The sequence below is a fragment of the Hyaena hyaena genome, unplaced genomic scaffold (genome assembly GCF_003009895.1).
Source record: "Hyaena hyaena isolate Hyena2069 unplaced genomic scaffold, ASM300989v1 scaffold_11, whole genome shotgun sequence".
NCBI lineage: Eukaryota > Metazoa > Chordata > Mammalia > Carnivora > Hyaenidae > Hyaena > Hyaena hyaena.
The window spans coordinates 2214144-2357661 of NW_024080643.1; the positions used below are offsets into that span (position 1 = coordinate 2214144).

At 45.8% G+C, this 143518-nt stretch overlaps 3 protein-coding genes and 1 non-coding gene across 4 annotated transcripts; 3 read left to right on the forward strand and 1 right to left on the reverse strand.

Moving 5' to 3' along the window:
- Positions 1–35223: 35223 nt before the first annotated feature.
- On the forward strand, positions 35224–91987 carry FLT3 (fms related receptor tyrosine kinase 3). Its single transcript, XM_039254695.1, has 24 exons — positions 35224–35236; positions 37992–38113; positions 45143–45345; positions 48001–48116; positions 51649–51778; positions 53472–53599; positions 53929–54068; positions 54166–54319; positions 55828–55996; positions 65099–65202; positions 65943–66054; positions 66327–66505; positions 67505–67611; positions 67698–67830; positions 67920–68024; positions 71143–71253; positions 73013–73166; positions 75029–75111; positions 75774–75901; positions 79763–79885; positions 82462–82573; positions 83056–83155; positions 83586–83691; positions 91525–91987. The coding sequence occupies exons 1-24, from the start codon at positions 35224–35226 to the stop codon at positions 91645–91647; spliced, it is 2955 nt and encodes a 984-aa protein (XP_039110626.1). The 3' UTR covers positions 91648–91987.
- TRNAL-UAG lies at positions 35669–35753 on the reverse strand. The gene has a single exon. It is a non-coding gene; the product is annotated as a tRNA-Leu (tRNA).
- Positions 91988–106190: 14203 nt separating the features above from the next.
- URAD (ureidoimidazoline (2-oxo-4-hydroxy-4-carboxy-5-) decarboxylase) lies at positions 106191–114401 on the forward strand. Its single transcript, XM_039254484.1, has 2 exons — positions 106191–106420; positions 114052–114401. Exons 1-2 carry the CDS (start codon positions 106246–106248, stop codon positions 114399–114401), a joined length of 525 nt encoding a protein of 174 aa, XP_039110415.1. The 5' UTR covers positions 106191–106245.
- Positions 114402–122781: 8380 nt separating this feature from the next.
- CDX2 (caudal type homeobox 2) lies at positions 122782–128147 on the forward strand. The gene is made up of 3 exons (XM_039254545.1): positions 122782–123322; positions 126737–126882; positions 127905–128147. Exons 1-3 carry the CDS (start codon positions 122782–122784, stop codon positions 128145–128147), a joined length of 930 nt encoding a protein of 309 aa, XP_039110476.1.
- Positions 128148–143518: the final 15371 nt, after the last annotated feature.

A 143518-nucleotide genomic window follows, 5' to 3' on the forward strand; every position in this document is an offset into this window, starting at 1 on the left:
ATCCTGATTGATAACAGATCTATCTTATTGCTTTTCGGCAAGACACATTCCTCCTTCTCCTAAAAAAAAAAAAAAAAAAAAAAATCCGCTGAATTTCACATTCCAGGCAGAACCATAGCAGATTTTTTTAATTACGCCAATTGAATTAGACTTGAATTACGGTGCAGACCACGGAGGGGTGGGGAGTTGCTATTAGACCAGTATATTGACATTAAAATTTCAGAGTATTTCAAGGTGTAACCACGGAAATGGGCTCATAAATAGTGATCAAAGTTGTTGGCGGCAAGGATGTCTCTTCTTGGAGGGTAGAGGTGGACAGGTATAGATGATCATGACAGTGGTTCGGTGAAGGGGTGCAAATGAATGGAGGAGAGTGACAAGATTGAAGGAGGGAAGGGGGAAACATTCCCTCAACTTGACTCAGGAAAGAGACAGCTGTACAAGAGGGTGCAATTAAAAGGGGTGGCAGTCACTAAGAGGAATTGGTAATGTACCGGATTTTCATTTAAAAAAAAAACAAAAACAAAAAATCCTAAACCTGATTTGAAGAAATGATTAGCCACATACAGACTGACCTGTGTGAATTATTCTGGAAGGTATACCCAGGCTCTCACCTTCTGATGCCACATCTATAACCTGTGACCCTAAATGTGTATCACAGCCAGACCGAGTTTCTCTCTCTCTCTTTTTATTTTAGTTTTAGAGAGAGACCGAGAGTGCAGGCAGGGGAGAGAGGCAGAAGGGCAGAGGGAGAGAAGGAGAGAATCTTGGTGTGGAGCCCCATGCGGGTTTCAATCCCACGACCTGGGATCATGACCTGAGCCAAAATCAAGAGTCTGTAGCTCAACCTACTGAGTCACCCAGGTGCCCCTCAGACTGAGCCTCTCTTAGAGAAGTAAACTTGCAATGCTGGAAAGGTATAAAAATAAGTTTTTAGATGATAAAAAAAAGATGCCAAATTGCAACGTTTAATATTTTTGTACTGGTATTATAAAAACTTTTGTGATCATTGTTACAGTTTCTGTTTGATTAATGATTTGAGATACTTCACGTATTTAAGAGAACCTGACACATTAGATTTATGGTTTTGTATGTTAGCTAACTAGAATTTTTTTAAAAATTTGAAAAGAAAAAGATTTATGTTTTTAGGTGAAATACTTAGAAATACTTAACTAATTAAATTTATATCAATATTTAAGCCCGCAAGGGAATCTGATTATTAAATCTACAAGTTTGCCTTATTATTCATGCAAATACTCCTTAGATGCTGAAAAAGTTTGATTAGAATTTAGTAGGTAAAGAATAAATTTGCAAAATGTGCGACAATTTGAAATGTCTAAGAAAATTTGGGGAAAAAAAAGAAAATTTGGTAAACATGTTAAGTGTTTAGAGAAATTTAATATGAAATTTATAATTAATAATTTAAATGTATAAGATGAATATTAACCAAGAAAAAGTAAAAATGAGTGTTTTAAATTTCAAGGCAAATTATATTAGATTTATAAGTAAGATTTCTAAGTTGACTCAAAAGCTTCAAATTTCTAAGCATTACTGAATATTTTTCTCTCTTTTTTTTTTTTAAGTAATTTCTACACCCAACATGGGGCTCAAACTCACAATTCTGAGATCAAGAGCGGCCTGCTATACTGACTGAGCCAGCCAGGTGCCCCCATTACTGAATATTAATTAAAAATAAAAATAGCTATAAAATCCAACAACATGGATTGGTTACATAAATTTTGATCCATCAATATCATGAAAATTCTATTATAAATCATTTTGTAGAAGAATCAATATAGACAGCATTTGATTTTTTAAAAAGCAAGCTATAAAACTATGTATAAGATGATACTATTTTTTTTAAGATTTTATTTCTGAGTAATCTTCACACTCAATGTCGAGTTCGAATTCACAGCTCCAGTGTTAAGAACCGCATGCTCCATCAATCTGAACCAGCCAAGCAAAATGATGTTTTTTTTTAATTTTTTAAAATGTTTTATTTATTTCTGAGAGAGAGAGAGAGAGAGCGTGAGCAGGGGAGGGGCAGAGAGAGAGGGAGACACAAAATCTGAAGCAGGCTCCAGGCTCCGAGCAGTCAGCACAGAGCCTGACACGGGGCTCGAACCCACAAACCACGAGATCATGACCTGAGCCGAAGTCAGACGCTTAACCAACTAAGCCACCCAGGCACCCCAAGATGATCCTATTTTTGAAAGGAATTTTAGGGGCGACTGAGTGTATCAGTAATGCTCTGACTTTGGCTCAGGTCATGACTTCATGACTCGTGAGTTACAGCCCCACACTGAGCTCTCTGCTGTCAGTTCGGAGCCCACTTTAGATCCTCTGTCTTCACCTCTCCTTGCCTGTCCCCCACTTCTGCTCTCTCTCAAAAATAAATAAACATTAAATGAAGTATTTTTTCTTAAATCTATGTATACAAAACAAATTTATGTATATAGGAGCGCCTGGCTGGCTCGGTCCCCAGAGCATGTGACTCTTGATCTCAGGGTCATGAGTTTGAATCTCACATTGGGCGTAGAGTTTACTTAACAATAACAACAATACTCTATGTATAACTACACACATAGAGAAAAACTTGGGTGGATTAACATCAAACTGATAATAGTTACTAGTTAGTACTTTTGTATGAGCATGTAGTTTGCCTCTTTTTTTTTTTTTTTTTTGCCTTAAACGTGTATACTCCTAGAAATAGAATATTCTTTTCAAAAGAGAAGAAAATAAGAAGTAATGGTATGGGCGTAGCAATGGAGAGCTAGGAGAATGTCCATATCCAAGCTCCACCATATATGAAATGGGGGGGAATAACTAGCATTTGAGAGAGATATAGAGGATAGCTTCCCTGAGGGGAAGCCAGGTGTCCAGGCCCACAGGTAGAGGGAATGTTTTCTAGAGACCTGACCACACTTCTCTGTAACTCTGTTATGCCAGACATGTGTTTCGATCAAAGCCTTAATCATACCGTGGTACAGGTATTTTTTAGGGGACTGTGAAACTATATTAGATTACATGCCTCTTTAAATATAGGAACTTGGGGCGCCTGGTGGCTCAGTTGGTTAAGTGTCCAACTTCAGCTCAGGTTACGATCTCTCGGTTCGTGGGTTTCAGCCCGGCATCGGGCTCTGTGCTGACAGCTCAGAGCCTGGAGCCTGTTTCAGATTCTGTGTCTCCTCTCTCTGCCTCTCCCCCACTCGCTGTCTGTCTCTGTCTCTCAAAATAAAAAATAAAGACATAAAAATAAATTTAAATATAGGAACTGTCAGGGCACCCGGGTAGCTCGGTGATTTAAACGTCTGACTTTTGATTTCAGCTCAGGTCATGATCTCACGGTTCGTGAGTTCAAGCCCCGCATTGGGCTCTGTGCTGGCAGCGTGGAGCCTGCTTGGGATTCTTTCTCTCTCTCTCCCTCTCTCTCTCTGCCCCTCCCCTGCTCACACTCTGTCTCTGCCTCTCTCCAAAATAAATAATAAAACATTTAAACAAATTTTAACTCAACAAGTCAAACAACAAAGATTTGATGATTTATGAAAGCGTACTGTATGCTAGTCACTGGTAGAGCCTAGGAATACACATGTGAATAACAGGGGTGGGGGGTGGGTAGGAGAGGGGCAGACACTGTGCAATATACAGTCGTGAGAAACGAGAATACACCCGGCTCACAGTTGGGGTGCAGTCAGGGGGCTAACAGAGTGGTCCAGGACAAATCTGGAAGGCAGACTAGACAAGGTGGGTCAAATGATGGGGAGGGGGAGGCCACTCCAGATACAAAGACCATCAAGTATCAAGACATGGAAACCAGGTAGAACATAGTGAGCTTGGAGCTCTAGTTCACTATGATTCTAACTACAGGGTTTTTTTTGTGTTTTGCATTTTGTTTTTAAGTTTATTTATTTATCTTGAGAGGGAGAGACAGAGAAGGAGAGGGAGAATCCCAGGCAGGCTCCTCGCAGTCGGCACAGAGCCCAGTTCGGGGCTCAACCTTACCAACTGTGAGACCATGACCTGAGGTGAGATCAAGAGTCAGGTGCTTAACTGACCGAGCCACCCAGGTGCCCTTCTAACTACGGGTTTATATGGAGGAGTCGTGGGAATAAAAATGGCCCAGGTATAGACTAAGCTGCTGTCACAAACAGACCCCAAGATACAGTGGATTAAATACAGTCAAAGCTTATTTCTTTCAAGTAGCAGTCTAGGGGTGCGTGGCTAATCCAGGCTTTCAGGGCTGCTCGTCTGAATCTTAAATGCCTTCCAGACAGTTACTCCATTATACATACCTGTGTGGTGCACGGGAGTAGAGGGAAGTAGAGAAAGATAAGCCCCAAATTCCCCTGTGGTCAAGAAGCAGCGCGCAGACCCTAAGTGAACAGGTTTGTATAGGAAGAATGTAAAACCTATAGGTAGTAATTCCCTTTTCCTCTATCAGCCTCTTGGGCCTGATTTGTGCCATTCTATTTTTTTTTTTTTTAGTTTATTTATTTATTTTGAAAGACAGCGTGAGCTGGGGAGGGGCAGAGAGAGAGAGAGGGAGAGAGAGACTCCCAAGCAGCCTCCTCACGGTCAGAATGGAGCCCCCCAACATGGGGCTCAAACCCACAAACCATGAGATCCTGACCTGAGCCAAAACCAAGAGTCTGACGCTTAACCGACTGAGCCACCAGGGCGCCCCAGGGGCCCCTCTATTTTTAATCTTCCGCGGGCCCTAAGATGGTTTCTTGTCTTCCCTCCCTATCTACTCTCCCCAGTCACCAGCCAGACCCACTGAGCAACAGAAAGTGTTACCAGCTGTACTTTTATTATCTTGTCATCAAACACAAACACATTTCAGCATTTTTAAGTTTCTTTAAGAAACTACAAGAGAAATAAAAGGAACAAAACAAATAAAAGTCACAGGAACTCTGCAAAAATAGTACTAGAGCCATTTGTTAGTTACTGTTTTCCTTGAAGGCTAAATGGCTCTTAGGACGGCTCTCAGTCCCCTTCTCTGAGAATGTTAGCAGTTGCCTGGGGGAACTTGGGATCGAATCAAATGATTCCTTCCTTTCTTTTTTCGTTTTAAAGTTTATTTATTTATTTTGAGAGAGAACGAGAGAGAGAGAGAGAGAGAGAGAGAGAGCGTGAGCACAAGCTGGGGAGGAACAGAGAGAGAGGGAGAGAGCAAGAATCCCAAGCAGGCTTTGCACCGTCAGTGCACGGTCTGATGCAGCACTTGAACTCAAACCAAACCGTGAGATCATGACCTAAGCCGAACTCAAGAGTCAGATGCTTAACCAACTGAGCCACCCAGGCGCCCCAAATGATTCCTTTCTTAAACTGTAAGGTTATTTCTGCTGCTGACTCTTGACAAGCATACAATTCTCAATTTCTTTCTTCCTTTTTTTCTCTTGTTTAAAATACATGTTTATTGAAATCTAAATCACATGCCACCAAACTCATCACTCATTTAAAATGTGTAACTCGGTGGTCATAGTGTATTCATAGAGGTCGGCAATCATCACCATAATCCACATGAAGAAAATTTTGTGACCCTGAAAAGAAACCTCAGACCCATTAACAGCCACTCCTCATTTGCACCCCTACCTCCCCCAGCCCTGAAAACCACTACTCTACTTTCTGTCTCTACTGATTTGCCCATTCTGGACATTTCCTATAAATGGAATCATATCATATGTGGTGTTTTATGACTGGCTTCTTTCGCTTACCATAAGTTTTTAAGGTACCATGTTGTAGCATCCACCTTTCCTCTTCATGGCCAAATAATATTCCATGTGTGGATATACAACAAATGTTTTCCTGTTCATCAGTTTGATGGGCAATTTGTTTCCACTTTTTGGCTACTGTGACTAAAGTTGCTGAGAACATTCATGTACAAGTTTCTGTGTGGACATATGTTTTCATTTCTCTTGGGTACATACCGAGGAGTAAAATCACTGGGTCAGAAGGTAACTGTATATTTAACCTTGTGAGAAGTTAACGGACTGTTTCCCAGAGCACCTACTTGCCCCCAAGAGGGTAGGAGGGTTCTGATTTTTCTACATCCTCAGCCACACTTGCTATTTGTCTTTTTGATTCTCAGTTTCTTTTGATCAGTACTTTCTGCTCTTCTCTGTAGATGGGTTACAGGCCCCAACTAAACTGCCCTGCTATGATTTATGAGCCCCGTGGACAAGAAAAGCCAATTCTTTTTCACTCTGTGAACATTCCACACCCAGGCTTTGGGCCAATCTGCACTGGCCTGGCACGCCCATCTTCATCCTTCCTGGAATCCCCTTCCTCTGGCTTCCTAAAGGGGCGGGGCTAGGAAACTGTTCTACCCTCCCCACCAGTTAGTCTCCATATTTCCCTTGGTTGTGGTTCCTCAAAGTCCTTTCTCTAGTCCTAGAAACCAAGATAGCAGAATCCCTTGTGATTTTCCTTGAACTGTAAATGGGCCCAAGTTCCCCTTTTCTCAGACCTTGTCTTCTCTCTTCCATTTGTCTGATGTATGTTAATTCGCTGGGTGTTAGCTTTCTTGATTTGCTGAAACCCTGCCCCTTCCCTTCCATTTTGTTTTTAGTTCCATTATTTTATATGTTGTTGGCAATTGAATCCATGATGTTCTCCTGGAGTCCAATACTGCTTAGCAGAGTGTTTAAAACCTCCAAGATTTTGGAATCAAACTTATATTATTAATTTTTTGGCCTTATCGTTGAGTGATCAGAGAATGTAACCTTTGCTTTTGAGATTTATTTATGTGATCTAGTATATGATCAAGATTTTCTAAAGTGCCAAAGAAGTCCAAAAAGGAAATATCTTCTCTGCTTGTAGGATGTAAATGTCTTGTTAATTATATTGTTCAAGGGGCGCCTGGGTGGCTCAGTCGGTTAAGCGTCCGACTTCGGCTCAGGTCATGATCTCACAGTTTGTGAGTTTGAGCCCCGCATTGGGCCCTGTGCTGACAGCTCAGAGCCTGGAGCCTACTTCAGATTCTGTGTCTGCCTCTCTCTCTGACCCTCCCCTGCTCACGCTCTCTCTCTCTCTCTCTCTCTCTCTCTCTCTCAGAAATAAATAAAAATGTTTAAAAAATTAAAAAAAAAAAAAAAGCAGAGCTGTGAATGCAAGCCAGCCTGAATCCCAGTAGCCACATATTACCTGAAAGACCTTGGGTATGCCACCTCAGAGATTTCAGCCCTGGATTTCTTTTTTATTTGTTTGTTGTAAAGACTTCAATTTTAAGTCATCTCCACACCCAATGTGGGGCCCGAACTCATGACCCCAAGATCCAGAGCTACATGTTCTACTGACTGGGCCAGCCAGGTGCTGCTCCAAGCCTTGGATTTCACACTCCTGAGGCCACAAGTCAGAGATAACCAGTTTGCATTTTGGTGTACTGACATCAGGCATTTGGGCGTCTATATCATTTTTAGAAACCTAATACATGTTGTCATCATTTTGTATCCTTTCTAATGGGACTCTTTGGAGACATAAGTTGTAACAGCTCTCATTTTTGTGTTAACTTCTAAAAGTAATTCATGTTATCTTCCTTTGTAAATCCAAAATATTAAATTGCAGTTTGTTTAAAATAGCAATTAATAACTCAGCTATAGAAGAATCCTATGGATCAATTTCTAGGTACTGATTCTGCAACCTCTCTGCTATGGGTGGAATCGTGCCTCCCGCTTCCCCCTAGAAGAGAGATTTTGTAGTCCTAATCCCTGTACCTCAGATCATGACCTTATATGGAGATAGGGTCTGTAGAGATGTACTCAGGTTGCAATGAGGTCATTAGGGCGGGCCATAATCGAATAGGACTGGTGTCCTCATAAAAACAGGAAATTTGGACACAGAGACAGATAGCAATCCACACAGGGAGAATGCCATGAGAAGATGAAAACGGAGATCAGGGTGATATGGCAGAAGCCAAAGAACGTCAAAGGTTGCCAGCAAACCCCAGAAGCTCGGGGAAAGAAATGGAACAGATTCTCCTGCACAGCTCTTGGAAGGCACCAACCCTTACCTCACCCTGAACTTGAATTCTAGCCTCCAGAACCATGAGACTCTAAATTTCTGTTGGTTAAGCCACTCAGTTTGTGGTACTTAGTTAAAGCAGCCTTAACAAACCAATCCATTATCTGGTGCCAAGAATTCTATGGAGACCATTATTTTGAATTCGTCTTAGGCATTAACAGAGAACTGTCAGCGACCACACAGTGCCGCAGTGGGAGTTTTACGGTTCACCTGTGTGCCACCAAATTTGTGTCTTGAAAACAGTTTCCAGGGCTATGCTGTAGTTCATTTCATTTAGACGAGTTAGAAAAAGGACAGTAAAAAGTAGCTGGTGATGTCTAACGGAAGATAGTTACCTTCCACATGTTCAGGATGACTGACTACTCCATTATTTCAGTCTTTTCCCCCCCCAAATCTTTTTATTACAGAAAGTTTCTAAGGGAAATATAGTGAGCTTATATAAGTATTGCCGAGGTTCGATTATTAGTTACACATGGTCAATTCTGCTTTCCTGATTCAAACCCTCCACATCAAATTATCTTGAAGAACATCTCAGACTTTCAATCATTTTTAAAAAATGTTTATTTATTTATTTTGAGAGAGAAAGTATGAGCAAGGGAGGGCAGAGAAGCAGGGAGGGAGGGAGAGAATCCCATGCAGGCTCCTCGCTATCAGCACAGAGCCAGACACGGGGCTCAAACTCATAAACCGTGAGATCATGACCTGAGCTGAAATCGAGTCAGATGCTTAATCGATTGAGCCACCCAAGTGCCCTAAGACTTTAAATCATTTTTTTGTTTTTTTTAATAGTTCCTTTTAAAAACATTTTTAAGTTTATTAATTTGTTTTGAGAGAGAGAGAGAGAGCATGAGAAGGGGGAGAGACACAGAGAGGAGAGAGAGAATCCCAAGCAGGCTCTGCACTTTCAGCACGGAGCCTGCTGCAGAGCTCAAATTCACAAAACTCGAGATTATGACCTGAGCTGAAACCAAGAGTCAGACCCTTAACCGACTGAACCTCCCACGCGCTCACAGTATTAGCTTTATTGAGATTGAATTGACACGCCAACATAGTTCACCTGTTTTGTGTACAACTTGATGGTTTTTAGTATATTTACAGAATTGTGTAACCATCATCACAACTAATTTTAGAACGTTTTCATCATCACCAAAGAAACCCTATATTCATTAGCTGTCATTCTCTGAATTCCTCTCTCAACCTTCCAAATTTTATCTGTAAATATTTCACATGTGCTTCTAGGAAGGTAGGAACTATTTTAAAAATACATAACAATATTATCACATCTGAGCTTTTTAAAACAATAATTATTTAATATCAAAGATAAAATCAGAGGTCACATTTTCTTGACTATTCTATATTATCAGTTTGCTTTAATCAGTATCCAAATAAAATCCTTACATTGCATACTGCAATTGCTTGATAGATCTATTGGTTTTCTTTTAATCTATAGTTTCTCTCTCCAACTTATTTTTTTTTCTTACAAATTTTTATTGAAATTAGGTTATTTGTTCTATAATGTTTGCTAGGGTCTGGAATTTTCTGATTATATCCTTGTGTCATTATTTACAATGTTCCACTGTCCCATGTATTCCCTATACGTGGGTCGCTGGATCTAGGATCTTAATCAGAATCCATGGTATTTGTTTGTTTGGATAAATTTACTTCATAGGTAGAAGTGTCAAAATTTCTTTAAATTTTTCTTTTATTGTGAAATAGACCATACTCACAGCAGTGTATAAAAATAGTTATATTGTTGGGGCGCCTGGGTGGCTCAGTCAGTTAAGCATCTGACTTTGGCTCAGGTCATGATCTAGCAGTTCATGGGTTCGAGCCCCGTGCCGGATTCGGTGCTGACAGCTCAGAGCCTGGAGCCTGGAGCCTGGAGCCTGCTTCAGATTCTGTCTCCATCTCTCTCTGATCCTCCCCCACTTGTGCTCTGTCTCTCTCTGTCTCAAAAATAAATAAATAAATAAATGAATAAAATTTTAAATTGTTATATAGTTAAAAATAGTTATATAGTTTAAATAATAATAATAATAATAATAATAAAACATCCAGCATCCATCATAGAGGTTAAAACCAATAGAGTATTGGGGCACCTTGGTGGCTCAATCAGTTAAGTATCTACTCCGGCTCAGGTCATGATCTCACGGTTCATGGGTTCGAGCCCCATGTCAGGTTCTGTGCTGACAGCTCAGAGCGTAGAGCCTGCTTCAGATTCTGTGTCTCCCTCTCTGTCTGCCCCCCCCCCCCTGGCTCTCTCTTTCTCTCTCAAAGATAAATAATCATTTTTTTAAAATTCTTTAAAAACAACAGTAGTTTCAGGTGTTTAGAAATCCACAGTCTGCCTTCCCTAATGAAATCTCTAATTAAGTCCTTCTCTCCCTGCCTCATTCTAGAGTAAGCCCTGTCCTGACTTGTGTCATAATTATCCTTTCACTTTCTTTACACCCCTTATGAATATATTCCTGAAGAGAACATTGTTTGGTTTTGCCATGACTTGCTTAAAAATAAACACTCCCCCCAACATTGTTTTTGAGATTCATCCATGCTGTTTCAGATAACTGTAGTTCATTCATTTTCACTGTTGTATATAATATCTCATCATATGAATACACTAGCTTATTGTTTTGTAGTGGATATTTTTAGTGACAACCTATAGGTGAAGTGCTTTAGTGTCATTTTTTTTAGAGAGCTAACAAAGGGGTGTATTTGAAAATATACCATGATTTTTGAAGAGGGAGAGGGACATATTAGTGTAATTTAAGAGCTGGAAATGTGTGTAAAACGAATGACCACTTACACATAAACATGTAGCAGCTAAGCGTTATGGTCATAAAAATCTACGTAAACTATGGCCTTTGTAGAACAAAACCAAGACACTCCATTCAACCCAGAAATACACTTCTCTCTTCTGATTTCTTTTTTCATCTCATTCCTCCCGGTTGCTTCTTGCACCTTTAGGAGCTTCTTTAAGTGTTTGGTTTGCGTTTTTGTTTTAGTCTTCCTTCCTTCCTTCCTTCCTTCCTTCCTTCCTTCCTTCCTTCCTTCCTTTCAGGCAAGCGCGCGCACACACACACACACAGAGGGGAGGGACAGAAAGACGAGAGAGAGAGAATCCTAAACATGCTCCAAGCTGTCAGCACAGAGCCTGACGAAGGGCTTGATGTCACGAACCTCAAGAAGCTGAGCCAAAATCAAGATTCTGATGCTTTCTCAACTGAGCCATCCAGGTGCCCCTGGGAGCTTCTTTATGATAGCTCTGGGACCAGAATTTCATACTTGACTATGCATAACTGGTGGCAGAATCTAAGGCTCTAGATAATGTACGACTACCCTCTTTAGAGTGTGCTGTGAGGAATAAATTAGGCACCATACTAGACAGGACCCATGGCACCCTTCAAACAATATTGCACAGTATCTCACCTCCCAAAAGTCAGCCTATATTTCATACCCCAAAATATTTCAGTCCATAAAATTTGCTCTTTCTAGAATTAGTGTTCTCTACCAATTTGAAGGGGAAATCAAGTGTGCATTGAAACTATTCCTAATTTCTCTTTTTTGTTGTAAGGAGTAAAAATTCATTTTATTACATCTCAACTCTGGAGTAAATTCTTAAAAGTATAATTAACATACAGTGTTATATCAGTTTCAGGTGCACAATATAGTGATTTAACCATTCTATACACTTCTCAGTGCTCATTGCGGAAGTGAGCTCTTAATTACCTTTATTTGCTCCATCCTTCCTCCTACCTCCCACCCTGGTGACCACCAGTTTACTCTCTGTATTTAAGAGTCTGGTTTATATTGTCTCTTTGTTTCATTTCTTAAATTCCACATACGAGTGAAATCATATGGTATTTGTTTTTCTCTGCCATTTTCACTCATTTGTTATTTGACTAATTTCCTCCCCTCTTAGGACCTCTTGCAGAGATTTCTGCCTTGTGCCCAAGGTTGTTTTTTTTTTTGAAGGAGCAGCGTATCTTCATGATTTTGTGTTCTCGAACAGTGTTCTATCCAAGCTGATATTCTGCAAACTTGTAATCATCAGTTTCTTTTAAAGCTTGGGGTAATCAGGCTATAAATAAAAGGTAATGCATTCAATCTTGGCAATCGGAAGGCTTACTTGCCCATTTTTCTTCTCATTTTTAGAAGAAAAATGCTTTTATCTCTTCATGTCTCCCTCAACTCATGCCTCTTCCTCTAGTTCTGTGTTGGACCCAAGACAGACATTTCACATTTTTTTAAACTTTTACTTGTGATAAAATGTAAGATAATATTTACCACATCAACCATTTTAAGTGTACAGTTCAGCAGTGTGAAGAATATGCACATGCGGGTATAACCAATGTCCAGAACCCTTTTTCATCCTGCAAAACTGAAACTCTGTACCCATCCATCCCACAACCAACTCTATGCCCCCTCCTCCCAACCCATGGCACTTACCCATTCCTTCTGTCTCTATAAATTTGACTACTCTGGGTAACTCATAGGCAGAATCACGCAGTATTTGTCTTCCTCTGACAGCCTTATTTTACTTAGACGTCCTCAAGTTTCACCCATGTTGTAATATGTGTCAAAATTTCTTTCTTTTTTCTTTCTTTCTTTGAGGACTGAATAATAGTTCATTGTATGTATACATCACATTTTGCTTACCTACTTATCTGCGGATGGATAGATGGGTTGCTTCCACCTTTTAGCTATTGTGAATAATGTTGCTATCAAGGTGGATGTACAAGTTATCTCTTCATGAGCCTCCTTCAATTCTTTTGAGTATATACCCAGAAGTGGGACTGCTGGACCATAGGACACTTTTGTTTCGTCATGCCCTACGGGGTTAAAAATTATTGTGTTGTAGACGACAGCTGTGGGAAGGAGGGCCGAGAATGAACACTGGCAATGATCATGCTTTACAATTAAAAGCATGGAATTCCCAGAATTTGGATTCACATTATAACCCATTTGGTCCACTCCCCTCATTTACGGGTGGCTACCCTGGGACTCTGAGAGCCTAAGCGGCTTGTGAAGGTCAAAGGGCTAGTTAGTTCAGGGGAGATTCAGAACTGGCATCCAGGGCTTCGCAGTCTTCAACTCACGGCAAAGAAAATAATTTTCAACTTGAGACCGTATGCGATGAAATACAAGAATTAGGGAATGGATCATTCAAAACATCCTCTGGGATGCTCCCTCTGTGCGGTCTGCTTTTCTTTCTCTGGCTGGCTCTTAGCCTCAGTGTCAACCTTGAAACCGAGCCTGCTTTTCTGGCCGCCGCCAATGACTGGGTCCTGAGCATCCTTAGAGAGAGACGGGGAGACAAAGAAAATCAGTCCTCGGTTAGGATCCCCGAACCTGGACTGCGACCCTCTGCGCATCGGCGCGCTCCCCAGAGCCGCGGGCGTGGGACGCGGATTTAGCGGCCATCCCGGGGCCTCAAAGACCCCCGCGCACGGTTTCTGGTTCGCGTCTGTCCCCCAGGCTCCGAGATCCAAACGGGAGGGTTCGGGGGCTCCCGGGGCCAGGGCAGCTCGCGCCGCGCCTCCACCCCGGCCAGGGCGGCGGCGGGGCCCCGGCCACCTCCCCGGCGGAACCGCGCCGATCTCCCGCGCCACGGTCGGGGAGCCGCGGGGCGCGGGCTGCGGACCGCGGCGGGCACGTGGGCTCGGCCGCAGCGCTGCGCCAGGCACCGGCTCCCCGGCTCGGCCCAACCTCTCGGCTCCCGCCTCGGCCCCTGCCGGTGGGGAGAGGGATCCTCCCCCCTTCCACTTTGCACCAGTCCGAGGGAATTTGCGGTCGGTGACGCGCATCCTTAAGCGAGCCACCTGCAGCGCGGGGCGCGCCGCTCTGGGCGGCATCGCAGGGCTGGGCCGGCGCGGCCTGGGGACCCCGGGCTCCGGAAGGCCATGCCGGCGTGGGCGCGCCGCGGCGGCCGGCTGCCGCTGCTCGGTAAGGCCCCGCACGCCCGCCCCAGCCCCCGCAGCCCCCCGGCGCGGCCCGCGCCCCCACCCCGCGGCCCCGGGCGCGCGCCTCCCGGGTCCCCGCCGCCGCGCTGCTCCCCGCGCTCGCTCTTCCCTGGCTCCCGCGCCCCTCCCCTCTGTCGCGCCCTCCCGGCTCGCCGCGAACTCGCCCGCCGGCCCCCCGCCCCCTCGGCCCGTCCCCCGCGTCCCCGACGGCGGCCCCGGCTCCGCGGGCGACCGACCCGAGCCCCGGGCCCTGCCGCCGCCGCCGCCAACCGCTCGGGCCGCGCGCTGGGCGGTGGGCCGTCCGCCCGAGGCCGCGGCCCCCGGGGGGGGCGCCAGGTGGCCCCGGACGGCGCCGGGACCGACCCCGGACGCCCCGGAGCGGCGTCTTTGGCTCCTCTCTGGAGGTTTTGATGTACGGAGTGAACTCAGAGGAGGCGATGCGCCCGCGTTCTCCCGCAGAGCGGGGCATCCGGGGTAACGGCCCCCTACCCCTGCCGCATTTCGGGGGGATCAACGAATAGCTACTTCCGAAACGTTATACAAGCAGGATTTTTTTTTTTTCTTTAATCCTTGGCATTAAACCCCAAGGGGGGTTTCAAGGACTCAGCTGACTGTTCTCAAATAGTCTACTGGGTGGCTCGGCTGGCAGTGCAAGAAAAAGAATCCCCTTTAGGTCCACCTCATCCATTCGGAAAGATGAGAGGGTCAATTCGAGTTGCGGGCGAAGGAGACATCTCTGGGAGCCTGGGGAGCCCCGGAGTGTTGGGCCCCCGTCTGGTCCAGCAGCCTGGGGACTAGCACCCACCGCTCCCGAGTCCTGGCGTCCTCTGTGCAGTGAGGGTGCCCGGCTCTGTCCCCTCCGGCTCCAGAATTCTAGCCTTCTAACTTGAAGTCTCAGTGGGATATAGAGTATTTTCATTATAGACGTGCAGGAATTATTTCCAATAGCTTTTGTTAAAAAAAAATTTCAGAATTATAGCGTAGGAAATGGAACATAAGGGGAGAAGAGAGTGGGAACATTTTGCATTTCTGCTAATTGGTAAATATGTACATTTCAGATGTATCGGACAATATGTTTTCCCAAGTCTGTTAATACAAAGTCAGCTCTCTGTTGTGTATAATGTTAAGTAGTAAGTGCATTTTTCAGCAGCGTTCAGAGGCTTTCTGAAAGTACAGAGATCAGTACTTGCAACTATATTTAAGCTGCACTGAATTCCTTTATATTTAGGAACAATCTCAGAGATTTCTACATCTCTTTCCAGATTTTTCTAAATGAGGTATAATCTGCATACAGCAAACATGCACACCTCTTAACAGTACAATTCATTAGTTTTTATATGTGTATGTACCCACATAACCTTGGATACAGATATAGGGCAAGTCTAGCCCCGCCCCCTCTCAGCCACTGTCCCCCAGAGGTGACCATTCTGACTTCTAGATCGCTTTTTCTGTTTTTGAACTTCCTGTAAACCAAATCATCCTACATACTCCTTTATGTCCAGCTTCTTTTATTCAATATTGTGATTAGGAGATTAAATCTTGTTCTCAGTAGCAATGGTGTGTGGGTGTGGGTGAGGGTGTGTGTTTTAACTGCTGAGTGCTATCCCTAAATATGAATATACTATACAATTTATTGACCCAGTCTGTTGTTGAAGAGCATTTAGGTTGTTTCCAGTTTTGTATCATTAGGGGCGACACTGCTGTGAACGTTCTCTTCCATGATTTTGGTGGGCGTAAACACTGATTTCTCTTAGGAGGATACCCACCGGTACAACTCCCAGATCCCAGGGAAAGGCGTATATTCAGTTTTGGTCGATACCGTCGGGTTTCCAAAGTGGCCCTTCTGATTTACGTGTCCCCTGGCAGCTTATGGGAGTTGCAGTTGCTCACATCTTTGCCAGTAGCTGGTATTACAGATTTTCTTGAATAAAGAAGCATGAAGTGAGAAACTTCATGTGATGACTTTAAAATATTTAAAAGCTCTCAATGCCTTGAATTAAAAGATGTGATCCCCATTTCCCTTAGATTGTAAAGCTCTACCTCTCATGAATACTGATGAAGCTCTCTAGGTAGGATTTACAGAATGGAAACGTGCCCCCCGTGGGTTCAGCTGCATTATGTGTTCATACTGGATACGAGAAGGGGGATTTCAGTAGTTCAAGAAATAAGATGCTGTCTCTTCATTCATGTCAGAAATTTCATAGCCAGAGCCTTGAATTACACATTTTATTGCCATCCCGTTGCCCTTTCTGCTGTTCTTGCTTGATTTGCCTTCTTGTGAACTGCTAACCTGAGGGGGGACGTTCAGGAGGAGGTGGAGGCAAAGGGAGATGCGAGGGAAAGACAAGTTTGGATTAGATGGGACACCAGACCTGGTGGCCTGATATTCAGGTCCCCTTTGACTCTAAAACTCTAGTTCTAATTGTTGCTTTCATACAAATTTGGATCAGCTGTTTGTTTCTTCTTAGTACTTTGCGTCTACCCATAGTAAATTATCCTTTTAGGTTGAGTTGTGAACTCTTTGCCTTCCATTAGAGAGTGGCTCTGGTTTTGAGAACTAAAAAGGCACTTTCAGGAATTCTTGAATTATTCGTCGAGGTCTCGTCATTGTTGTGGTTGAATTCCCCTGTCGTTTAACTGCAAAACAATCAGGTGACGAGATATTAAACGTAGAGGAGGAAGACTTAACTTCTATTCCAGAGAGGACTTTGGATAAGAAAGTTGAAGAAGCATATATGCGAGAGAAAAACATTTTTTATTTGTTAAACTTTTATTGAGCACTTATTTCTGTGCTGGACACAAGGGGTATAAGGATGCCAGGGACTGAGGATGGAGGAACTTACATATAAATAGCTGATTCTATTCTGTTTAAGAAATGCATGGTCAGAAACTAATTTGACAATAAACTATTTGTAAAAAAAAAAAAAAAAAGAAATGCATGGTCAGTGCCTTTCCCCAGGAAAAGTACTTCAGCACCAAGCTGGCTCTCAGATAAACCTTCCGACACAGTTGTTATGATCATTCTTTCTAGATGAAAAATAGCACACTTCAGTGAAGAAACTTTAACCGGGTTAGAATGGAGATCCCAAGATTTTTTTTCCCTAAAACTACTTAAATGTAGATAGACTGTATTTAACGATCGTGGGAAAGAAACTGCTCTTCTGTTGAAAGTAAAATGAAGGGACTGTTCCAGACTTCAGTATGGCCAAAATGTAGGGCTTGGGAAGAAGACATTTTCTAAATGTTTCTTAGAACAAAGTTTATCGATAAATGTTTCTTACAACGAAGTTTATCTACCTCAGTTTACTCGCAGAGAACATCATCGCTCCTTTGGGGAGCCCATGGGACGGCTTCATGCCAGCACATCCTCACCTCTTCTTTTTGTTCCTATCATCGTGTCATTCCTTTTTTTTTTGACATTTATTTATTTTTGAGATACAGAGTATGAGCAGGGGAGGGTCAGAGAGAGAGGGAGACACAGAATCTGAAACAGGCTCCAGGCTCTGAGCTGTCAGCACAGAGCCCAATGTGGGGCTCGAACCCACGAACCATGAAATCATGACCTGAGCTGAAGTCAGACGCTTAACCGACTGAGCCCCCCAGGCGCCCTCATCGTGTCATTCTTGAATGAAACTCAGCAAGCAGTGTGACAAGAGCCCTTAACGTCCAGCGTTCAAGATTACAATCTTGATGCCTCTCCAGGGAACCCACCTGATACCGCCTTTGTCTTCGGGTGCAGATTCTGATTTGACAAAAAGCAAATTAACTTCAAAAGTATGGTATCGTATCATTTTTCTTGATTTTGAAAGGGACCTTGCAGAGAATAGGAGTAAAAATTTGGAGCAGGGGACATGAGGGGCTGATAATTAGCTTAGCCTGCTTTGTGGGTGCTCTCCTCGGTCTTGCCACCGGCCTCTGGCCTTCAGTCCCTCTGAAATAACAGACTCTTGTGACTCTCACTGGAGGCGTTTGTCCGTGTAGTTTTTTCGGTTTTCATCAGGTGACAGTGTGATCTTAAGATTTTTCCAGGACTTCTACAACAGCCTTAGCCACTTCTTAGTTAGGTAGCCATAGTCATGTGGCCGAAGGTTTTTCTCTCTTTTGGGAGCTATATGAGCTATTAGGTGGCTTAATTACACTTGGTTCTATGTCTGTAACATCAGTGGTCCTCAAGTGATAAAAGCTTTTGTAGAACTCACTGATGGTCGTTAATTTGAATCATGCAATCTGTTCTATGGGTACCAACACATGTGGAGGAAATTTAAAAATAATATAAAGTACACACACACACTGTTCTTTTGTGGCTAGAGGAATTGCATAAGCTCCTAAAAGAGGAACTATTGTTATTTTTAAGGTTAAACAGTAAAGTATTTTTTTCACTGCTGTCATTATAAGTCAAATGGTAGCCAAGAGTTCTCCAAAAAAATGATTTACGGTCTCTATACTAGAACAGGATATTGTCATTATTTATGTAAGTTGTTGTGTTCTGATTAGGAGATACTCACTGAATTCAGTCTTCAGAGGCTCTGCTGCTTGAGTTATGATTTTCCTAATGTTAGGGATTCTGTGCTTGGCAGCAATGCAGATAGACGTATTAGGACTAATAAGACGGTTAGGAAACCTGTGTTCTTTCCCTCTGGCCGGGAATTTCTCTGCACTTAAGTTCCTCATTTGTAAAAAGGAGATAAGCAGTATCTTACTCCTTCATCAGATAATTCCTGTAAAGGACAGCTGCATTCCTTGGTAGGCAGGCGCTTTGCAGAAAGAGCGGTGTATGAAGTCTGAGGAAATCAGTAGGATTTAGAGCCACAGGATTTTCCTCCTTCCCTTCTTAGACACTTTTGAGCACCGTCTGTATCTAGCACTTGTATTAAGTCCCACGGTAGTAACTGCTTTCCTGCCTTCAAAGAGCTCAGCAGTCTAATGTTGGGGGTGTCGGTGGGAAAAGGTCAGGCATACGGAAGGCGAATTGCAGATCGGTTTTGGAAATGTGCACAGGGGCCCAGCCTGTAACCCTGACTGAGAAAATCAGGCAACACTTGCAGGCGGAGGTCATGCCAGAGCCGGGACCCGAAAGATAAGGAAGAGCTGGCTGGGAAAGGGGCGGGGGGAGAAGGACATCTGGGCACATAGGGCAGCAGAGAAAGGGCACAGAGGTTAGAAGCACGCGGCAGACGGAAAAGCGGGAAATAGAAGTCCGTCCTGGGCTGCCGAGACCCAAGGAACGAGGCCTCCAGGATGCAGCGACTGTCATTCGAAAAGTGGCGACTCAGAACATAGTGTGCAGGGGATAGCTTTAAACAAGTTCCGGGTTGCCAGAGGCATCGCGTGTCACATGTAGAGTGTTTTGATGTGATGAGGGACTTGGGCTTTATCATGTCGACCAAGAGTCTCTGGATGGAATTCATTTATCCATTGTATTCCTCATGAGGGGTGTGTGTGTGTGTGTGTGTGTGTGTGTGTGTGTGTGTTTCGTTGCTTGTTTTGGAGAGAAGGTTAATTGCATTCATCAGATTTTGGAAGAGGTCTGTGACTCAAGAAAGTGAGCGCCATTGCTGTAGGTCGTTGAGGAGTTTTAAGCAGAGGGGTGACATGCTCTGATGCATGTCTTTAAAAAGGCATTTCTGGTGTCTCTGTGGAGGGGCATATCGGGCTGACAGGCCCAAGGCAGGGAGGCCAGCTGGGAAGTTGTGGGCAGGGGCCCAGGCCAGAGACGACGAGGGTATGAAGTAGGGCGATGGGAATAGACGTAGAGCTGCGCACAGATTTGGGAGGTTAAAATGTCAGGGCTCGGCCGATGGGAAGTGAGGGACGAGGAGGAGTCAAAGATGGCTTCTGAGTTTCTGGCTTGGGTGACATGCCTGGGTTGCCACTGATTGTGAGGGAGGAGAAAGGAGGGAGTCAGTTTAGGACGAAAAAAAGGGGAGTTCAGGGTGAGTTTAAGATTCCTGTAGCCATCCATTCTGAAGGGATGAATCTGAAACTCATGAGCAAACAGATGGTTGTTAAAATCAAGAGAATTTACAGGACCAGGACTTGACGCTACCCAGTTCTTTTTCTTTTTTTTTTTTTTTAAGAGCTACCCAGTTCTAAGGAAAATCACCCCGTTTGATGTCTCCTCTGCAGTAACAGCACTGAGCACGTCTGGCCACCAAAAGTGTGTGTGTGTGTGTGTGTGTGTGTGTGTGTGTGTGTTGCAGGGGTTGTTCACACCAAGCAACTCTCAGACACCAGTTGGATGTCCTACAATTTCCCTCAAATCGGACTCTATCTACCTGGAGGCCGTACCAGATCCCACAGGTTAGGGGTTCAGGTCCCCACTCTTGCCATTTCAGACGTCAATCCCAAGTCCAGGCTGTTGCCGGACTTCTGACGAGGGGCTGGAAATCAGAAGTTTTCATGACACCCCCCCCCCTCAGGTTCAAGTAGTTTGCTACAGCAGCTCACAGACCTTAGAAAAGCATTTTACTTACTAGATCACCAGTTTGTTATAAAAGGATCTAACTCCCAAGTGGCCAGATGGTAGAGATAGATGCAGAGAGCGAGGCATGTGGGAGGGGGAGATGGGCTTCCACATCCTCTCTAGGAAGCCACACTCCAGCCACCTCTGGGTGCTCTCCAACCCTGAAGCTCATTAAATCTCCCAGCTCATTAAATCTCTCCAGAGAGTATTTATGGACTTTTATCAGCACCTTCCCCTCTTTCCAGAGGTCAGCAGGTGGGGCTGAAAACTCCCGCCCTCTAATCACTTAGTCTTTCTGGAGATCAGCCCCATCCTGCGGCCATCTAGTCCCCCCACCCCCAAGTCACCTCATCAGCATCAACTTCAGTGTGCTCAAAAGGGGCCCATCATGGATAACAAAAGACACTCCTATCAGAAAATTCCAAGGGTTTTAGGAGGTTTGTGCCAGGAATCCAGACCGGACAAATATATTTATTACACCACCCCAGTCCGGTCTACCAGGTGAGGGAAATGGGGCCCAGAAAGGTCGAAGGACTTCCTGAAGTTCTGAGAGGTGACTCTCAGAACAGGGGCTTGGAACTCAAACCTTCGAGTCTTTGCCAGGAGACTCACCTTGGGAGATCTGAAAATGAGGTACCCCGACATTCTCTGATTTGTTTTATTATGTCTAAACCCATCACTCTTGCAGTGGAGAAGATTTTACTTTTACCTAAAATTTTATTTTCGATTGGGGCTAAATTTTTTTCCTCCACTTACCCCACCTCCACCCTAGCCCTGTATTTTCAAAGCTTGCCGCTTTGGGAATGCTTTTCCAATTCCAGAGTTGTCCTCATTGCTCAGACTGTGTTTAGAACTGGACATCTAGGTGGCTTAGGGGAGGCATCTGGGTGGCTTAGTGGATACGCATCTGACTCTTGATTTCGACTCAGGTCATGATCTCATGCTTAATGGGTTCAAGCCCTACATCAGGCTCTGCACTGGCAGTGTGGAGTCTCTGGGGATTCTCTCTCAGTCTCTCTCTCTTTCAATAATAAATAAATAAACATTAAAAAAAAAAAGAACTGGACTCTGGGAAATGCTACTAAGGTTTTAGAATGGATTCTCATGAACTTTAATCTTCATGATGGCAAATTCTTCCTTTGGCTTTTTTTGAAGTTGGGTCTATTAAGGTACAATTTTCTTTTCTTTTTTTTCTTTTAATATTTTATTTATTTCTGAGAGAGAGAGAGACAGCGTGAGCAGGGGAGGGTCAGAGAGAGAGGGAGACACAGAATCAGAAGCAAGCTCCAGGCTCTGAGCTGTCAGCACAGAGCCCAATGCGGGGCTTGAACCCATGAACCATGAGATCATGACCTGAGCCAAAGTCAGACACTTAACCAACTGAGCCACCCAGGCGCCCCTAAGGTACGATTTTCATATTGAAAATTTTACCCTTTTTAGTGTATGGTTCCCTGAACTTAGCCATTACATATCATCATATAACTAATACCACTATTAAGGTATAGAACATTTCCATTCCCGGCCTCCCCCACCCCATCCCAGAGCTTCTCTTACTCTTCTTTGTAGTTAATCAGCCCCAATCCCGGAATCCCCACCTCCAACCCCTGGTTACCAATAACTTCTTTTCTGTCCGTATAATTTTTTCTTTTTCAGAATGTCACATAAGTAGAATTTTATAATATGTAGACTTTTGAGTCTTTCACGCAACGTAATTATTTGAGATTTATCCACGTTGTTATGTATATCAGTAATCAGGAACCAAAATTAAGTGAAGTACCTTTGAAGATCTAGTTGGCTTTATTAATGCTTCATGTGTGGGACAGTGCCCCATCTAGCAAGTAGAGAGGCAAGCTCAAGGAGCTGTACAAAACAGAAGGATTTTATAGACAGACATGAGAGGGGGCAGTAAGCAAAAGAAAAGAAACAGCAAGGTCACTTTGCCTTAGGGAGATATACAGGGTGTCTTATTACGTAGATTACTTCATCTTTCTTTGGGGGATGGTGATGGCCCCTGTGACAGATTATCTCATTGGAGCTGACCAGAACATTTCTTACTAACTGGTTAAGACTACATTTCTGGGAAAGGTTGACACTGGAATTCAGTTAGGTGTTAAGCCCTGGCTTGATGACTTGGCCTGGTGTAAATAGCTTTGTTTGGGGCCCATGGTTTTCTTTTTAACAGTACTTTTTTCCTTTCTATTGCTGAGTAGTATTTCATTATTGCATATGACACAGTTTGTTTATTCATGAATCAGGTGAACTTCTTTTGTTTGCTCCTAGTTTCTGGCAGCTTTCAGTAAAGCTGCTATAAATATTTGAATGCAAGTTTTGCTGTCAGCATAGGTTTTCATTTCTCTTGGGTAAACACCTAGAAGTGGCATTGTGTTACTGGAATGTTTGCTCATTGAATGTTCAACTGAGAAATCGCCAGTTTCTCAAAGTGATTGTACCATTTTTCAACCCCACTAGCAATGTCTGAGACTTACAGTTACTCGATGTCATTGTCATCACTTGGTATGTTTTTGTGTTTGTTTTTTAACCCTTCTAATAGGGGTACAGCAGTATGTCACGGTGGTTTGAATTTGCATTTCCCCAATGACTAATGATGGTCGTCTTTCTGTGTGCTTCACCATCATCCTATATTATGTTTGGTGAAGTGTTTTCTAAAATATTTTGCCTATTTTTTTTTTTAAATCAGGCTGTTTGTTTTGAAAAGATTTTTCCCAGTCTATGACTTCTCTTTTCATTTTTCTGAAAGAGTAGTTTTGGAGAGCAGAAGTTATTAATTCTGATGAAGTCCACTAGTGGAAAAAATTAGTCCTACACTGAACACTGCTCTGGTCCCACCTAACGAAGCTTAAAGGAGGACCTGAAAGGAACAAAATGTTTACAGTGAACTCAAGTGTCTCCCATAAAAATGTTCAAAACTATGTAACCAAATGCAGAAACATCTGACCCCAGGTGAAATTCACAATGCCTAGCAACCAGTTACTAATTAATAGACAAAGGATAAAAATTCAACTCAAAATAAGGAGAAAAATCAGTCATCAAGAAGAGACTCAGAAAGGACATAGAATATAGAATTATTAGGCAAGAACATTCACATAGTTGTTATATTATATTCCACATAGTCCTGAAGCTAGAGGAAAGATTATATAAGCTTAGCAGGGACATAGTAAATATAAAAAAATCACACAACTTGAACTTCTAGAGGTGAATATTACAGTTACACTGGAAGGGTTTGACAGCATATTGACTGCAGAAGAAAGGATTAGTGAACTTGAAAACACAGCAATAGAAATAATCTAAAATGAACAGAGAGAAAAGAGAAAATAAAATTAATAGAGACTGTGAGAACTTTGGTTGGTCATATATACATGTAAGTCTGCTATTGGAATGTCTCCTTTTTCTCTGGATGCTTTTAAGAGTTCCTCTTTATCATTGGCTTTAAGCAATTTGATTATGATATATTTTTGTAGTTTTCTTCCTGAGTCATGTGTTTGGGTTTTGCTGGGCTTCTTAAATCTGTGGGTTTATCATTTATATCAGGTTTGGAAATGAAATTTTTCCCTAATTTATTTCATTCATTATTTTTTTCTGACCTCCTTCTCCCCATTCTTTCCAATGACATGGATATTTAACCTCCAGAAGTGAGTAAAATATAAGATTTTTTAAATTGTTTAAACCCCTGTGGAAGATAATTGACTGTTTAATGCAAAATAATAACAGTAATTTGTTGGGTTTATAACTTATGTAGAAGTGCAATGTATGATAACAGTAGCACAAAACCTGGGAGGGATAAAATTGAAATATACTATTGTAAGGTCCTTATTGTAAAAGTTTTTTTAAGGTTTATTTATTTTTGAGAGACAGAGCATGAGTAGGGGAGGGGCAGAGAGAGAGAGAAAGAGAGAAGCACAGAATCCGAGGTAAGATCCAGGCTCTGAGCTGTCAGCACAGAGCCCGACATGGGGCTTAAACTCAGGAACTGCAATCATGACCTGAGCTCAAGTTGGACACTTAACCAACTGAGCCACCCAGGTGGCCCTGTAAGGTCTTTATATTATACATTAGGTGGTATAACAGCACTTAAAAGACTGGAGTAAGGTAAAGATGAATACCTTAAAGCAACTGTTTAAATCACAAAACAAAGAACTATAGCTAATGACCCAAGAAATATGATGAAATATAATCATAAAATATGCTCAATTATTCCCACGGAGGTAGACAAAGAGGAAAAGGGAAAAAAGAACAGAAGGAACAAATAGAAAACAAAGAATAATATAGTAGATTTAAACCTAAGCAGGGGTGACTGGGTGGCTCAGCCAGTTGAGCGACCGGCTTCAGCTCAGGTCATGATCTCACAGTTCATGGGTTCGAGCCCCACGTTGGGCTCTGTGCTGACAGCTCAGAGCCTGGAGCCTGTCTTCAGATTCTGTGTCTCCCTTTCTCTCTGACCCTCTTCTGCTCATGCTGTCTCTCTCTCTCTTAAAAATAAAGAAAAACATTAAATTTTTTTTAAATAAACCTAAGTATATAAGTAATCTCATTAAATTTCAATGATCTACACATCAAATTAAAAGGCAGAGGTTTCCAGACTTGGTTAAAAAAAAGAGCAAGACCCAACAATATGGTGTATAAATAAAGCCAACCTTGGATATGAGGAGAAATAGGTTAAAAGTAAAAGGATGGGGGGGAGAAAATTCCATGCCAACACTAATCAAAAGTTGGAGAAGCTAAATAACAAAGTATATTTCAGAGCAAAGAGTATTACAAGATGCAAAAAGTTATGTCATAATGCTATAAGGCTTAAATCATCACAAGGACATAAAAAACATAAACACTCATGCATTTAACAGAACTTGAAAATATATGGATCAAAATCTGATTGGACTTGCAAGGAGAAATGGACCAATCCACAATTACATTCAGAGAGTTCAATATGCCAATAATGGATAGAAAAAAATAGAAATCGGTACTTTATAGAAGACTTGACCAACTAATTTGATCTTATTTACATTTATACAATATTGCACTCAACAACAGCTGAATGTACATTCTTTTCAAGTGCATATAATACACTTATTAAGCTAGACCATATTTTGGACCAGCAGACAAGCTTCAGTAAATTTTGAAAGATTCATGACATACAAAATATATCCTGTGACTACAGTGGTATTAAATTAGAAATTAATAACAGAAAGTCATATGGAAAATCTTCACATATTTGGAAACCAAAGAACACTTTTCTAAATAATCCTTGGGTAAATGCAGTAACCAAAAAATAAATGAGAATGTATATTGAACTGAGTAAAAGTGAAATGCAATATATTGGGATTTGTGGGATGTTTAAAGCAGAACTTAAGAGGAAATTTGTAGCATTAATTTATTAATTATGTAATTATTATTTATATTATTAATTATTTAATAATTAGTAGCTTAAATTATAATGCTACAAATTCAAACCAATGAGCTTGAATTTAAGCACAATCAAGAGGAGGAAAATAACAAATTAAGCCCCATGTGTTAATAAAAGAAAGGAAACAAATATGATCAAAATGAAAATCAATGAAATAGGGAGAAAAAAGGAGAAAATCAGTGCAACCAAGAGCAATAAGAGATCAGTAATATTGCTCAACTTCCAGCCAAACTGATCAGGAAAAAAAGAGAGAAGACAAAAATTTGCAGCTTCAGGAACAAGAGAGCAACATCACTACAGAATCCATAGATTCTACAAGGATAATATGGAAATATTATTAACGACTTTATGCCTATATTTTACAACTTCCATTTAATGGAAAAAATTCCTTTGAAGACACATATTACCAAAGTTCATTTAAGGAGAACTGATAATCTAAATAACGTTATGTCTATTAAAGAAATTGAATTTGTAGGGACACCTGGATGAGTCAGTCCATTAAGTGTTCTACTTTGGCTCACGTCATGATCTCATGCTTTGTGGGTTCAAGCCTAGTGTCAGGCTCTGTGCTGACAGCTCGGAGCCTGGAGCCTGCTTCAGATTCTGTGTCTCCCTCTCTTTCTGACCCTCCCCTGCTGACGCTGTCTCTCTCTCTCTCTCAAAAATAAATAAAAACATAAAAATATATACATATTTAAAAAAAAAAAGAAATTGAATTTGTAGTTAAAAATATTCCCACAGTGGGGGCACCTGGGTGGCTCAGTTGGTTAATTATCTGACTCTTAGTTTCAGCTCAGGTCATGATCTCATGGTTCGTGGATTCTAGCTCCACATCAGGCTATGCGCTGATAGCACAGAACCTGATTGGGGTCTTGTCGCCTTCTCTCTCTACCCCTCCCCTGCTCACTCTCTATCTTTCTCTTTCAAAAATATGTAATAATTTTTTTTTTTAATTCCCATGATGAAAACTACTGTAGCAGATGGCTTTACTGGGGAATCCACCAAATGTTTAAAGAGGAGATAATACCGGGCACCGGGGTGGCTCAGTCGGTTAAGCGTCCGACTTCAGCTCAGGTCATGATCTCACGGTTTGTGGGTTTGAGCCCTGCAGCGGGCTCTGTGCTGACAGCTAGCTCAGATCGTGGAGCCTGTTTTCGGATTCTGTATCTACCTCTCTCTCTGACCCTCCCCTGCTCATGCTGTCTCTAACTCTCTCTCAAAAATAAATAAAAAACATTTAAAAATTAAAAAAAAATAAAGAGGAAATAATACCAATTCTATGCAAACTTTTACAGAAAATTTAACAGAAGATAATGCTTCTCACCTCATTCTATGAGGCCATTTCTATGCTACCCAAGCTGAGGATATTAGTAGCAAATACATAAATAAATAAATAAACCTGCAAGCCAATAATTATCATGAATATAAATGCAAAAATTCTTAGCAATACTTTAATAAATGGAATTCAACAATATATAAAAAAGACAATACATCATATCCAACTGGTGTTTATATTAGGAAGGCAAGGTTGGTTAACGTTTGCAAATGAATCAATGTAGTTCTCCATATTGACACAGTAAAAAGGAAAAGTCACTAAAAAAACAAAACAAAAAACAAATCTATATGATTAGCTCAATAGATTTAAAAACATGCATTTGACCAAATTCCACATCCATTCCTAATAAAATTTCCCAGTAAACTAAGAATAGAGTGTTCCTCCTCTAATTAAGTAACAGTATCTATGAAAATCCTTTAGCAAACATCAGACTTAATATCAAATGGCTGAACATTTTGTACTAAAACCAGAAATAAGGCAAGGATGTCCGTTCTCACTACTTCTCTTCAACATTGCACTGGAGAGTCTATCCAGTGTAATAAGGGAAGAAAAAGAAATTACAGGCATCCATATTGGAAAAGAAGAAGTAAAACTGTCTTTATTTGCAGACAACATGATCATCAGTGTATAAAATCCTTTGGAACTTACAAAAAAGTACTTACAACTAATAAACAAGTTATGTAAGTTTGTAGGACACAAGATCAGTGTAGGAGTTAAATCGTGTCAGAAATTGAAGAAAAAATATAAGGTAGCTTAAAAAAAGATGAAATAGGGATAAAGAAAGGCAAGATCTGTACAATGAAAACTATACATTTCTAAAAGAAATTAAAGGAGACCTAAATAAAGATATACCACGTACATGTATTGCAAGACTTGTATTGTCAGTTTTGCTCAATCGATCCAGTGATTCAATACAATTCTATCAACATCCCTGCAAACCTTTTTTATTAAAATTTATATGAAAATGAAAGAGACATACAATACCCAAAACAACTTTGATAAGAACATAGTTGGAAAACTTATCATCTTGATTTCAAGCTTATTATAAAGCAACAATAATTGAGACAATGTGGAATTGGTATCCAGATAGACAAATAGGTCAGTGGAAAAGTATATGCAGTCCATTTATTTTTGATGAAGGTATGGAGGTAATTCAGTGGAGAAATACTTTTTCAATGAATGGTGCTGAAACAATTGAATATTCAGATGTAAATATAATCATATGAAAACTTTCGACCCATAGTCACACCATATAAAAAGTTTACTCAGAATGGAGCGCCTGGGTGGCTCTATTGGTTGAGCATCTAACTCTTGGTTTCAGCTCAGGTCATGATCTCTTGGTTTGCAAGTTCGAGCCCCATATAGGGTTCTACACTATGTGGAGCCTGCTTAGGATCCTCTCCCTCTCTCTCTCTCTCTCTCCCTCTCTCTCTCTCCCTGTCTCTCTGCCTCTTCCCACTCTCACACATGCACCCTTTCTCAATAAATAAACTTAAAAAAAAATAATTAAAGAGGCACCTGGGTGGCTCAGTTGGTTAAGTGTCCGACTTCAGCTCAGGTCATGATCTCATGGTTCGTGGGTTCGAGCCCCGCGTTGGGCTCTGTGCTGACAGCTCAGAGCCTGGAGCCTGCTTCGGATTCTGTGTCTCCCTCTCTCTCTGCCCCTCCCCTGCTCACACTCTGTCTCTCAGAAATAAATAAAAACATTACAAAAAAGTTTTTTAAGAATTAAGAAAAAAGTACTCAGAATGGATCATAGACCTCAATGTAAAGCTAAAACGTACACTTAAAATCTGAAACTATAAAACTAGGAGAAAACCTTTAATAACCTTAGATGGAACAAAGATTTTTTAGATATAGAACCAAAAGCGTGATCCATAAAAGAAAGATTGATAAGCTTGGACATCTTCAAGATTAAGAATTTCTGGTATTCAAAAGACAAGCCACAGATTGGCAGAAAACATTTGTCAATTACATATTTGATAAAGGACTTACATCCAGAGCGTATTTTAAAAACAAACTCTCAGAACTTGAAGATGGCCATTAGGAGGCTGAACTCCCTTCCTCCCATGGACACACCAAATCTACAGCTACACATGGAACATTTTCTCTGGAAGAAACCCAGAAATTAGCTAAAGTGACTCTAACACATCACGCAAATGAGGGGAAAAACCCACATTGAAATGTGTGGGAAAAGCAGAGACACATATTAATCTCACCAGAACGCAATCCCGGACACAGCAATATACAAACAAGAGGAAACTCACAACATTTAGCTTCTCCCTGAGGAATGAAAGATTCGGACCCAACACGTAGCACTCCTGTTTATTAAGACTTCTACCCAAGGGTCAGGCTCCCAGAATTTATGGCTCTGAAAACCAATGGTTCTGAAAAACAATGGGGCTTGCAACCCTGAGACTGTAGCAAACAAAGAAACAGATTGTAGCAAACAAAGAAACAGTTCTTTGGGCTTGAGAGGACTCCCTCAGGGTTCAGTGCAGAAGCAACAGATAGAAATGTCTCTTTCCCTTAAAGAGACCTGTTTGCAGCCTGAAGGTTAGGCTCCTAATTTAACATGTACCTAGGAACTGTGTGATCCTGCCCAAGACTGGGAAGGCTGGCGAGAACCGTCTCCACATGTTCCTTCTGTTAGGAGCTTCCTGAAAAGAGTGTGTGCACATGTTTGGAGCCCTGGCTTTTGTGGCTGCACCCACGACTCACCTCTTAACTGCCTGGCCCAAGTGGCCCCAAGTGGCCAGCAGGGCTTGCATTTATGCCCCCCGTCCCCCACTGTAGCAAACAAACCATTCCCCTCTCCCCCCACTGTAGCAAACAAATAAACCGTTCCTAACTGGCTATCCCCCCGGGGCTCAGTGCAAAGGGAGCAGACAGAAACTTCCAGTTCCTGGTCTTTTCCTGACAGAGGTCTATTTGCAGACTTTAAATGCTTCTCCTTTTGAGTGGGACTTCCAATCAGTGTTCATCTCACTTGCCGACTGAGCTCCTCCCCTTTGAGACACTGACAAGGTCTTGGCACGCCCTCACTATTACGAGTCAGGAAGAACAAAAAAGGTGGTTTGGACAATCGCAAAGGTTCAAGAAACAACGAAGACCTAAGTGGACTTATTGATAAGCTTCATCTCCTACCCGAGATCATTCTGTGCAGATTGGGAGAGGTGGCTGTTTTATCTAATGCACAGAAACCCACACAGAGAGTCAAGGCAAATGAAAAGGAATATGTTCCAAACAAAAGAAGATAAAACTCCAGAAACAAACCTTAGTGAAACAAAGATAAATGGTTCACCTGAAAAAGAGTTCAAACTAATGGTCATAAAAACTCCACAGAAATACAAAAAGATCATGAGACTATTATGAACACTTACATGCAAACAAATTGGACGGTCTAGAAGAAATGTATAAACTTCTAAAAACATATGACTTACCAAAGACTGAATCATGAAGATCAACAGAAAATTTGAACAGAGTTACTAGTAAGGAGATTGAATCAGTAATGAAAAATCTACCAACAAAGAAAATCCAGGACCAGATGGCTTCACTGATGAATTCTACCAAACATTTAAGGAAGAATGAATACCAATCTTTCTCAAATTTTTCCAGAAAAAAAAGAAGAAAAGGAAACACAAACTCATTTTATGAGGCAGCATAACCCTGATACCAAAACCAGGCAAAGACATTATAAGAAATGAAGATTACAGGTCAATATCCCTGATGAAAATAGATGCAAAAATTCTCAACAAAGTATTTACAGTCCAAATTCAATACCTCAAAAAGACCACACACGGTATCTAGTGGGATTTATTCCAGGGATGTCAGGGTTTTTCAACATCTGCAAATCGATCAGTGTGATACACCACATTAACAAAATGGAGAATTTTTTAAAAATTCAATTTCCATTCACTGGGATACCTGGGTGGCTTGGATGGTTAAGCGTCCCTGGATTTGGGCTCAGATCATCTCATAGTTTGTGGGATTGAGCCCCGTGACAGGCTCTGTGCTGACAGCATGGAGCCTGTTTGGGATTCTCTCTCTCCTTCTCTCTCTCTTTGCCCCTTTCCTGCTCTCTCTTTTTCTCTCTCTCTCAAAAATAAATAAATAAAACTTTTTAAAAACATCCATTCATGATAAAAACTTTCAACAAAGTGAGTGTAGAGGGAATATATGAACGTAAGAAAGACTATATATGACAAGCCCACAGCTAATATCATACTCAGTAATCAAAAGCGTTTCCTCTATCATTGGGAAGAAGACACTACTTTTGTTCAACATAGTACTAAAAGTCCCAGTCAGAGCAATTAGGCAAGAAAAAGAAAGAAAAGGCATCCAAATCGGAAAGAAGTACAAGTGACTCTATTTGCAGGTGGCATGATATTATATAGAGAAAACCCTAAAGCCTCCATCAAAAAGTGGTTAGAACTAATCAACAAATTCAGTCAAGTTGGAGGATACAAAATCAATATGTAAAAATCAGTTCTTGGTTCTATACACTCACAGCAAACTATCAGAAAAATTCCAGGGGCACCTGGGTGGCTCAGTGGGTAGAGCATCTGGCTCTTGATTTCTGCTCAGGTCATGATCCCACAGCTGGTGGGACTGAGTCCTGCATTGGGCTCTGCGCTGACAGCGTGAACCCTGCTTGGGATTCTCTCTCTCTCTCTTTCTCTCTCTCTCCTCCACTCTCTCCCTCTCAGCCCCTTCTCTGCTTGCACTCTTTCTCTCTGAATAAATAAATAAACATTAAAAAAAAGAAAGCAATTCCATTTACTTTTGATGCAATTACAGTTGCATCATAAAGAATAAAACAGCTACGAATAAATATAACCAAGGAATTAAAAAATCTGTACACTGAAAAGTATAAGACATTGATCAAAAACATTAACTAAGACAAATAAATGGAAAGAATTTCCATGCTCATGGATTAGAAGAATTAAGTCAAAATGTCCATACTATTTTTTTTAACTTTTTAATGTTTTATTTATTTCTGAGAAAGAGAGAGACAGTGTGAGTGGGGGAGGGCCAGAGAGAGAGACACAGAATCCGAAGCAGGCTCCAGGCTCTGAGCTAGCTGCCAGCACAGAGCCTGATGCAGGGCTTGAACCCACGAACCATGAGATCATGACCGACGCTTAACCAACTGAGCCACCCAGGCGCCCCAGTGTCCATACTGTTTAAAGCCACCTACAGAGTCAATGCAACCTCTATCAAAATGTCATGGCATTTTTCACAGAAATAGAAAAAACAGTCCTAAAATTTGTAATGAACCACAAAAGACCCTAAAGAGCCAAAGCAATCATGAGAAAGAGCAAAGTGAAAACCATTACACTTCCTTATTTCAAACACTATTACTGAGCTCTGTTGTATTCAGAACAGTACAGTATTGGCATAAAAACAGACACATTGATCAATGGAACAGAATAGAGAGCCCAGAAATAAACCCATGCATATATGGTTAATTAATTGAAAACCAAGGGGGCTAAGTGTGTATAGTCAGGGAAATATAATGTCTTCAATAAATGGTGTTGGGAAAGCTGGACAGCCACATGCAACATAAAGAAACTAGACCACTATCTTATACCATACACAAAACTCTCAAAATGGGTTAAAGACTTGAATGTAAGACCTGAGACGATAAATCTCATAAAAGAACACACGGGGGAAGTCTCCTTGACATCCGCCTTAACAAGATTAGACTTTTTGGATTTGACACCAAATGCAAAGGTTACAAGAGCATGAATGAATGAATGGGACTACATCAAACTAAAAAGCTTTTGCACAGCAGAAGAAACCATCAAAAATATGAAAAGGCAACCTATGGAATGGAAGAAAACATTTGCAAATTATATATCTGATAAGGGATTAATATATAAAATATACAAAGAACTCATACAACTTAGTAACAAGAAAGAAAGAATATAAAAGTATATAAGTTACTCAAAAAATTAAAAATAGAACTACCATATGATCCAACAATTCTACTTCAGGGTATATATCTGAAGGATAATCACTATCTCAAATGTATACCTGCACCTCCCAACCTCCCCGCCCCCCCCCCATTCATTGCAGCACTTTCTACAGTAGCCAAGACTTAGAAACAACTTCAGTGTCCACTGATGGATGAGTGGATAAAGAAAGTGTGAGATAGGTAGGTAGGCAGGTAGGTAGGTAGGTTCATAGGTATATATACATCAATTGATATACTGTTTTCCATAGTGGCTGAACCCCTTTACATGTCCTCAAATAGTCCACAAGGGTTCTCTTTTTTTTTAACGTTTATTTCTGAGAGAGACAGAGAGAGGCAGAGCCTGAGTGGGAGAGGGACAGAGAGAGAGAGGGAGACACAGAATCTGAAACAGGCTTCAGGCTCCGAGCTGTCAGCACAGAGCCCATTTTGGGCTCAAACCGTGAGATCATGACACGAGCTGAAGATGGATGCTTAATCAACTGAGCCACCCAGGCGCCCTACAAGCGTTCTTTTTTGTCCACATCCTTACCAACTCTTGTCATCTTTTGTCTTTTAAATGATAGTCATTCTAACAGGTGTTAGATAACATTTCATTGTGGGTTTTTTCTTTTTTCTTTTAAAAGTTTATTTATTTATTTTGAGAGAGAAAAAGACAGCCCAAGCAGGGAAGGGACAGAGAGAGGCAGAGAGAGAGAATCCCAAGCAGGCTTCACACTGCCAGCTCAAAACCAGACGTGGGTCTCTAACTCATGAAACTGTGAGAAAATGACCAGAGCTGAAATCCAAGAGTCAGATGCTTAACCAACTGAGCCACCCAGGTGCCGCCTCATTGTGATTTTGATTTGCATTTCCTTAATGATTAGTGATGTTGCCCTCCTTGGAAAAAGGAGGCACAATTTCCAACCAGATTTCCTTTTCCTCTCTTTCTCTCTCCCTCTTTTTTTCCCTTGTTGCTATTGAGATAGGTATCTATCTATTTATGAATATCATCCCACTGTGAAAAAAGAAAGAAGTCCTTCTATTCTTGACAACACGAACGGGCCTTGAGGGTATTATGCTAAGTGAAATAAGTCAGAGAGAGTAGGACAAATACTGCGTGAGCTCACTACTATGTAGAATCTAAAATATCAAACTCACAGAAACAGAACAGATTGGTGGTTGTCGGAGGCATGGGGAGGGGTTGGGAGAAATGGGTGAAGGTGGTCAAAAGGTACAAACCTCCAATTATAAAATGAATTCTGGGGATGTAATTGTATACCTTAACCTTATACAATGCTACGTATTGACAATAACCCAATAAAGCTAAGAGAAAAAAATCAATCAAGACTCAATAATAAGAAAAGAAACAACCCAATTTTAAAAGACATGTGTTGGACAAAACATGTGGACAGAAACACTGCCAGAGAACATACAGTATGTCATATAGGCATCTGAAAGGATACTCAACATCATTCGTAGGAAAATAGATATTCCAATCACAATGAGATATTATGTGCCTAGTACTTATGTACCTAGTACAATGGCTAAAATTAAAAATTCTCGTCATACCAAATGTTGGTGAGGATGTGAGTACCACAACTGAAATCCCCATACAATGACAATAGGAATATAAAATGATACGACTTCTTTGGAGAGCAGTTTGGCACTAGAAAGTTACATAGACACCTCCCTCCCCTATGATCTGGGTACTCTAATCCTTGGTATTTAGTCAAGAAAAATAAAAGCATGTCCATACCAAGACTTTCATACAAATATTCATAGCAGCTTTATCTGTAAGAAGCTAACCATAGAAACAATTCAAATTCTATCAACAGGTAAATGAATGAAAATATTGTGTCATATCTATATAATAGACTACTACCCTTCAGCTAAAAGGAATGAACAACTGATATATATGACAATAGGGATGAATCTAAAAGTAATACATAGTGAAAGAAGCCAGACAAAAACAGAAATTTCGTATTATATGATTCCATTTATATGAAATTCTGGAAAATTCAAGCTAATCTATAGTGACAGAAAGGAGATCAGAGGTTGCTTGGCATGTGGCTGTGGGGTGAGTCGGAGGGAGGGATTACAAAGAAGCATGTGGAAACTTCTGGGGGTAAATAAGTTCACTATCTTGACTGTGGCAATTGTTTTACAGATAGATCTGTATTTATGTCAAAATTATGCATTTTAAATATGTTCAACTTACTGGATATTAATTATGCTGAATAAAACTATTTGAAAAAAGAATAGGAAGGGGGAAAAAAACACTAGGGAATAGAATAGGGCAGGGAAAGACTTTGAACTCTCTAATTTTGCTTTGTTTTGTTTTCCCCATCCCTTACAGTTGTGCTCATTTGATTTCCTTTTTTTTTTTTTTAATGTTTTATTTATTTCTGAGAGAGAGAGAGAGACACAGCATGAGCAGGGGAGGGTCAGAGAGAGAGGAAGATACAGAATCTGAAACAGGCTCCAGGCCCTAAGCTGGCAGTCAGCACAGAGCGTGAAGCGGGGCTCGAACCCACGAGCCGTGAGATCACGACCTGAGCCTAAGTCAGACGCTTAACCAACTGAGCCACCCAGGCGCCCTTCATTTGATTTCCTTTAAAAGGTTGGGGTTGGGGCACCTGACTGGCTCAGAGGGAAGAGCTTGCACCTCTTGATCTCGGGGTCATGAGTTCGAACCCCACTTTGGGTGTAGAGATTGTTTAAAAAAGGGGGGAAAAAGGCTAGGAGCTATACTAAGGGAATTAAAAAGTATATAATGACTACATGCTGATGTGATTGTAGTAAAACTATTAAATTCACACCTTACGTGTAGCTACATAAATTGGTTTAGCACCTTTGAAAAACCAAATGGCAATGCATTCCAAGAACCTTTTAAGTATGTTTATATCTTTTAATCCACTAATTCCACTTCCAGAAATTTATATTAAGGAAATACCATTTTATTTTATTTATTTTATTTCATTTTATCTTATCTCATTGTATCCTATTTTATTTTAAGTTTATTGATTTTGAGAGAGAGACAGAGTGCGTGTATTTGTGGGCAGGGGAGGGGCAGAGAGAGAGGGAGACAGAGGAACCCAAGCAGGCTCTGCACTGTCAGCTCTGAACCCAACGTACTGCTCGATCCCATGAACTGTGAGAGCATGACCTGAGCCGAAGTCGAGAGTCAGACGCTTAACCGACTGAGCCACCCAGGCACCCCAAGAAATACCATTTTAAAAGTGACAAGCTTAGTGAAGTATTTTAAATGATGGATGGAAGACAAACCCTAAGATGTGTAACACAAGGGAATGATTAGGGTCATTCTTGTTAGGGCCATTAAAGGAACACAAATCAACTGCCTACAGTATCTATCATAAGAAATGCTTATGACATATATTATTTTCAAAATGAGAATATAAAATGATTTCTACTCTATTAATACAATTAGTTGAAAGCTATGTATACAGATGTGAAGGGAGCAAGGAAAGTGCCTTGTTAGGATGTCAGGATTTAGTGTGAATTTTCGCTTACGATTCCACTTAAATTGGTATAATATGTCTTCTTTAATAAATAATAAAATAATAAAGACAGATGAAAACAAACCAGAGAACGTGGCCTAATATGTAGTTCTCATAGTTGCAATCGTGAGATTTTCATCAGATTATAAGGTACAAAGACGAGTGATCACATACATTTATCTTCTGTCTACCAGGAGTCTACTCAAATGACAGAAAAAATGTTTTAAGTCTTATTTATTTATTTTGAGAGAGAAAGAGTGAATGTGAGCTGGGAAGTTGCAGAGAGAGATAGAATCCCAAGAAGGCTCCATGCTGTCAGAGCTGAGCTCAATGAAGGGCTCGATCTCAGAAACCAGGAGATCATGACCGAGCCGAAATCAGGAGATGGACACTTAACTGACTGAGCCACCTAGCCCCCCAAATGACAATTCTTTTTTAAAGACATAAACTTATAAGGACAAAGACACTGGAAAAGCAGAAAATAAACTTTAGAAAGCTTTGAAGAACATCAAGAAAGCCAAGTTGTAAGATACAGGATGAGAAAACTGAAAAGCATCCTGATGTCCACTGAAGAGCCCCCAAAAGGGTATAAATTGCTAGTACCGTCTCCCAGAATTTGGGGAGAGAGGAGTGTCCTCTGGGGAATCTGAATAGCCTGTGACAAAACCTAAAAATAACCATACAGAGAAGATGGGGCAGTGAGTCAAGCCACATCCACAGAGCTTATGATGCATGCTTTGGGCTTCATTCTTATATACAAACACATTGTCGAGGACCATCAGTCATTTGGGGCAAAACATCCAAATGAAAGGAGAACAGAAAATGAAGGACAGAGAAAGAAATCAAAGAAATAATTCAAAAAACTTTTCCAAAGGGAAGAATACAAATTTCTGGATTCGAAAGTCCTCCTGAGCATCTAGCACAATGGATAAAATAGACTCTCCATAAGGCACATAATTCTAAAAATTGAAGACAAAATTGCTTGGGTGCAAATAATTAGTTCCTCAGTTGCCCTACCCTTATTTCAAATTCTTAGCAGCCTCTACCCTTCTTTCAAATGCTCAATATCACATTGGACAGCACAAAGACTATTTCTGTCATTGCAGAACCTTCTATTAGACAGCACTGCTCTAAGCACCCCTGCTCCTGATTTGTCGTAAGACTTACTTTTTATGAAGTTATATTTCCTATGCACTTTCCTGTGGGCCACCTTTGCCAGATTACGTTTCGTTTTGTTTCGTTGTACAATGAATACGTACTTTCTTTTCCAGGTGTGCGTGTTATCAACATCGTTGTCTTTATTTTGTTTTACAGTTGTTTTTTCAGCAATGATATTTGAGACTGTTACAAATCAAGATCTGCCTGTGATCAAGTGTGTTTTAATCAGTCATAAGAACAATGATTCATCACTGGGGATATCATCATCGTATCCCATGGTAAAGTAATGTTAAAATTCTAACTTTAGCTATTTTTTTAGAGAGACCATACTTCGTAAGTTCTCGAGGCCTACCATGGCCACATGGGTTTTTCTTTCTGTATATTTACATATATTATGTATTCCTATGCACTCCATTCCATCCAGATCATGTTCTCTCGGGTTTGAATTCAGGAAGGACACTGATACTGAGCATGAATAAGTAACAGGAATTACCCTTTCTCCTTAAAGAGAATCCAAGCCTCTCCCTCAAACCTGAGTCCCTAATTTCCAACTGCCTCCTGGATATAGGTAAAATGGGTTCTCCATTTGCTCCTTAAAATCTACCTATACATATTTTATTTCATTTCTACTTCCCCAAACCTGCTCCTATACTTGTATTAGTTGATTTCTGTTTCTGGCCCTGTCTAGTTCCCAGGCTTGAAAGGTCGGCATCATTTTGGACCACTTCCTCTCCTTTACCTTCACATTCGGTCAGTTACCAAGTTGTGTCCATTTCCTTTCTTTGATTGGTCTCCTATACACACCTCCTGTTCTCTGGTCTCACAGACACTTCCCGAATTCAAGCCCTCATTGTCTCCCCCCTAAACACAATAATATTGCAAGTGACTTCTTCCTTCTAGATTTCTTCTCAGATAGGGCTTCCAGACTGTTCTTTCTGAAGCACAGCTACATCCTCCACTGCCGGGCTTGGACCCTTCAGTGTCTTCCTGTAAAGCTGACATGCAGATTGCTCTGGCATCTGACTCTGGCTCCTTCGGGTTCCAACTTTGTTCTTCATTACCCTTCTCCTCCATGCAGCTCATATAACAGCTCAGGTATTTACTCAAAGGAAGGAAGCTTAAGTAATAGAGAACTGAAAATATTACAAAATATTAGAAATATACAATCAAAAGTGAACATAAATTAGCCAATTCCATGAGCATTTTCAGTTAAGGATTCATACCAATATATAGTCACTCTGTTTTCTTTTACGTGGATATAACACCTAAACACATGACATGATGCCCTGAACTTCACTCCCCACCCCCTAAAATCAGAGACATTAAAAATATCCTCAAGTGTGAATTTTATAAGAATGTAAAACTTCTGATTTAACACACGATCTTTAATGCAGATTTTTAACAGAAATTGGCATCATAACATATTGTTTATTAATAATTAAGACATTTTGCCTACACGGTATTTCAGTGTGGACAAAAAATTGTTAATATTATTTGCTATGATGTTTTAAACTTTTATTGTCTTTTCAACTTAAGAAAAATCGCTACTTACATTGAAGTGTTTTTTTTTTAAATACAATCTTCAAACAAAAGCTAATAATCAGTCTTGGCTCCTAGTAGTATTAAGTCCTGCATTATTTTTTTCATGCAGTATAGATGGTATTCTTATGCAATATTCAAGATTGGATTAAGACCGAGTAGCTCTCAAATAGCATTAAACAGACAATCCAGCAAATCCTCGATGATGCAAAGATGAGCAGTCTGCAGAATAAGCTTTTACCTCCTTGAAGTTGAAGCTACTCTTTTTGGGTATTTTCCTACTTTATTTTTTTTTTAATATTTTTATTTATTTCTAGGAGAGAGAGAGAGAGAGAAAGACAGCGTGAGCAGGGGAAGGTCAGAGAGAGAGGAAGATACAGACTCTGAAATAGGCTCCAGGCTCTGAGCTGGCAGTCAGCACAGAGCCCCACGTGGGGCTGGAACCCACAAACCGCAAGATCATGACCTAAGCGAAAGTCGGACGCTTAACCGACTGAGCCACCCAGGCGCCCAGGTATTTTCCTACTTTAATGTGAAGTGGATTGTTAGGGTAGCAGTGCTCTTTAAATTAATGTTTTAGAGGGGCACCTGGGTGGCTCAGTCGGTTAAGCGTTCGACTTGGGTTCAGGTCATGATCTCACAGTTCGTGGGTTCCAGCCCTGCATCAGGCTCTGTGCTGCCAGCTCAGAGCCTGGAGCCTGTTTCGGATTCTGTGTCTCCCTCTCCCTCTGACCCTCCCCTGCTCACGTTGTCTCTCTCTCTCTCTCTCTCTCTCAAAAATAAGTAAAACATTAAAAAAAATTTTTAAATAAATAATGGTTTAGATTTCATCCACAGTTCACATTGCTCAGTTGAGACGTTTTTCTTTTTCTTTTTTAAAAAAATTTTTAATGTTTATTTATTTTTGAGAAAGATAGAGCACGAGCAGGGGAGGAGCAGAGAGAGAGACATAGAACCCAAAGCAGACATAGAACCTGTCAGCACAGAGCCTGACACGGGGCTTGAACTCACAAACCGTGAGATCATGACCTGAGCCGAAGTCGGTCGCCTCACTGACTGAACGACCCGGGCGCCCCAGATGAGCTGTCTCTCTGGATATCTTACAGTCGGGGGTGTTTTGAATAACCCAGCACTCTAGTAGACAAAACTTGGCGATGTAACTGGAATAAATAGGCAACTACATCTTTAGCTGTGTTACCAGCATATCCTAGAACCAAAGTAACAGGATTTTACTGTCCCATAATCCACTTACTTGTTTAAAATCATCACTTATCATTTTCTGTTTGATGGCGAATGTGGCTCGGTTTCTCCACTACAAAGTTACCATTTTTTCTCTTTGTAATCAACAAGTATCTGGGGGAAGATGCAAATATCTGGTTTCTTCTCCCATTTTCACCTACTGACTTTAGCACCCATTGGTGGATCTTGCCACAACAGTTTGACTGTGACGTTTGCCTAAGGGTGATTCTCTTTTTCCCTCATTCCCTCTACATTTATAAATTGGAATTCTGTGACAAAGAGTTATCTCTTCTTTCTATTTCATTTATTTATATCAGTATGGACTCAGAGACATTTATTTTATTCTATGAGTTATGACCTGAGACTATCATTTTCATTACGTTATTCGGATTTGTCCAGCTTAGGCCAGTGGGAGCTACTTCATATTGACTTTTGTGTCATTTCAACACATTCCTCATTTTCTCAAGCACTTCCTTACTTTCCATTGCGATAGTACAGTTCAGACTCATCTTGTATTATTCCTACCTAAGCCCTGGAATTAACCATTTCTCCAAAAAAACATTGATGTTTTTTGGAGAATAGTGTTTAGAAACCAAGGTCTGAGTTGGGTGTGCTCATTGCTATTGGGACATCATGGCCCTTCAGGAAATGTATGTACATATACTAACCCCCAACACCTCCCCCCATCGTGCACGTGTCCGTGCACGCACACACACACACACACACACACACACACACTCTATCTCTCTATCATCTTTACATCTATCTATTTACTTATCTATGTATATATCACCATAAATCATGCTGGTAACTCTAATATCAATTCAGCATCAAAGGGTTTATTCTACCTTTTCCTCTTCCCAGTTTTGTACTTTGCTCTTTGATAGTAAGAAACCTGGTCCTAATTATCTGTAATAAATGACTTATGTAAACCTAGTATATATATAAACCAATTTCAGAATCAATGACCCACACCCCAGTGGAAACAGAATTACTAACTGGAATACAGTCTTTGTGTACAATTCTTTCTGTCTTTAACTTTATAGTATCCAACGCAATATTTTTCTTTTTTTTAAGTTTTTATATTTTTGAGAGATGGAAAGAGAGCACAAGTGAGTGCAGGCAGAGAGAGCAAGAGGCAGAGAATCCCAAGCAGGCTCTACACTGTCAGTGCAGAGGCTGATGTGGGACTTGAACTCATGAGCCATGAGATCATGACCTGAGCCGAAATCAAGAGTCAGATGCTTTACCGACTGAGCCACGCAGGCGCCCCTACAACGTAATATTTTTCAAAGTAATTTATGTTAGTTCTTTTCTCTCCAGCCCTCTTCATTATGGTTACATTGTTTATCTGTTATGCAATTAAATTCTCTCTCTCTCTCTCTCTTTCTTTCTTTTTTTTTTTTTTTTTTTTTTTTTTTTTTTTTTTTTTTTTTTTTTTTTTTTCCTGGTTAATTTTAATTATTTATTTATTTCTTGTGTATGTGAAACATGTCTATGATCCTAGATGCCAAAGCGATATAAAAAGATACTCAAAGAAGNCCCTCTTCATTATGGTTACATTGTTTATCTTTTATGCAATTAAATTCTCTCTCTCTCTCTCTCTTTCTTTCTTTTTTTTTTTTTTTTTTTTTTTTGGTATCCCATTTTGGGTCCCCCTAATATCCTGGTTAATTTTAATTATTTATTTATTTCTTGTGTATGTGAAACATGTCTATGATCCTAGATGCCAAAGCGATATAAAAAGATACTCAAAGAAGTATTACTCCCTCTTCATATCTATAACCACGTTTCCATCCCTTTTCTACCTACCTCCTGTATATAGCCAATCCCTTTAGATCTTTTATCTTATTCCTAGATTTCTTATGCACACATGAGCAGATACACGTGTATTTTTTAATCCCCTTCTTTCTTACATGAAGTGTAGTATGCTTGAAAGTGGATACTTTTTGCACTTCGTTCTCTTCACCTAACAGTATATCCAGGAGATCACTCCATATCAGATCATCCACATCAGGAATGGCCTCATGTTTCTTCAAAGCTGCATAGTACTCTACCATGTGGATATACTATGGCTTACTCAACCACTCTTCCATGTACGAGTATTTTGGTGGTTTCCAATATTTTACAATTACTTGTTCATAGGTGCAGTTCTTGAAGTGGGTTTGCTGGCCCAAAGGATGAGTGTACATGAGTTGTTTTTTGTTTTGTTTTGTTTTGTTTTGTTTTGTTTTGTGGTAGGTTTCACACCTAGCATGGGGCCCAACACAGGGCTTGACCACATAGCCCTGAGATCAAGACCTGAGCTGAGATCAAGTCGAACACTTAACCACTTGGCCACTCAGGTGCCCAAGCACATGTAGTTGTACTAGCTACAGATGGCCCCCAGAAGGGTTGTGCCAGCATGCATGCCTCCAGAAACGTGTAGAATAGCAGCTTCCTCACAACCCCACCAACAAAACATATGGTCATACTTCAAAATTTTTGGCAGATTGACAGATAAGAAGTAATATTTCAGTGTTGTTGTTTTTAAGTTTGTTTATTTATTTATTTTCAGAGAGGGAATGTGAGCAGGGGAGGGGCAGAGAGAGGGAGAGAGAGAGAGAGAGAGAAAGAATCCCAAGCAGGCTCTGCACTGACAGCATGGAGCCTGACATGGGGCTCAAACTTGAGAACTGTGAGATCATGACCTGAGCTGAAACCAAGAGTCAGATGCTTAACCGACTGAGCCCCCCAGTCACCCTTCAGTGTTGCTTTAATTTGTACTTTCTAATTACAACTGAGTTCGAACATTTTTTCATATGTTCAAGGATGATCCTTGAGATCTTTCTTTGGTGAACTATCTGTTCAGTTCTTTTTCCCAATTTTCTGTTGTGTTTTGGTCCTGCATCCTTCATTGTTAAAAAATTCTTTATATATTGGGGGTATTTATTTGTAGCCTGTGTTGCAAATATTTTCTTCCAACATGTCAGGTTTTCTTTAATTTTGTTTTGTTTTGTTTTGTTTTTACTTTATTCTGTGCCTATCTTTTAAGACCCATCTCAATTTCTGGACCTCAGTGAAACATCCTCACTACCCCCGTCCCAGCTTGGAAGTTTCTTCTCTCTTCTCTGAAGTGCCCGAGCACTCAAATTTACCTCTCAGAGTAGTTGGTACCTTTTTGTGGGGCACACCGTATCTCTCCTGGTGTTTTAATTTTTCCTTCCCATGGACTTGAAACTCTTTAAGGACAAAATCAATGTCTTTTCTTCCATAGCGCCCAGTAGATGGTCTGGCACTTATCAGATATTGAGCAGAGGAACTTACCAGTTACTTGCTGAATAAATAAAGGCAGAAAGCCAGAAGTATGTTCTATGATCGGTAGCAGAAGACCTACCCTGCTCCCCCCATGAAGAAGCTTGTATGTGTGTGTGTTTGTGTGCGTGTGCGTGCTGGGCTGCGTGTTAGGAGAGTAAGAGGTTAAGGGTCCAGAGACAGAAGTTGCTACCACACCCTCCTCTCAATAGATCTCAGTTGCGTAAAGCAGACAAGAAGTGCAGTGGTGGCGATAAGCCTATGGGGGGGGAGGGGGAGGATCTGCCCAGAAAATATTTTGGTTTTGAAGTTCCTTCTAACACAGATACCAACTTACTGCTGCCATGTAGATTCTTATCCACATACCACTAATCACAAACACAGTTACCCATGTGTTATGAATTTTATGACTATTGTTTGTATATTAGTTTGCTAGAGTGGCCGTAATACAGTATCACAGACTGAGTGACTTAAGCAACTAATTTATTGTGTCATAGTTCTGGAAGCTAGAAGTGTGAAGTCTAGATGTCCTCGGGCTTGGTCCCTTCTGAAGGCTGAGGGAGGGCTCTGTTCCAGGCCTCTCTCGCTGGCTCATAGAATTCTATCTTCACTTTCTTTTCTTTACCTTTTTTTTTTTAAGTTTATTTATTTATTTTGAGAGGGGGAGAGAGCAGGGGAAGGACAGAGAGAAGGAGAGAGGGAATCCCAAGCAGGTCTGCACTGTCAGTACAGAGGCCAACACAGGGCTCGAACTCATGAACTGTGAGATCATGACCTGAGCCAGGATCAAGAGGGCGCCCCACTATGGTGCTCTTCCTGGTGCGTGTTTTCTTCAAATTGCCCCTTCTTATAAGGACACCAGTCCCCCTGGTTTAGAACTCACCTTAATGGCTTCATTTTAACTTGATCACCTGTGGAAAGGCCTTATTTTAAATAAGGTCACCTTCTGGGGCGCCCAGGTGGCTCCGTCACTTGAGCGTCCCACTTCGGCTCAGGTCATGATCTCTCAGTTTGTGAGTTCGAGCCCCACGTCGGGCTCTGCGCTGACAGCTCGGAGCCTGGAGCCTGCCTCGGATTCTGTCTCCCTCTCTCTCTGCCCCTCTCCCAATGGCGCTCTGTCTCTCTCTCTCTCTCTCAAAAATAAATAAAAACATTAAAGAAACAAAAAAGGTCCCAGCTAAGAAGAGGATGCATTAAACATGCCCCTGTAGTAAATTCACATCGTTTCCACACAGGCGTCAGAGCCCCCAGAGGACCTTGGATGTGCCTTGAAGCCGGAGAGCCCAGAGGCGGTGTACGGGGCAGCCGCTGTGCAAGTAGACATGTCTGCGTCCGTCACACTGCAAGTGCTGGTCAACACCCCAGGGAACATTTCCTGTGTCTGGGTCTTCAACCACAGCTCCCTGAATTGCCGGCCTCACTTTGATTTACAAAACAGGTAAGAGTGTGGGAGGACGGGGTGGAGAAGGTACACCCACGATCACTTTGGGGAGGAAAACATCCTGGCCACAGAATGGGGTTCATATGCAGTTTCTTTTCAAATTCCTATCCCTGTCCATGGTAACGCTTATCTCCAGAGAGATAACAAACAAAAAATATAGTTAGGACCTGAATACATGGCAGTAGCTATTTGTCAAACCCCTAGGACGGACAACACAAAAAGCAAACTCTAATGTAAACTATGAACTGGAGTTAGTACCCATTGGGTCACCAGTTGGAACAAATATAGCACACCTGTGCAAGATGTTCATCATAGGGAAAACTGGGAGGCCGGGGGTATATGCAGGGACTCTGTACTCTCCACTCAATTTTTCTGTAAATCTAGGTTTACTCTAAACAACAAAAAAGAAGCCTGTTAACTTAGAAAATTACATGTAGATCTATAGATACAGTTAGGGCCTAAGAAGGCAGTGAATGGCTGGAAAAATGTAAAACAAACAGTGAAAGAGTATTTGGGATGTTTAGGGTGTCTTGTTTTTTTTAACTGGATCTTTCTGAAAGGTAAAAAGTCAGAAACGTTTCATTACATTCTACGTAAAGTAGGCAGAAGCTTCTTTTTGGGAAACATTCAGGGAAGGAACACTTGGGTTTAATCTGTCTTGTTCCACAGCGTGGCGAGCATGATCGCAATGATGGGCGATGGTCACAAAGAGTTTTAGGAAGACACTGATCTGCGTATGAGGAATGTTGGTCTCCTGACCTAGAAAAAATACTGCTGCCAAGAATTGTGGCCTAATGGCCAAGTTTGGATCTAACTCTGTGCCGATTGCTGCCCTCTGCTGTCCCAGTCCCTGTTGAAGATACCAGACAGGGGCAGGAAGAAAGCGGCACAAGCCATTTAAATGCCCGCTTAATAATTCTAAGGCTACTTTTCTCTCTAGTTCTTGGGGGTGTTCTGGGGTCCCATGGTGTAGAGGAGGCATTGTCTTTCCAGAAACAGTACAGGGAGTGGTACCTAAGTGGTCCACAGGGGATATCCTGCCTGCCTCAAGTATGGAGGGGACGAGTCTATGACCGACTCGTACCAAGTATTTGCATTTGTTTCTTTAAGGTCAGACAAATTCACGAGTAATTTTTAGGACGGTAGCTATACTTCTGAAGTTTGGTTCCAAATCTTGGAGCACATTCATTTTCCTTTCCTCTTTTGAGACCGTATTACTCACTTCTGTTTTTTGGTCACTTGTATCTTGGGGTTAAACCAAAGCACTTTGGCTTAAAGAAACGTTCCGGTAACTTTCTTAAAATGTTATGCCACAATAGTTCTCACTGGATTGAGACCAAAAGGCAAAGTAAAAACGTAGGGATCTTTTCATTCCGTGATGGGGTGCCTTTTTTGATTTTAGGACAGACGGTCCCATTTGTTAGTCACGGTCATGGATTGATTAACTTAGTACCAACACTATTCAACTTTTCCAAGCACGGAATTATAGCAACTTGTCTCTGGGCTCAGGGCCAGAAGGCTTGAACACCTAGACTTTGATAACTTTCTTACAGTTTTGTGTGTTATACACAAAGGTTCACAAGTGATAGGAGGAGAGTGAATGGTTCAGAGAAAGAAGGCACATCCCCAAAATATCTGCAGAGGCAAATCAAACACGGATCCTACTAATTTACTGTCATTATGAGCGCAAGCACACGTATTCTTGAACCATGCAGTCTGGGGCTCTGGGGCAGGGTGTCTCTGATATAGTGTGCATTTGGATTTCCTGGGGACCTTGTTAAAATGCAGATTCTGATTCAGTAGGTCTGGGCAGGGCTCAGAGTCCGCCTATCTGTCGACTCCCAGCTGGAGCTCACGCAGTTGGAGAAAGACCAGGCCGTGAGTAGTATGGATTGAAAGGTCAGAAAGTGTAAATTTACACCCAGCATTTCTCAACAAACTACTAGAGGATATTTTAAGCTTTAATGAGAACCGGTATTAACCAAACAACACATCAGAAGTTGTTTCCTTGAAGAGATGGCTCCCAGCCAAATTTATCTTTACCAAGTTTCCAAAAAGTTAAAAAGCGCAAACACTGAGACCTCTGTCTCCTTCCGTATCCATGATTTCCTCCTTCCCATAGGATAATGCCTTGTGTTAGATCTCGCTTGAATTGGATCATCTAGAGAGAGACACACGCAAAACAATGCTTCTTATCTCTGTGTTTCTCGCTTGTATAGTAATCTGGGTCTGCAACTTTGGAACTGAGGCTGGCGGCCAGATGACTGGGCAATATAACTGAGGAGGGTGGCTCGTCATTGAAGGGAATGGCCCCTTATTGCTAATGGGAGTGGACCCCCAAACCTGTGCATTTTTGGACGGGAGTGTTCCCTCCAAGAGGCTAGAGAAGCCTGACATGAAGGTGTCAGAATGGAGGTCACTCACTCTGAAAATGAGGGACTGAATAAAAGTCAAAGTCAAACTAACAAGGCTCAGGCTGAGTGAGAAGCTGGGTTCCCCACAGAGCAGCCAGCCCCCCGGGGGCCACAGTCAGCGACGGAATGAGAGCCACCGAGCCGCCTTCTGACTCAGTATGAAATTTTATGTTTTAGTTTCACACGTTTTCCAAAATAACTAGTTCTCTTTCTTGTTTTGCTTTGTTTTGGTTTTCAGAGGGGTTGTTTCCATGGTCATTTTGAAAATGACAGAAACCCAAGCTGGTGAATACCTACTTTTCATTCAGAGTGAAGCTACCAATTACACCATCTCGTTTACAGTGAGTATAAGAAGTAAGTGCACCTTGCTATTCGGTATTCGCGATATTCCAAAGGGACGGTTTAGAATCCGTGAGCTTTCTGTCCACTGCTCAAGGACACAGTACCTCAGGTTTCCCTCAACGTGTAGCTGAAATGATTGCACTCACTTCAACCATCCGTATAACCTGTTGAGACGCTCTGACGTGCCCCGTGGACTATCAAAATGAGCACTCTACAAAACCCAGGACACTCTCTATTCGGCCTTGCCCCTACCCATTTTTTTTTTTAGCAACCTATGACTGATCACTTAATCTCTCCGAACCTTCAATTTCCTATCTGTAAAACGGGTCTAAAAATGCACCCCTCACGGGGTCGGAGGATCCTAGCAGCACCCATTGGAGGTGATGGAAACGTTTCTGTCTAACGATGGAGTCACTGGCTGCGTGGTGCCATTGGACACTTGAAATGTGGCCAGTGTGCCTGGGGACCAAGGTCTTAACTGAACTTGAGTAACCACACGGAGCTGGTGGCTACATTATTAATCCAAATGCTAGATCGCTATGCAAACCGTCAGGAAGAATCCAAGTGTTCTTCCTCACGGGGGCGACTGTGCCCTTGGCAGAATCAACGCCCTCGTGTGTTTTCTGGCTTCTTGTTTCCTCCCCGTTATGTGTGGGCCTGGTGCCTGCCCAGATTCAGCACTGTCTGCCCCACGCACTACCTCACATGACACGCAGGGACTGGAGGTAGGTGCATTCACATAGGTCCTACTATCTTTTTTTTACCTTGTTTTTTTTTTAATTTTTAAATTTTTCAAGCGAGAGAGAGTGAGTGAGGGAGAGAGGCAGAAGGAGAGAGAGAGAGAGAGCGAGAGAGAGAATCTTAAGCAGGTTCCATGCTCAGCACAGAGCCTGACATGGGGCTCCTTCCCATGGCCCTGGAGTCATGACTTGAGCCAAAATCAAGAGTCAGAGTCAAAAGCTCAACAGGCTTAGCCACTCAGGCGCCACTAGGGTATCTTCCTTTCATCTATGATTTAGAATGGTAAAAATAGGACAACAACAATTATTGAAGTTAATGGGCTTTCAGCACACTGCTAGGTGGTGAGGTTCAAAAAAAAAATCAGGTAGAGGAGACTTGGCAACAGTCAGTGTGAAAAAGAGGAAAGGGTTTAGCAAACCACAGGCTTATCAGTAACCATCAACTAAGGTTGGGCTGCTACAAAAAAAGGAAAGCTAAACCTTAGCAGTTCACAAAAATGGAATGTCTAGGTCCAGGAAATTAATAGATGATTATTCTTTTCAGTTCTACATTTTTTTTTTCAGCTGAATATTGACAGAACAGAGCAACCAGATAGTGACGAACTTGGACTTTCTTAAGTTCAAACAGCTGAAGGAATTGAGAATGTTTAGCACAGGGAAGGAAATATTTTGAAGAGAGGAGGCTGATGGCAGTGTAATGTAGAGGAAAGTTTTCTGGCATGTAAGTCAGGGAACCTGGTTTAACTTGTTAAAATACTTTGGGTGGTAATTATCTCCCTTGACCTTTGTTTCTGATTTTAAAGATCTGAAAGATTTTCATGGCTAAGTAAAGCTACACTTTAAAAAAAAAACTGCTCTAGAGGGTAGAATTGGGACCAATGGTCAGAGGTTGCAGGGAGAGAATACAAACCACCACAAAATGGAAAAAGGTATTTACAATTCCCAAAACCAACAAAGGATTGATAATCATAATAGGTAAAGAGCTTTTATCAATCAGTAAGAAAAAAACAATAGAAAAATGAACAGAAGACATGAGTGGGCATTTCACTTTCAGAACATGAAAACTACAGGGTCAGTAAACACGTTAAAATAATAATTGAGAAATCTAAATTAAGACCACAGTGAGGTCCCATTTTATACCTACTAGATTGTTGAAAATTAAGAAGTCTTGGTGAGCATACAGAACAATGGGAAATTTACATGTAAATTACTAAGTAAGTTATTACATGTAAATATAAATTACGTAAAGTATAACCACTTTGGGAAACAGACCATCATCATGTGTATAGCTGAACTTGGGCTCATATCATATAAGCCAGCAGGTCTCCTCCTAGGTATGTTATGAAACAAACGTACACACCTGCCTTAGAAATGTACAGAATGTTCCTTGTGCCAATTGTTGGTAAACACAACAGGTTGGTAACAACCCAAATGTCCTTTGCAAGACAATGGAATAACAGATTATAATATATTCACCAATGTGATACTATGTAAAAAATGAATTTAATATGGCTACATGCAAAACTATGGATGAATCTTAACAACAGGAGCTTGGATAAGAAAATGAAGTTATGGAAGATTACCTACTGAGGGATATACCATATTTTGAAAAACACACAAAACACCCAGTATATTGCTCAGGAACACGCATCTCTGTGGTGAAAACATTTTTAAAAGCACAGGAATGAGAAACACAAAATCAAAATAAAGGTTACCTAGGGTTGAGATGGTGAGAAGCATAAAAGTAGAGTCAAAGATATTTATTAATATTTCAGTTATTAAGTTGGATATGAGTCTCTGGGCATTTATGTTTATTTAATAATAAAGCCTGTTTATTGCCTAAAATTGCTTTGAAATTTACACTTCAAATTCTTTCCTCTCTCTCTCTCTCCCCAAACATAAGACCAGAGATTGGAATTTAGAACAGGAAAACTTTCTTTTAAAGGAAAAGGTCTGTTGAACAATGGAAGGATCTACCTTGGGAGGTAGTGAACCCCTGTCACTAGAAGAATCCACGCAGAATGGAAAGCTTATCTGTCAAGCATTGTGGAAAGAAGCAGAATGAAGGGGGAGAGATGAAGTGTAATGGCCAAAAGCAAATGAGAGGCCAAATTGAACCTCTCGATTCTGTTTCAATTCTAACTCTATCCTGCCATATTTCTGCATTTTTAAATCAGTGTATTTCTGCCTAGTTGTAGATAAAATCATGGGAAGGAAGTTGGGTCTTAAACTAGATAAGTATGAGTTTTAAGCTTTATGCTATTTCTTTTCTTCTTTTTTTAATGTTTATTTCTTTGTTCTGAGAGAGAAAGAGAACACAAGCAGGGGAGGGACAGAGAGAGAGAGAGAGAAGGAGGGAGAGAGAGAATTCCAAGCAGGCTCTGCACTGTCAGCCCTGAACTCTATGCAGGGCTCGATCTCGTGAACCGTGAGATCATGACCTAAGCCGAAATCTAGTCAGATGTTTAACTGAGTCACCCAGGCGTCCCAAACTTTACATTATTTCTAATCTTTTCCCTATGCATATCAGTATTTGTATTTTTACATGGCTTAATTCCACTTACCTTTAGTTGTCTATAGGTTTATGAAATACCCCCAAGAAATTAGCTAAATACTAAAGCCAGAGTTGAATTTAACAGATTTATGAGGAGGGGATGTATTGTTGTTTACATATGGAGGGGAGCAAAAGACATTGCTATGGTATAAAATATATTTTCTTAATGATGTAGAATTCTTTTTGTGAGCGGGCTACTAAGGACAATTGTTTTTAAAATATTAAATGTTAATAATTTATGATGCTTTAGACACGCTGCTTTACACATTAAGGAGACCTTACTTTAGAAAAATGGAAAATCAGGATGCACTGGTCTGCATATCTGAGAGCATTCCGGAACCGACTGTGGAATGGGTGTTCTGTGATTCGCAGAGTGAAAGGTATGATGGGTATAGACATAATGGCTTTTACGACTTTACTTTTGGTCTTTTTCTAATATGGCTGACATCATACTGTGCAGATAAATTGGCTCATCCGAAGAAGGGGGATGAAAAAGTACTTACCTCGTGCTACAGGGATTTAATGAATTGATAGATGTGAAGCACGGGGAATGGTGGCTGGCAGATAGTGCTTTACAAATATTTGCTTTCGTTTTTCATATGTGCCAGAGCTAAGTTCTCACAAACTGAGAATTTATGCAGTTTTAACCAACAAAAATTTATGAAACAATTTTATTGAAAAATGGGACTGGTAGAAGGAGAAAAAGTAAAAAATTAGGTTACCAAATAATATGAATGTGATCCCAAATTTTAGAGGAAAAGAAGAGATTACCTGTGGATGTGTATGTAACATGTGCATCAAGGAAAAAAAAAAGACGGGAAATCTATACACCCAAATAATAACAGTTGTTTTCTCAGGGCAGGAGGAATATGGGCAGTTAAAATACTTTTCTTTGGGTTTTTCTGTCTTTTCCAAAATGTCCACAACGAACCCAGTTAGTGTTGTCTTATAATAAGAAAAAGATAGCTTGAAGGAATGATGTGTCAGCAAAGAATACACTAAAGAGACAGGGAGGCGAGAAGGAGTCACACCAAGGCAGTGGTTAGGGAAACTCTTGGGAGGAATCCAAGTCTATTTAATGCTGAGGTGGGGGGTGGGAGGGTGAGGATGAGGATGAGGGGGTGAAGGTGGTAGTGAGGGTGTAGAGGGGTGAGATGGGGGAGTGGTGAGAGGGAAATGGCTGGGCGGGAATGAAGGGGTGGGGGTAAGGTAAGGGGTTGTGGGGGTGGAGGATGGGAGTGGGGATGAAGGGGTGAGGATGGAGGGCTGAGGAGGGGCTGGGGGTGAGGGGGTGTGGGTGAGGGGTTGAGGATGGGAGTCTGAGGAGGGGCTGGGGTGAAGGGGTGGGGTTGAGGGGCCCCCTCACCAGGTCCTGAGACCTGCTGACTTCCTGAGTGATGCCTCTCCTCTTCTCCTTGAGCTCTGCAGACGCGGGCCACCTGCAGCCTTCTCTCTGTCCCTTCTCGTCCTCTGGGCTTCAAAGAAAAAACACTCACCTTGTTAGGCTGTGTTAAAACCTAAGCCTGCTTTTCCTATTCTCTTGACTTTTTTCCCTCTTTCTGTCTTCTTTTTCCATTGTTTCTCTCTGTCTCTCTCTGTCTCTGTCTCTCTCTCTCTCTCTCTCTCTCTCTCAGGAACAACAACAGAAGAGGTCACCAACCCCCGCCAAATTTAAACTTACATAAAAATGTATATCATTCTCTCCAGTGTTAATTGGTTGAGATAATGAGTAACTAACTAGAAACCTTAGATTTGGGTGTGTTTACCTTTTTTAAGTATATTTATTTTGAGAGAGAGGGAGAGAGGGAGAGAGAATCCCAAGCCGGCTCCTTGCTGACAGCACAGAGCTGGACGCAGGGCTTGATCCCACAAACCAGGAGATCATGACCTGAACCAAAATCAAGAGTTGATAGCTTAACAGACTGAGCCACCCAGGTGCCGAGTTTGTTTACCTTTTGACCCGATCCTTTTTCTTCAATGGTCTCTAGAACCTGTACCTTTGTTTTTCTCCTGCACATTTGTCTGTGATGTTAAAAGGTCTGTAGTCAAATGGCAATAATTTTCTAATTGCAGCTGTAAAGGGGAGACTCCAGCTGTTGTTACAAAGGAGGAAAGCGTACTTCATGAACTCTTTGGAACAGACATAAGGTGCTGTGCAAGGAATGAGCTGGGCAGAGAGTGTACCAAGCTGTTCACAATAGGTAGGACCATGAGAACGTGAACTTCTCTTTTCAGTGACTATTCTTTAGGAACAACCTGAAGCTAACAGCAACTCCTTCAAGGGTCATCGTTCAACTTCAAGGCTGCCATGGTTCTTTATGCCACTTAGCCCCTAATGGTTTGGATTCTATAACAGCTGATTTCTTTATAAAAGTGTAGACAGTCCCTAAAGGAGGCTCCTATCAAAGCAGCTTGTGACATTTGAGATGACATTAAAATCTTGGTTCTTCAGAATGTTTGGGCTGTATTTTTGCAATGAGGACAAAAATCACTTTGTTTTCTTACTCGAGATGTTTTCCATCCTTTCCAGATCTCAATCAAACTCCGCAGACCACACCGCCACAATTATTTCTTAAAGTAGGGGAGCCCTTATGGATAAGGTGCAAAGCTGTTCATGTGAATCATGGATTCGGACTCACCTGGGAATTAGAAAATAAAGCCCTGAAGGAGGTAATATGACACATTTGCCTTCTGAAACTGCAGAGACGATGTCCGAATAGTACAGGTTGAAGTCATTAAAGTCAAACTCTGTTTTATTAAAATCTAGGGCAGCTACTTTGAGATGAGTACCTATTCTACAAACAGAACTATGATACGGATTCTGTTTGCTTTTGTATCATCAGTGGGAAGAAACGACACTGGCTATTACACTTGTTCCTCTTCCGAACATCCCAGTAAATCAGCTTTGGTTACCATCATAGGTAATGCAGGCTGCTCACTCAATCTTTCTTGATACTTTTTAGTTGCTTTCATGTGGAATGTGAGGTATGTCCTAATTCTGATTTCAGTACAATGTTAGTATCAAAAAGCTGAGAACGACTGAATTAGAGTCTTTTTTGTAAATATTGGCTGCCTTCTCCCGTCCTTTCCCACGCTCGCTTGAACAGTACTGTCTTCGCACTATCTTAGCACTGTCGTCATCTGCTTGTGGTCTTACCACCGCCTACCAATAGACTGTAAACTTCCGGAGGACAGGAAGATTCCCTTCCATCCTCCTGGCCCCAAAACCTGACAGAGAACCTAACAAAAAATGGGCACTTCATAAATACAGTAAAACCTTGAATTACGAGTAACTTGGTCTTGGAGTGTTCCGCAAGACGAGCAGACATTTCTAATAAATGTTAACTCGATAAATGAGCGATGTCTTGCGATACGAGTCATACCTGGCGCTGAATGTCACATGATCACAACTGAGCCAATGGTTCTCGAAATTCGCTCTGCTACATGAGTGCTTTGGATCACAAGCATGTTTCTGGAATGAATGATGCTCGAAAATGAAGGTTTTACTATACTTGTTCTGAGAACCACCTGAGAGGGTGATGAGCAATGACAGAGAGAAGGAACACGTGGTTAGATGCACTGAAATTGGGTGGGCTGGATAGGAATGAAAATAACCAGGCTTAAGTCATCTCATACCAAGTGGCAGCCTTCAGCTGTACTGAAAATGCTAGGAAATGAGTGATTCTCCTACCAAACGAACGAGGAAAGCCTTCAAAAAGAAATCTGGTGAATTCTCCTGGCCAAATCGTTTGATCTGTGCCTGCAATTCTTTTATGTTGAATGTATCACTCACTGAGAAAGCTGGTGTGACTGAGTAAAGGGCTTCCAGATTCTGTCAGTGGACACCCCCCCCCACCCCCACCACCCAATTGTACATGCTTGGCTGGGCTGGGGAAGCCCTTCCATCTCTTGCAATTGTCTGTAAAATCTGGAGGTTGATTTATACCTTTCTTTGGGAGGAAAGTCAATTATTTACATCTAATTCTTTAAAAAAAAAATTTTTAATGTTTATTTAGTTTTGAGAGAGCCTGAGTGGGGACGTCAAATTAGAATAGTTTTTGTAAGTACGTAGGGAGACAGAGGATCTGAAGAGAGAGGAGGACAGAGGATCTGAGGCGGGCTCTGTGCTGACAGCAGCAAGCCCAATGTAGGGCTCGAATTCATGAACCATGAGATCACGACAGCTGACGCTCAACCAACTGAGCCGCCTGGGCACCCCAACATCTTGACTATAGAAGTTGGTGAGCTCAGGCTTATTACTGGGGATAGGACTCCTGCTTTTCTTGTTGGGCTATCAAATCTGGCCTGCAGCGTGGCCACAGCTGAGTATTCTTATGTTAGACTGATGAATAATATTTTATTGTATCTTCTCAGAGTCTTTCCATATGAATCTCACCTAATCTATAAATGCATTTTTTTTTTTTTACAGAGAAAGGATTTATAAATGCTTCCAAATCCAGTGAAGATTATGAGATTGACCAGTATGAAGAGTTTTGTTTTACTGTCAGGTTTAAAGCATACCCACAAATCAGGTGCACATGGACCTTCTCTCAAAAATCATTTCCTTGTGAGCAGAGTGGCCTCGATGATGGGTACAGGTGAGCCAACAAAGAGGCCCAGGGCTCACCAGACATAGCACACTCCCCCTCGTTGCTCTCCAGAGGCACACTTTTGTATCATGAGTTTATATATCACTGTGTTGACACAGAAGATGAGGGTGGGGGGGAAGCAGAGATTAGGACCCTGTAAGAGTCTGATAATCAATTCAAATAGTATAACCTGCCGCACAAAACCCAGAAAGAATCCCATTAGTTTGAGTATGGCTCGTGGCATTTTCTGAGTCCCTAGATTGTTACTTCCCACTTGAGAGTATTGTGCTGTAGCATTCCGAATCTCCCTCTGTACAAATGCAGATGTCTGAGGAAGTAAAACCCCTTCAAAACAGCAAAACATTACCTATAAGTATATTGGTTTAAATTTTCAAAAAGTAAATGCAGAAAGAGGCTCGGAATAAAAGCTGAAGGAAAATTCCATTTTCCTGGGCACTTGTACAACTGTATTCAAGATGGTCTCATGGGAGAAACTCTCCACGCCCTCTTTGGAAAAGAGAAAACAACGTTTTCTCTTGTCATCTCTGTAGCGATGACACCTCTTTATCTCTCTGTGTGACATGATTTCATGCTAGACTCTGAGTTCCTGAAAGGTACCTCAAGAAAGCCAATGGTTTAGAATAAATCGTTTCTCAACATGTGGTCCATAACCACTTCTGTAGAAATCGTCTGGACCACTGTTAAAAATGTGGATTCCTGGCCCCCGTTCTAGACATGCTGAACAATTGGGGTGAAGTGCCCCGATTCTACGTTCTCAGTCACCTCTGGTGATTTGTATCACAGGCCTAGATCTGTGTGGTGCAGTGTAGTAGCTATCAGCCACACGTGGCTATTGAGTACTTGAAATGGGCTAGTTCAGACTGAAACGGGCCGTAACTGTAAAATACACACTTGATTTCAAAGACTTAGTGTGAAAAAAAAAAGACTGTAAAATATCTCAATTTTTATATTGATTTTAGATTAAAGTTATAATATTTTGTATATAGTGAGTTATATAAAACTGATGACTACTTTTTACTTATTTTTACTTTTTTAATACAGCTAACTGGGAATTTTAAAGTCATGTATGTGGCTTGTGTTATATTTCTGTTGGATAGCGTTGGTCCAGGCGAAGAGTTAAGAGTTGTTTTCTTAACCTTGACTCTTCTCTGTTTCACAATTAATGTGCCATTCTTCATACCCCAAAACGATTTATAACGGATCCTTGTTTGCGTGTTGAAAAAGAGCTGTGCTGCTGAGTTTGCATGGAACCTTCTGTCCTCTCTTGCCTTAACCCCTTAATGTTCAAAGCACTCATTTTTCAGTTAATTCAGAATATAGACTTTGACCTGTGAGCTGACTGATACCCACCTCTCTGACTCGGGGCTTCTCAAAAGCAACACTTTTGACTTCCTGGGCTGGATAATTCTTTGTTCCGGGGGCTGTCTGGGCCCATGTAGATGTTTGGCAGCATCCCCGGCCTCCACCCACCCAGTAGCCCCGCCAACCCTGCAGTTGCGACAACCAAAAATATCTCCAGACATTGCCAAATGTCCCTGGTTTGGAAAAACGGCCTGTGGTTGAGAACCACTGCCTCGGAGGGCTCAGCCTGCTGTCATAAACTCTTGTTCTGAATTATGAAACTTGAAAGTAGAAGGCCAGGGAGGCAACCCTGTCTTGCTCGTTGAACTGAGCACCACAGGCCTGTGCTCTGAAGGACATCAGTGATATCGACATCCACTCCCTTCTTTCTATTGTGACCCAGTGTCAGAGAAACTCTTAGCACTTATGGGATTCTCTTTTGAACCTGATTCAAAGTGCAAGAGGATCGATTCAATTTAATTCAAATGAGCCTTAAATATGTTCTTGTTGGGCTTGATGCTGTGAGGGTCTACAAGAATGAATACGGTAACGTCTCTTTCTCTCCGCCCTCGGCCCACCCCAATTTAGAGGGGGCACATTCAAAGGCAAGAGGCACCTAGGAGATCATCGTTCCTTAGCTGCTGACTTCTGGCAAGGCCTCTTGAGATTTTAGAGTCACTGATTAGAGGACCATGTCTCTGATATATGGGTCACAGGCTAATCTCGTGGCCTAGTTAATTCCATTTCATTTCGTGGCCACAGTCTGCACCCCTGACCCAGAGTAGTTACTCTGTAGAGGGAGCCAAACGAATAAATCAGGACAGACCCCGATTCGTACAGTGTTCTGTGCCTCCCTCATTCCTAATTAGCCCCTTTGGGTGTTGAATCTCATCCATGAGTTTAAAGAACTCCATAGGATCGATGCTCTGTCATTTCTCTGTCTTTATACAATACCTTGTTCAGGCAATGGGTGTTTCATAAGTGAATGAATGCATCATCACCCCCGGAAGGGGCATGCACAGCCTGGGTCACAAAGAGTCAATGCCTCCTCTGGGCACTGCGGGCACCACACCCCTGGCACTCACCACAACACCCAACACACAGTGTTCATCTTATTTAAAAAGTTCTTAAAGAGCTACCGTGTTTGCTGGTGATGATGACACACCTGATACCACACATCACCGTGTGTGTCACTTAACACACAGCACGGAGGGAAAGCAGAGCCTCCTCCTTCATGAAAAAGATGCCCAAACTAATGAACAAAAAATAAACATTGAAAAATCTGAACATAGCTTCAAGCGCTCCAAGTGTCTTTTGCTCTCCACACGAGGCTCTGGGTTGAGAGAGTGGGTGGCAGACCCCTTTATAATCTGAGTTCCTTTCGACTTTTTATTGCAGAAAGTTTCAAATGTACTAATAAGCTGAGAGAATAGTACAGTGAGCCTCCTTTCCCTTACCACTTACACTCGATGATTTAACTGAACTGAAAAGTGCTAGTGAGGTATAGCATTTTAATCATGTTGCAACAGATGACTTTATAAACAGAGCGACACGAGGGTTTTTTTTAGATGTAACCGAAAGGCCTGTGTAATAACCCTCCCCGCGGCAGGGCTCTGGTGTGGTCATAGTGTGTATGCCAGAACTCTGCCGTCTTCCGCACCTTCAGGGCTTCGTTTCTCCTATTTACTTCCTCAAATATTACACCCAGGGTGTGAGGGTGTACATAATAAAACATGTTGACATCTTATTAAATTACAATTTCCTAGCAGTCCTGATAGCTTGATCCTGACAAGCAGTCCTAGGATATTTCATCTGTTGGCTTGCGTAATTTCCTGTGTCTATGGACTTCATAATAAATGCTGAATCTACCTTAGCTTTTCCCAGTTTAATGGTTAAAAAAAGACAACCCTTAAGATCTTATAATTATGTAGTGATTCCTTTTGAAAGACTCTCCTTGGCTTGCCCAATCCCTGTGTTTTTCTTTTCCCTGGAGTATTGAATTTTCCAGCTCCAGTAGCCTTGAGTTCTGCATGCACCAGGCATTCACTTAATGGAAAATAGTGGTGTGGTAGTCGTTGGGGCTCTGGGAGGTGAGTAGCCGCCCTCCTCAAGAACAGACTAACAGAAGCCTCTGACTTTGGTTCAGGTCACGATCTCATGGTTCGTGGGTTCGAGCCCCATGTCAGGCTCTGTGCTGACAGCTCAGAGATTGGAGCCTGTTTCAGATTCTGAGTCCCTCCCCCTTTTGACCTTCCCCTGCTCAAGGTCTCTCTCTCTCTCTCTCTCTCTCTCAGAAATAAATAAAAAACATTTTTAAAAAGTTTAAAAAAATAAAAAAAATTTAAAAAAAAGAACAGACTAACAGAAAAGCAGGCTCACAAATCAATAAGTGATATATAATTGCAGAAGTATGTTGAGCCTCTTTGGGAGGAATTTTTTTTTCCCCAGAAGGAGATTTTTTTTTCCCCTTGAGCATCTACAGAAAGGAGGGAAAAGATGTGTGGGTTCAGTCAACTACCCGGAACCCCCAGCCAACCCTGCCCCCTTCCCTGCTGCCGAGTGTGAAAGAAACAGCTTTAAACACTTACCACGTGCTAGACAGTGTGCACATCCTTTATGTGGATTACCTCATTTAATCCCCATAATTCCATTTTATGAAAGACAGAATAGGTAGTTATTTGTCTACAGAGGGCAGAGTCAATACCCTCCCTTACTCCTGTTTTCTGAAATCTCCTTAAAAAAATAGAAACAGCACCAGTAATTCTACCTCCAGAGATTCTATTTCGGACTCTTCCTAATCGACCACCGTGGTAGAAACACATAAAAACAGGTTTTCGTATAAATATGGTATTAATTGTGCCATTTGTAACCTGATTTTTTATTTAAAATATATCGATATATATTAAGATATATTTAAAATATATCTTTCTATGGTACTAATTATATCTTACATTATTTACACTATCATGTTAATGGCTGCATGGTATTCCACTTTTAGGCAATTTTATTTTAACTGACTCCCATCGATGGGCATTTACTTTAGTGAGTTTTTTTGTTCTTTGCATCTGTTTTTGTTTGTTTTAGTGTGGTTTTCTCACAGTATATGCCACAATGAAGTTTCTAAATTTCTTTTTTATTCAAAATGATTACCGGACTTCACAAGCCTCATAGTAATGAAAATCGAACACATATATTGTGTTCACTGTGGGCTAGGCACTATTACAGATGCTTTATACAAAACTACTTAAAAATTTAATGGAGGATTCTCCTCCCACAATCATATGAGGTAGATACTATTATGGTCTTTTTTTAGAGCTTATTTATTTTTTATCTTTTTTTTTTAATGTTTTTATTTATTTCTAAGAGAGAGAGAGAGAGAGAGAGAGCGTGAGCAGGGGAGGATCAGAGAGAGAGGGAGACACAGACTCTGAAACAGGCTCCAGGCTCTGAGCTGGCAGTCAGCACAGAGCCCGACGCGGGGGCTCGAACCCACGAACCGCGAGATCATGACCTAAGCGAAAGTCGGACGCTTAACCGACTAAGCCACCCAGGCCCCCAAAGCTTATTTATTTTTGAGAGACAGAGAGAGACAGAGCGCAAGCAGGGGAAGGCAGAAAGAGAGGGAGACACAGAATCTGAAGCAGACCTCAGGCTCTGAGCCATCAGCACAGAGCCCGAGGCGGGGCTCGAACCCACGAACCGCGAGATCATGACCTGAGCGAAAGTCGGACACCTAACTGCCTGAGCCACCCAGGCGCTCCTGATACTGTTACTATCTTCGTTTTACCGATGAGGCAACTGACATATAGAGAGGTTAAGTGACTTGCCCGACGACGCACCACTGGGCAATGGCAGAGTTGGGGTTCCAGCCAAAACAGGTGACTTCAAGCCTTGGTTTTTAACCATATCACTAGACTGCCTCTGGACACCAACTCATTTCCAAAGCGTAAGAGTCTCAGACAAAGTGTGTAAGAAAACAAAAATACAAGCATTCTCTTTGGTTACTTAGAAATAAGCGTATCCCCCTTATGAGGTGTGCTGGGCTCTGCTCCTCAGTGTTTCATATTCCCCCCGGCCTCGCCGACTCCCTGGAAATAAAATAAAAACGAGCATGGTATTACAGAGAGAGTAACACAGAATCATCAGCACCTTTCTCCCACCTCCCGACTACCTTACTCTGATGAACAGATCAGATTCGACGCCAGCCTGGCCATGTCCCCCCAGCCCCACCAAAAGCGCAGGCGGGGGAGGTGGAGGTGGCGGCTTGCTGACCCGGTGGCCTCCTGCCCTCTGTAAGGCAGCCTCCAGTTCTGTCAGCTCTTTGCTCTCTCCACTTTCAGAAGCTCTCAGCTTCCCTAACACATGCTCTATTATTCTCTGCATACTGATTCGACTTTGCTAATCCTCTGCCCTCTAAATAAAGCATTCTTTATAGCAAAATCACTCCCCGAGCCGCTAGAGAGAGCCTGCCCTTCTCAGCCCCTCCCCTCTAGGCACTGAGCGAAAAATAAAAATGACGTGCGTTTTGATTGCACAGAGGAGAAAACCTCTTTGTCACCAGGCTGTTATTTCCGGGTGAACCAGGTCTCCGATCTCATGCCAGCTGGCCATCTTGAGAAAGACCCTAGAGGAGAGAGGAAGCTGTGACTCTCCAGGTCACCTAACATAGTCGGTTAGTCCCCTTGGAATTCCCAGAGGAGGTTTGGCGACACAGTTGGTGCTATTGCTAGGATCTAACCGTCATACATGTGAGGACAAGCTGTTTCAAACAACCTGGATATTTGCTTTTGTGTTCAGGCTCCTTACGTGACCAATTTCCTACCTGGAAGAGCGAGAACATTTCAGATGCTCTCATCTAACTTACGGCAAGTCATAGCACATGAAGACAGCCCCAAAGACTTGGGAAGGGAAAAGGTTACAAACCATTTTGCTTTGGTCTGCATGATAATCACGAACCGTATTGGTCATCTCTTCTGGTACCAAATCGATTGGTGGCTTTTGGCATGGCGCCTGGCTAGCCGCACTGGCTTCTTTTTTTTTTTTTTATCTTCTTCTTCCTTTTCAGGGTCTTTGGCTATTGTCCAGTGGGAATTCTGCTTTCCCTTTCTTTTAAATAATGAAATTTCTAAAAATATTGATTTATTTTTGAGAGAGAGAGAGAGAGAGCAAGCTAGGAGCTGAGAGAGAAAATCCCAAGCATGCTCTGCACTGTCAACGTAGAGCCTAACGCAGGGTTTGAACTCACAAACCATGAGATCGTGGCCTGAGCCAAAGTCGGACACTCAACTGACTGAGCCACCCAGGTGCCCCATGTGCTCCCTTTTAGAACCACACATCTTTGGGTTCATGAACCACTTTGGTGGTTCCACTCTGCCTTCCTCAAGTCTAGAAATCACACGTAGCTATATTTACTTCTTTCCCTACTGTTCTAATTTGGCGTTCCCCGATCTCTCCATCACTTCTGTCTCACCAGCCATGTCCTTCTTGTCCAGAAGTAGGTCAGGGTAAGAAATTCCACTTTCCAGTTCTGACTTCTTGTTAACAAGGCAAACAAAAAAACCTTGCTAGATGTTTACTTTGATGGGTCAGAGAAATAAATTCCCTCATCAGTGTACTAAGTCAGAATTACCCTTTTGCTTTGGAGTTAAAGGCACAGAGCATTGGCACCAAATAAACCTGGGCTCAGGAGTTGGCCTACCAACTAGTTGCTAGGTGGTGTGTGTGTTGAAAGTTACGGATCAGTAGGGACGCTGGTCTCTCCTTCATGTTCCATATTCAGTACAGCACCCACTCTTTCTTTTTTTCCTGGTGCCTCTTAGGTCTGCTTTTTCCTCTCCTTTCCCATTTTCCCTACCGTAGACAACCCTTGTGTTTTCAAACTCTGAATTCTCAAATCTGAACTTGTCCTTCGGCTCTCACAGAGCCTCCCACCCCCATACCAGAACTGCTCATCCAGGTTCACCAGCAACAGGAAAACTCTGTGAGAACAGAAACTTACCTTTCTGACCTCACTGTGGTCAGAATAAGTCTACAATAAGTAGACTCTACCCTAACCGTTGGTAGTAGAATGAGTGAATGAATGAATGAATGAATTCCTGAGTCCTAAACTATGGTACTGTTCATCACATTCCATTCCTGCTCAAGAATTTATAGCATCTTCCTGGTTTCCACATGAATCTAAACAATGAGGCTTGGGGCACCTGGGTGGCTCCGTTGGTTAAATACCCATCTCTTGATTTCAGCTCAGGTCATGATCTCATGGTTTGTGAGTCTGAGCCCTGCATTGAGCTCTGCACTGAGAGCGTGGAGCCCGCTTGGGATTCTTTGTCTCCCCCCCCCTCTCTCTCTTTGCCCTTCCCCTGCTTGCAGGCATATGTGCTGTCTCTCATAAATAAATAAATAAATAAATAGCCCCACCCCTACCCATTCAGCCTTTTCTCCTACATCTCAACTTGTGCTTCCGCTCCAGTCAAGAGGCTTCCCCATTCCTCTCCCCTGCGGCCATACACACTGAGTCCCCAGCTCACTCTTAAGGAAAGCTGTTGCCTCCCCCTTGGATGCTTTTCTTCTGCCTTCTCATTAAAACCGACTCATCCTCAAAGATCTAGCTCAAGTCCTGCGGACTTCTGTGCAGACCTCTGAACTTCTCTCCTCTGTATTGGCCTCTGCCTTCTTTAATCTTCTATTGGCCTTTAGTTTAATGCTTTAATTGTTCTACCTATGGAGGTGTTGTCCACTCACCTGATTATGATATCTTTGGGAAGAGGAGCCGTATTTTACAGGTCTTTGCATTCTACACAGCTCCGTGTGTAAGTCTGGTTTCCATGCCCTGTGTTCTCCTGTTTACACTTCTACACTGTCAATATGTGGTCCTTTTTTCCTTTTTTTTCTTTACTTTAAGTTGGCTCTGTATATAGAGAGAGGTAGCCTAATTAAATATGTTCTGAACAATCTATAGATGATCTTATTCTGTTTTAAGGGAATTTCTTTTCTATCTCTACAATGCATGAAGGCATATGCAACAGCTCCTTGACCCCCATCTCTCCTATACTGTCCAACACTGAGCACCCCATATATCTGGTAGGCATGTTGGATAATCTCCAATGTCAAGTTATCCATGTCGAAGTGTACTGAGTGGCCGATGAGCAATCCACGGAGATACTTGAGCCTGCTGAAACCACCAAAAGATTTCTGTACAAACTCAGTGGAGTTGAGCCCACATCACTGTAAATTGCTAAGTAAGTCAAGGGTTGGTTATAGGTCCTGCATTGGACACGTGTCAGAGAGCCATCCTTTCAGGAAGCAGGGGGCTTAGGGTCTCCTCTACCTGTAGAAGTTCTTCCATATTTCTGGGAAGTCAGACGAGTCCAGAATGTATAGAACAGTGGGGCCAGGAACCTTCTTGTCTCTCTTAGGAGCCCCAGCCTAGATGAGGGCTTCTCAGTCTTTAACATGCATATGAATCACATGGAGATTTTCTTAAAATGCAGACTCTCTCAGTAGGTCTAGGGGGTATGGGGACGTAGAATTTTTCTTTCAAACAAGCTCCTAGATAATAACCAATGCTGATGTTGCCTGGCGGGGTACCATACCACACTTAGATTAGCAAGGGTCTAGCATACGGACACCTCCTTGTCCACCAGACTTTAGGGAATGAGAGTCAAGGAAGACTCCCATGCACGCCAGCACTCATTTCAGCATCTCCTGTAAGAATCTGGCTAAGTGTGTCTTCAATTCTTTTTCAAACAGCATATCTAAGTTTTGCAACCATAAACACCAGCCAGGAGAATATATATTTCACGCAGAAAATGATGATGCCGAGTTCACAAAAATGTTCACGCTGAACATAAGAAGTAAGTTAAATTGTCAAGGAATTTCATTTTAATCTTTTAACTGCTTACTTTATTAACCATGACCAGAAAGAGCTAAGGGAAGGCTTAGAAGAGATTCTATAAACTATTTTTAAATACTGAAGTATGTTGAAATTTTATTTCAAATCTACTGGCTTTGTTGATAGATAGATAGATAGATAGATAGATAGATAGATAGAAAGATAGAAAGAAAAATAGATATTGTTCTGTGTTCCTCCTTGGAAGCTAAGATACTTTTTCCATGTCCTCTCTGAATGTGCTTTAGAGAGCACATTTGGTACCTTGAAAGGTCATGTTAAGGAGCAGCTAAAAGCCATATTACCTGACATTGATTTGTTTTAGTAATTTTGGTGTCTTTGCTCTATAAAAAGACGAGAGTACGTTTCTTTGGACCTTTTAGAGATGTTTCTCTCCTGAAGCTAAGAACCGCTCTGGTACTTGAAGGTGGAGAGAAGTGCTCATGTCAGCCGTCTCCAGGAGGGGCTGGCGGTGGAAATGCAGTGTGTTGCAGATGGGTGGTGGTAGGGCTGTCTGTACGGAAAATCCCACACAAGGGGCAGAAAGGGAATAGCCAGAGGTCTTGTGTCATCTTGCATACGAGACACCCTCCCAGAAGCACAACCTGCTTGGAGTAGCTGGGCAGCCTAGATGAAGCGATCGCTGAGGCCATTTCTGGAAAGTACCATGCCACATGCACTTACTTCACATGTTCTTCTCTACAGGGAAACCTCAGGTGGTAGTCGAGACATCATCAGCAAGTCAGGCTTCTTGCTCCTCTGACGGATACCCACTGCCATCTTGGACGTGGAAGAAGTGTTCGGACAAGTCTCCCAAGTAATGAGGACATTGGTATCTCTGGTGTTAGAAGAACACAAAACTCATACTCTCCCCGGCGTACTGACGCTTTCTCATGAACACAGCTTAAAAAGAAATGATGAGCTATTTACAATGTTTACCTTCTGACTCAACTGTAATTCTAACTGGTCACAGATTGTTTCTCAGAACTTATAACCAAGAAATCTCTCGTAAAGCTCGCAGCACAAACCCTAACGTCTACTCTGACAATAGGCCCCACCTGTCTGACTTCCCCGCCCTTTCTTTTTCAGCTGCACAGAGGAAATCACAGAAGGAATTTGGAATAAAAGAGCTAACGGAAAAGTGCTCGGACAATGGATCTCAAGCAGCACGCTCAACATGAGTGAGGCCTTGAAAGGATTCTTGGTGAAGTGTTGTGCACACAATGCCCTTGGCACATCTTGCGAAACAATCCTTTTAAACTCCTCAGGTAACAGCGGTTGCTATTGTACGGTGCCGCCTTCAGGAATTCCCCGCTGAAGTCAGTCCCTGTTGTTGCCTTTTACTTGGGGGATTTTACAAAAGCGTATAGGTGCATTGTGTGACGCGCGTCTTTTTGAGTCAGGCAAGAATCCCCACGGGACATAGGCTGTTTTGTAATTCAGGGCAGATGGACTTCTCCTTACGTTATTATGACTCATGAGGTAGAACCATAAACCCCCAGGGTAGGAAGTATCAACCAGAAGATTCAATTCTAGAGAAACCAATTTAGCGCTGTGGGGTCTCTACCATTTTCTCTTTTGATTAATCTCTTTATGTTCCTGTAGCCTACTGTTTGAGTTTGTTTCTTACAACCCTTCTAACTTTTAAGCAAGTCTGAAACCGGCATGCCTACACTAATGGTTTAGAACCGCCAGCATCCCCATGCTAACTTCCCATGCATCCAATACCTTCATACAGAGGACACAAACTATTTTCTTTTGTTTTGTTTTGCTTTATTTTATTCTTAAAGTTTAGTCATTCATTTTGAGAGAGAGAGAGGAGAATATGTGATGGGCGAAGCGGCAGAGAGAGAGGGAGAGAGAATCCCAAGCGGGCTCTGCACTGTCAGCACTGAGCCCGACATGGGGCTTGATCTCACTAACTGTGAGATCGTGACCTGAACCGAAACCAAGAGCCGGATGCCTAACCGACGGAGCCCCCCCCCGGTGCCCCCTAATTCTGACCTGAATATCCTGTGGGTTTAAAGAGAGGTGATTTGCGTGACCCTGGTACGTGATTTTTAAAAATGGGCTCAACATCACGCAAAATTTTCTAGGAAGGGAACTTGTCCTGTTTAGGAATATTGCCAGATTTTCCATGGGGGAGACGAGTATTTCTCAAGGACTCGTCAGGACTGCACAGGATGGTTTCTCAAACAAGACATGCAGAATCCTAGGGAGCTTCCACTCCATCCAGTCCATTGCTCAGCGATCCCCTTTCCTTGCAGCGCCCTTCCCTTTCATCCAAGACAAGATCTTGTTCTATGCGACCCTTGGGCTTTGTCTTCCCTTCATTGTGGTCCTAACCGTGCTGATCTGTCACAAGTACAAAAAGGTAAAAGTCAAGGTACAAATTCCACGCTGTTTCCTATTTCTGAGGAACTGCCTGTTGCTAACAGACCCGTTATTTCATCCCCGAAGCAATTTAGGTATGAAAGCCAGCTGCAGATGGTACAGGTGACCGGCTCTTTGGATAACGAGTACTTCTACGTTGACTTCAGAGAATACGAATATGATCTCAAGTGGGAGTTTCCAAGAGAAAATTTAGAATTTGGTAAGAATCGAATGGGCCACATGTTTCCATAGCATTTCCGTTCTGTTGGAAAATCTCTAACGTGCACTCACTCACCATTTATCTTGCAGGGAAGGTTCTAGGATCAGGTGCTTTTGGAAAAGTGATGAATGCAACAGCTTATGGAATTAGTAAAACAGGAGTCTCAATCCAGGTGGCAGTCAAAATGCTGAAAGGTACAGTAAAGTGGCATGATGTCCACAAAGTTGCGCAAAAATGGGAGGCATCGTCTCCCGCCTCCTCTTCTACTCTTTGCTGTCATGTTCATGGTTACCGCCGGCCATGCCTCGAGGTTAAAAGGGGACTGAGGTGGGGTTTGTGGCAACCAAGGAGGGAATGCAAAACCCAAGTCACGAATGCAAAACTCCACCTCTTCTTCCTCTTCCGGCTTTGTTGAGTGTTTTCAGCTTCAGTATTAGGGGGTGCTGTTACTACAGGCAGATGTCGTTTCTTACATTTTGACACAGACTCTGGGCAGGAGCACCGATTGAAGCCCTCTGTATTCTCACTTCCCACTTGCGGCTCCGTCCCCTCCCACCTGGCCTCCACCTCCGTCCCCCGCTTCGGTCACTCAGCAAGAGCCCTCTGGTTGGCTTTTGCTGAGGTGCCCAGCAACTTCCAACGAACTAGGTCTCATGGACACCTTTCCATCTTCACGTTACTTGAATTGGCAGCTGGGTCGGCACCGTTGCCTAGTCTCTCCTTTTGGCGCTCTTTTCCTCTGACTTCCACGTCGCCACGTTCTTTTGTTTTTCCTCCTACCGGTCTGACTGCCTCACAGTCTTTTCCTGGCTCACCGTCTTCTACCAGCTGTTTATACAGGCTTGCCTCCTTCCGTTTCCACTGCACATGCTCACTGCAGGCTGGCTCATGTTCCCAGTGGCTCTATTCTATGCACCAATGGTTCTCACAACTGAATCTCCCTTCTGAGCCTCAGGTTATGTCCAAATGCCTGAGTGTCTCCAAAGTTTCTCTCATTCGAACTGAACTCCTCCAGGCCTGGCCCTCCCTCAATGCTTCCTCCACGTGATTGGTTCCGAGGGCCAGTGACCAGCCACATTCCCCACAGTCAGGCAAACCGGAAGCCTAGGCCTCATCCTTGAAACTGTGTTCGTTCTAGTGCCTCACAAGCTTTCCCTGTCTGGTATCGTGCTCAGTGTTCCTTGAACCTACCCTCTTCTCCCCTCTCCACCACCCCAGTCCCAGTCTGTCTCCTCAGAATGGCGGCAGCAAAACTTCCAGGCATGTCCCCTGTATGCTCCTTCTGGATTCTCAGTATTGAAGCCCAAGTGACAGTTTGAAATGCAAAGCCGACCGTTTTTCCCACTTAGCGTTTACAGGTGCCTTGGATTACTCCCAAAGTAGCCTCTACCCCTGCAGCCTGTGGCTGCCCTCCTCTCCACCTCGCGCTCAGCTGGGAGGTGGCACACCTCCGGCCTGCTTTCGGTTCCTCCAGAGTGCCGTGCTCCCTCCCAGGGCCTTTGTGTGGGCCCATCCCTCTGCCCACCCTTCCTCTTTCACGTGGTTCTCTCCCACTCCTCCTTTAGATCTCAGCAGAAATATCACTTCCTCAGGGAAGCCTTCTCTCACACCACTGAGGAGATCAAGTTCCTTGCTGTAGGTTAGCTCTCCGTAGCCTCCTTTCTCATGCGACATATTACAATTGTGATGACATATTTGCTTAATTAGTCCATGAACGTCTCATCTGCCACGTTAGTCCCTAAGGCTTATGAGGGCCAGAGTTGTATCTGTTCTGCCGAGTTGTATTTTGATTGCCTGTTCTGTTTCTTCAGTGTGGAATGTTCTCCCTCCCTTCCCACTGTGAATTCACCTGGCATTTTCCCTCAGGCATTCGGTGTCCCCTTCCACTCCTCTCCAAGGCTACGGTGGGCGTCCCTCTTGCGTGACCCCACAGCCCCCTTTTACTCATTTGCTGCTTTGCGTTTGCCACACTATGTTGTAATTGTTTATTTACTTGTCTCCCTTTCCCAGGAGACTCTAAACTCCAAGAAGACAGGGCCTGTGTCTTGTCTATGGCTCATTCCCCCATCGCTCGGCACATTGCCTCATACACAGCAGGCGGTCAATAAATACTTGTCCCATGAACGAATGAGTGAATGAATGAATGGATACGAATGGACAAAAGTCAGGTGATAGGATATGAAGGTGCTCTGACAATGCTAAGCGCACCATAAAATGTATTATTTTGGTCATGAGGAACAAGACATGGACATTTGAAACCCACGGATCCCTGTAAAACATGAAGCAGCAGAAAACATGAAGTACTAGGGAGTCACAGTGGCCACAGAGAAGCATCTCACTCCCATGCCCAGATATTGGAAGTGAGAATACCCTGAGAGCTCACTAACTCAAAATAGATGCCATCAGTGCTCTGGGAAAAGCTACCATAAAGGCTAAGATGTCTTCCAAGACAAAATAATGACACCTAGAAATACCTAATCAAATCTTCACTGAATGTAAAGACAAGTAACTATGTCTATAAGAAAGAATGTGCCAACGGAGGACAAGGTGCCTGGTACCTGGAGAGGGAAGTCCAAAACCCTGCTCTTGCCTCTAGGGCTCCGGCACCCTCCTGGGCAGGGATGCCCCAACCACCTGGGCACATCAGTCTCACTAGCATGAGATAACAACCCTTATGCTATGCTTCTAAGAAAGATTATGAATACTCTTTGCCAAGCTATCTGGACTTACCTTCGGGGGGAGAATCCATTGGCCAATGGAGACATTCTAGCCTATCTGGTAGTTATATTTCTCATTATCAATTAATGAGTCTCTTGAGCACTTGATAAGTGGGAACTGGTCTCTTTGACCTTCTCACCATTGGATCCGTTGACAAATATAAGGTCTTAGACCTGGGGACTATGGGCCAGAGCCTGCCACCCTTGCTGACATTTCTGTCTTGTCTCACTGTGCCCATAAATCCAAGAGACAAAACAAAACCAATTATGTTTCTCCCTTCAGCATATTTATTAACTTTTTCATGTGTTTTGTTTTGTTTTACTTTGGTTTTTGAGGGTCAGCTATAGAGATTTTCATTTTGGTAGGTAGAGAAACATCCAGTAGAAAGGCTCATTATTAGACTCAACTTTTATACTCCAGTCTTTGAAATTCTGTCTTAAACTCAAGCTCTTATTAATTAAAAATCATGTATTATTTTAGGCATTAAAATGGTTTCATGCAAATTTGAACTGGAGAATATTTTAATTTATTAAATGACCTAAAAATAACCTATTTTACTTTAGCTTTACATTTTGTATGCTTTTCCACTGACAGAAAAAGCAGATAGCTCCGAAAGAGAGGCTCTCATGTCTGAACTCAAAATGATGACTCACCTGGGAAACCATGAGAATATTGTCAATCTGCTGGGGGCCTGCACACTGTCAGGTAATCAATTCCTACTGAAAACATTTCATCAAAAATATTTTAGCTTGAAAGCAAAGAGGACATCTGTTCCCGTTGTCTCCTTTTTCTTAAATTTTTTTAAAAATGTTTTCTTTATTTCTGAGAGAGAGAGAGAGAGAGAGACAGCGTGAGCAGGGGAGGGTCAGAGAGAGAGGGAGACACAGAATCTGAAGATAGGCTCCAGGCTCTGAGCTAGCTGTCAGCACAGAGTCCGACTCGGAGCTCGTACCCACGAACCATGAGGTCATGACCTGAGCTGAAGTCAGACGCTTAACTGACTGAGCCACCCAGGCGCCCCACCATTCTCTCCTCTTCCCTCGGTCATTGCGTAGGTCCTCACACCCAAGTGGAATTAGACATTGAACACTCTGAAATCAGATGGGTCAGTGTAGAGAAGGCCTCTTGGTATGGGGGTAGCCCACATCATTTTCACCTACTCAAAAACGACAGCACTGCAGACACACTTTGTGGTGGCTCATTCTACTTGCTCAGATGGAGTTTCTCCCCCGGCCATGAAGCTGGACTAAAGGCAGTGGTGAGAATGGCCATAGCGCCTGGCCACTGCTCTCTTTGGGCCGCTTCAACTAATGCAAAGCTAAGATGGGCTTTCAAACTTCATTTTCCCAGAATTCAATGGAGCAGCCACTCTGATTCACTTCTGCTTCAAAATACCTGAAGGACGGGGGGCACCTGGGTGGCTCAGTCGGTTAAGCGTCCGACTCTTGATTTTGGCTCAGGTCACAATCTCACGGTTCATGGGATTGAACCTGGCATTGGGCTCCACTGGGATTCTCTCTTTCTCTTTCTCTCTGCCCCTCCCCTGCTCACGCTTTCTCTCTCTGTCTCTCAAAATAAGTAAATAAACATTAAAAAAAAAAAAAAAAGAAACCCCTGAAGGATGTGCTCAAGCATCATTCCTTCTGGAACTGGGGCAAGGAAATGGGAAACAGAGAAAACGGATGCGAGGATGCTTGTGACATATTTCTCCCTCCTCAGCAAACAAGAAATGGGCATATATTTGCCAAGCACTCACAGTGCAGCTGTCATATTATTCTCAGTTGCAAACTGGAAAACCCAAGGGCCGGTCGTTATTGGTGAGGCAACACGTGCAACTCATTCCCACGTGGAAGGCGAGAAGATACTGCTTTCCAAGGAGTTAGAGCAAAAAGCTGAAATTGAATTTAAAGTATAGGAAGAGATAAGCTCAGGGGCGGCCAGCTGGCTCAGTTAGTGGAGTGTGAGACTCTTGATCCTGGGGTTTTGAGTTTGAGCCCCACATTGGGTGTAGAAATCACTTTTTAAAAATAAGGAAGGAAGGAAGGAAGGAAGGAAGGAAGGAAGGAAGGAAGGAAGGAAGGAAAGGAGGGAGGGAGGGAGGGAGGAAGAAAGGGTGCCTGAGTGGCTCAGTCTGCAAAGCGTCCAACATCAGCTCAGGTCATGACCTCGCAGTCCATGAGTTTGAGCCCCATGTAGGGCTCTGGGCTGACAGCTCAGAGCCTGGAGCCTGCTTCGGATTCTGTCTGTGTCCCTCTCTCTCTGCCCCTCCCCCACTCATGCTGTCTCTCTCACTCTGAAAAATGAATATATGTTAAAAGAAGAAGAAGAAGAAGAGATAAGCTCAAAGTTGTACTCTCCCCACCCCAGGGGAGAAGTCGGCTCTCATAGATTATTTTGTCTGCCACACAGACATCTGAAAAAATTGCTTGGTATTTGTATGCCTCTAATGAAAACTCTATTTCAGGACCAGTTTACTTGATTTTTGAATACTGTTGCTATGGTGATCTTCTTAACTACCTAAGAAATAAAAGAGAAAAATTTCACAGGACATGGACAGAGATTTTCAAGGAACACAATTTCAGTTTTTACCCCACCTTCCAGTCACACCCAAATTCCAGGTAAGAGAAGGGGTCAAGGGTTCACAATTATATGTTATAGAACGCAGACAAAGTATGATGGTTTAAACACCCCCCACTGGCCAGTCTCTGAAGGCCATCGTCCGGCATTGTGTAGTCTATGGGTCCTAAGATCTAGAAAGGTCACTTATCTCTGCTATCGTTTTCTCTGTTGATTTGGGACAGTGAGACCTTTCGCTTTCCGAGGGTACAGGGGCCCCCGCTGTGCCAGTCCATCTGTGCCTGCAGCATACTTAGGACACATACTCAGTTTGGGGATGGGCGCATTATTCAGTCTCTCAGGTCTCCTGGATAACACGTAGGTGTCGGTAGAAAGAACAACACTTTTTCCAAAGCCCTTCACGTACTCACAGAGAGTGGTTCAGGCCTTGGGAGCTTTGATCTGAACTCATAAACAGGATTTTCAAAAACTAGAACGGATCAATTGACACAGTGTGATGGGGGCAAATTAAGAAGCAGTAATGTTTGTCCTTGTGGCCTGTGTTGTGTATTCTGCCGTGGGGAGCCCGCGTGATTCTCAGTCCTGTAGGGAGCTCTTGTGTCAGTGTGTAAGTGAGGGCCGTAGGAGTTTGGGGATCCATTGGTTTGGGAATTTCTTGCTAGTGACTCGAACATAGTGTAACCCCTTTCTCCGAGTGAATCCGCAGGCATTCTTGATAGATCGGTTCCCCAATCCACGATGCAGTCTTGTTTCCTCGGCCCATGTGGAAGTTCCCCCTTATGCTAAAGGCACGGTTGTTAGAGACTTTTGTCTTTACTGAGGGACTTCTGGAGGGTGTGTTTGAGATTCCAGCCTGTTTTCTAAGTGTGTAGCTTTCAGTGCACACCTTTGGCCTTCTAAGGTCTGAGGCCAAGACCTAGCATCTTAAAGCCAGGAGGCCCCATGGAGATCCCCATGGGTGTCTTGGTGTACTTGCCCTTAACTGATTCATACCCGTCACCCCAATCTTCTGCACTGATTTTCTCAGTTCATATTCAAAAACTGAGAACATTCTATAACATAGTCTGTATTGTAGAGTAGAGTCTTTAATGAGTCAGATATGTGTGATCAGCACTCCGTGGTTAGTAACCACTAATGCTGGTCAACAGGGCCTTTGGTTCATTCTGGTCACTGGGGTGTTAAATACACTGAAGCAATTTAGGGGTATTTGTGGTCTGAAAGGACGAAGCCATTTTCTGAAGATACGGAAATTGTAAGTTGGGGTGAAATTGTACGCTGCAGTAAATGGAATCCTTGTATACAATGCACACAGAATTCCTCAGTGAAGAATTTTACATTATATACCATAGAAAAGATTATCATTGTTATAATTTATTAATTTCACAGGAAAGGGAAGTGAGCTTTATTGACAAGGACCAGCTTGAGGAAAGAAGGATGGTAAAACACTTCAAGGTCTTTATAGAAGATCTGTATTACATGAGGTTTTTTAGGGAAAGTGAGCTTTTGGAAACAGAGGTCTGCGTCCTGATGATGTGTTTTGTTAGTTTCGTGATTTCAGCAAGTCACATTTCTCTCACCAAGTCTTTTCTGAAATGTGACTCTCACACCCCGCCTGTTGTGTTGTGGCAGGGACAGAGTGAACAGTCCTCTTTGAACTGTGGGACCCCGGACGGATAGCGGGGATCACTCCTCTCCTAGTTAGACTTGGCAAGTTCAGTTAATTCCACCGACGTTTTGAATGCCCACACACGCGAAAAACAGACGCGAAAAACAGTGTAGATGCTGTGCTTTCTGTTTAAAAGCTCATTTATAACTGGAATTTCGTCTCTTTGATGAATTGTAATTTTTGAAAAGATAACGTCTACTCAGAAGAACATAAATAATGAAATAATGTTTTTAATAGCATGCCTGGTTCAAGAGAAGTCCAGATTCACCAGGACTTGAATCATGTCTCAGGGTTCAACGGGAATTCATTTCAATCTGAAGGTAATATTTTATTCTGATTCGTAGCACCTTAAAATAGAAATGGATACAGGAATTCTCTTAGCTACTTTTGAAAAGCTTGTAAGTGCAGAACATGATGTTCTTTGCTAATGTCACCTGTAGGCTTCGTTCATGCATATTTGCTCCAAAGGTAATGACAAGCCAATGGTTTATATATTGTGCCTTTTATGTCAGTATGTAACTAATCAACACTGAGGGCTGTCTTATTTGGTCCGGTGATCCTTTTTAAAGTCATACATTTATTAGAGCCAACTGAGTACTGATAAGTGGATGAGTTCTGGAATCAGATAGAAGTTGGGTTAACCTTGGGGTTCCTTCACTTCCTGGCTGGAAGACTGGACAAGTTATGTAACCATCTGAGCCACAATTTTGTCATCGGTAAAGTGGGGCTAACAATACTTTCCTCATAGGACCATCAGAAGGATCAAAGGGAGGAACAGTCAGTGTCCCATACGGTTCGTAAAATGTGGCACAGCTTTTAGCATAAATGAGTTCGTACCAGTGCTTCCGGGGCCGAGCCCTGATAGCTTCTTCTTGTAGTCTGGGCGCTCCACCTCACTGTGACTTTAATAACTATCCGTGGAGCTTTACAAGGACAACTTCTTAGACTCTGGGCAGGTGTGAGGACCTGTTCTGTTTTACAGACGAAATTGAATATGAAAACCAAAAGAGGCTAGAGGAAGAAGAGGACTTAAACGTGCTGACATTCGAAGATCTTCTTTGCTTCGCCTATCAAGTGGCCAAAGGAATGGAATTTCTGGAATTTAAGTCGGTAAGCTCCTTTTGAAGAAGAACCTACCAGCCACAAGATAATTTGGGAACTGAGATGTGCTTTCCTTTCGATTGTTTATTTTAACTTGTATCCCTTAAAGTCCTCCCCTCCCCACCACCAACCACCTCACCCTTCACTGGTGCAAGAAGGTTCCTCACACCAGGTTCTGACAAATTACAGCATGAACACCCGGGATCCTTTATTAGATAATGGTTATCACAGCCCTCCCAGGCTGTCCAGAGTCCCCTGAAACTTCTAGATAGGAGGCCAACGTGAGATGTACAGTGTCAGTCCTTCCTTGGATGGTCAGTTCAGGTTGTGTGGGCATTGACCTTGGGTAAGCAGAGGCTCCGATACTGTGTGCACTACTTATGGGGCCGGTCCCCCGACCCCTGTGCCCAGGCGTCTTTGCCTTTTCTGCAGTGCGATGCTGCTGGCCAGCAGGATTCCTGTGTACCCACCGCCTCCTCCCCTGCTAAGCCCAGATCCAGACAACAGAGCCTGCCTCGAACCATGGTGTCTATCTCAGCTTTGCATTCTTTCTGCAACTGGCTTTGAGTCCTGTTCTCTGACATTTCAAACGTCTCCTGCCTGTAAGCAGACGAAAGCCATTCCCTGGGCTACTTTCCGTCCTTGCTGTCTTACGTTCCATTGCCTTCTCTCTATTTCCCAACTCTCCCCTCCTCTTTTCCCTTTGAATTTTCATTCTCTTTCCCCCGTCTCTCCTCCATGTCCCCCCTTTTTGCCTCCTCCTCTTTCTTCCTGAATTTGGAGACAATATTTTCAATTATCTTTTTTCTTTAAAAAAATTACTTTCTCTAATATGGTGTCATTATATCTCTGTTTATTTTTTATTTTTTTATAGTTTATTTATTTTTGAGATAGAGAGAGACAGAGCACTAGTGGGGGTGAGGCAGAGAGAGAAGGAGACACAGAATCTGAAACAGGCTCCAGGCTCTGAGCTGTCAGCACAGAGCCTGATGCGGGGCTTGAATCCATGAACCGAGAGATCATGAGCCAAAGTCGGACGCTTAACCGACTGAGTCACCCAGGTGCCCCCCAGTATATCTCAATTTAAAAAAGATGAACATGGGGGCACCTGAGTGGCTCAGTCAGTTAAACGTCTGACTTCAGCTCAGGTCATGATCTCGTGGGTTCAAGCCGGGCTCTGTGCTGACAGCTCGGAGCCTGGGGCCTCCTTCAGATTCTGTCTCTATCTCTCTGCCCCTCCCCTACTCTCTCTCTCTCTCTCTCTCAAATATAAAATAAAACATTAAAAAATTTTTAAAAAGATTAATGTGAAATAAATTTACAACCTTGAAGAATAGGAAAAAATGGTCTTCATAATAGCAACCGAACCTGTGAAGCATCTTGAGATACACAGAACAAGAAATACACAAGCACATGCACTCCCCCATGAGACATTACTAAAGGACAAGAAGACGACCTGAATAAATGAGCTTCACCAATTTCATGTAGGAGAGATTCTGCGTTTACAAGAAAAGTCGGTTCTGTCCAAGTTAATCTGTATGTTTAACACAACTCCAGTTAGGCGCTCGAGGGTTTTGTTTTGTTTTGTTTTGTTCCCTTCACGGATATTGAAAGTGCACATTACCTTCTTTGCTCTTCCCTTCAAATGTGGGTACCTCGCTCACGAGTTAAAAAAAAAAACCCATCCCGTCATGTTTTCCTGCCCCTCGTCTCTGAGGCCCTTTGTCCTCTTCATCTTCCCCACCAGCTGTTGGAGTCCCTCTTTGCTCAAGTGTATGTATAGTTGATTTCCCCCTAGTTCACCTACGCGGCTACAGTAGTGCTTCTGGGAGCGTCTTTGTAGACCTTGGAGAGCATCTAGCCTGACTGACTGGCCTGGTTTGCTGCCTGTCCTTAACTAAATACTCAAACTACCCACAACTGGAGGTCAAGGGGCACTGCTTCCCCGCCCCTCCCCCCCGGCTTGTAATGATAAGAATTTTCTGAGGACTCTCCAGTTTCTTAGACCCTCTCCCGTTGTCTTCCCTTCAGGCCCTGTCCCCTGAGTCCGTCTGTCCTTTCTCCCTACGTCTCTAGTTGCTCCTGGGTCTCCCCGTAGCCTCCACGACCCCATCAAACGTTGCTTGAGCACCAGAGCACCGTGCTAGGTGCTGAAATCGAGTCAGCTCTTGTCATTGACAGGGGAGAAAGAGACAGGCAGACATGCACATCAAAGATGACACTGTAGTGTGGTAAATATCCATGTCCCAGGAAGCCCTGGGATCCCAGACCGGTCAGACCCCGGGGAGGGGGGCCGTGCAGAGGAAGTGCGTGGAAGGAGCTCAGGCTTGAGCCAGAGGGCATGTTCGAGGCAAAGGAAAACCAACAGGGAGCGTGGGATGGGGCCGGGAACATGGAATCAGGAGGAAGTCCACTGAGAAAGGTCCTGAGTTAAATGTGTGGCATGGTGAGGTCCCTCGGGCAACAGAGCGGAGTCCTAACCCAGTAGCGTTGTGGATCTCCCTCTTTGAAGCTCAAGGGAAATGTCTGGGTTGGAAACAGAGGTTTGGGTGATGGCAGTTGCCTCCCTAGGTTTGGATGAAGCACCTTGGGGGGGGGTGCGGGACAAGAGGGTGCAGCCCTGGGAAATGAGAGCAGGCTTGTGTGTGGGGGGGCACGGGAGGAGACAGGCTTCCCCAGGGCTGCAGGAAGAACACAGGGGCCAGTGACCTGCCAGATTCACAGCACGAAGGACTTGAAGGAGAACAGCACCAGTTCCCACCGGGAGGTCGCAGCAGAGCTCAGCTGGACTGGTGCCGTGCGGGCCACCGCGGGGCTTGGCCAGAGCAGCCGGGCAGACATTCAGGGGGAGAAGGAGGGCAGGGTGCAGGGGCCCAGGGGTGAAGTGGCCACGATGTAGATGGAGTGTCCAGGCAGCAAATAGCACTCAGAATACTGGAGAGGGAGGAAGATGAGCTAGAGGGATTTGAGTCTATATGGCTTTTGCTTTTATTTTTTAGAGACTGAAGACAGAGCCCCTTTGGACCTTTACTACATAGAGCTCCGCTCCTTTGACTGTCTTCCTCCTGAGAGCTAATTCTCTTCCAGACCACTCAAATTAGTCATGTCATCTCTCAACCCAAGGGCTCCTCCCTGCACTTCAGTCCTCCTTCTCAAACTTATTTTTCGTACTTTCCAACTATTTTCTTTGGTAGTGCTCTTGTTGCCGAGAGCACCAGTCAGGAAAGAGATTATTTTCTCTACCCCCCCACAGGAAGAGTGCTGGAAGTCAGTCTCTGAAAATCCCTTTGGGAGCTCAACAGCGGGCCCTGTTACCGTCTCTTGTTTATAGCAAGACACAACACATGACCAGGTTTGATCTCCTCTCTAAGAACCCAGCCCCTTGGGGCACCTGGGTGGCTCAGTTGGGTAAGCGTCTGACTTTGGCTCAGGTCATGATCTCACGGTTCATGGGTTCGAGCCCCACATCAGGTTCTGTGCTGACAGCTCAGAGCCTGGAGCCTGTTTTGGATTCTGTGTCTCCCTCTCTCTCTGCCCCTCCCCTACTCATGCTCTGTCTCTTTCTGTCTCAAAAACAAACAATAAAAAGCTATAAAAAAAAAAAAAAGAACCCAGCCCCTTGGCCTCTAGGAACGTTCCTGAAGCAGCACGGGTGACTGCATCCACAATAACTGCGGCACTGGGCTATCTGTGTTCAGTCAGTGCCACAAATCACGCACAATGTCTGCTCTTGGCCCAGGAAAGAGAAGACACTTTGATGAACCCTACATCCCCATAGCCTGTAACTCCTGACCTTGAAACCAGAAGAAGGCTTGCACTCGGCGATAATCTACATCACAGTAAATAACACTCCCATTTCATCCTTTCTAGTGTGTGCACAGAGACCTGGCAGCCAGGAACGTGCTGGTGACCCACGGGAAAGTGGTGAAGATCTGTGATTTTGGATTGGCTCGAGACATCATGAGCGACTCCAACTACGTTATCAGGGGCAACGTGAGGCTGCCGTTTCATGCATCTTTTTGTCTTGTCACTTTGTCTTCTGTCATTGTTCCCAGAGACAGCTTTGCTCACGGTGGTGCGAGTTCGATTCACGGCAACTCCTCCGGGCAGTTAGCTTTCTTATGCTCAAAAGCTTTTTTTGTAGCTTCAGGGAATATCCCAGCTGTAATAAAAGCCAGTGAAGGAGCATCACGTCTGTCTGTCGTTGGGCTGGTCACAAGAGATCAGTTAGGGACCTTGGAGAACAAGCCACACTTTAAAATTAACCCATTACTTGCACTTTCTTCAGGTCCCTTGGCTGTAAAGTAACCAGAGTCCTGTTTCCAATCATGGGATTTGGCAGTAGCTTCCATAAAGCATTTTTTAAAGTACAACATATAAATTAAATATTAAATGTAAAAAATTTTAAAGGCACAATATTTAAATTAAATATGGCTAGTGAATATTTAGCATCTTATGACTGTCACACAGGCAGACCTAAAACATGACTGGATATACTTGTTAAAAGAAAAGAAAACAAAACAAAACAGGGCTCCTGGGTGGCTCCGTTGGTTGAGTGTCCAACTTCGGCTCAGTTCATGACCTCATGTTTGGTGAGTTCGAGCCCCGCATCCGGCTTGCTGACAGCCGGCCAGTGCAGAGCCTGTTTTGGACCTTCTGACGCCCTCTGTCTGTCCCTCCCCCACTTGCGCTCTCTCAAAAATAAACATTTTTTAAAAAGCATTAAAAAAAAACTAAGGACAGATGTGTTTTTTCAATTTTTTTTTTTAATTTTAGAAAAAGAATGAGCAGGAGAGAGGGGCAAAGGGAGAGAGAGAATCTTAAGCAGCCTCTACGCTTAGCGCTGAGCCTGATGTGGGGCTTGATCCCACGACCCTGGAATCATGACCTGAGTCAAAATCAAGGGTCGGATGCTCAGCCGACTGACCCACCAAGGCACCCCTATTTTTTTTTTAATTTAAAGATTTTATTTTTGAGTGGTTTCTACACCGAACATGGGGCTAGAAGTCAAAATCCTGAGATCAAGAGTCACATGCTCTACTGACTCAGCCACCCAAGTGCCCCACCCAATGTGTTATTTATAAGAGAGCTATTAGAAATACTAAATGATAAAATTGTGCCGTGGAGAGAACGTGGCTGCAATAATTACAACACCTAGAGTTAAGCTCCTATCCTTACTTTTTAGTATTTCTCGGTCCTTTATTGTCCCCATTTGTGAAATAATAGTAACAGCAAGTACTGACATAGAGCTTATTGCATGTTCAGCACTATTCTAAGTGCTTTACATACATTAATTCATGGAGTCCTCAAAGCACCTCGCTTGTGGGTGAGGAAACCGAGGCACAGAAACGTGATTTGCCCACAATTACACAGCCCGTGGATTAGAGCACAGTCTGAGCCCCAACTCTGGCCATAACCTTGGGACACGTGTGGCGTTTCCCATGAGGATTATCCACTCCCTTCCCCCGCGTTGTTGTGGGAATAAACCAATAAAACCAACATGAAAGCACCTGTCTGGGGGAAATGGCCAATAAATGTTAAAAATCAAATTAGACCGTATTCCCATTAGCATCAAACAACCATCTTAGCTGATGTTAGATCTATGCCTCCATTGTCGGAGCTGAAGTTAAATATGATCAAAGCTTCTGTGTGGCTGTGCAGCGTTTAACCTCACTATCTGGCAGCCTCTTACATGGGAAGGTGAATTCCATGTGGCACCGCAATTAAGTCATGCATTAATCAAATTAACCAGACCAGCCTGTTTGGTTTTATCAGCTCATCTGTTGGTGCAGGATTTAAAATAGGGTTTCTTTCTTGAGCTTCAGGTTTTTGTTTTTCTTTAAATAATCTCTACACGCAACGTGGGGCTCAAACTCATGACTCCAAGCTCAGCAGTTGCGGGCTCTACCGACTGAGTCGGCCACGTGCCCTTTGAGCTGTGATCTCCCTCGGCAGATTAAACATGGCTGGTGAAGGTCTCCTCCACTCGTGAAAAAGAAAACACTACAGAAAGCTCTACCCCAGTCACCTATCCACCCGTTGGTCTTGGCTCTGAGCTGAGGCTGTGCTAACTCAAAACCCACCTTTCGTGCCACTGGAGGTTATTAAAGCCACAGAAGCCAGCCTGGTATCATTCCTGGAAGTGGTGATCTATGCTCCCCTCACCACATCCCTGTAGATGGTATTTCCACTGACGTTCTTCCAAGGAAATATCCCACCGGTTTACCAGCGTCTGCTTACCTCTAGCCACCTGACGGGTTACTCCTTAATGGGAAATACCTGCTATGGGCCTTACCCATGTCCAAGCACAAGCTTTTGTTCAAGATGAGTGTTAAAGAGATACGCGAGGTTTGGTTTTTTTAAGGCTATTGATTAGGATTTGAAAGTGAAGTGAAAGTGATTTGAAAGTGAAGGCTTCCCCTTGAGCAATGTGGTCTTGTCAGTTAGGGATGAAGAACGGCTTTAGGAGGAAACTATATTTTAGTATCTAGCTAATAAGAGAAATACTCTTCATTCAGTCCGTTCACCGCTGGTCGCCACTGATCAGTGCCCTATTGGATCCCTCACAGGCCCGGCTACCTGTGAAGTGGATGGCTCCTGAGAGCCTATTTGAAGGCGTCTACACCATAAAGAGTGACGTCTGGTCGTATGGAATACTACTCTGGGAAATATTCTCACTCGGTAAGTTTTGCGGTTTGCTGCCACCGCTTGTCCGCCGCGCCCCGTCGCATTCCTAAGTCAGAGTGCGTGACGTGCGACCTCTGATTGTAGTCCCTACCTCCATGTGGCGTGTGCCATTCCATGTTTTGTTTTGTTTTTTAATTGTTTTTAATGTTTATTTATTTTTGAGAGAGAGAGAGGGTGTGAGCAGGGGAGGGTCAGAGAGAGAGGGAGACACAGACTGAAACAGGCTCCAGGCTCCGAGCTGTCAGCACAGAGCTCGACACGGGGCTCGAACTCACGAACCGTGAGACCATGACCTGAGCCAAAGTTGGGCGCTTAACCGACTGAGCCACCCAGGCGCCCCCATTTCATTTTTTATTTGTGGTCTGTCCCCACCTGCAGCCTCACGCCAAGCAGTGTCTGGCCCAATGAACATGCTTGTTCATTGAGTGAATAAATAAGCAAACGAGATGGCTTAGCCTCCCTAACGCTTTCCCCAGGTGTCAATCCTTACCCTGGCATCCCGGTCGACGCTAACTTCTATAAACTCATTCAGAGTGGATTTAAGATGGACCAGCCATTTTATGCTACGGAAGAAATGTAAGTTCACATCAGACTGTAAGGTGGCTGAAATCAGGAGTTTATCGTGTCTCTAGTTACAAATGCATGACCAAAAAAAGTAAATCCTTCAATGCAAAATTCGTATGATTCCTCTTTTAAAAAAAAAAAAAAAAAAGGAAAGGAAACTCTAATCCTTTTTTTGCGGGGGGTGGGGATTCCTGAACAAGACTGAACCTTTCTTGCCCTAAGATGCTGGGAAGTAGGGGTTTCAGTCGCTTGCTCCAGGGCCCCCTGGGAGTGATAAGACTCCACCTCCCGACTTCTGGGCCACGCGGTAGTTTTTTAGATGCGTTTCTGCCCCTCATCTGATTCGCCTCAACTGAGTTCTGGCCACGCAGTAACCGGCGGGAGGGGACCGGCTTTGCTTCGCTGCGATCCCCTCCGACTCCCCCTCCTCTTGCCTTTACAGATACTTTATAATGCAATCCTGCTGGGCTTTTGACTCAAGGAAACGGCCGTCCTTCCCCAACCTGACCTCATTTTTAGGCTGTCAGCTGGCCGACGTGGAAGAAGCGGTACGTGGGGGGGGGGGGGGGGCCCTTTGNGGGGGGGGGGGGGGGGGGGGGGGGGGGGGGGGGGGGGGGGGGGGGGGGGGGGGGGGGGGGGGGGGGGGGGGGGGGGGGGGGGGGGGGGGGGGCGCCCTTTGAAAAGGCGTCTCGGGAGGGGCGGGCTCCGGGGCCGGGCGCCCAGCTCTCCACTCAGGTCACGGCCTCCCGATTGCGTGAGTTCAAACCCCCTGTCGGGCAGCGTGGAGCCTGCTTGGGGTTCTCTCTCCACCACCCGCCTTCTCCGTCTCTCTGCCCCTCCCCCACTCGTGCTGTCTCTCTCTCTCTCAATAAATGCACTTTAAAAGGCATTGTTAGAAAGGAAAGCAGTACCTCCAAACACTCGCTGGGGTGCTGAGAACCAAAGGCACCACGTGGGCTTTCCCACCACCATTTGTCTTGTTTGCCCTTTTTTTTTTTAATGTTTTATTTCTAGGAGAGAGAGAGAGAGAGACAGCGTGAGCAGGGGAGGGTCAGAGAGAGAGGGAGTCACAGACTGAAACAGGCTCCAGGCTCTGAGCTGGCAGTCAGCACAGAGCCCGACGCGGGGCTCGAACCCACGAACCGTGAGATCATGACCTAAGCGAATGTTTGCCCTTTAAAACCACCCTCTAGAAGCAGTGGGCAAAGGATGGGACCTTGGACCCCCAGCCCCCGGTTCAAACCTTGGCTCTGTCGTTTACATCTTATAGTCCTCCATTAAGTCACTGCATCTTTTTTTGGCCCCCAGTTTCCTTATCTAAAATACGGGATTAACAGATCTTACTTTGTGGAGCTCTGAAGAGTAAGTCGTATGATGTATGTGAAAAGACTTCGCACATAGCAGGCACTTGGTAGTTAATCAATAAATGTTAGTTACATGGGTGCCTGATTCTTTAAATGGAGTTTCTGTTCTCTTTTTCTAAACTGTTAAGAGTCCATTTTCAATTCTGTAGCCTCTCCGGAAACCTGGGTAGAGGTGGCATATGTCCTGTCCCCCTGGCAGAATGTTTGAAAAATCACATTCAGTCTTTTTTTTCTTCTTTTTTTGGTGAGAGAGTGAGCGTGAGCAGGAGAGGGGCGCAGAGAGAGAAGGACAGAGGCTCCGAAGCGGGATCAGCACTCATAGCAGCCAGCCCACTGCGGGACCCGAACTCACAAACTATGAGATCACAACCTGAGCCAAGGTCGGACGCTTGACCGACTGAGCCACCCAGGTGCCTCTGAAAAATCACATCCGAAAATGAAATTATTGTCAGGGAATTAGGCCAAAAAGGTCAAGGGAGATGGAAAGCCTCAAGGCCATTGAGTAGCTGATTCTGGAAATAGTTAATGATGCTGCAAGATAAACTGAAAGAAGAATTACAGAGGGAAACAAGAAACAAGCCGTTGAGGCAAAGAGAAAGCACCGAGGAATTTTGGCTGGCTGGGGGGTTGGGTGTGGATTCAGAGGTCTTATTTGCACTACGCTGTGAAGAACGAGTAGTGCTTTGGCTGCTGGGGAACGAGGGGTTGGTAGAGTGTTCCAGGCTGGATGAGTGATGTAAGTAAAGGTTCAAAGTTGAGAAAGTTGAATGGAAAATACGTGGTTGTGGCTAAAGTTTAGGGTGAGTGGGGGAATGTGCAGGAAAACAAGACTATAAAGCTGGTGGGCCAGGGTGGAGGGTCCGCTGCCGTTGAACTGACCCTTGGCTTTGTTCAGGAGCGCCTTGGTCTCGGTGTGCAGCTCTTTGATGTCCCCATGGCCACAGGCCGTCCAAATCCGTTTCCCTCTGTTCAGGGGGCCTCCCACATATCAGGAATTATTGAATGGCAAGCTCTCCACGATGATGAATCCGATGAGGTATCCAAGCTCAGGGACACCCCTTCACCTCTCCCCCCTCTTCTCTGCCTCTCTGCCCCCTGACCCTCTGTGACGGAAAGTTCCTTTCCCTACCAGTATCAGAGCCACTGATAGCAAGCTGTTGCTTCTTTCGGTAAATTACAAGATAGCATCCCTTCCTGGAGGGGGGGGTGGATTCATCCACCCAGCCACCGAGAGGCGCCTCCTACTGCTGGCTGGTGCCACGGGCTCCCATCTAGAAGCCTGGGGGGCAGAGCAGAGATTGGATGGGAGTGCCCCCTTGCCCGCTTGGCTGGGCACCTGGGAGCGAGACATAATCTCCACAGCCATAAGAGGCGGCTGTGCCCGCTGGAGCAGAGCCTGCTTCCTCCTCGGTTGCTGTTCCATGCTTTCCCTTCACATCCCCTGAGCGTCGCCCCATCGCGCCTCTGGAAGAAGCCAGGCCGAGGCGGCACGCCTAGGGTAATATTTCCTGGTGTGCACGTGAGTGCTTTGTGTGAAATCTCTGTTTTTGCTCCGTCGTGGACTAGGGAAGAAAATGGCCCTCGGGGGAACAAGTGAGAAGCGGAGGGAAGCACATAGGTCAGGGGCGCCTGGGCGGCTCCGTCGGTTAAGATTTGACTTCGGCTCAGGTCATGATCTCACAGTTCATGAGTTCGAGCCCCACGTCGGGCTCTGTGCTGACAGTTCGGAGCCTGGAGGCTGCTTCGGATGCTGTGTCTCCCTCTATCTCCCCTGGGCTCATTCCCTGCTTGTGCTCTGTCTCTCTCTCTCCACCTCCTCCCCCAATAAATTAAAAGTTAAAAAAAATTTTTTTAAACACCACAGGTTAATGCTTTAAATATAACTTAGAGCAGGGAGATCATTGACTAACGTGCTACGGCATTATTCAGACCGGGGCGGAGCCAGTGAGAGATTGTAGAATGGACAAACAGGCTTCAGAATTTGTCTTGACGGCCCAGATCTCTACATAAGGCGACAGATGCTCATTGCAGTGGTCACTTTGCAATAGAGACTCACTGATGACTCACATCGTACACCTGAAACTAATATAGTGTCTATAGCCATTACACATCTGTTACCCCCTCCTCCCCAAGACCCCCTGTAACTTCCCTCCTCAGATTTCAGGGTCCTCCTTCTGAGTCCCTGTGACACTTTATGTATAACTCCGTGTGAGCCTCAGATGGCGTTGTGCGATACTCTTGCTTTAGCATCACTACGCTTGGTTCACGAGGGCAGGGAAGTGCACCGCTCACCTTCACATCCCCTGTGCAGTCCCGTAGGCAGGGGACACTCACAGCAGGAGGGCACGCTAGAGGCCACACCTGTGTCGTTCACTGTCACGTACCCAGTGTGTCGTTCACTGTCACGTACCCAGTGCCTCTCGTAATGCTTGGCGTAGAGAAAGGGCTAAGCAGGTGTTTCTGGAAGAAAGGAAGCGTAAAAGCAAGTTTGAGAAGGCAAAAGCGGATCAGCGAAAGCAAGGACGTCAGTTGAGAGCTGACTGGCGATACAGCAAAGGAGGGCGTGAACTGGACAGTGCAGGGGGGAGGCGTGCAGAGGAAAGGGACGCACGCAGCTCCTGTTTCGAGAAAGGGGTCTGAACTCACATCACCTCGCCTCTCAGATCAGTGCCCACAAGTTATAGGAAATATAAAATATATCCTATATACTATAGATGTATCATATATAATGAATTATACCTAAATATAATACAAATATAAAATAAATGTAAACATAAAAATATAGATATATGCTACATATTTTTATTATTTTTTTTATTTAAAAAATTTTTAATGTTTATGTTTGAGAGACAGAGTCTGAGTGGGGGACGAGCAGCAGAGGAGGGAGACACAGAATCTGAAGCAGGCTCCAGGCTCTGAGCTGTCAGCACAGCGCCTGACACGGGGCTTGATCTCACGAACTGACCTAAGCTGAAGTCGGACACTCTACCGACTGAGCCCCCACGGTAGCCCTGTTATATAATTTTAAAGAAGTGAGGCCATAATTGGCTTTGAAAGCCAGAAGGGGGGGAGAGAGAGAGAGACAGAGAGAGAGAGAGAAAGCAAGCAAGCCAGCCAGAAGGAGGTCTTTGTGGACCAGAAACGGTGGAAAACCCCCAGAGCCATGAAAGCCATTAGGACCGAAGGGGGAAGACCCACAACAGAGGCCCCTTTGAAAGAATAAGGACACTGCTTTCCTGCCAAGCGGGGTCAGGGCCAGGGGGACCCTGCAGCGGCTCCACACTGGGAGCAGCCGTGCTGTTAAGTACACAGAAGAATAAAGCGGGTGGTAAAAATGTACCTATAACCACTGTGAAAAGAGCAATATAATCTATAATCTCAGGTTTAGTGTAGAAATAAAAAAACACCATAGAAAACTTGATCAACCCAATAAAGCAGGGGAGAGAGAAACAAAGAACATTCATGGAAAAAGAAAAAAAAACCCACAAAACAGCAGGATTCGTAAGTCCACTTAGGAAGGAGAATTTCAAAGTAAATGCGCCTGTCATCATACGGGTCGCGTTGACTCACCTCAGTGCCGTGGGGTAAGAAGTGGCCCAAGGTCAACCTAAAAGCCCCCAACGTCTGACATCAGAGATTAAAGTCCCTGCTTCTTACAGAAGTCTTTGGTTCAGAAGAAGGAGAAAGAGGAAGGAAAAAGAAATACAAATAGGTCCTGCTTGTTAAAACCTGGAGGCGCCAGCCACACTTACAACTCTAAATTCAGTTGTTAGAAAACAAAAAAGAATGAAAATGAATGACTTAGACTTTCAACTCAAGGAGCTAAGAAAAAAAACCCAGTTGGGGCGCCTGGGTGGCTTAGTCGGTTAAGTGTCCGACTTTCGCTTAGGTCATGATCTCGCAGTTTGTGGGTTCGAGCTGACTGCCAGCTCAGAGCCTGGAGCCTGTTTCAGTCTGTGACTCCCTCTCTCTCTGACCCTCCCCTGCTCACGCTGTCTCTCTCTCTCTCTCCTAGAAATAAATAAAACATTAAAAAAAAAAAAAGAAAAAAAAAACCCAGCAATGTAGACGACGGGGAGGGAGGGGGAGAGAGAAAGAACACAGCAGCAGAACAGAACTAAGAGAGGGGCGCCTGGGTGGTTCAGTCAGTTAAGCACCGACTTCGGCTCAGGTCATGATCTCAGTTTGTGGGTTTGAGCCCTGCATCGGGCTCTGTGCTGACCGCTCAGAGCCTGGAGCCTGCTTCAGATTCTGTGTCTCCCTCTCTCTCTGCTCCTCCCCCCACTCGCTCTCTGTCTTTCTCTCAAAAATAAACAAACATTTTAAAAAATTTTTTTAAAGAAAAGAACTAATGTTGATATAAGCAGAATTAATTAAACCGAGAGTAACCCCCAAAACAAAATAATAGTGATGGTCAGGAAAGCCAAAAGTTGTTTTTAAACTAATAATTTAAATGCTACCATTTTAATGTCATGCACACTACTAACATGTTACCCATAATAAGGCATTTAATTCTCATATGAGGCTCACGAAGTCAGTTCTACCATTATCTCTTTTGCAGATCAGGAAACAGAGATACAGAGAGGTTCATTAATTTGCCCAAGGTAACACAGTAAGGACTTAGGGGTTGAATATAACAGTCTGGAACTAGCTGACACTATATTACTACTGTCTGTTAACACAGTGTACAAACATACCAGTAAAGCATACTAACTTACGAAGAGAGCAAGGAAGAAAGAGAAAGCACAAATGAGATTCAGAATAAAAAGGACATAATTGTGGATGAAGACACCATTTTCAAAAGTATAAGAAAAGCTTATGCACCTCTTGGAAATGCACTTGGAAAGCTAGGGTTTCAAATTTTCTATAAGGAGGACTTACTCATGTATTATGCAATTTAAAAAGTCACTAAAAAATCACTTACAGGGGTGAAGGAGGTACCAGCTTCCGATTATAATGAATAAGTCACCAGGATGAAAGGTACAGCATAGGGAAGAAGTCGGTGGTAGCGTAATAAATAGTGTTGCAGGGTGACAGAAGGTAGCCACACAGTGGTGAACATGGCGTGACCTACAGACTTGCGGAATCACTATGTCATACGCCAGAAATTGATGTAACATTGCATGTCAGCTACACGTCCATAAAATTAATTACATAAATAAAAAAATCACTGAAAGGAATGGAAAGGAAGACCTTAAAAGCAGTGACATAGCAGAACGGGCCCCAGGAAGTGATTGGCTCTGAGAATACAGCAAGCTTAGGAGGTGGTCCTGAAACTTCTGGATCACGGGATGGGCAGTGTGCTAAGTGGACTTGTAAATACAGGAGGCAGAGAAGGCTTGGAGATGAAAGATAGTAAATCCAGGTGTGGAGCTGCTGGATTTCAAGTGTCCCTGGTATTTCTGTCACAGCCTTGCTCAGATGGCTAGAAATTCAACACTACATTTGGTTCAACAGGTCATGACCAATCTCTACTTTCCAAAAAAGACATATCATCTCTGTTCATCCTTAAGGGTAGAGGCAAACTGTTATTGTGCGGAGCAGGTGTGAAAGGATATTTTTGTCTATTTGTTTTCCAGAAAGAAAAAAATTAAGAGTAGGAGACGGTCCATTCAGTTAACAAACTGACAGTCAAAAACAGACAAAAAGTCATACACAGAATCGAGGGGGTGGGAGAGGGGAGGAAGAGAGTCTGTCAAACTCACCTAAGAATGCACTATCCCGACATCACAAAGAGTTCTCATAAATAATAAGAAAAAGATGGATAGCCCAAGATAAAAGGGCAAAGGCGATAAGCAGACTATTTGCAATGAAATGCAATTCACTGAATGTAGAAAAAGATGTTCGACTTTGCTTATCGTGAAACATAGACAGGCAAGGAGATAAACTTGTCCCTGGACAAAGGGCTAGAGATGTGAACGACAGTCAATGCCGTTGTGGTAAGGTTCTGGAGAAAAGAGTGTTCCAGACACAGCTGATAGGAGTGGAAATAAATAGAGCTTTCTGCAGGGTACCCCTGAGTGCTTGACCACTCAAATATGCATCCCCTTAGACCCAGCGATGCCAGGTCCCCCGTTCATCCCAGAGACAGACAAGGTCAGGGTGCACCTTTCAGTTTATATTATATAACCAGTCCATCAAAAGGTTAGTTAGGGGTGGCTGGGTGGCTCAGTCCGTTGAGCGCCCAACTTTGGATACTGGCTCAGGTCATGATCTGGCAGTGGTGGGACTGAGTCCCATGTCTGGCTCCTCGCTGAGCAGGGAGCCCGCTTGGGATTTTATCCCTCTCTCTTTCTCTCCCTCGCTCTCTGTCCCTCCCCCACTCACACTCTCTCTCTGTGTCTCAAAAGTAAATAAATAATTTTTTAAAAAAGATTAGTTATGGGGCATCAGTACTAAGGGAGGCTGCTCTTAAAAAAGTGAATGTGCTCCTGTTTAGTAAACAGTGAGAATATCTAACACATGTAACATGCGGAAAACGCATCGGCAACTCAGAAGAAGGTTCTAAACCAGAATCTGCACTCAGCCTACTGATACAAAGCTGTGTATACACAGCAGACTATAATGGTGGCTATCTCTGATGATTTTAGCTATACATCTTCCTATATTGCTTACGTTATCTATATGAATGTGCATGAGCTTTATCATCAGACAAAACGGGTTTTCATTCTGGGAAACCACTCTAACTTCACGTGGTTAGAACCTGAAGCATTGGTCCCCTGTGTTAATTGCATAATGACCAAATCTCTTGTGGTGGCCTTTCTCTTTTATAGTTTTACGGCTCAACTTTATGATTTGTAGATCGAGATATTATAGCCAAGGTTAGACATAGTCATAGAATAAAATGTTTGACTTGATTTCTCCATGAATAAAAGGACCACATTTGCTTTGTTAATTAATATCCTCTAATACTGAAGACTTATGTATCGTAATAGCAAGTAATTTGCAAGGAAAGCCCCTCGACACGGACGTCATAATCCGATGGTAATCGGTGTTCTGTTTTTTTCCCACATTCAGATGTATCAGAACATGGATGGCCACGGTTCCCACCGTCCTTCTGTCTACCAAAACAGGCGACCTTACAGCAGAGAGGCGGAATCGGGGTCACTCCCTCCACAGGCCCCTGGTGAAGATTCCTAGAGAGAGGACTTAATCTTAAGGACTTCCTCCCTTCGACGCCCAGCTTACACAGGCTATAGATTACCAAAACAGGATTAATCTCATCACTAAAAGAAAGTATATTCTCAACTGTTTCTTTGCTGGACTTTTCTCTAGAAGCTCTCTGTATTTACTCTTGGTTTCAAAGGAACTTTTGTAAAATCACATCATCCTTTGCACAGGGCAGGAAGAGATGATAATTAACTTTACTGGAGCACCTACCTACATCCAAAGGCCTTCTCAGTCTGGCTTTAGTGAAAATCGTGTACCCGAAAATAGTATATTCTTGTAAATACATACAACAAAAGCATTTTGCTAAGGAGAAGCTGATATGATTTTTTAAATCTATGTTTTAAAAATAATATGTAACTTTTTCAGCTATTTAGTGATATATTTTATGAATGGAAATAAACTTTCTTCTATAGAATTGTCTGTCATTGAATTGTTTGCATGGTCTATATTCAGGGCAAGACTTAACTGGAGGGAAGGAACCTGATGAAATTGTGTGCAACCTTCTATTTGCGCATGTGTATTTTTTTCCTACTAAGAAGGTGCATCCTTTGTCGGATTCTTAAAAGCATCTGTGACTCCTGCCCACAGACCAGGAAACAAAATGGCTGATGTCTGCTTGCTTTTCTGTAGCACGTCGTCGATTCAGCCTCCCTCGTCCTGTGAGGCTTAGCTCCCTCCCTCCCACAGGCTTATAAACTTGGACTTGCCCCTTGGCCTCCCATTCCAGGTGTGGTTCTTGCTGAAGGTCTGTCTTCTCTTGTCCTCTCTTCCAGTGCTTGATTAAGATAAGACCCACCCCCCCCCCAGGGGCACCTGGGTGGCTTAGTTGGTTGGGCGTCCGACTTTCGCTCAGGTCATGATCTCGCGGTTCGTGGGTTCGAGCCCCGTGTCGGGCTCTGTGCTGACTGCCAGCTCAGAGCCTGGAGCCTATTTCAGTCTGTGACTCCCTCTCTCTCTGACCCTCCCCTGCTCACGCCGTCTCTCTCTCTCCTAGAAATAAATAAAAATATTAAAAAAAAAAAAAGATAAGACCCCCCCCCAAGCCAGTCCTGCCAGGCTATAATTCCCTGTCCACCACTGCTCAGCCATGCAACGTTGGTCAAGTAACTGAACTTGGTTAGGCCTCGGTTTCCACTTCCGGAAGATGGAATAATAATGGATGGAATCTCTCTTATGGGCTTGTTGTAAGAATTAGATGGATTACGCATATAACACGTGTATATTACAAATAGACACATATACAGATGGTCCCCAGCTTAGAGTGGTTCAACTTATATTTTTCAACTTTACGATGGTGCCAAAGGGATACACATTCAGTAGAAATGGTCCTTTGAATGTTGAATTTCAATCTTTTCCTGGGTTAGTGATATCCAGTACTGCCCTCTTTCACAATGCTGGGAAGTGGCCGCGGGATCACAGGGTAGAAGCAACACACTGGCAACCATTCTGTTTTTCACTTTTGGTTTAGTATTCAATCCATGACATGAGAGATTCAACACTTACTTGTAAAATAGGCTTTGTGTAGATGACTGTGCACAACTGGAGGCTGACATCAGTATTCGGAGCACATTTGAGGTGGGCCAGGCTAAGCCATGATGTTCAGTAGGTTGGGTCTATTAAATACATTTCAACTTATTTTCAACTTACTCTGGGTTTACTGAGACATAGCCCCATCGCAAACTGAGGAAGATCTGTATTACATAAACATACAGATTGCTCATATCAGCGGCTGGCCCGTAAGTATAACCTAATTTGTCACGTGCACTTCCCTTTTCTGGTTTTAATCTTTCACTTTAGACCATGCCATCATAAACTCACTTGGATTACACAAATCCATTCTTCACCTAACTTCTCCCAGTCTCTGGGCTATCCAAAGTTTTCTCTGGCCACGGACACATTTGTCTTCCTAAAGTATTGATGTGCACATATCACTCTGCTAGAGTGTGTTTGGGGACTCCCGGTGTCTATTCTCTCGCCAGCGTTAATGCCCACCATGGCCAGCCTACCCCGCATTTCTCAGCATCAGACTACATGATGCTTTTCTGTCACCAAAACCACCTACTCATGGTCAGTGGGTTTGCCTGGGGCATTCCCATCTCTGGTTTTTCTTTTCTTCACTCTCCACCCTCCTAGTTTTTATTTATTTATTTATTTATTTTTAAATAGTTTATTGTCAAGTTGGTTTACATGTAACACCCAGTGCTCATCCCAACAAGTGCCCTCCTCCATGCCCATCACACCCCTTCCTGTCTCTCCCACCCCCATCAACCCTCAGTTTGTTCTCAGCATTCAAGAGTCTCTCATGGTTTGCCTCCCTTCCTCTCCCCAACTATTTTTCCCCTTCTTCTCCCTCACGGTCCTCCGTTAAGTTCCTTCTAATCCTCCTATATGTGCAAACATATGGTATCTGTCCTTCTCTGCCTGACTTATTTCGCTCAGCATAACACCTTCAAGGTCCATCCATGTTGCTACACATGGCCAGACTTCATTCTTTCTCATTGCCATGTAGTATTCCATGGTATAGATAAACCATATCTTCTTGATCCATTCATCCATTGATGGACACTTAGGTTCTTTCCATGTTTTGGCTATTGTTGAGAGTGCTGCTGTGAACATTGGGGTACATGTGCCCCTAGGCATCAGCACTCCTGTATCCCTTGGATCAGTTCCTTGCAGTGCTATTGCTGGGTCATAGGGGAGTTCTATTGTTAAGTTTTTGAGGAACCTCCACACTGTTTTCCAGAGGGGCTACATCAGTTTACATTCCCACCAACAGTGTAGGAGGGTGCCCATTTCACCACATCCTCGCCAGCATCTAGAGTCTCCTGATTTGTTCATTTTAGCCACTCTGACTGGTGTGAGGTGGTATCTCAATGTGGTTTTGATTTGTATTTCCCTGATGGGGAGGGATGCTGAGCATCGTTTCACGTATCTGTTGGCCATCTGGATGTCCTCTTTGGAGAAGTGTCTGTTCATGTCTTCTGCCCATTTCTTCACTGGATTATTTGTTTTTCGGGTATGGAGTTTGATGAGTTCCTTATAGATTTTGGATACTAGCCCTTTATCTGATATGTCATTTGCAACTATCTTTTCCCATTCCATCAGTTGCCTATTAGTTTTCTTGATTGTTTCCTTTGCCGTGCAGAAGCTTTTTATCTTGATGAGGTCCCAGTAGTTCATTTTTTCTCTTGATTCCCTTGCCTTTGGGGATGTGTCAAGGAAGAAATTGCTGCAGTTGAGGTCAAGGAGGTTTTTTCCTGCTTTCTCTTCTAGGGTTTTGATGGTTTCCTGTCTCACATTCAGGTCCTTTATGCATTTTGAATTTATTTTTGTCTATGGTGTGAGAAAATGATCTGGTTTAATTCTTCTGCGTGTTGCTGTCCAGTTCTCCCAGCACCATCTGTTGAAAAGGCTGTCTTTTTTCCATTGGATACTCTTTCCTGCTTTGTGAAAGATTAGTTGGCCATACATTTGTGGGTCCAATTCCGAGTTCACTATTCTATTCCATTGGTCTATGTGTCTGTTTTTGTGCCAATACCATACTGTCTTGATGATGACAGCTTTGTAGTAGAGGCTAAAGTCTGGGATGGTGATGTCTCCCGTTTTGGTTTTCTTCTTCAATATTACTTTGGCTATTTGGAGTCTTTTGTGGTTCCATACAAATTTTAGGGTAGTTTGTTCTAGCTTTGATAAGAATACTGGTGCAATTTTGATTAGGATTGCATTGAATGTGTAGATTGCTTTCAGTAGTAATGACATTTTAACAATATTTATTCTCCTGACCCATGAGCATGGAACGTTTTTCCATTTCTTTGTGTCTTCTTCAATTTCCTTCATAAGTTTTCTATAGTTTTCATCTAGCTCTCCTAGACTCCACCAGAAGCCTACTAGAACTGATCCATGAATTCAGCAACGTTGCAGGGTACAAAATCAACGTACAGAAATTGGTTGCATTTTTATACACCAACAATGAAGCAACAGAAAGAGAAATCAAGAAACTGATCCCATTCACAATTGCACAAAAAACCATAAGATACCTAGGAATAAATCCACCCTCCTATTTAATGCTTATTCCTATTTAATGCTTCTTCCTCTTTGTTGCTGAACTTGAGCTCTGCCTTATACTTCAGGTCTTAGCTCCACCAGCCACGAGTTATGGCTTCCTCTGCTGAAATCTACAAGCTTCTTGTCCATATCATCCAGTTGGCCCTTCACATAAGCATCCTTTATTTTCACTTGGATTTTTTTTTAAGCAACAAAAATGTTTTTTCTTTCAGTTCTATAGGTGAGCAGTTCAACGAATGTCCTGTCCTTCTGGGCTAAAATCAAGGTGTCATCAGGGGTCACATTCCTTTCCAGAGGCTCTCACGGAGAATCTGTTTCCTCCCATGTTCCAGCTTCTTCTACGGGCTGCTAGACTTCCTTGACTGGTGGCCCTCTGCCTCCATCTTTACAGCCAACAATGTTACACCTCTGCAAATGTTCTTCTGTAGCCATGTCTCCCTCTGACCCTGAACTCCGCCAAGACCAGTTCTCTCCTTGCAAGGATTATGTCTCTTCATCTGGAGTTTTAGAAGTTTGAAAGTAGATATGATTTATTCTATGCTGTATCCTTAATTCCTATTTGTGTATACAGTCAGGACACAAGAAATCTATTGTTCGATTATTTTGTTACCTACTCAAGTTAAAGCATAAAATATGCTTTGTGTTAAAAATTCAGATAATTTTGTATTTTTACTTAGGGTAATAAGTGAAACTTCCCCTTTATGCACTCAGCCCAAATCCCAAAATTTGGGAAATGCTGTTAAAGTTTCAGATATATTTCTCCCATCTTCTCGTTTAAATACACTTCATTACTTACACATATTTGCACAAACACACTGAACCTACAGAATTCCTTGATTTTTACATAAATGGGATCACACCAGCCATATTATCAAGTGTATTTTGGTTCTTAACTACATGTCAATATTTTCCCCAACTGTACATGTTTGTGAAGCACTAAGTGTTGTGTTCAAATGATGTATGTATCATCTCATTAAATCTTCATAGCTGCTTTATGAAGTAGGTACTAAAATAACACCAATTTTTTCTGGAGAATTTGAAGTTTAACTTAGTAACCTGTGGTTTCCAAGCCCCTGTTAACACTTACCTTGTGGTTATTCTTGGGTTCTATTATTATTTTATTTCTCGTATTTATTTATTCTTTTTTTTCAACATTTTTTTAAATATTTTTTATTTATTTCTAGGAGAGAGAGAGAGAGACAGCGTGAGCAGGGGAGGGTCAGAGAGAGAGGGAGTCACAGACTGAAACAGGCTCCAGGCTCTGAGCTGGCAGTCAGCACAGAGCCTGACGCAGGGCTCAAACCCACCAACTGCGAGATCATGACCCAAGCAAAAGTCGGACGCTCAACCGACTAAGCCACCAGGCGCCCCTCGTATTTATTTATTCTTAATTGTGGTAAAAAACACAACACATAACACAAAATTTATCATCTTAACCATTAAAATTTTTTTTAATGTTTGTTTTTGAGAGAGAAAGAGAACACAAGCGGGGGAGGGGCAGAGAGAGACAGAGACACAGAATCCGAAGCAGGCTCCAAGCTCTGAGCTGTCAGCATAGAGCCCAATGCTGGGCTTGAACTCACGAACACACAAGATCATGACTGGAGCTAAAGCTGGAAGCTTAACCGACTGAGCCACCCAGGTGCCCCTCATCTTAACCATTTTTAAGTGTATGGTTCAGTATTGTTAAGTATATTCACACTGTTGTGAAACCAATCTCCAGAACTTTTTTTCTTATAAATCTGGAACTTTGTCCCCATTAAACAGTAATTCACCCCTTCCCCTCCTCTGAGCTCTGGTAACCGTCATTCTACTTTGTTTCTATGAATTTTACTACCTCACATAAGTGGAATTATACAATACTTGTTTTTTGTGATTGACTTATTTCACTGGGCATAATGTCCTCAAGGGTCATCCATGTTGTAGCATGTGGCACTAAGTATTTCCCTTATTTTTAATGCTGAATAATATTTCACAATAGTGATTCATTTATCCGTGGATGGACATTTAGTTTGCTCCAACTCTTGCGTTTTGTGAATACGGTGCTATGAACATGGGTGTGCAAATACCTCTCTGAGAACCTGCTTCCCATTCTTTTGTATATTTTTGTTTTCTTTTGTAGAGAAGTGGGATTGTTGGATTGTAGAGAAGTGGTAATTCTATTTTTAAGTGTTGGTTGTATTTATTACTTTTAAAGACGCTGTTGTTGGGATCAAGTGTTTCTTTGGCCATCCAGCATTGATTTCCATTCTTTCAGTAGCAGCACTGTGACTGAGACATTACTTTTCCAGATGGTATGCAATGGGGTGGGACTTCAGTGGCGGGAGGGGACGGTTGCCTTCTAGCCAAGGAGGGTCCTTGACTCAAGCTTGGCTAATAAACTTCCTCTTTTGTTCTGGAAATTGGTGCCTGGCCTGTATTCAGGCAAGGATGAAAAAGGGAGTCAGAACTTCTCATTCTTAGCAACAGCAGTCTCTGACATAGTGTGACAAGCAGTCCCCAATTCCTGGATCCCTGGAGATGCTTTGGCCCCTCTTCTTACCCAAGCCTTGCTCTCTGGCACTTCCTGTTAGGCTGGGAGCCATTCAGTGTCTTTTCTATAAATCCTCTTCTGATGCCGTGAACCCGAGTCGGCCTTCAATGCCCCCGGCCATGACCCTTGGCACACACACCTGCACTGACTCAGTCTCCTCAGCCAACCTGAGGATCTCACCTGCTTTGCCTTCTCTAGAAGGTCCTCTCTGTGTTGGTTGGCCAACAGGTCTTCTTTCCAATTTCGAATGATTTCTCCTCAAGTGTATCTTATTCCATGATCTGTGGAAGTAGAGTCACAGGCATTTGGTAAAGCCTCCTGGGCTGTTGGCCAAAGACCTGGTGATCATAGGGAAGAAAAGAAGAGAAAAATAAAGAAGAGAAGAGAAAAGTGAGGTAACGTTTATGAGAATGTTCTCCTTTTCCTTCGGCCAGAGCCATTTTAGTCAGACCCACATATATTCTGATCGTGAGTTCGCTGAGACGGAACCCAGTACATTTATACGTAGAGTCACCCACACAGCACACCCCTGGCTGTGGTAGTACCCGAGGCACCAAAGAATTTGATTTCCTTGGAAACGAATATTCTCTTGTTCATGAGCTTTGTAAAAATGGCTCCATACGCTACGTAGACTTCCAGTCCCTGCTTTCTTGAAAAAAAAAAATCCAGTTCATGCTTCTAAGATTCACTCATGGTGTTACCTGGATCCTAAATTCTTCTATTTCACTGATGTGCAATGGGAATATACATTGACCATTATTTATGCATCTTCACACTGATATTTGGAGCTTTGGGGCGAGTGAGGTAATGGTTCATGGGTGTTCATTAATATTATTTTTCTTTATAACATAACTTTTGTATATACCAAATATGGTATTTGAAAGGCAACATTCTGGGGACACGCCTGGGTGGCTCAGTTGGTTAAGCACCTGACTTCGGCTCAGGTCATGATCTCAGGGTTCATGGGTTTGAGCCCCATGTTGGGCTTTGTGCTGACAGCTCAGAGCCTGGAGCCTGTTTCGGATTCTGTGTCTCCCTCTCTCTCTGCACTATCCCACTCATGCTCTGTCTCTCTCTCAAAAATAAATAAATATTGAAAGGCAACATTCTGAGGGCACCTGGGTGGCTCCGTCAGTTAAGCATCCAACTTTGGCTCGGGTCATGATCTCATGGTAAATGGGTTCGAGCCCCATGTCAGGCTCTGTGCAGACAGCTCAGAGCCTGGATCCTACTTCGGATTCTGTGTCTCCCTCTCTCTCTGCCCCTCCCCCACTCACACTCTGTCTCTCTCTCTCTCTCAAAACTGAAAAAGCATTTTAAAAATGATAAATAACAAATAAACAAAAATTAAAAAATAAAAAATAAAAGACAACATTCTCTGAGGAAAGAAAGTATTTAAAACCCTTGTTGGAAGAAACAAAATTAAACTCTATTAAATCCGGCTCTTGCCACAGATCTGTTTTAGTTTGGTCAATTTGTCTGTGACGTAACTACACATTTTTAAAAAAGATTTTATTTTTAAGTAATCTCTACACCCAACGTGGGGCTCAAACTCACAACCCTGAGATCAAGAGTTGCGTGCTCTACCGACTGAGCCAGTCAGGTGCCCCAGACTACACACTTTTAACACATGTAAGAACACGACTTAAAAGCATGGATTTTAGAGAGGTGTTCTGCTACTGCGTGCACAGCCCCTTCCATCCGACCAGCAGGTGGCGCCCCAGGACTACTGTTTATTTAATCAATGTCACAGGGCCTGACTTCACTCCTACACCCCGCCTTTGGAAAGGCAAAGTTTCACAAACAGAATAAATAAAAGGCCGATCTGTTGATGAGAAGGAAGAACAGCCCTCTACACAGATCACTTAAATTCATTTATTCAATATTCAGCTATTTCTTGACTATGATACCGATTGTGCATTTTCTGTGCATTATTTATCACATTCCAGATATTAACAGAGCAGACAATGTCAGCCTCTTTATAGGACCTTGTTTTTAGAACAACAATATATTTTAATGTTTACTTTTGAGAGAAAGAGCCAGTGGGGGAAGGGCAGAGAGAGAGGGGGTGGGACAGAGGATCTGAAGCAGGCTCTGTGCTGACAGCAGCAAGCCCGCTGCGGGGCTCAAACTCACGAACCGTGAGATCGTGACCTGAGCCTAACGCTCAACCAACCGAGCCACCCAGATGCCTCAGACCTTTTATTTTTAATCTTAAAAAAAAATTTGTTTTTTTGAGAGACAGCATTTGCACTCGAGGGAGGGAGAGAATCTCAAGCAGGCCCCACGCACAGCATGGAGCCAGATGAAGGACTCAGTCTCAGAAACCATGAGATCCTGATGTGAGCCAAAATCAAGAGTTTGGTGCTTAACCAACTGAGCCATCCAGATGCCCGCATAGGACCTGATTTTTGCCATTCAATTCTATACGCACAAGGGATTGACTTTGGAACTTATTCCTCTTGGAGCTGAGCGTTGCCCCAGCCTGGACTGGCTTCCTATCAAAGCAAAGAGTTTGTTTTCCCAGAGATCTTGTGGAGTAAAAACCACAGCCAGGGAGGATGTCCTGGGTGACCTCTGATTGAAGTTCCAGCCCTTCGATTACCCATCTCGTGTCGTCCTTCACCCACCACTTCCAGTGTTTCTTCCTGATCTTCCTTCTCTTTCCTCAACTCTTCGTGAAGGACTTTCTCCGGAGCACACTTATCCGAAAACTTCCGCTGTCATTCTGTCGAAAGTCAATGACATTTCAGCTTTCACATTTGTTTCTGTCTGTACCACAGTTACCATCAGCAACAGGAAAAAAAATGGCAGGGCAAGTTCTCACCTAAAAACACTACATCTTTGTGGCTGGTAGGAGTTCAATATGTATTAAATTCCAATCATCTTCCTGAGGCAGGAAAGGCTTTGATGATTTCTTTGGGTAGCAAAACGTGTATAACATACACACATGTGTATGTACCATTTACCCTTTTAACCATTTTTCAGTGTCAAGTTCAGTGGCATTCAGCACATTGACACCGTTGCACAACCACCACCAGCCTCTGCCCCCGGATGGAACTTTCTCATCTTCGCAAACTGAAACTGTCCCCGTTAAACATGAACTCCCTACTCGCTCTACCCGCAGCCCCTGACGACCCCCTCCCTTCTTTCTGTTTCTATGAGTTTGACTTCTCTAGGCACCTCACATGAGAGGAATCACCCAGTATCGGTCATTGTGTGACTGGCTTATTTCATCTAGTGTACAACGTCTTCAAGGTTGGCTTTGATGAACTCTTTATATTAACATTTGTTGATAATACACTCTATCCCAGAGCTGTGCTAAAGGCTTCACATTACTGTCCTGTTAAAAAAAAATTAATGTCCCCCAGAGCACAAGTGGGGGAAGGGCAGAGAGAGAGGGAGACACAGAATCCGAAGCAGGTTCCAGGCTCTGAGCTGTCAGCACAGAGCCTGACGCAGGGCTTGAACTCACAAACTGTGAGATCATGACGTGAGAAGAAGTTGACAGCTTAGCCGACTGAGCCACCCGGGCGCCCCTGTATTGTCCATTTAATAAAATGTGAGGTAGGAGTTATTCTGTGGCAGTTTAGCAGCTGGTGAAACCAAAGCTGGAGAAACTTAAGTCACTGGGACGCCTGGGCGGTTGAGTCAGTCAAATGTCCGACTTCAGCTCAGGCCATGACCTCATGGTTGGTGGGTTCTAGCACCGCATCAGGGTCTCTGCTGTCAGCGCAGAGCCCGATCGGCTCCTCTGTCTCCCCCCTCTCTGCCTCTACTCCCCTCTTAAAAAGCAAAAAACATTAAAAACATTTTTAAAACTAAAGAAGGTTAAGTCACTTACTTAGACACGAAGCAGGCACGAAGCGCACACTGCCTCACAGCCACACCAGAGGTCTGGGCTCCAGCCACGTTCTCTCAGTCCTTCTTGCTTCCGCTCAGTCCTTAGCTTATGAGAGCCATCGGGAAGCAGCAAGATTAGGTGGGTTCCGACTCCCGATCTGCCTCAAATTAAAAATGTGTATGAAAGAAAAGCAATCTGTCTTTCTGGTATCTTCTTGAGAAAACACTCCTCATAAGCTCCATTTGTGAAAAGTTAAGGGGTACCGGCCGAAGGGATGCAACGGGGGAACATTTCCACTAAAAAGTGAAACACAAATTTAAGAATGTTTTCCCCTGTTCTGATAAAAGTCTCCTAAGAGAAAAAGTATAATAAAGTCAAATCCAATATTATTCAGCAACTGGAACGAAAGAATGGTATCTTGTATAGTGAAACAAATTATGAGGCTACATCTTTATATAATTTAATTATTTTTTATTTATTTAACTTTTAAAGTTTATTTATTTATTTTGAGAGAGAAAGAGAAAGAGAGAGAGAGAGAGCACTCCAGCAGAAGGGCGGAGAGAGGGAGACACAGAATCCCAAGCAGGCTCCGTGCTATCAGCACAGAGGCCGGCCCCAGGGCTTTGGGTTTACAAACCCTGAGATCATGACCTGAGCTAAAACCAAGAGCTGGACGCTTAGCTGACTGAGCCGCCCAGGTGCCCCTATATAACTTTTTTAAAAAGCTTAATCGAGGAGCTCCTGGATGACTCGGTTGAGCATCGACTCTTGATTTTGGCTCAGGTCATGAACCCAGGGTTGTGGGATCGAGCCCCGTGTTGGGCTCCACGCTGAGTGTGGAGCCTGTTTGGGACGCTCTCTCGCTCCCTCACTCTCGCTCTCTCTCTTCCCCTCTCCCCAACTTATGCTTTCTCTCAACTACAACAACAAAAACTTAATTGATACAGAAGTCGCATACCACACAATTCTCTTATTTATATCATACTATTCAAGACCCCAACTTTTCCTCGGATGAAAGTTGCCTTACCTTCTGAGCACCTTACATTCCTCTGATTGGTTTGACTGGTGAGAGTCAACAGAAGCAGAGCCCAAGGGGCTGAGCTAAGCCCAGCGGCACGAGTCGCTGAGTTCCACGTTAGTGATTTGTATTTCGTCATTGTTGTCCGTGCTGTTTCTATGTCCGTGACTATTTCCATTCCTGAACGTTTTGGGTCTTGAAGGTTCCTATGTTGGTAGGCTATTGGGAGTTCCAATATTATACAACAGCTACAGCAATCGAAAAGTTTCGGTTTCCAATCTGCCAGCATGGTGGTGGCTTCAGTAGGTAGGTCCTTCCCACCATGTGTATCAGCATCGCCAAGAGCGGAAGAGATTTCTACTTGCAAATTCAGATGTTGTTCTGAGAGCAGCTGAGAACCCCCAGGCTCCAAGCCCCAAGCAGGAGCTCCTTTGAGGGTGGGGGGACCCTCCCCCTGTGCAGAGACAAGACCAGGAAATGGTAAGGGGTCATGCAAAGGCGGGGGCGGGGGGGACAAAGAGCCAAGGAACCAGAATGTTCTTTCTCTGCTTCTGCTCTACCTGCTTTTCCCAGGGTCTGGGGATGAGGGGGGAAAAGTGTAGGGAGCCTGGAGAGCCCAGTCGTGGGGATCCAGCCGGACTCCTCCTCCCTCTCCCCACGCTCTTATTTGGACATTGCAGGTGCTTCACAGATCACACCAGAACGAACCGCTCAGGGCAGTGGTGTAGGGAGAAGAAGAAATGGATATGTTGGCCTGTTAACTGGGTCTGCAGCAAAGCCTGCATGGATAAGAAAAAAGACTTCTGGTGGTAGGAAGGAAAGAAGAGCAAATTCTGTGGTTGGTTGTGACGGAGAGATTATACACAGAAAATAGTAGCCGGCATCTATGCAGTGCTATGTAAGGCAGCTGCGTTAAGGACTTCCCTATATTTGCTGATCTTTCACAAAATCCCACAAGGTGAATACATTCTTATCCCCATTTTATGGACAAAGAAACGGAAAAACAGAAAGTTCAGTAACTTGACACATGTCCGACTGGAGTGGCAAAGCGGGGTCAAAACTCCCCCGGGTCTGTGCTCCCCTGCTGTGTTCTATTGCTTGAAACTCATACACTGCAGGATCCACTGTATTTGCACATAGACACAGGCATATTGTATATAAGTGTTTATCTCATATATCTTCCTTCACATTTGAAGATGAGCCAGTAACGGTGGTACTTCTGGCATTGGATTCACTTCCTTGAAAAGCAAATTTTGGGGATACCTGGGGGCTCAGTTGGTGAAGCATCCAGCTCCTTTTTTTTTTTAAATGTTTTATTTTATTTTTGAGAGAGAGAGAGACAGAGCATGAGCAGGGGAGGGGCAGACAGAGAGGGACACACAGAATCCAAAGCAGACTCCAGGCTCTGAGCTGTCAGCACAGAGCCCGACGCAGGGCTCGAACTCAGGAACCATGAGATCATAACCCGAGTTGAAGTTGGAGGCTTAACTGACAGAGTCACCCAGGCGCCCTATCCAACTCTTGATTTAGGTTCAGGTCATGATCTCACGGTTTGTGGGTTCGAGCCCCACATCCGGCTCCACGCTGACAGTGTGAAACCCGCCTACGATCCTCTCTCTCCCTCTCTCTCTGCCTCTCCCCCTCCCACACACTCTCTCTCCCTCTCTCTTTCAAAAGTAAATAAATTCATTTTAAAAAAGAAAGAAAAGCAAATTTCATCAGCTTCTTTTCAAGAGATGGAGTCTTGATCATTCTGTCAGCCATTACCTTTTGGCCCAGGTAGACAGAGGGGGTGCTGGGCTGGTAAATGTCTATGAACAGAGGTGGGACCCAACCTGTGGTCACACTGTTGGCACCCACCTCCCACAGACCACGGGGGCAAAGGTAACTGATTTATTGATGTGAACGTGCTTGCTCTGCCCTTGAATTTTGACTCAAATGGAGCCAAATGTGTAGACTTGTAGAAAGATGCTTCCATTATTTTTGTTCTAAAGGGAAACAGCAGTGATCTCTTTATTTTAAAACTTGATGCCCTCATTTTCTTTCACTTTATCTTCCATGGTATTTCTTATTTTGAGTATACGTGAAGGATATTAGGGTGAGGAATTTAATCTATGAGGTCATTTGGTCAACTAATTCACTCCCTGCTGTTATTGTGCTCCTACTGTGGGCACAATTCTAGGCTCCCCAGACACAGAAGCACAGGGGACACACCGTCTCCAGCCTCATGGAATTAGTCAGGGCTGAGAGATGATATGCAAATAAGCAAATATAATAAACAAAGTGATTTCAGAAAGATATATATGTATACATATATATTCAGGAAGACAATAACACATAATGGTGTTTGAGAGACAGTTGAAATGGGACAGAATTATTGCTTAGACAACACATCGTGTTTACCGAGCATTTTTATAAAGGGGCACCTGGGTAGTAGCTCAGTCGCTTGAGCGTCCGGCTTCGGCTCAGGTCATGATTTCGCCATTTGTGGGTTCACGCCCCATATTGGATTCTGTGCTGACAGCTCAGAGCCTGGAACCTGTTTCGGATTCTGTGTCTCCCTCTCTCTGCCCCTCCCCTGTTGATGCTCTGTCTCAAAAATAAACATTAAAAAAATTTTTTTTAAGTACGTAGAGTCTTAAGGTATCTGAGATACAGAGAAAGTGTACAACACACAACAGAGGGGACATCAGATTCCCAGTGGGTTGACATATGACTGGTCTCTGAGTTATCAGAGGAAACTTTCTGAGATAACACCAGCGTTCAAATGTCAATGACACCAAAAGTCTCCCTGGCTCGAATGCCCACAGTGAAATAGGGTCCCCCTGGCTTTGTGGAAACAGTCTGGCTGGAAACTTTCCTCCCAGAGAGCTCTCCTCTCCCTGGATTAGCACCTTGAGCCTGTGTTTGTTCATTACACAACTATTCGGGATCCGCTTCTCCCAGAAGCATTCAAAACCTGCCAAGTTGGTGTTACATAAAAACCAAAAAGAGAAAGAAAAAAGAAAGCTTGTGCAGTCAGCAAATATAAGCTGGTAAGCGGAGCCGGCGTCATTCGCTCGGCGAGAAGGTTGCTGATACCCTGTGTCGTGCCGCTGAGCAAGAGCAATGGACATGGAGAAGGTCAATTCCATGGACTTCGGAGAATTTGTGGAGGTGTTTGGGAATGTCGTCGAGAGGTGTCCTCTGATTGCCGCTGCTGTTTGGTCGCAGCGCCCGTTCTCAGACTTGGATGACTTAGAGAAGCACTTCTTTGCCTTTATCGATGCCCTTCCACAGGAAGGTAAGGCTTCAGCATTAGTTGCCGAGAGTCCGTACAAAGGGATTTCAAGCATATGTGTCAAAGTAGTTTTAGACGTTTCGGCTAAACATTACTGATCCCTGATGTATTGATTAGTATTTCTCTTGTGAGGCTCAGTTTCCTCAGACACTTGCAAGGTGTCAGGCCAGAAGTAGAACTAGAGATGTATGTTGGCTCAGGTAAAGCGGTTGTTAAATATTAAAGCTCTGAGGTCACGAAGGAAGAGGAACCAGGCTGTTCTCCTCAGGCCTCACAGCCGCTCGGAGGCCAAAGTTCAGGCGGAGGGCCCACCCTCTCTCAGCCGAGTGTGTTCACTTTGGGAATGTCCTGTATGCAAGAGAGGAGACAGCACGGTATCAGACCATCTCAGGAGCCCAGGGGAAAGAGCAAATGGCTGACATTTTTCCCAGAAAGGGCCAGTTTGGACTGGACCACTGAGGAAAGTAAACTCACTCAGATCAGCAACTCCCTCCCTAAGGGAGTGAAGAGGAAAAGACAAAAATCTGAAGGAATTCCTCTGGAGAAAGGGAAAGAAATTGTTGATTTCCTCTGGGGACAGAGAGAGAGAAGGCCACACTTCTGGGTGTGGGGTGAGGAGAAGTGGAGGCGGAGGTTTAGGCTTAACCCCAAGTGACTCAGAATGACACATGGCCTCAGGGATTCAGAGACCGAGGGTTAGAGTCAGGGCTGCTTCCTGGGCTGTCCTGATATCCTCAGAAAATCCTGACGGGAGGCGAGGGGCAGGGGCTGCCTTCACACAGGGGCCTTCCACGGCTGGGGTGGGGGCGGGGGGCTGGAGGACGGCCACGATCTTCTCCTCCATAACGACGCTGACGGCCAGTCCTGCCCATCCGTCCAGAGTCCGCCACCTGGGGTGGTTTCCGATTATCAGATGAACGTCTCCCAAACAAGGAACTCATTTTAATTTATTTTGGGCACATCTCACAGGAGGGGAGGATCGTGTTCTAAGACCAAACTGACAGAAATGTTGATAGCCACCCACTTCTGGGGCCTCTCTCAGCTCCGCCACTGGGCTGGGGCACGAGCGGGGCCGAAGGACACCAAAGCCTCATGACTAATGATTCACAGGATGGCCCGTCCCAGCCTGATGAGCCAAGGGGTCCCCTCGTCACCCCACAGCCTGTAGAACAGGCTGGAAAGGGTAAGAAGCTCCCAGAGCCCATGGTCTAAATGTCTGACAGGAAAAGGCAGGTCAGATGAAAGCTTTCTAGGCCAGAGGGGAAATAATCTTTGCAGGGTGTGAATGCCTTATGAATGACATTTTTTTCTATCAAGCTAAAAAAAGAGAGAGAGAGAGAGAAATTCCATGATCTGTCTGAATACAGGGCTGGGAGGGCTGGGGAGAGAAAGGATTCTATGGATAGCTTAAATCTAGTATTCGCTGGTTTATCCAGTTATTCAACATTTAAAAAATTTATTTCTGAGAGAGAAAGAGACAGCGTGAGCAGGGGAGGGTCAGAGAGAGAGGGAGACACGGAATCTGAAACAGGCTCCAGGCTCTGAGCTGTCAGCACGGAGCCCGACGCGGGGCCCGAACCCACGAACTGTGAGATCATGACCTGAGCCGAAGTCGGAGGCTTAACCGACTGAGACACCCAGGCGCCCCCAGTTATTCAGCATTTATTTAGGGTTTACTGTGCCAAGAACTTAGATAATAAAACTAAAATGTCCCTATTTCTGTCTTCCTTCCTCCCCCAGCAGTCACACCAATCAGTTTGAGCAGAGGTTCTCGTCCAGGTTAAGGGAAAATCCAATCACAGTCCTGAGCAAAGTAGGATATGGGGATTGGCATTCGCCCCCTCCCTCCTGAGGCTTGTATTTGACCCCCTCCTGCCTCAGTGGGAACTCTGTATTCTGGTCAGTGTCAGACTCCTACATCACTCAGTGAATAGGGACTTAATAAAGGCTTCCAGGCATGAAGTGATTCAGAAGATGAGATCATAAAATGACTTCGAAAGATGGTGGATCCTGGGATTACCCTTCCCCCCCCACATTTCACCTGGAGTGACTTTCGTGTCAGGTCCGTGGGACAAAATTACCAGAGGGAGCTGGGATCATCTGGGTGTTTGTTTCCTTCCACATTAGACACTGCTCATTGGAGGGACCTCCCTATGTGGATCCCAGGCCCGTGTCCACATTCTCTTAGGCAGCTGGCAGCAAGGCTTCAGTGCTATAAGCGTGGTTACTCTGTAGCCAGTCACCTCGATGATGGTGGGTAGGCGATGTTAGCAATGGTAAGAATATTAAGAGCAAAAATGCATTTACCCCTTACGTGTGGTATGTTTCAGAAACTTTTCTAGACACTTTGCATCTGTTAACTCATTTAATCCTTATAATAATCCTATAAAACAAGTATTTCGTTATTATATCCATTTTACAGATGAGAAAACAGAGGCACAGAAAGGGTAAATAACTTGATCAAGAACACACGGTTAGAAAGTGGCAGGACTGGGATTCAAACCTGATGGTCAACCCAACCGCTTTTGAAGCATTTTTAGAGAATCAAAACAAAGAGTTTCTGGGGGGTTCTTTTTTTAATTCACTAATTTATTCCATTAATATTAAGGCTTGATGTCCTAGATCCTATGTTGAGCTGTTTCAATAAGCAAATAAAATGGGATTTATTGCATAGTTTAGCTTTAATCTGCATAGTTGGGAACAAACTGGGTGTAATAAAGTCTTTCGATCCTATAACTAAAAGAGACCTTAAAAAAAAGTTCAGGATAAGGTGATCTACCTAGCCAAGGATTTGGTTTATACATGATCTAAGGAAATCCTCTACAATTAGCAGAAAACAAAATCTTGCTTCTGGACTATAAACCAAGGTTGACAAGCCACTCGGGTTAACACCATGATGATTACTGGTCAGTAGGGGGCAGTCCAGGATTAATATTCAGTTCAGCACTAACTGGCAAAATGCCCTTTCAAGCCAATCAGTTCCTAATTTCCAGGCAAAGTGCTTGGAGAAAGTAAAGGGAAAAGAGTTGAAACACACACACACACAAACACACACACCAATTCAGTACTGATCTGTGTTAAAAAATCAAAGATTAAAAAATTGGCATAAAATAAGGTTAATCATGCATCTCCTTGTGACATTTCAGAATTGCGATAATGCCTTAAGTTATTACTGAATACCTTTTTTCAGAACATAGTTGTCGAATGAATAAAAAAGATACTAATTATTCCCTGGAATGCAGGCTATTGGGTATTTAGAAGTAGGTATCCAAATGTGTTCAATCAAAAAATATACAGCACTCCTTACTAAGAGCGATGTGTTGGTCAAGCGCCCGCTGTGCCCAGGAATTGTCCCAGGCATTATGGGTAGTGCAGAGAATAAGACAAGTGCCTACCTTCCAGGAGTTTACATTCGAGTCAAGAGAGACTGGATTAACATAAGTAAATGAGACAATTTCACGTTCTAAAAAAGTATTAGAAAGACTATAAAAATAGGTCTTTCTTAGGAAGTGACATTTGAGTTTAAAACCAAAAGATGAGGGGCGCCTGGGTGGCTCAGTCAGTTGGGCGTCTGACTTCAGCTCAGGTCATGATCTCACCGTCTGTGGGTTCGAGCCCTGTGTCAGGCTCTGTGCTGACACATCAGAGCCTGGAGCCTGCCACCGATTCTGTGTCTCCCTCTCTCTCTGCCTCTCCCTTGCTCGCTCTCTGTCTCTCAAAATGAAATAAAGATATAAAAAAATAAAACCAAAAGATGAGAAGGAAACAGTCTAAGCCCCAGGAGAAGGCCATCTTACGAACCTGAGACGTACGGCATTTGGGGGACACAAGAGCCCACAGTGAGTGGAGAATCGTGACGAGTGGAGGCATCTAAGGAAAGAGAGGTCGGGTAGGAGGACTCAGGTGGTAGTAAAAGTGAGGGGCGATGCTCGTTTGGACTAGGGTTGGAGCAAGATTGATGGAGAGATATGGCTGGGTTCTCAGAATAGATTTTAGAGTTAGACTCAACAGGTGTTTGGGATTTTTTTTTTTTTTAATGGATATGGGGGAAGGCAGGTCAAAAACAAATAAAACTTAAGGACAATTCCTAAATTTCCAGTCTGAGCATCTGAGTGTGGTGGTGATGCTGTCTTCTACAATGAGGAAGACTTTAGAGTTGAGAGGACAAGGTGGAAAATGGGACCCTGTTAAGTCTGAGATGCCTAATAATCATCCAAATGAAAATATCGAGTGTCCAGTCAGACCATAGCAAAGGAACTCAGTGGAGAGCTGGAGGCTAGACTGGATCCAGGTGTCATTTAAAAAAAACAAAACCTGATGGCATTTAAAGCCAGGGGACCCAGTGAGACCACCAGGGCATCGGTGGAAATACAGAGGGGAAGAGATGTAGGTACTGAGTCCTGCGGTACTTCAGCGTTGGTGATCGGGCAGAAGGAGAATCAATGACGAAAGTAGCCAAGGGGTGCGAATCCTTTAGGAAGAGAGGAACAACCATGTGACAGTCTCTCAAGAGGTTGAGGAAGAAGACAGGAGCCCGGGCCATTGGGTTTGAGCAAGATGTCCATCGTCTGTGACCTCGATGAGTGCAGACTGGGTGGCGGGCGGGACTGAAAGCTTGAAAGAGTGAACCTGGAACAGAAGGTGGGAAAGGGGGGAAACACTGAGTCCACGGCCCCTTTGAGGAGTTTGCTGTAAGGAGGAGCAGAGATTCAGGGAGAAACTAGAGGGCGACAGGGAATCAAGGGAGGGTTTTAATTTTGTCGGTGGGATGAGGGACTCCAAGGCACGTTTGTGGCTTGCTTGCTGAGGATAAAGCGGTGTCAGGGGTCAGGAGGCGCGGGGGTGGGGGGTGTGTGTGGAGAAATGGATGTTTGAAATTATACTCTTGATACGAAAAGAGGGGCTGGCTTCAAGGACACAACAGACTGGGGTGGGGGGAGGGGTGCCTGGGTGGCTCATTTGTTTAAGTGACTGACTTTAAGCCTCCAGCTCTGGCTCAGGTCATCATCTCCTGGTTCCTGAGTTCCAGCCCCACATCGGGCTCTCCGAGGTCAGCACAGAGCCTGCTTCTGATCCTGTGTCTTCCTCTCTCTCTCCCCCTTCCCCATGCCTCCACCTACTCTCTCTCTCTGCGTCTCAAAAATAAACACACACACAGCCCAGAAGGGATAGATGACCCATTGTACCAGCAGGGAGAACACACACTTGGTACCGATGTAGTGACCCCGGTGGGCTGTAATGGGATTCTAAGCCCATTACCCGTTCTGTATTGGCCACTATTGCCTGCCCTGTTCTCCTATTGAAACAAAGGGTCTGCTCTGTACCATGAACTCCCCTAGACTCAAAGATTCATGACATGTGGCCACAGCCTACATCTCTACGTGTGACGTGCCAATGGCAGGGGCAAGTAGGATTTCAGGAAAGACTGAAGAACAGGCAGCAGTGAAACGCTCCTGCAAACCACAGGACATTGGACTGGCCTGGGTCAGCGCCTTCCTGGATGGTACTTCAGGGGTCAGTGGTGTGGGGCAGAAAAGGCGGAGTCATTGGCTGGACAGGATCAGGTTCTATTTTTTTCTAAGCTACCATCCTCTCATGCCTCCTCCTTCTGCTTTTTTGTTTTTTTAATCTGCAGCTGTGTATATGTGTCGCAGGTGTGCGTGCATGTGTGCGTGTGTGCGCGTGTGTGTTTTCTTCTTCTCTCTGCCCTGCCCTTTTCTGGGCCTCCCTTCTCTATTCCCTCTACCTTCCTCACAAACAGTGTAAAACGCAGGCTCAATCCTAGGCAAACATTAACCCCAGACAGTGTTTTTCAAGAGGGGAGACAACCCAAGGGAGTGAGAAGCGAGGTGCCAGGCCGCTAGGGGGGTCGGCTCCAGCGGTTTGGGGACCGACGCCAGCCCCACGCTGGCCCTCGACACCAATAACTATTTCTCCCCAAGCTCGAGCTGAGCCTCTGGAGAGTAAGAAATAGGGAGGAAAGGAAGTCAAGAGGAGGGGTGGGTGCTAAGACCCGGTCGCGGCACCCCCTCGCCTAAAGGTTGCTTTGAAAACCTGAATATGCAAGGAGGGGGCCCTGGAGGAGAGCTCTGGGGTCAGGACCTGTGGAGCCGCCCAGGACTCTATTTCCCCAGCCCAGCCGGCCATTGGGAGGCCCGAGGCCCACACGGCTGGGTGGTGCGGATCGGATTTGGGCGGCAGGTGGCCTCCAGGGCCGGGGGTGGGGAGCGCGGCAGGTAGGGAATTTAACACCTTCATTTTCGCCCCACCCGGACCCGGGAAAGAACCACTTTGCGTTTGCTGTGCCCTACAGCAGTGGGGTTGTAGAGGTGGGATGACTTCCGTTCAAACGCCCTTGTAGACATAGCCAATGTCCCCCAAGTCACCTGGTATTTGAGCGACTAGCTCAGCGACCTTGGCCAGGCCCCCTAATCCGTTCTGAGCCTCCTTCGAATCCTCTCTTAAAACAGATGCTCCCGTTCCCGCGACCTGGGCCCTGGTCTGTGAGTTAGATGGTGCAATCCCAACCATCCGTCAATTGGGCAGAAACTATAAGGTTTGAGGACGGGGAGAGCTGTATGCCGGAGCTAGAGCGAGCTTTAAGTGATCTCCCTTTCCACAGAGCCCCTGACTCATCTCGGCGCCAGAGTCGGAGGCTTGCAGCAGGCACCGCAGTCCGGTTATGTCCACCACGACTAACAGCACTGCTGTTTATTGGATGTTTGCCAGCATTAGGCGCTGGGTTTGGGGGGAATGAATTGTCTTTAAGCCTCACAACTACTCGGCAAATTAGCTGTCATTACCTCCGTTGTACAGGTTATCCTCTGCGCCGTCTTTGGGATCTATATTCGGAGAAAGGAGAAAGGGAATGAGCCTGGACTGGGGGGTGGGGGGTGGGGGGGGCATGGGCGTGGGGGGTGATTGGGCGTTATTTTCCTAAAAGGAGGAGAGCCACTTTCATTCAGAAGGCTGTGGGATTCCGGCTGGAAACGAGTTTCTTTGCGGTTAATCATCTGTAAGGCTCTCTGGACGCTTGATCCCAGAAGCCCCAAACTCACACGTAGGATCACAAAATCCTGGACGTTTATCTGCCGAGCCCCCTGGATGCTATCCCTGTCGGACCCTCCCGCCCTTCTCCTGTGGAACAGAACGAACCCCATTCTGTGGCTTTTGCAGGAAGTCTTCGGGCCCCTGCGTCCGGCCCCCTTCGACATCAAAGCCCCCTTGAGAGCAAAGGACTTTGAAAAGATACGAAACGCGAGGGCTCCTTATCGCGTCCCTGCTCCCTCCCGAGCAAGTCGTAAATTCCGAGCTCGGAGGCCTCTCCCCGCCGCTCTTCTTGCCCCAAGGTCTCAAAGGACAAACTTGTCACTTCCCGCCCCGCCCCTGGGTCTGGGCCGAGGCCGCAGGAGCTGGGACGGAGGGGCGCAAGGTTCGGGAAGTATTGGGGGGCACCCCTGCTCATCCAGGACACCCCCTGCTGCCCTCGGGCCCCTCCCGAAGACCCCGCTGCTCCGCCTCCCCGCCCCCACCCCCAAGCCCCCAGCGCGCAGGGCGGGAGGCCCGCGGGCCGCCCCGGGCGCCCTCCCCGCCGCGCGCTCACGCGCGCCCGCGGTGTCTGTGCTTCCCCGCAGGCCAGGAGGGCGTCCTGCGCTGCCACCCGGACCTGGCGGGCCGCGAGCTGCAGCTGGGCACGCTCACGGCCGAGTCGCGGCGCGAGCAGACGGCCGCGGGGCTGACCAGCCTGGAGGCGGACGAGCGGCGCCGGCTGGCGGAGCTCAACGCGCGGTACCGCGCGCGCTTCGGCTTCCCGTTCGTGCTCGCCGCGCGTCGCAGCGGCCGGGCGGCGGTGCCCGCTGAGCTGGCGCGCCGGCTGCACCGCCCGCGCGCCGAGGAGCTGCGCGCCGCCCTGCGCGAGGTGAGGACCATCTGCCGCCTGCGGCTCGCCGACCTCCTGGGCGCCGCCGACCCCGCCGCGCCGTAGCGGGCCCGGGTCGCCGTCCCCGCGCGCACAGGGCGGGCGCGGGCCCGGAGCCGCCGCACGACCGCTGAGCCCGGGCCACCCGCCACGCCGCCGCCCGCGCACGCCTGGCCGAGCCGTCCTGACCGCGCCGCGCCGGCCCGGCTCGGCCGGCTCCCCCTTCCGTCCCTCGCTCCCCGCGCAGCCCCTTCGACGCACGCTCTTGGCGGGTTCCGCGGCGTGGACCCGGCCGCTGGCGGCTCCCCGGCCTCCCCGCTCGGCGGAGCCGGGCAGAAAAGGAATCTTTTATTCCGCCGCGGAGTGTCTGTTTGTTTTTATTTCTCCCACCTCATTTGCCGCCCCCGACATTGACATGTGAGCAGCGGAAGTGGTTTTCTCACTCGGGGCGGGGGGGGGGCGCCCACTGGGAGCTGGAGCCAGCCGAGCAAAACGCCGGTTTGGGTTTGGGTCCCCGGTGCCGGGGAGGCCGCGTGTGGGGGGCGGCGGGCAGGAGGGAGCCCTGCGATGGGCCGCGTTGGGGAGGCGCCCGTGGCGGGCGGGTAGCTGCCACGGTCGCTGTAGACACAGGGTTGGGAGTGGGGGCGTCTCCAAGCTGGATGGACCTAAAGTCAGGGGCAGACGGCCTCTCGGACCCTCCCAGACGTCGGCCCTTGAGAGGCGACTGCTCAGAACCTCGGGCTGCCACGGGAGACCCTTTAGTCCTTAACACGTTAATAATAAACAATAATTGAATAACACTCACTGAGTAGTGCTGGAGATTCTGGCCCCCAGCGTGAAGATGAGACCCCCCCCCGGGCTGATAAAGCAGGTGATGGAGAAAATTCGGTGCCAGAACCTTTCTGGCCAGAGTAAGCTGTTAAGCGGAGCTTATCAACCCTGGTGCTCCCGAGCCCCAACAGGGTGGGCAGCTGTCTTCACTGAGGACCGGAATTCGCCTTCTGTAGGGGCTCATCCTATCCCCTCTCTCTCAGCCCCACACATTGGAAGGTCTGCCTGACCTCAGTGAACATAGGTTTCTGTTGGCAGAGGAGAAACAGGCTGCACCCCTGCTCTTCGATGCAGATAGGGTGCGAAAGGAAGCCGGGGCTTGGTCCTTTTGAAGACGGGAGCCTCCCTTAGTGACCGACCCTGTCCGTAAGCAGCGGCGACAGCAGCAAGAGAACCTTTTCATAAAAGCAGCGCGGTCATGCTGCAGTCCCACAGACACAGGCCACCTGGCCACACCGGGTATTTCAATCAAGGAACCTCAATCCCTTTCCCACCTTACAGGTGTTCTCCACTAGCGGTCAGGGCGAGGCCCGAAGCCGGCGGCCCGGCTAGGTTGGGGTGCCAGGGCAGGGAGCTGCGGCCACCAGCATCCCTGTAGACTAATGTCAGGGCCTCCCCTGCCTGAGCCTGGGCCACACGCCTTCTCTGGCTGCAAGGCACCAGGTGCTGGCAACAAAGGCCATTTGATGACTCAGTTCCTGTGCTCTAGGACCTTAAGGCAAGAGTGCCCCCCCCGGGGGGGGGCGCCTGGGGCTAGATGCCTGCCTCACTTTGGCCAAGGTAACTTGGGGGCTTTACTGACATACACGAGAAATCTGCTTGACAGAGGGTTTTCTGCCCCAGGAATACAAGCACCACAGGCTGGGCCTGAGACTCTGATTAATCCACTGTATCCAAGCCACCGTGTCCAACCCTAGGATGAATCCATTTCTCAAACAGATGGGCCTCAGCTGCAGAGTCTGGACTGTCCACTGTCCGTGTAAATGCCGGAGAAGACTCCCAGCTGTATTTTTAGACCGAGTTATACTGAGATCTGGACCCCGCAGGCACGACCTGGGTGTCCTCAGCCACATAGTTACATTTCAAAGCTTGTCAGAAATTGTTTATTTCTGCAGGAGGGGTTTCGGGTTGGGGAAGACTCTGGATCCGCCCCTTCAAAGGAGCTGGGAGGGGGAGGGAGAGGAAGAGCTGGCTGAGCGGTGCCTCTTCCGAAGACTCCTGACAGCGCTTGCAGTCCCGCGGGGCCGGCGCAGGACGCGCGACGCGGGCGCCCGGGCGGGAAGGGCCCTGGCCGAAGCCACAGGTAGCTCTTGCGTTGGCCGTTCTTGCCCGGGCGGGTCACCCGGAGCTGCCAAGGTCCGGCAGCGCAGTTTTCTGTGGCCACATCTTGGCTCACACAGCCCTGGACTTCCGCTGCCCTTGGCCTGTCGGAGATGTTCCTCATTTGCGCGCTCCAGTGCGCACGACGCGGGAGACAAGGCAGCTTCTGAGGCCGGGGGGCCACGGTCTGGGTCCTGCCTCCGCGTGCGCACCAGCCGGGCCGGCGCGGTGGCTCGAGCGCGCCCCGCGCGTGTCCGGGAGCCCACACGGGGCTGGTGCAGATTCTAGAGTGGATAATTTCATACTTTACTGACTAATTCGTTCACACACACACACACACACACACACACACACCCCACAATGGCAATACTAAAAAACGGTTGGAAGGTGAGGAGCTGATCTCACTCTTCCTAAGCCTCCAAACCCCTCCGTGCACACTACCTTCGCATGTGGGGGATGCTTCACCGATTCTCACCTCCCCCTTAAAATGTCCAAGGGCAGCCTGGCCATCACTCTTAGCAAAAAAATAGATCTGAGAGCTCTCTGGCTAGGTAGGGATTCACGAGCCCAGTCCAAACCTGGCATTCATGTAGGTAACTGTGAGAACCTGAATGGGGGCCTCCTTGTATTTACCCAAAAAAGTAGGCTTTTTGGTCTGTGTGTCCCAAAGGTGTTCACGGACACTCGTGGGAGGAACGGAAGTTGGGGGGGGGGAGACAGCACAATTTATTTGCATACATTTCTTTACTCCTTGTAAACTTGACACATTTTCAGGGATCAGGCTTAGGACATCAGTTCCAATTCAAAAATAAAGAGCTCTTTTCAGAAAGTATTCACTGAAGGACAACAGCAGACGGATACCTTTTTTGGTAATTGGCGAACCATCTGGGATGGAATTTATGGAAAATTTGTCCTTCGATAAACTAATAGGCAGCAGTTCGCAGGCGCCTGTGAAACAGAGAAATAAATAGGATGTGGCAGGTGGTCAGAACGGTGGAGCAGCACATCCATTCTGACCCAGCACTAGCCGGTGTATCCGACCCGGCACTAGCCGGTGTCGGGTGTGGGGAGTTTAGATTCCGGGAAGCACGCTAGTTGGTTTTGGGTTTCCAGGGTGGCACCAGCAGCCTTAGTAATAATTAACATCTCTACAGAGTCCTATGGGTTGCAAAAAAAATGCACCTATAGTAGCTCATATACTTTTAGTGACTGGAACCGCGAGCTGTGTGACCTTGGGAAAGTCGCTCAACCTCTCCAAGCTTCAGATTTCTCTTTTATAAAATGGAAGGGCTATATGGACAACTAGTCCTTTGTCTCCCCTCCAGAGAGAGTAGCTTCCCAAAGGGCCCAGTGACTCCAGGAGGGCTGAACCTTACTCATAGAGCCTACTGTGCCAGGCTCAGAAAGTATTTTCATACGATGAGCGAAAATCCCTCGACGCACAGACATTGATGAGTGGACAAATGGTAACTGACGGCATTCCACGTCAAAACCAAGCGGAAACATTTAGCTGTTGCTGGCCAGAGAGCTTGATTCTCCTCAATATCGAGGGTTTTCCTGGGGTGGGGGTGTGTGAGACCCAAGGCCTCCCTCGAGGGGACTTTAAATCATACTCTGTGCCTATGCACCAAAAGGAGCTAGAGTGGCTCATACAACACCCACACAGCGACCACAGACTCTAATTTCAGAAGAAAGTGTGAGAATGGGCCACTGCCGTTTCTCTGCATACCATCTACCCAAGGAGCAAAACCAGGCTTCTGTGCCCGGATACCACCCCCTCTCTCGAGAATCATTTCCATAAATCTCCTGGTTTTAACAATATATTTTTGGATAGGAGAGCGTGACAGAAAATGTATATTCCTTGCCTTGGATAAGAAAGCTTGCTGGTTACTCTATGAAAGAATAAGGCGGTGGATTTCCCCCGCTCTTCTGCACCCCGTCTCCTGAGTGGTAAAACTCTACCCCACTGGTGACCTCCCACAAATTCAGGAGATTTAACTCTGGTACAGAAGACCAGACACTCGGTTTGCTTGGGGGGAAACATCCTTGATACCAAGGGGGGCAGGGGCACATCTGCTCCTGTGAAATGAACCCTGGGCAGCTGTGGACAGCTGTGGCCCCTCCCTGCTGTGCAGAATGAACATGTTGGGACCCATTGTGGCCTGATGGGGCTGAAAGGACACTGCCATCGATTTCCTCCCCCGAGATGTTAGCTGAGTGGACCTCGGCAGGGCAGGGTGGGGTTGCTGTGGCCAAACCACCCATTATTGAGCCTTCCTTTGTGCAAGGGAGTCGCTGATTGCGAGCCGGGGCTGAAGAACTCCCTCAATGCCAAATTAAGTCACGATGGAGTCATTTCTCCACCACAGTATAGATCGCCACGCTGAGCAATTTTATCCAGCAACATTGTCTTCTTTCTCACTCTTCCTTAATTATCCTGATGACCCAGATCAATGCAGGGTGAGGGTTTCCTGTGCAGTGGAGGAGAGGGAGACTATTTGAATAATTTCCTTGATTCAGAGAGTAGACGTGCATGCAAAGGTGGATAGAGATGGCCTGCTCTATCTGGGTTCCAAGGGCCACAGGCTCCCCACTTTTCCAGAGCCACAAAAACAGGGAAAGGAGGGTCCCCCCAAGCTAGAGCAAACATCAGGGACCTTTGAGCAGGGAGAGAGTCCTGTCAATGATCTGTGGATTCAAGGAGTGTCTCATCTGCCTCGAGGAGCAGCCCCCCCCCCCCCCGCCCTTGCCACCAGCCGGAATTCTGGAAGCCCCTGACCCTCTCCAAGGAATGTTGAATGGCCTTTACAATGTTAGCAACAAAGAGACGTCCCTTTGATAACCGAGTTGTGGCTGCCCTGTGGTCTTCCTGAAGCTTTATTTACCTGAGTCTCTTTCTTCCCACCCTCTCCTGCCCTTAAAAGCCTGCTCTGGCTCAGGCCCCACGGGGTCACAGCTTCAGCCTCACCCCAACCCCAGCCCCAAGCTTTCCACAAGTTTGCCTCATCCGGGGCGATTTGCTGAAGCCTTCTCTGGTATGACAGGCCACTGGAGTCCAGAGGTCCTGGCCGGATAAGAGCCTCGATTCAGAGAAGCTGGGGACAGCCAAGCCAGGGGGTTCGCAGCTCAGGCCAAAGATTCTGAGAAAGCCACCAAGCATCTTGGGTCCAGGACTGAGAAAGCTCTCCCCTCACCCCAGGTCTGAGGCAGGTGGTACCTCCACCTCCCAGGACCACACATCTGCAAGGCTGGTAGGGTCCCATCAGAGCAAGGCTCCAGGGGGCAGGCACCTGGCTAAGCCCTCAAGATGGAAAGACACCCAAGCTGCCTTCTCATCAGCCACCTTCCGCCCGTTCTGACTGCTCCCCCGCCACCCTGCCCTTTGGGGACCCAGATGGGCCTCTCGGTTGAGAGTGCAGCCCGATGTGAAGGCACACTTGCACTCTGAGAAGCTTATCCAAGGACATCAGAGTTGACTCCTTTCCCCTTACCAAACAGCCTACCCCAGGACCTTGGGCAGGGCCAGGCTAATGCCCTGCAGGCCGGTTTTCCATTAAGACCACCAACTGGGTTTTCACCATGATCTCCTTTCTCCAGCTCTCACAAGCACCCCCAGAGAACCCCGGGTTACCCGTGGTCCAGCCAGCTCTGGGGCCTGGCGTGACCCCCGGGGCCAGAGCAGCCCTGGCGGCTCCCAAAGCATTTGGGCGGGCAGGCCAGAGCCCTTCCTCCAGGGCAGAGCACAGAGACACAGCTGGAAAACTGGGACAATTAGCCAGCGGCCGGCGGCCGGGCCATAAAAACGCAGGAAGCGGCCACTGCAGGGCGGAGGGAATGGCTGTCCCCAATAAAGTGATTGTTCCAAAGAATGCCCACATTCCGAAGACACAGGCTTGAGCCTGGGCCTCGGCTTCCAGAGCTCCAGGCTTGGGAGGGGGTTGTGGGGGACAGAAAGAAGAATTGTGTCTCCAGGAAGAGGAGGAAGATGTTTGCTAGATCAAAAGTCTGCGGTGCCCACCACTTAACCTCCCCCATTCCCACCCCATCAGGACTGCAGAGTCTCCCTCCCCCCCCAAACTCAGTGATATGGATTCGTAATGGGGCTTGCACACACACACACACACACACACACACACACACACACACACACCGTTTTATTTCTTGAGAGGCCCGGTGAACTCAGTGGTCCGGATCAGGCCCCGTAGGTCCACAGGGAGGACTTGCTTCTGTCTCCCACCTCCCGAGGGCTCAGCTCTGGGACCTAGGCTGCCCCACACACCCCTGATGTAACCATCTTCCTCAGGAGAGAAAGGCAGAGGAGGAGGGGACCCAGCGAGCAGGGCATCCCTCCGCCCTGGGCTCTTCCGGATCCTGCTTGGGCCTGGCCTCTCCCCACTCTGCAGTTGTGGCAGGCGTCACCTGTACAGTGGACGTGGTGACAGCACCAGCTTTGGCCCCCATGCAGGGAGATGTGGGGATCAAGGGGGATACGGGGTCTGGAAAAAGCTCCTGAGAGGATACGGTGGATAAGGGACGGCCACCGGAGAGCGCGGCACAGTGAGAACTGCAAGCGCGGCCTTGGAGCCGAGCGGCGTGCGCCCTGCTGATTCCGCCAGCGCGCAACGCCCCCCAGGCGGCGTGCGCAGTCCCCCGCCGGCCCGGACCCCTGCGCTCCTCACGTCCCGGCCTGGCAGCGCCGTCTGGGCTCGGAGAGAACGCCCGCAAGGCCACCGCGGGCCGGCTCCCCGCAGGGGCCCAACGGGGCCGGGCGCGTGCGCTCCTGTCCCTGGCGGTTCCCAAGCCGGGCCTCGCAGCGCGGGTCCCCGCAGCGGCCACTGAGCCCCCGGGCCCCTGGCCCAGTGCTTCAAAACCAGCGAGGGTCCTTTCCCAACTCTTCTCCACTAGGAGCTCTTCAGAAGTCATCATCATTCCTAACGGCCCGGGTCCCCTTCCCTCTCCTAGAGATGAGAAACGATTTTCTTCCCATAATGTTTTACTTTGCAAAGCAGAACGTGCTTTTAAGACAAAAGTATTATGTATGATATGGAAATACCTAGGTATATATTAGCAGAAATTTTGATTCTCTTTTCCTTGATGTTTAACCACTTATTGAAGTACAATAAACAGGTATGGTAGGCTCGCTGAATTTTTGCAGACAACCTCCCGGGGCACCAGCCCCCTGCTCAAGAAACCAGAACTTGGCTAGCACTCTAGCGACCGCCTTTTCCATCTCCCCCCATAACTGCCCTCCACAGCCTGACTTCCGCCACAGGCTCCTTGGCTTGACTGTTTTGAGTCTTTGGAGGTAAATACGTTTTTTAAAAAATGAATTGCTTTAATGTAACTTAAATCCCAAATGTGAGATGAACTCGGAGACGCGGCCTGAAGCTAGTGCCATAATTCATCTTGTTGAGAGGCAAGATGCTTCCTCGGGAGGAAAATAACTGATCAGCAAGGATAGTCGTTTTGGGGCGCGCAATCGTTCTGTCCAGGAGCGCGCAGAGAGGGCAGGCACCGGCCCATCTCCTCACCTCCCGAGCTGGTCAGAAACGTAGTCATCAAAGCAAAGCAATGGCTTCCCTTTTCTTTTCTCTTTGGTGTAGAAGGAGCCTCTGGATGCATCCTCCGCCCCCCCCGCCTCCCCCCCCCCCGCAAATGCATAAACACCACCACTCAGTTTCCAAGCCCAGATTCCCACCAAGATAGCTCTTCCCCCCTCCTCTCTTTTGCAAGTCTCTTGATTTCATTCTTTGAACCTGTGATTGGAGGTTAAAGTGCACCAGGTTGGAAGGAGGAAGCTCTTAACAATAAAGGCTTGAATATTTAGCTGTGATCGGGTCGCAGCCCTCTCTAGAGCTCCCCTCTCCCCTTATCTTTTAAAATGCAAATCGTGTTTCGGGGGGTTGTGCGCGGGGTGCGCGCTGCGCCTCGACGTCTCCAGCCATTGGTGTCTGTGTCATTACTAATAGAGTCTTGTAAACACTCGTTAATCACGTAAGGCCGCCGGCCTGGGGCTCCGCACTCCAGCCGGTGGCGGGTCTTCCCCGCCTCTGCAGCGCAGTGGGGAGGAGGTGGGAGGAAAGAAGGAAGAAAGGGAGGAGGGAGGAGGCTGGCCAGAGGGAGGGACCGCCTCAGAGGCAGAAGCGCCGCGAGGAGCCCGCGGAGCACCGCGCGCTGGGGCGCAGCCTGCCGCCGCTCTCGGCGCCCCCCTCGCCGCTTGCCTGCGCGCCCCCGGCAGCCTCCAGCGTCGGCCCCCAGGCAGCATGGTGAGGTTTGCTGTCGGGCCCTCGCCACCATGTACGTGAGCTACCTCCTGGACAAGGACGTGAGCATGTACCCCAGCTCCGTGCGCCACTCCGGCGGCCTCAACCTGGCCCCGCAGAACTTCGTCAGCCCCCCGCAGTACCCGGACTACGGCGGCTACCATGTGGCGGCTGCGGCCGCCGCGGCCGCGAACTTGGACACTGCGCAGTCCCCGGGGCCGTCCTGGCCCGCGGCGTACGGGGCCCCGCTCCGGGAGGACTGGAACGGCTACGCGCCGGGGGGCGCCGCGGCCGCCGCCAACGCCGTGGCGCACGGCCTCAACGGGGGCTCCCCGGCCGCCGCCATGGGCTACAGCAGCCCCGCCGACTACCACCCGCACCACCACCCGCACCACCACCCGCACCACCCGGCCGCGGCGCCTTCCTGTGCCTCGGGGCTGCTGCAGACACTCAACCCCGGCCCGCCCGGGCCGGCCGCCACCGCCGCCGCCGAGCAGCTGTCCCCGGGCGGCCAGCGGCGGAACCTGTGCGAGTGGATGCGGAAGCCCGCGCAGCAGTCCCTCGGCAGCCAAGGTAGGCGGCGGCGGCGCGCCGCGGGAGGGGCTGCTCGGCCGGCCGCGCGTCCGGGGCGGACCCGGGCGCCCGCAGCGGTGGGCGAGCTCCGCGCCAGCAGCGCCGGGGAGGGCGACGAGGTCGCGGGGGCCGCGACTGCCCGGCTTCTCCGCCGCGCCCGGACCGGCGGGGGGCGGGGGGCGCGAGTGAAGAAGTGGGTCTCCCAGCCGGTCCTGAGAGCCTTCCTCTTTCCAGGGTCCCAACGCTCCCGGGACACCCCTGGGAAGGTGGGCGTAGCGCGGCGGTGCCGGGGCTCGTCCTCCGCACTCGGCGCGCAGCTGGGAGGCGCCGGCGACGGGCGGCCTCGATCTCCACCGAGCCGGGCTTTAGAGCACTGCGCGCGAGAAGGGGGTGCCCTGCGCGCGTGACCGGGTCCGGCCATTCGGGCCAGTTCAAGGAATCTCAAGAGCTAGGGCGGACAGGGAGACCCGGCAAAGCTGCCATTGCAGGAAAGGCCCCCGGGAATTAAGGGGAAGGCGGCGCGCGCCCCGTCATCGAACCTTTGATTTGCAAAGGAGTTGGTTCGATCAGAAGCTGGAGGGCTAGGGGCGAGAAGTCGTGGGAGGCCTCTGGAGTCTGCCGAGGGCGCAGGGGAGAGTGCGTGGTGGGGATTCAGCTACGCCCTAGACAGCGATCACTTCTCCCCACTCTTCCTTCCCAGGGTCCCGGGCTGTGCGTGCGTGTGTGTGTGTGTGTGTGTGTGTGTGTGCGCGCGCGCGCGCGCAGGTTCAAGGCGCTTGCTCAGGAGGTGTCCCCGCAGACAGGCTGGGTCTGCCGGACCGTGGGGGCTCCTTGGGTCCCCTTCTGGTACTGGGATATGTGTCGAAGTGGGAAGGAAGTTGGAATAGGGGTGGCGGGCGAGCGCTGCCGCATCCACTTCTCACTCCCCGAAGGCTCCCAGTCTTCTGCACTTCCGCTTCTCTCTCTTCCCTTCTTTCTGTCCCAGCCCGGCCTGCGTGCAGGTTATGGCCACTTTGCCGAGGTTTATAGCCAATTACAGCCGTATAAATCAGGGCAGCCGTTGGGGGCTGTCTCGGGCATGGGTGTTTGCGTCACCGGGCACATGCCGGGTGGGAAAGGCGGCCGCCCAGGGGGAAGGGACCGCCCGGCCGCGGACCCTCGGACCCTCGGCGCGGTCCCTTCCCCGAAGGGAGGCGCGGCCGCCCGACCCCAGCGCGTGTCAGAGAAGAATGTCTTTTACGGAGCCTGCCTGGGGCGCGACTGGCAGCGGCCGGGGGTCCTCAGGGAGACCTCTGGGGTGTCCCAGGAGAGCGGCCGGGGGCCGGGGCGGGGGAGAGGCAGAGGGAGGGGCGCCCCGGGAGCCCGGGCCGCGGGGTCAGCGGATGAGAGGCCGCTGTGAAGTCCCGCGCCGAGGTGACAGGGCCGCAGTCGGCGCCGGGCGCCCTTGTGATGTTAATGTCGGGGGGCCGCGGCCCGCCGGCCGGAGCCCGACTCCTCTGCGGAGCGTCATCTGTCACCGGGCTAGGGGGTTGGTCCTCGGCCCGGCCCGCTTTGATATACACCTTCCCAGCCCTGCCATTGTCTCTTTTAGGGCCCGGAAAGAGGGTGGTGACTTTCGCAGTCAATAATGAATTCTCACAAGTCCCTCACATCTCTCCCCTCCTGCAGCCCCCTCCTCGGTTCCCAGGGGGTGCGGGGCTCCTCCAAAGCCCTTGGGGCGCGGGCCGCCGAGCGCGCAGGGGTCCTGGTCACCGCGTCCCCGGCCCGGCCCATCGGCCCATCGGGGGTACTGAAAGGGCAGCACTGGGGCAAGAGCCGCCCCCAGGCACCCCAAGGCCAGCATTGCTCCTGGGATGTTGGGCTCCGAGAACTTTTTTGCGCCCTGCTCCCCAGCCCTGAGGTGCCCTTTTGCGGCTCCCACCCGGGCGCAGCGCCAAGCTGCGCCTGGTACTGTGTGCGTGACCTGGCCCGAGCCTCAGTTTCCTCGTCTGTAAAACGGGCGATTCCCGCGGGCGGCCCGCGAGTGGGTGGGAGGCGGTACCGGTGCGAACGCGCCCACCCCTTCGAAGGCTCTCAGAACGTGTGAGTTCCCTCTACTCTCTTAGCAGGCGCGGGGTCGGGGCCGCTGCGCCCATTCAAATGCGCCTGCCGGGCCGTGTTTATGTTAATGCGCCTGGCGGGGAAGGGGATGAAAGCCGGGGCCGCCATTTGCTCAGTAGTGGTAATTCAAACAGAATGCGGTTGTTATTAAGGCATTGAAAGGGCTTTTCTTTGATAAGATCGCCTTGTCCTGCATTGTTTGCGACTGTGTTCGCCTTTCAGCGGCTCGGGGGAGCTCCCTCTGATCCGGCCTGTATCTTCCCAGGGCGCTTTTGTTGTGGGTTGCAAAGGGTTTTACCTGAACAAAGTCGGCCTGCGGGGCATTAAGCACCTCCAAGAAACTCCCAGACCCTTTAGATCTTCCTGTAGGTTTGGGCACTGGGCGACGGAACCTGTTCCGACCGCAGGATGACCAGGGCCCCCGGGGGCCCACAAGGAGCCCTGCCACCGGTCGACCCAGGGCAGAGCCTGTGGCCCCGCCAGGCTCTCGGGTCTGCTCCAACCGCAGGGCACTATTTGTCAAGGCCCTTCAGTAAAACAATCAATCTGAGGTTTAATATGTTGACTCAATCCAATGAGCACAGATCACTGGTCAGGATAGCTCTGGCAGGGTTTTGTGGTAGAAATAAATGGGGGGGGGTCAAAACAAGAAAAAGGGCCAAATGCCAAACCGTGTTCAGGCAGGTATAGCACGTTGCCAGCTGGAGGGGGTCTTCTGCCTGCCAGACCCCGGCTCAGAATTCCACCAGATGGGCCTAGGGTGCCTGGGAGACGATTCTGGTGACTTGAGAGAAGTCTGTCCGCTTCTGCACCCACCCACCCCTTTCAACTTTTAATAAAGCAGACAGAAAGTAACACTGCCACCCCACACAGCTTCACCAATGCAACGCACAACCCCAGCTGCTTTTAGGGTGGGCTTCACATCTCCAGGAGGCCAGAAAGTCTGAATATTCCCCGGACCCTGGAGACTCTGGCCTGCGCCCTTTCCATCCGGGCCTAGCCTGTTCCACTACTCTCTTTGGTTTACCAGATGGCTGGCTGGGTTCTACTATCTTGTGCGTATGAGGCTTTAGTTTTTCTTCATTTTTAAAAACCACTTAACCCCAAGGTTAGTTTAGTTGTCTCTGATAGCCTCGCACCCTCCCCTCAGGACCCTCTGGGGGGTCTTGTCAGACTCGGCAGGAACCAGCCAAACCCTGGCCCCCCGGGGCGGTGGAGGAAGAGAAATAGCCCTTGGGTTAGGGAGGTTTGTCATTACCCATGACTGATGGGCCGCCTCGCGGTTTTCGGTCCTAACTTCTCCCTCCTCCTCAGTGAAAACCAGGACGAAAGACAAATACCGAGTGGTGTACACGGATCACCAGCGGCTGGAGCTGGAGAAGGAGTTTCACTACAGCCGTTACATCACCATCCGGAGGAAGGCTGAGCTGGCCGCCACGCTGGGGCTCTCCGAGAGGCAGGTGCGAACCGCCGTGTCCCCTCCAGGGCCTGGTGGCTGGCTGGCGGGGTTCCTTGGGCTGAGTTGGAAGCCAGGCCCCAGGAGCCACCTAGTTCTGTGGGCAGACGAAAGCCAGAGGATAGAGGGGCGCCTGGCTGGCTCAGTCTGTAGAGCATGCGGCTTTTGATCTCCGGGTCGTGAGTTCAAGCCCCGTGTTGGACGTAGAGCTTACTTAAACAAACAACAAACAGACAAATAAATAAGGAGGATGGAGAGCATTTCCTTCTGAATGCGTTTCGGAAAAGTTCCTTCCACATCTAGTTGTCTTTTCCAGCCATCGAAAATTTTCCCTCCTGTTTTCAGGCTCCAGGAGGCACAAACAACAAAACAAAACTGAGTAGTGCTTTAATCCAGAATTCTATCTGAGTGAAAGAAGACCTAAAGACCTATTTTCTTGGTGCCCAGCACAGTGCCTGGGGGGGAAAATCAATATAAGACCCTAATCTCTACCCAGAAAAACTAGAGCAAGGCTTGACTCATGAACAGTCTATATGGTCTAGGAAAAACAAAACAAAACAGGCCAAATCCACAGCCGGGAAGCCTCACAGTAAATCCCATTCTCACCTTTAAGGTGAGGAATATTAGATTTCAGCTCAGCTTTGTGAGGCCAAAGGTTGCCATCTTGAAGCACATCCATGCTGGGTTGTAGAAAGGGCTTTGCGGTTTCTGTTTCCCTCGGTTCTGAGACTCTGAACTTTTCCAGTAAAGTTGTAGATAGAGGTTGCTTTAGAATGAAATCTGATGCGCAAGGAGGAGGGAAGGAAGGCTCTTCCCTCATGAGGCCCAACTGGGCTGGGGAAGAAGGGCTCAGCGCTGGCTGTCATGGGGCTCTTGAAAGGCTGGGGGAAGGTTTGGGGGCCCTTTAGAGAGGCCACTTCTCTAGTTGGAGGGGGAGATGCTGCTGCCAGGGCTGAATGCCATTCATTTCCCCCCTTACACCGTCTTCTTCACCCTGTTTTTTTCCCCCTCCATTTCCCATTTTAGGTTAAAATTTGGTTTCAGAACCGCAGAGCGAAGGAAAGGAAAATCAACAAGAAGAAGTTGCAGCAGCAGCAGCAACAGCAGCAGCCGCAGCCCCCGCCGCCTGCGCCGCAGCCCCCCCAGCCGCAGCCGGGCCCTCTGAGAAGCGCCCCAGAGCCCCTGAGTCCTGTGTCCTCCCTGCAAGGCTCGGTCCCTGGGGTTCTCGGGCCCGCTCCGGGGGTGTTAAACCCCACTGTCACCCAATGACCTACGGTGGCCCGCAGCAACAGAGCAATTCAGGCCAAAGCCGCGAGGAGCGGCGTAGACTCTGCTAGAATCTTCAGGAGAGTTCCCTCCCCGCCTCCCCCACCAATGTACACCAACTTGTCCAGCCCTCATAGGAAAAATGGGGGCCGGGAGTAAGGACGGGGGGGGGTTTGGAGGCCTCAAGGAAGACATTCTCCCAGATTTTGACTTTTTCTGGTCTGACTTTTCTGCCAGCAAGGAGATGGGATATGAAAACTGGGGCTTCATTTTGTACTCGGCTGGACTGACTAAACAGACCGGGCTTTCAGCCGCCACCTCCCCAGCTCTTGGCCTCCAGAATCTGCAGGACACACCTCTGGTTGAAGCCGAGGGGAGAGAGCGACTCAGGGGATGCCAGTGCTTGGAGCCAAGATGGCTGCCGCCTACTCACTGCCATCCAAGGGCCAGCGGGTCCCTCCTGCTCAAGGGCAGCAAGATTCTGCAACTGCAGAAGCCCCTCCCAGGCAGCCAAGACAGAAACCTGGACCCACCAAAGACTGCAAACCCCCCCAGGTCTTTGTCTGTCTTCTCTTCCCTTCCCAGACCGGGAAAGGCTTTGACTGGAGTCTGCGCGGGCGATGGTGTGAGAGGCGTGGTCATTGGGATCCAGGCCCGACAAGACGGCCCAGGACAGGGCCTTGTTTAGAAAGCCTGTCACCAGAGCTTCTCTGGGCTAAATGTATGTCAGTGCTATAAATGCCAGAGCCAACCTGGACTTCCTGTCATTTTCACAATCTTGGGGCTGATGAAGAAGGGAGTTTTTTGTTGTTGCTGCTGTTAGGGCTGTTGGTCTGTGTAACATCCAAGCCAGCATTTAAAACGCCTTCTGGGTCCATGGGGACAGAAGTGGTATGGTGAAGGGAAGTGGGGGGTATTTGAACACAGTTGAATTTTTTCTAAAAAGAAAAAAAAAGAGATAAACGCGCTTTCCAGATTTCAGATTCTGTATTTATCGTCTTCAGATTTTGTCTGGAATTATTCTTATTTCTTTTTTAAGAAATGCAATATCTTGTCTACTTGCAAGCTAGTATTGGAAAAATCAGGCAGGGAGTGGAGAAGGTTATCTGAACAACCGTGTTCTACCCCAGAGCACCAGAGCCTGAGGGAGCAGGTTTTCAGACCTTCCCCGCCCCCAAGCCCAGGCCCAGCCTCGGATTGTGGAATGTGTGGTTCTCCTGGGGGTGCCTTTGGGCGAAATGCACATCTGAATGGTCAGCTGCTTCCCAGCGGCCAGGAATTATCGGGGGTGGGGGTGAGAGTCCCCTCACACCGTCTCATCAGATCTGCGCCGTTGCCAACATTCTCTGCGCTAGGGATTCCCTTCGCCCTACGAATGCCCCACAATCTAGCTGAACATAAGCATTAAGTAAAAATGCTTTATTTTCTGTTCTCCCAAGGAAACATTTCCATGAATACAGTCTTCTGTGAATCACTGGGCATTTCTGGGAGCCCTTTCTGTCCCCACCCCTTGTTCTTTCTCACGCAATTCCCTCCCTCCCACCTACCCCCCCCCCCCCAAAGAATTCAAGAACCAGTTGTAAGGAGATCCTTTCAGTGGTGGCAGCTTCTTATCTGGCCGATCCGCTGGGGGCCGGGCTGCTGCCCTTGAGGTTCGGGGTCCCGGAAGCCACCGAGCAGGGCCTGGGGAGAAGGGCTTTGCTCTCGATTTTGGTCTTCCCACAGGCACCTTCGGGCCGGACCGCGGCCTCAGCAGGGGAGGAGCGGCCCCGAGGGCTGCGGAGGAAGAGCCGAGCTGCGAGCCCTAAATACCGCCGGCAGCGTCTCCCCGGGTCCGCGGCCCTTCCGGGTGGCATTCCGCTCGCGGATTGAGAAAGGGGCTCTGCCGGCGCGGCCCGCGGGCGCCCGGAGCTGGAGGGGGGGGTCCGCCGACCCTGGGGGGGGCGTGGCGGTCGCGGCCAGGTTACCCCCCCCCGGCGCCTCCTGCGGAGTGGGGCGCGCGGGGAGGGGGCGCGAACCCGCACCCGGCCGCGCCCACCCGCCGCCGCGGTTGCTATGCGTTGCCGTGAAACGCCTGTCAATAAACCCTGTTTGGACAGAGCAGCGAGAGCACAAGGGTTGTTTGCTTAGTGGTTAGAGGTTCAAAAGTCGGCATTGTCCCGCTGCAAGCGATTGCGAGTTCTTCCCCCGCCGGTGCGGCCCCAGCTCCGACGCCCGGCGCGCGCCGGGCACCGCGGCGAAGAGGGGGGCTCGGCTGCTCTCTGAAATGCAGGCCCCGGGGCGCGAGCTGCCCGCCGGTCTCCCAGGTCGCGGGGGGGGGGGGGCGAGCCGGGAGCCCCCCGCACCGCTCCCCCAACCCCGGGCAGACGAGGCCACCGCGCTTGGGACGGCAAGACCCACCCCTCGAGCAAACCCGGGGGACACGGGGACGTGGCGCGAGCGGGCTGTGCCGTCCAGGAGGAGCGGGGGGCTGGCGCCGGGACGCCTGGTGACCTCGCAGCTGCGGGGACCGGGACGACTCCCCCGCCCTCCCCGCGCCTCGGCGCTCCCTGCGCCCTCCCGCTGGCCGCCAGGGGGCGCGCACGCTCTGGGAAGAGCGGGGAGCGGCGCCCGCGCTCGTCTGGGCGTCCGGCGCGGACCCGGAAAGGGACGTGGTTCTGACCCAGCGGGACGGGGACGAACTCCAGCGGCTGCTCCCTCACTGGGGCGCGGCGAGGTGTCTCCGCGGTGGCCGTGAACCTGTTGCCACTAAGGCAGGCGCAGGAGATTCTTCACTCTGTTGAGTGTTCAAGAAAACCAAATAGGGGGGAAGGGAGTACTCGCCTTCCTAAAAGGGTCTTCTTGCACAAGATTTATTTCAATAAAAATATTACAGTAATATGGGCATGATATCAATATCTAGAAAGACTGAGAACTTAGGATAAATATGGGGGAGACTGCACCCGTGTTGTGGAACCCCTGTCAAAACAAAGCATACATGGGGAGTCCACGCTGGTTCAGGCGACCCTTGATCTCAGGGTCATGAGTTCAAGCCCCATGTTGAGCGAGGAACCTACTTAAAATAAAAAAAAAAGTTAAAAACAAGTATATATGGAGAGAAGACAACCTGAGTCTTGATTTTTTCCTTCTGCGAACAATTCATGACTTACTCATATTCATCCAATAAAGTTACCAAGATGGACTCTTAATGAAAGCAATGAAAGTTTCAACCAGTTTCACTTCTTTCTGATAATATCTATAAGAGTCCTACAATAGTCAAGAAAACGAATCTTAAATAGAAATCTAAATATATAAAGAGTACCATTCTTGCTGTGGTTATCCAAATAAGAGAAGGCAACAAGCGGAAATAAAGGCATTTCAGCTACACTGGGCGCCTGGCTGGCTCAGTTGGTAGAGTGTGTGACTCTTGATTTCTGGGTGGTGAGTTCAAGCCTCAGGTTGCACATAGAGCTTACTTAGAAAAAAAATCTTAAAAAGATTAAGAAGATCTAAGGGGCATGGTTTGCATCTTGTTTTAGAGGAGACCTGCTATTTACTAGTTTACTGACCTTGCGGAGATCCCCACCACTAATAGAGAAATCAAATAAGGTAAAAGTAAGGGAATGCAACTTACGGCACACACTTAGGATTAAACCCCAATAATAACAAGCACTCAGGTGCATCATGAACCATCTTTCGTAAATTGCGGAGGAATCCTTACAAAGACCTACTGGACAAGAATGATTTCTCAAATCACACATGACGTTTTCCGAATTCATTCAGTGTTGCTCACTTTGTCAAGCAAGTAGCCCCCAGTCCATTGTCTCTTGATTTCCACTGCCTGGGCGTCTGCATAAAATCTCAAGTGGCAAAGCATTAACACTCCAGACGTGAACACGACTCACTGATGTGCATAGTTAAACTTGCCTTTTCATCTACCAGGGATCCCCAAACACTTCTTGTACTAAGGAGACTCAGATTAGTTGAGGAGGTAGTTAGGAACCTCTATCAGGACACTTTCAACCCAAAAGGGGCAGAGAGGCAGGTATTCTAACTAGATGGCATTGACGGTTTCTTTACTTTGAAGTAATTTGCATTCCAGTATCTCAATGTCCATTCTGTACTCTTCTGGGAGATGCCCAAAAAAGTTGCTGTGGATTTAGTTCCTTAAGGCTGATTCATCCCTTGAAGTAATTTCAAGCAGTTTACTCCAGTCCCCCCAATTTTCCCTTACACTGAAACTACAGCAATAGATTCTGTGTTACATTAGTTTTGGGGAGAATAAGGAACACATTCCTATCTAAATAACGGAGATTAACTTGTCCATATTTAAAATTAACATTTATTTCTTAAAACATTGCGACCATACAGACTTCTAACCCCTAGAATTCTTTTTTATTTTTTATATGTGGAAATTTATTTTTAAATATAATTTATTGTCGAATCGGCTAACATACAATGTGTACAGTATACTCTTTATTTTGGGGGTAGATTCCCATGGTTCATTGCTTCCATACAACACCCAGTGCTCATCCCAACGCAGAGTGTCCTCCTCAATGCCTGTCACCCATTTCCCCTCTCCCCTGCCCCCCTAATTCTTAAAAAATTTTATTAACCCCCATAATTCTTATATTTAATCTTAGTTTCCTTTGCCTTTTTCCTTTTCACCTCCTCCTCTTTCTCTGCAAGAAGATGACTGTGATTTTAGGAAACCAAGCAGATTTTATTGATGACTGTGGGACTGGCCTGGTGATACTCGACCAAAACAACCATTAAATGCCTGATTAGCTACAAACCAGAGGGAATATATAGTTTTCATATCATTACTTTCTTGAAGATTATGCAATAAGATGCAAACAAAAACAAGACCTCACAAATTCCAGATAAAGAAATTAGAATCTTCCAGTTCCAGAGATTGTACCAACATTTATCGTGACATTCTTCTTGGAAGAATCAGTTTAGAGACGGTGAGGGCAAGCACATAGATGACCTTTTGGCTCCTAGGTCTTTAGCACCCAAAGATTACATTTGTTTCAACAACAGTTTTCCATATCAGAATTTGTCATCAACCTCAGGGGATAGTGATACCTATAATGATAAAATTAAATAACCAGTTGCTTCTTTTTTTTTTTTTTTTTTCCTTCTTCTCCCTGCAGGATCCTGGTGATTCAGTGCTAGAGGTCTGTCTGTCTAATTCAGCCGCCAGAACACAGCCAGTTTGGGCCCATGACGAATTCCCTGATGTTAAATGATAACCAAACAGTCTCTTCACACATACGTATTTACATAAAAGATAATATAAATAATATTCAGGTCATGGCTTGGGTCTTTGTGGCCGATGTTGTTTTGGTAAAGTAGGAGCCCAAGAGGAATTCTTTTCTAATTATTTATGTGTTATCAGAACTTTCAGGATTGACAAGTTTGCTATCATAATGCTTTGTATCAGCAGTATGACAACGGTAGGTTTTATACAAGTGATAGTTGATAAATTCCTCTCCAACTTCAGGAAAGCAAACAATGAAAAACAATGCAGGAGCTTGGAGCACAAACATACAGTGGTTTGTTGGTGTCACTTAAATAATTTTAATTTATAATTAAGTAATTATAATTTATTGGCGATTAGGAGAATAAGTGACAAAGATCAAGTACCTGAATGACACATTAGTTGTAAAAAATGACTTGGGCAGCCTCTGTCTTTTATTCCTGAAAGAGGCTTAAGGCATTGTTCTTTCACTCTGTATCTAATGTATTAAAAAAAAAAAAAAACGCAACAAAACTCCACAGAATCGGATTCTATTTTCAGTTCCCCCCCTCCTGCTTTCTAGGTAGAATTATGTGAGTTGCCAGAAACAAATAGAAGATAGCCATAATTAAGCAAGACCTAGAGACCACTGCCCAATAAATAGTAATATAGAAGCATGTGGGAAGAATAAAAATAAAAGCTGTGTGGATGTCTGCAATCCACATCCATAAAAAAAAGTTTTCCTCTTAAATCACTTTAATTTTATTTAAAAAAAATTTTTTTTGGTTTTCCTCAAACCAGTCTAATGAAAAGAATTCAAGTTTCAGAGATCCGAGTTCCTCTGATCCTTTTTCTTTGTTCCTGTTACAATTTTCATCATCTCTACGAATTTGACATAACCACCTCAATTAATACTTCGGCATCTGCTAGTGACGGATTGTTACACACATTAGACACAGATTCAGAATGACATTGTTTTTTTTTTTAATGTTTATTTTTGAAAGAGAGAGCGAGAGAGCGAGAGCGAGCGAGCAGGTGGGCGAGGGGCAGAGGAGAAGGGAGGCCAGGCTAACCCAAGGCCGGACAGAACCTGAGGGGTCCGGTCAGAAGTCCGGCGCCTCGCCGACCGGAGCCACCCGAGCGCCCCAGGGTCACTCTCGGCCGTGCCCTGAAGCCCCCGGGAAGCCCCCGGGCAACATTTATGTCTCATTTCTAGGCTCCGAGTCTCGAAAGACACAGCCGGTTCTCGTTGCTACTCTTGGGTGGGCACGAAAACTAAAAGCCCAAATGGCCAAATAAATGAAATGCCCACACGATCGCGTGGTGAAGGCGTGCAGGGAGCAGGGTTTGGGGCGGACTCGGTGTATCCCGAGTAAATCCAACGCCCCGCGCAGCCGTCGGGGCCTTGGCTGGAACGCCCGCCTCCCCCCCAGAGAAACCGTCTGCACGCGACGCTTTGAATGTGTTAGACGGGAAAATGGAGGGAAACTTCCCACACGGAGGAAGGGTGCGCCAAAGTCGGCGAGGGGGACGCAGGCGGCCCGGCGTCGAGGCCCCTTCCCGGGGACGCGCGGCCCCCACTCCACGTGGTGCCGCCGAACCGCGCCCGCGGCCCCCAGAGCGCGGCCCCGCCTCGCGGGCCTCTCGGTTCCGGGCGCGTCGGGGCGCAGGGGGCGCGTCCTTCCCGCGCTCGGACGCCGAGGCCCCTCCGCCCGCGGGACGAGAAGGCGGCGCTCGTCGGCCGCTCGCCCTCGCTGGGTCTCCGCGGAGGCCCGGGGTCCCCCGGGAGTTCCCGCCTTCCCCCGACGGCACCTCCCCGCCCGTGTGGGAGCCCGGCCAGGCGCCTGCCCCGCGGGGAGCCCAGGGACACCGCCCCCACCCCTACCCCCCACCCCCCTCCCCCCAAGTCGCTCTCGAGACTTAAGGTACTTTCTCTTCCTTTTTTTTTTTTTTTTAATGTTTTATTTATTTCTAGGAGAGAGAGAGAGACAGCGTGAGCAGGGGAGGGTCAGAGAGAGAGAGGGAGTCACAGACTGAAACAGGCTCCAGGCTCCGAGCTGGCAGTCAGCACAGAGCCCGACGCGGGGCTCGAACCCACGAACCGCGAGATCATGACCGAAGCGAAAGTCGGACGCTCAACCGACTAAGCCACCCAGGCGCCCCTCTTCCTTTTTTTTTTTTTTTTTTTTTTTAAAGAGAGCGAGCTGGGGAGGGGCAGAGAGAGGGGACAGAATCCGAAGCAGGCTCTGGGCCTGAGGTGGGGCTCGAACTCCCGAACCGTGACCCATGACCTGAGCCGAAGTCGGACGCTCAACCGACGGACCCCCCCAGGCGCCCCGACTTTCTTTTCCTTCTCGGGGACCCTGTGATTTCAGCAGTTGCTTCCTCTTACTAGTTGACCGCACTGCGCTTTTTCAGGGGCGCGTAGCGCTGTGGCGGGGGCGGTACCGGAAACGGGGTGCGGGACCCCCGCCAGCCGGGAGCGCCCAGGGCCGCGTCCCAGGTCGCAGCTGAGCAGCCCGGGCGGCGGCGGCAGCCAGGCCGGCGGGACGTCATTCCGCTGGGGGGCCGGGAGGCTTGGCGGCTCGGCCCCGTCCCGGTGTCGCGGCCCCGCGGCCCAGCCCGCGTCCGCGCGTCCGCGCTGGCGCGAGTGCCCGGCAGGCGGCGCTGCTGTCCCGGCTGAGCGGGCCGAACGGACCCGAGCGCCGGGACGGGGGAGGGGGCGGGGAGCGGGAGGGCCGGGTTGCCCACCGCGCGGCCTCGCCGCCAGCTTCGGGGTCCCCGGGCCTCGCGGCGGGGGCGAGGGGCCAGGCGCCCGGGGTCTGTCGCAGCGGGGCGGCCTCGAGCTTCGGGTGCGAATGAGCCTGCGCCTTTCCGCCTTTCCCCGCTGCGCTCTTGCGCTGCCGCCCCCGGGGCCCCCAAAGGTGCGGCCCGCGGCCTGGGGGGTGGGGGGAGGCCACCTCCGCAGAGCCGGGTGGGGGCCCGTGGGTGGCCGCCGCACTTGACGCTGCTCTCGGCAGGGGACTGGCTTCCTGGTTTGCCCCTCACCAGACCCGGAGATTTCCGAGCTTAAATGAGCAGTGGCGGTTTGAGGGCTGATCCCCAGCCTGGGCCCACTTTGGGGAGTGTGGGGGAGGGGGGCGGCCCCATTCTTAATCTCGTCTCACAGCTAAATAATTTACTAGAGGTTTTCTCTCCCTGCCAAGTCCCTTCCCTGCACTTGACTTCCTGCTCTGTGAAGCCCCGGGGAGAGAAAGGCCAGTCTTAATAAAAGTTAATATTAATAGTGGTGGAGGCGCCATCCCGGTGGCTCTCCAACGCCTGAGCCTCTCCCTCCCCAGCCGAGCCCCCGCCTCTTTCTTTGAAAACGGGAGGTGGGACTTGCACTTTGGAGTCCGTTCGGTAAATCGGGACACTGGATTAAGGACCCTTGGGCCACGTTCTTTGCAAACCACATCCTCCTGGGGCTCAAGTGGCAAAGGTCGAGCGTGCACACAGTAGCCGCCCACAGAAGCAGCGCCCGCCGCCGCGGCTCTGGCTCTAAAGCGCCGAGTTAGAGATAAGGCGGCGGGAGAGTCCGCAGGTTTGACAGGAGAGATACCCGCAGGGGGGACCGGGCACTGCAGACCCCGTGGAGGGGGGAGCGGGAGGGTGGGGGGAGCAAATTTACTGGTAAGGAACAAGTGTTCGCACGGTTAAAAAAAAAAAAAAAGAGGAAGAAGAAGAAAGGCAACAAACCAATCTTGTAAAAAGAATAGCTAACAGTGTCAAGGGCACCTTTTCCTAACGTGTGTTCAAAGGATTCAAACGTGCTGTCTTTCCTATAGCAAAGTCCGGTTTGGTGTAAGCTTTTATGAATGCAAGCGAAGGGCTTGTGCAAAGAATTCCTTTCAGCAAATTTAAACAATGCGGGGGGGGGGGGGAGTTAATTTCTCCTCCATTCTTCTGATCCCAACCCTCTGAGATAGCCTGGAGCCGTATCATTCCAAGAGCATTTTGTGTTTATGCAAACACACGTTACATACTATCTGGTTCTTCCTTTTTTCCTTCCTTTAAATAAAGCAAAATAAAGTCCTATTTGTGAGTTGTGTTTTATCCCTTAATACTATATTATGGAGATTTCCCCAGCTCATTACATAGAAATCCAACAGACTCTTTTTAGTGGTCACCACATTTAATAAATTTAGATACGTCAGCATTCTGCTTGTTTATTCAACAATTTCTTTGAATGTTTAATATGTGCTGAGAAAACAGCATTAAGATCACAGACACCCCCCCAAACTAATGTAACATTGTCAACTCTACTCAAAAAAAAAAAAAAAAAAACCCGCCATGAAAGGTAGATAACAACCCTGGTATCATAAAATTAAAAAAAAAAATAAGTTAAAAAAACTTATTCTTGGGCAGCTTACAGTGTAGGGAGAGACTGAAAATAACCATGTGTATTTAACGACTTTGCTACTGATAATATTCAGGTTGTTGTCAGGGTTTTGCTATTACAAACAGGGAAAAGGTAAACATCTTGTAACATATGTCCTTTTATTTTTTATTTTTTAAAAAAATTTTTTTAACATTCATTTATTATTGATAGACAGCACAAGCAGGGGAGGGGCAGAGAGAGAGGAGGAGACACAGAATCTGAAGCAGGCTCCAGGCTCTGAGTGTCAGCACAGAGCTCGACGCAAGGCTTGAACCCACAAACTGCAAGATCGTGACCTGAGCAGAAGTCGGAAGCTTACCCGGCTGAGCCCCCAGATGTCCCCATATGTCCTTTAAGAGGGCACCTGGCTGGCTCAGTCAATAGAGCAACAGACTCTAGATCTTGGGGTTGTGAGTTCAAGTCCCATGTTGGGTGCAGAGATTACTTAAAAGAAAATCTTAAAAAAAGAAACCCCAAACCCCCAAAACATATATACCCTTTTAGATCTTCATATTTTTATTATTTATTTATTTTTTTTTACATTTTTATTTTATTAGATCTTCATATTTTTAAAGGATAGATTACTTAAATTGGAAATGCTAAGTCAAAGAAAATGCCCATTTTTTCATTACTAAATATCGTCATTGTTTTCCCAAAAGGTTTGGCAAGCACAGACCATCACAGGGGCCTGTAAGTGAGTCCCCTGTGAGTGAGTCCCCTGTGAGTGCAGTAGAGATGATCTTTAAAGTTTTTGTTAATCTGAGGGACAGAAAATGGTACTAATTTAAGTTTGTGTTCCCTGATTATTAAGTAGGTTGAGCTTATTTTCATGTGTTTATGGGACATTTGCATTTTCTGGGATTTGCTTGAATCTATTTATTATTTTATACTAAACAGAAAGACAAGAAATGCAGGACTCCCACATCCCAGGCCTTGTGCTTGATTCTTTAACTTAAATTATTTGATTTAATCTTTGCAACAACCAGCATATATTCCTATAAAATAGATTCTAATACAGAATCTGACATCAAACATCACATTATTTCAACTGGTATCAAATCTGATCTCTGAATATAGTAGACTTTCTAAGTGTAAAGGCAAAGTAAGAAATTGTTTAAGAAAACAATGGATAGCTATCAGAATACATTTCAAAACTGTATTTGCTAAAAATTTTTTAGTGTTTACTTTTCTTCCTTCCTTCCTTCCTTTCTTTCTTTAATATAATTTGTCATATTGGCTTCCATTTATTTTTGAGAGAGAGTGAGAGAGACGAGTGCAAGCAGGGGAGGGACAGAGAGAGAGAGGGAGACACAGAATCGGAAGCAGGCTCCAGGTTCTAAGCTGTCAGCACAGAACCGGACGTGGGGCTCGAACTCACAAACCATGAGGTCATGACCTGAAGTGAAGTCGGACGCTCAACTGACTGATTCACCCAAGCGCCCCCACCATTTCAAAATTTAAAGGCAAACAAAAAATGACCAAAAAAGTATTTGCTACAAAAATGACAGAATTGTTTTATTTTTTATTTTTTAATGTTTTTATTTATTTCTTTTTTTTATAAATTTTTTAAATGTTTTATTTAGTTTTGAGAAAGAGAGAGACAGCATGAGCAGGGGAGGGTCAGAGAAGAGAGGGAGACACAGAATCTGAAGACAGGCTCCCGGCTCTGAGCCGTCAGTACAGAGCCCAACACGGGGCTCAGACCCACGAAGTGTGAGATCATGACCTGAGCCTGAACCGACTGAGCCACCCAGGTGCCCCCCAGAATTGTTATTTTTAACATACAAAGAATTTGATGCAAAATGGTAAGAAAGCCCCCAGACTTCTAAAGAATTATCATCAAATAACACAAAACTAAAAAGTCAAATACTCAAGGCGGGAAAGGGTGTGATGAAATGGGCATCTGCTATGCTGATTGGGTTTAGGGTCCAGGATCTCATAATATAAATGAGGTCCAGGTGCATGTTAGGTTCCTTGAGTTAAGGTTCTGTTTGATATGAAAACTTATGAATGAAAGAGACACGTTTTCTGCCACTCCTTCCTCAAATAAACCCAACGTCAATGGTGGGACAGGGAAAGGTTATCTGCTATTGATACTCCTGTTCTGAAGTTCAGAGAGCAGAAACACACAGCAGTCATTGGCTTATATTAATTCTGAAATCCATCCCAGCGTCTGTTACCCGCTTATTGATTGGGACGCCATCTTGCTCCCTGGGCGTGGCCATCTGGGACTTTTTCCTCTGCCCTGTTGGCCTTTGTTCCTGTTCTCTGAGTCATCCTTTCTTTTTTCATGAAACGTAGTCAATGTTTGCCATATTCTCAGCCTGCTTTATGCCTAGAAGTTTGAGGAACCAAAGATCTCAGTTCACTGTGTACTCTATTTTCCTTTCAGCTGAAGGTGATATAACTACTTTAAATCCTTGTGGCTTTCTCGTGTTTCCATTTATAAAACTATTCCATTAAATTCAATTACCCACAAGTCTTTAAGAGAAGTCCTTCTCTACCTTGAGGCCCCACAAAGCTGTTGTGCAAAAGTGCCTTTAAGAATTTTAGAAGCCCGGGGCACCTGGCTGTCTCAGCTGGTAGAGCATGTGACTCCTGAGCTCGGGGCTGTGAGTTCGAGTCCTCTACATAGGGTGTGGAGATTACTTAAAAATAAAATCTTTAGGGGAGCCTGGCTGGCTCAGTCTCTTGAGGGTCTGACTTTGGCTCAGGTCATGCTCTCCAGGTTCATGGGTTCTAGCCCCCGTCAGGCTCTGCACTAGTGGTACGGACTGTGAGGGATTCTCCCTCTCCCCTCTCTGTCTGCCCCTTCCCCACTTGTGCTCACTCTCTCTCAATAAGTATATAAATTTTTAAAAATTATGCCACTTTGGCTTAAGGATTATTTTGAGCTGAAGGCAATTGAGAGTCAGAAAATCCAGGAATATTCTCTTCCCTTCCCTTTCCTGCCTACAAATAGGGCACATAGTCTCCGTTTGTGAAGGTATTCCACCTCACCCCTGTACCAGCAAGAGGAGAGTCAGCATGAAGGGGAGTCTGCACAAACAAAGCTGACCAAGGGGCACCTGGATGGCTCAGATGGTTAAGCATCTGGCTTTTGATTCGAGGGACCTGATCCGATCAGGTCATGATCCAAGGATCGTGGGATGGAGTCCTGAGTCAGGCTCTGCCCTGGGCATGGAGCCTGCTTGAGATTCTCTCTGTCCCTCCCCAGCTTGCATTCTCTCCCTCTACCTTAAAACCAACCAACAAACAGAACAGCCTTACTAAAATGACCTTGATCTTACATTATTTCTCTTATGTATGTTCTAGTTGCTTCCCCACAATTCATCATGTCTCGAAGCCCACGCCCCCTTTCCTTTGTTGAAATGGCATATACCCCCGCGCTCAAGTCCAGTCACTTCTTGAGTTTCACTTTTATTCTGTGAATGCTCATGCAGAAAATATTTTTTTTTTTTAGTTTTTATTTATTTTTGAGAGGGAGAGAGAGACAGAGTGTGAGCCGGGGAGGGGCAGAGAGAGAGTGAGAGAGAGAGAGAGATAGGCAAACACAGAATCCAAAGGAGCTGTCAGCACAGAGCCCGACGCGGGGCTCGAACCCTCGAACCTGAGATCATGACCTGAGCCGAAGTTGGCCACTTAACCAACTGAGCCCCCCAGGCAACTCTTCCTTAGTTCATTTTTCTCTTGTCCCATTTTATATGGGCAGCTGGGCTAAGTTGGTGGCATCTTTAATACCTGTCCGGGAACCTCCTCAGCTAGATGACTGGGTTTCTTCAGGACATTTGCTATTTCCCATGTTACCTCAGGGGCAGGTGACAGTGTCACCAAACACTGATACATAGCAAATCTCTTTCCTTTAGCATCCAGATTCTCACTTTAGTGAAGTCCTTACCGTCAGCATTCCCAATATCTGTCTCACTTCTCTCTGCCACCAAGTCGCCAGACAAATACCACCTTTTAGGCATTGTTATGGCACTGACCTATTACCAGATACCAAATCCTGTGCCTATTATCCATCACCATGTAGCACAGCACCTCAGATAACAATTTTTTAATTTAAATTTTATTTATTTATTTTACAACAACTCTTTTATGTGTTCATAGGCCCTATGGGTCAGTAGTTCAGACCGGAAATAGTGGCTATGTTTTCTCTGCTATGGCTGGAGCTTCAGCTGGAAATCTGGGGTGGCTAGGGGATGGATTCATGTGGAGACTTTTTTATTCGTATATCTGGAACCTTGTTTGAGGTGACTTAATGTCCAAGCTCAATGGGCACTGTCAGTTGGGGTCTCTGTATGTGGCTTGGGATTCCTTACTGCTTGGTGGCCACAGGGTGCTCAAACTTCTTACATGGTGGCTCAGGGGTCCAAGAGCATGTGTTCCCAGCAAACAATGCAGAAGCCACATGGCTTTTCGTGACCTCACCACAGAGTCACTTCCACAATATTGTATTGGTCAAAGCAGCCATAAGCCCATCCAGGTTCAAAGAGGGGGACATACATCTACTTTTTTTTTTTAATGTTTATTTATTTTTGAGAGAGAGAATGAGAATAAGTGGGTGAGGGCAGAGAGAGAGGGAGACACAGAATCTAAATCAGGCACCAGACTCTGAGCCGTCAGCACAGAGCCCGATGCGGGGCTCGAACCCACGAACTATGAGATCATGCCCTGAGCTGAAGTCGGACACTCAACCGCCTGAGCCACCCAGGTGCCCCTACACTTTACTTCTTGATGGGAAGTCTGTCAAAAATACGTGGGCATGCTTTCAAATAGCCACATGCACACACAGGTATTTGTTATGTACATAGAATGCAGACTGAAAGGAAACATCCAAAAAATATGAATGATTAAGAGAGAATCATTGCTGTCATTTTTGGGAAATTTTTTATTGTTTCTTCTTTTCCTTAAACTCTTCTATATTTTCCAAATTTTCCTTAATTAAAATATATTTGTTTTGTAATAGTTGTTTTATGTTTTACTTTTTATTATAACAAATTTAAAGGACTTTCAAAAGACGAATAGTGTTAGAAACTCCCACGTACCCATCACCTGGCTTCAATAATGCTTAACACAGGGCACCTGGGTAACTCAGTCAGTTAAGCGTCCCACTTTGGCTCAGGTCATGATCTCGTGGTTTGTGGGTTCGAGCCCTGCCTCAGGCTCTGTAGTGCTGGCTCAGAGCCTGAGAGCCTGCTTCAAATTCAATGCCTTCCTCTCTCTCTGCCCCTGCCCTGTTCATGCTCTCTCTCAAAAATAAATAAACATTAAAAAAAGGGATCAACTCATAGCCAATCTTGTTCATTTATATCTCCCCCATATTCTGAAGAAAATGCAAAGCATCATATCAATTCATCTCTAAATGTTTCAGAGTTTCTTTAAAAGATTTGGACACGTTTCCCACTGTTATATCTTTTTTTTAATTAAAGATTTTTTTTAATGTTTTTTATTTATTTCTAGGAGAGAGAGAGACAGCGTGAGCAGGGGAGGGTCAGAGAGAGAGGGAGTCACAGACTGAACAGGCTCCAGGCTCTGAGCTGGCTGTCAGCAAAGAGCCCGATGTGGGGCTCGAACCCACGAACTGTGAGATAATGACCTGAGCTGAAGTCAGATGCTTAACCGACTGAGCCACCCAGGCGCCTCTACCAGTATTCTATCTTTAAAAATGGCACTTCTGGACTACAAAGTCAATTTTATGGGAGAAAATATTTGCAAATCCTATTTCTGATA

What these genes read in the sequence shown, in the direction of transcription:
- FLT3 (XM_039254695.1), top strand. An exon ending in AAGAGAAAATTTAGAATTTG is followed by an intron (nt 67,831 to 67,919) that starts GTAAGAATCGAA and finishes TTTATCTTGCAG; the next exon opens with GGAAGGTTCTAGGATCAGGT. An exon ending in TTTTATGCTACGGAAGAAAT is followed by an intron (nt 83,156 to 83,585) that starts GTAAGTTCACAT and finishes TTGCCTTTACAG; the next exon opens with ATACTTTATAATGCAATCCT.
- URAD (XM_039254484.1), top strand. Translation starts at nt 106,246, where the DNA reads ATGGACATGGAGAAGGTCAATTCCATGGACTTCGGAGAATTTGTGGAG. An exon ending in CGATGCCCTTCCACAGGAAG is followed by an intron (nt 106,421 to 114,051) that starts GTAAGGCTTCAG and finishes GCTTCCCCGCAG; the next exon opens with GCCAGGAGGGCGTCCTGCGC.
- CDX2 (XM_039254545.1), top strand. Translation starts at nt 122,782, where the DNA reads ATGTACGTGAGCTACCTCCTGGACAAGGACGTGAGCATGTACCCCAGC. An exon ending in GCAGTCCCTCGGCAGCCAAG is followed by an intron (nt 123,323 to 126,736) that starts GTAGGCGGCGGC and finishes CCTCCTCCTCAG; the next exon opens with TGAAAACCAGGACGAAAGAC. An exon ending in TGGGGCTCTCCGAGAGGCAG is followed by an intron (nt 126,883 to 127,904) that starts GTGCGAACCGCC and finishes TTCCCATTTTAG; the next exon opens with GTTAAAATTTGGTTTCAGAA.